This window comes from Bos grunniens, chromosome 16, assembly GCF_055505025.1.
Source record: "Bos grunniens cultivar Pamir isolate PY7600 chromosome 16, Bosgru_T2T1.0, whole genome shotgun sequence".
Classification (NCBI taxonomy): Eukaryota; Metazoa; Chordata; class Mammalia; order Artiodactyla; family Bovidae; genus Bos; species Bos grunniens.
The window spans coordinates 79,525,841-79,628,714 of NC_141180.1; the positions used below are offsets into that span (position 1 = coordinate 79,525,841).

The 102,874-nt window shown below is 49.1% G+C and overlaps 2 protein-coding genes and 1 long non-coding RNA gene across 3 annotated transcripts; all 3 read left to right on the forward strand.

The window, feature by feature from the left end:
* Positions 1-49,599: 49,599 nt before the first annotated feature.
* LOC147357108 (uncharacterized) lies at positions 49,600-53,783 on the forward strand. Its single transcript, XR_015143777.1, has 2 exons — positions 49,600-50,476; positions 52,507-53,783. It is a non-coding gene; the product is annotated as an uncharacterized LOC147357108 (long non-coding RNA).
* A 4,864-nt stretch (positions 53,784-58,647) lies between these two features.
* KLHDC8A (kelch domain containing 8A) lies at positions 58,648-65,098 on the forward strand. The gene is made up of 5 exons (XM_086345623.1): positions 58,648-59,187; positions 61,839-62,003; positions 62,241-62,456; positions 63,030-63,131; positions 64,069-65,098. Exons 1-5 carry the CDS (start codon positions 58,812-58,814, stop codon positions 64,260-64,262), a joined length of 1,053 nt encoding a protein of 350 aa, XP_086201749.1. The 5' UTR covers positions 58,648-58,811; the 3' UTR covers positions 64,263-65,098.
* Positions 65,099-81,289: 16,191 nt separating this feature from the next.
* On the forward strand, positions 81,290-100,490 carry NUAK2 (NUAK family kinase 2). The gene is made up of 7 exons (XM_086345625.1): positions 81,290-81,643; positions 90,613-90,733; positions 93,148-93,299; positions 93,593-93,658; positions 95,517-95,636; positions 96,130-96,262; positions 97,075-100,490. Exons 1-7 carry the CDS (start codon positions 81,398-81,400, stop codon positions 98,169-98,171), a joined length of 1,935 nt encoding a protein of 644 aa, XP_086201751.1. The 5' UTR covers positions 81,290-81,397; the 3' UTR covers positions 98,172-100,490.
* The last annotated feature ends 2,384 nt before the right edge of the window (positions 100,491-102,874 follow it).

A 102,874-nucleotide genomic window follows, 5' to 3' on the forward strand; every position in this document is an offset into this window, starting at 1 on the left:
TGCTTGTAATCATGGACATTTCACAGATTAGATAGATGTGCTTATACTCCCCCGCTTCGGTTATATCCCAGCAGCTCATTCTCACTCACCCCAACCTCCATCTGTGGCCTCTGCTCATTCTGATGGCTTCACTGCCTTCCCACTGTTCCAGCTCAAAACCTCTGAGTTATTGTGGGATATCCACAGTCCTCAGCTTCCTACACATACATCATTGCCAAGTCCTGTGAATTAGAATTATGAGTTTTGTTTTTAATTATCCCTCCTTCTCTCTCCACTGCTGCTATGTTGGTTTGTATTCATCTACTTTTCTTTTTTTTTAAACTTTACAATATTGTATTAGTTTTGCCAAATATCGAAATGAATCCGCCACAGGTATACATGTGTTCCCCATCCTGAACCCTCCTCCCACCTCCCTCCCCATACCATCCCTCTGGGTCATCCCAGTGCACGAGCCCCAAGCATCCAGTATCGTGCATTGACCCTGGACTGGCGACTCGTTTCATACATGATATTATACATGTTTCAATGCCATTCTCCCAAATCTTTCTCTCCCTCTCCCACAGAGTCCATAAGACTGATGAATACATCAGTGTCTCTTCTGCTGTCTCGTACACAGGGTTATTGTTACCATCTTTCTAAATTCCATATATAGGTGTTAGTATACTGATTTGGTGTTTTTCTTTCTGGCTTACTTCACTCTGTATAATAGGCTCCAGTTTCATCCACCTCATTGGAACTGATTCAAATGTATTCTTTTTAATGGCTGAGTAATACTCCATTGTGTATATGTTCCACAGCTTTCTTATCCATTCATCTGCTGATGGACATCTAGGTTGCTTCCATGCCCTGGCTATTATAAACAGTGCTGCAATGAACATTGGGGTACACGTGTCTCTCTCCCTTCTGCTTTCCTCAGTGTGTATGTCCAGCAGTGGGATTGCTATTCATCTACTTTTTTAAAAAATTTGAACAATTGCAACATCTTCCTACCTGGCCTCTTCCTCCAACTTTACCGAGTCGGCTCAAACCTACCAGTAGAGATTAAATCATATTTCTAATTTGCCTGGAGGCTGTAGAACAGGATGCAGGCTTATTCTACACCGTGAGGAGACACCAGTGTCTCCAGTAACTTTATCACCCTCATCAGACTCAACTGTAATTACTTGTTTCTGCACCTCGCTCACTTTCTTTCCACAGGCCTTTGCCTCAGCTGTTCTCTTTGCATGGAAATCTTTTCATTCTCCCACCTGCTCCCCGTTTTCCTTCCTGTTAAAATCCTGTGATGACTTAAGGAGCATCTCAAAGGCCAGTGCAACGCGTCCCTCTGCAGGTGCCTTGTGTCCCCTTCAGTGGCTGCCACAGGCTCTTGCGCATAGTAGGAGCACAAAGCTCACCTCATCAAATCTACCAAACAGTTCTGTTGACAAATGGGTAAGTTTACCAATGTGATCTAGTGTGTAGACTACTTGCTCAGTTTAAATACCGAGTGAAAAGGAGCCCCCATGTAAACATTCCTGCAGTACACTCTAGCTTCAGCTTCCCACGGAAACATAATTCAAATTTGATGAAGGAATTCTGATATCTTACACATTTTCTAAAAGGATTTTTAAATTCTTCTAAATGGCTCATTAAAGGAATCCTTTCCATTCAGTAAACCTCATTTCCACAGAAAAAGCCTTTTGTATAGTTCCTGCAAAGACATTTACAGAAAAAATAGCAGCCTGAGTATTTAAAATGCATCAGGTGGGACCAATGCCCTTCATGCTTTGCTTTACGGAGACCCGAAATAAAACACGTCAATATTTTAAATGAGCAATAGAATTTAATAGAAAGTTTGTGATGGCATAAGATGTTTTGATCTGAAGGATTTATATAAGCCATTTTGATTCTTGGAAGGGCCCCAAGACATCTTTTCAACTTTAAGTCTGAAAGTAAATGTAAATAAGCACTTAAATTTCCATGTACAATGTGGTAGAAAGTGTGTTTATTGAGACACTTGTCGAACACCATAGACTTTAATTACTTAAAAGCACTGGTCTGTACCTAACAGGCCTCTAAGTACCTGCAAGGGCAGTGTTTACATTTCTCTGAAACACCAGTGAGCACACATTTCCCTCTTATTTTAGAAGATTTCTAGGGGAATACAAACCACTTTGAGATTTGGATTGTGTCAATTTCTGCACACTTTTGAATGCTATGTGTGTGTGTGTGTTATCAAGCCACATGTATGGCCCGTTTGATTCGGTGGTTAAGACTAGCAGCAAAGCCAGGTGGACATTTTGAACTGAGTGTTTTCCATCGGATAGACTCTAGACACAGTTTGGGTTTCCACTGATGGAGGACGGAGTTGGGCCCGTGTGTGTAACTCGGGCTCTAAGTCCCCTTCTCCCAAAGAGGGAAAAACAGTGTTCGGGTGGAAGTAGGAAGGCAACACAATCTAAGCACTGAGGTTGCATAGAGTGGGGTTTGAGTAGGGTGACCATATAATTTATTACCCCTAACAGGATGCTTGAGAATGAAACCAGAAGGGATGCTGAAATAGCAGAAGTAAAAACAGGGCTGTTCTGGCAAAACAGGGCATATGGTCACCCTGGGCCTGGGAGTGGTTCCAAAGGGTGACGTGTTTGTGCATGCACACGTCTTTGGGTGGGGGGGCTGCCGTGTGCAACACCCAGAGGGCAGCTGGCCCTGGAAGGTGTGTGCTCCTGGTCCCATCTGGGTTCCTTATTCTCTCCCCGACAGAGCGTGCTCTTTTCGGCCAGAATCCCCGCTCATTCTGCTCTCCCAGCCTGGAATGCCTTCTTTTCATCTTGCCGCCTCTCGCCTCTCCTGTACTACATTCCACCAGGAGTTTCTCCTCATGTGCTCTGTGGGTCTGGTTCTAGGAATCTGCCTTTTCAATCAACCCCTACTTCCACCCTCTGCCCAGGAGTGTTCCAGGCTGTCAACTTTTGAGGGTGAAAAACTGTATCTGAGTCCTCTGTTTAGCTCAACGCCAGGCATGTGTGGGTTGGGGCAGTTGCTCAGTCCCTGCTGCTGACCTGCAGGGAAGCTTCACTTGCACTGGCGATGATGACCTGGCTCTCTGGCCTCGTCGTCTGTGCCATCTCCTGGGCACACCTTACTGTAGTCTCTCGAGAGACAGTGCTTGGGTCAGAGCAAAGTAATGACCACCCAGGGGGTCGTGACTGCAGAGCTTCCACCGGCTCTCAGCGTGTGAGTTAGTGACTACTCATGGCTCTTAACTGTATATAGGGCATGTACAGTTACGCACCCTGTATATAGGGTGTTGTGCTAGACCTTCATTAGGAAGAAAGTAGGTGCAAAAGAAGCCATAGTTTCTGTCTTGCAGAAATTTAAATAGAGCTCCAGAAACAAAGATCATGTATATAAAAAATACGGACTGTACCGCCTGGGCTCATATCCCAGTTCTGCCACTAACTTGGACAAGACACTTGCCCTCTCTGTGTCTTCATTTTTTCATCCACAAATATGGATGATAATAATCTCAACTTCATATAATTTTGTAAGGATTAAGTTGGAGTGGGTAAAATAGAGAAGTGATGGAGAATAAGGAGTTATATAAGTACAAATAAATAATACTCTTATCATTAATATTATATAAAAAGCATGATATTTAATTATCTGCAATACAAAGCAATATACTTAGTGAAAAATAATATAATGGAAACGGAATCTTCAGTATCGAGCTCCCAAGTGCCATAGAATGTGATTTACAGTTGCCTACAGGTGACGCTGGTGGTAAAGAACCCGCCTGCCAATGCAGGAGACTCAGGAGTCATGGGTTGGATCCCTGGGTCAGCAAGATCCCTTGGAGAAGAACAAGGCAACTCACTCCACTATTCTTGCCTGGAGAATCCCATGGACAGAGGAGCCTGGCAGGCTCATCAGTCCATAGGGTCGCAAAGAGCGGGCATGACTGAAGTGACAGATCCCATCACACACAAATGTATTTATACAGTTAAATATACACATATAATTAAAGATTGCTCTCTGTAAGTGTTGTGTGTTGAATGAGGCAGATCAAACTTAAAAAAAAAATGTTATATGTGCTCTATCAGTACATAGGATTCCTTCTTCTCAATCGTAGATGTAAATCTATCCCTGCCTCTTTAAACATTTTTTGAATAATTTATTTTGAGATAAGTTCAAACTTAGGGAAAGTTGCAAGAATAGTATTCAGTTCAGTCCCTCAGTCGTGTCCGACTCTTTGCAACCCCATGAATCGCAGCACGCCAGGCCTCCCTGTCCATCACCAGCTCTCGGAGTTCACTCAGACTCACGTCCATCGAGTCAGTGATGCCATTCAGCCATCTCATCCTCTGTCGGGCCCCTTCTCCTCCTGCCCCCGATCCCTCCCAGCACCAGAGTCTTTTCCAATGAGTCAACTCTTCGCATGAGGTGGCCAAAGTACTGGAGTTTCAGTTTTGGGTTAGCCAAAAAGTTTGTTTGGGTTTTTCCATTACATCTTACAGAAAGACCCAAAAGAACTTTCTGACCAACTCAATAGAATTCCTGTATCCCAGAAAATCCAATGGTTACCTTTCACCACGTTAAAAAAAATTGAACTATAGTTAATTTACAGTGTTGGTTAGTTTTAGTGATTTAGTTTTTGTATGTATACATATATGTTCCTTCTCCTTATAGGTTATTACAAAATACTGAGTATAGCTCCCTATGCTATACAGCAGGTCCTTATTTTGTGTGTGTGTGCACATATGTGCACATGCACACGCGTGCGTGTGTCCCACCGTTATGTCTGAACCACTGAGAGCAAACAGCAGCCACACAGCCCCTCAGTTCTCCAGCATGTACTCCGCCTGCCCCTGAGGGATTCCTTCCCACATAACCACTGTGTAACATGCAAATGCACAGTAATTCAGTGCTACCACCCAGTGTTCAGACCCCATTCAGATTTCACCAACTGTTCCGATTATGTCTTTTGGTTTCTGGCCCAAGGCCAATCCAGGAGCACGTGCTGCCTGTGGCTGTCAAGTCTTTGCAGCTTCCTTCAATCTGAAACAAAGTGCCTCAGTCTTTCCCTGTCAAATGTCCTGGACTGTTCTAAGGAGGATAGGCCTTTCATTTTGCAGGGTGATTCTTCTTTTGACTTTCCTTCAGGCCATGTATCCAGGCAGGAATTCCTCAGAAATGGTGTGCTTTTGTCATTCTGTCCCACTGCTGGTAAATGCTAGCCTTAATCACCTGGAAAGGTTGGTGTCTGTCAGGCCCCTCCATAAAGCTATCATTTCTCTCTTTGGAATTGAACAGAGTTTTGAGGGAAACTATTCTGAAATGATACCTCATCAAACCCAGTATTCATTAGCCCACTACTCAGAAATGACTGCCTAATTCAACTTCCATCATCAGAATGGCCCGTTGAAAGTTTCTATTTCTATTATCTCTTCTACGTTTATTAGTTGGTATTTTACTCTAAGGAAGACTTTCCCTTCACCCTCATTTATTTATTTGTTGGTTGGTTGGTTTGGTTTCTCTGGTGGCTCAGACGGTAAAGAATCTGCCTGCCATTGCGGGAAACGTGGGTTCAGTCCCTGGGTTGGGAAGGTCCCCTGGAGAAGGAAATGGCAACCCACTCCAGAATTCTTGTCTGGGAAATCCCGTGGACAGCGGAGCCCAGTGGGCTACAGCCCATGGGGTTGCAGGAGTCAGACATGACTTAGTGTCTAAATAACAACAAGGGGCGACTAATATCCCACATGCAGTGCAGTGAGAGCAATACAAAACAAAACAAAGAGAAAAAGACATGTGCTCATCATTCCTTGAGCATTTCCTTCATTTCTGAAACATAACAAGAGGTTTCAGACCCATCTTGTGCTTTTTCTTTCCCAAGAATGCTGGCTCCTTTTACTGCAGAACGATATTCAGAAACCAAGATCTTCAGTGAGCTCGCTGTTACTGGGGAGTCATTGCTTCTAGGCCCTCTCAGTGGACAGAGTTAGAAATTGTTTGTTTCTAGGTACACATAGACTTATGCATCTATCACTATTTTTATATCTCTCTATATACACATTTTAAAAGTATGAGTCCGTTCAGTTCAGTTCAGTTGCTCAGTCGTGTCCAACTCTTTGCGACCCCATGAATCGCAGCACACCAGGCCTCCCTGTCCATCACCAACTCCCAGAGTTCACTCAGACTCACGTCCATCGAGTCAGTGATGCCATTCAGCCATCTCATCCTCTGTCGGGCCCCTTCTCCTCCTGCCCCCGATCCCTCCCAGCACCAGAGTCTTTTCCAATGAGTCAACTCTTCGCATGAGGTGGCCAAAGTACTGGAGTTTCAGCTTTAGCATCATTCCTTCCAAAGAAATCCCAGGGCTGATCTCCTTCAGAATGGACTGGTTGGATCTCCTTGCAGTCCAAGGGACTCTCAAGAGTCTTCTCCAACACCACAGTTCAAAAGCATCAATTCTTCAGCGCTCAGCCTTCTTCACAGTCCAACTCTCACATCCATACATGACCACAGGAAAAACCATAGCCTTGACTAGACAGACCTTTGTTGGCAAAGTAATGTCTCTTCTTTTGAATATGCTATCTAGGTTGGTCATAACTTTCCTTCCAAGGAGTAAGCGTCTTTTAATTTCATGGCTGCCGTCACCATCTGCAGTGATTTTGGAGCCCAAAATAATAAAGTCTGACCCAGTTTCCACTGTTTCCCCATCTATTTCCCATGAAGTGATGGGACTGGATGCCATGATCTTTGTTTTCTGAATGTTGAGCTTTAAGCCAACTTTTTCACTCTCCACTTTCACTATGGGCTTTCAATTACAATCCAGCATTGCAGTGTTCTTTCTAACCTTTCCCCTTTCTGTGTTTGTTAAGTCACTTCTCTGACAGGGAAAAACCTGCCTTCCATTATCCTCAGTGTATTTACATTTTTGGTCAATTTTCCAATTCTCTCAGCATAAGCAATTTCACAATCATAATCGCCAGCTCCTTGTCTGCACAGCCCCCATCACTCCTTCCTTGACCCCTGGACATGCCAACACCTCCATGTGGCCCTCCCCTTGCTGTCTTTCTGTCCTGGGACAGAGAGTACACAAAGCCTCCAAGCTGTTCTCTCCCTTTCAGTTCCTGTTCGTTACCCATCAGGTACCCCCAAAGTCCCGCCCATACACACAGCCCCCCGCTCCACGTCCTTGACCTTCAGGCAGGCTGGCACTCTGCGTCCTTGTCCCCACCTCCCATCTTCCAGTGCAGAACACACTGACAATCCGGGGAAGGAAAAGGAAAGGAGAGAAAGCTTCATGTCTTTTCCATTTCTGATTCTGAGATCGGCTTCAACGTCTTTGTGCCAGGACTTTCATAGGATTTTTTGCTCTGTGTCTCAATTGCAATTGTTGCTGATAATATGCCTTGTAGGCCTGTAAGTATCATGTACAGAGCCTACCCCAAGCGCTGCAAACAGAAGACCCTACATACTGAGGGAATATGCTACTCTTAAGACTGCCATCAAGTGTGTGGTTTGAGTGGCATGTAAAGATTTTAGGAAACCATAGTTTCTTAATTAATTGAGAAACATCCTTATTCCCAATAATAGTTGTGTATTCAGTTGAGTCAAAGTGAAGAGTAAATTGCATATTCTATAACTATTTAATAAGCCCTTTGTTCTTACCTATGACATGTGCTAATGGGAGCTAAATGCCATCTTTACAAGGAATGTAATTTAACATTGTTCTTCTAGAAATACTGACCTCCCGGAAGATATGCTTAATAATCAATGTCCCTTTATCTTATTTTTTTGCCTTTATCTTATTGGTTACATGCTGGTTCTTTCTATGTAGTAAAACACAGTTTTTGAAATACAAGAGCAGCAGGAAGGGATAGTGAAACCAAACTCTGATTATAGTAATTCTAAGCTGATAATAAAAGTAAACATTTATTTTCATAAAACAGAATTATGAGCAGTGGTGGTCTTTTTCTATAGGAAAAATATGTATTTGTTTAGGATGTACATCTTTCTATTCCCTTTCATCTAAGAATATAACCACACCGACTTTAACTAATTTATAATTTGCCTTATGAGTAGATATATGTATCCATTTGGGGGATAGGAATTACTCACATGAGGACCCCTAAGTTATTTGAATTTCTTGGGACTTGTTAGGGCTTTGTGAGCACCAGAAACTATCCATCACAATTCATGAGTCTAGGCATGATTTAGTAGAGATAATTATTGATTATGGAATTTCCTAACTGAAAGGCTTCTTGGAGGAAGCCTTGCACATGGTTCATCTTAGAGATGAAATAACAAGCAGAGAGGGAATATGACTTGCCCAAACCACAGATTTAGAAGAAAAGCTGGAGTAGAATTCCAGCCTCCCAATTTCCATTCTATTGCCCTTTCCAGTACATCAAGCTTTCAAAGGGGCGGAAAAACAACTGGGCGCCTGAGTGGTGAAACAGCGCCCCCCAGTGTCTCTTCTGTTTGTATCGCAGAAGGACTCCATGTTCACCCATGGAAGCAAAGACTTTCTTTGTAAAAAGAGGCGCTTGTCATCCATCCTTCCATTCACTCATTAAACCATGCTACAGAAATCGGGAGAGTTAAAATGGGCTGATGTATATGCATATGGGTACCCGGAACTTTCCCAAGTGGACAAAAAAATTCAAACCTGAAAAACTTTTTTTGACATTTTGTTATAACGTATCTTATGCATTTAAAAAGGTATAGAGAATCACATGAATAGTTAGAGTCCCACTCCAGAGATTAAAAAAAATCATTTCTAATTCAGTTGAAGACCCCAGTGTATCCCTCCCTGACCGTATTCCCTTCCTGCCTTTCCCCAAGGTAGCCACTAACCTGAATTTTCTACCTTTCATTCTTTTCCTTTTCTTTACAGTATCCACAAACTTTAGTCTCCCGTGATTTGGGATTTTATTTAGGTTATATCACAATGTAAGTATTCTTCTGTGGTGGTGGTGATTTAGTCCCCGAGTCGTGTGCAACTCTTTGCGACCCCATGGGCTGTAGCCCACCAGGCTCCTGTCCATGAGATCTCCAGGCAAGAATACTGGAGTGGGTTGCCACTTCCTTCTCCAGAGGATCTTCCTGGCCCAGGGGTTGAAAGCGTGTCTCCTTCATTGCAGGTGGATTCTTTACCACTGAGCCACCTGGGAAGCCCTAGTATTCTTCTGCAACTTTCCTTTATCATTTTGTATTATGTTGTGAGCTTCACTCTATCTGTTGCTCTAGTTCATTTTTACTGCTATATAGTTATTATGAAAACATATCTATCCATTCTTTATTTATTGGACTTCTCAGATCATTTCCAAGTTTTTCTGATACAATCAGTGGTGCCACAAACACTGGGGCGCATGACCCTCTGTGTACATGCACGAGAATTTTTTCTGATTGAATGAATATACCGAGAAGTGGACCTGCTCCAGTAGTAGCAGAATCCAAGGATCTCTCTCTTCAACTTAAGAGAATATGCTAAGTTGTTCCATAAAGTAGCTGCAACATTTTACGCTCCTACCAGCGGTATAGTAAGAGCTCCATTGTTCTAAATCTTCTTCAAAGTGCGGTATTGACAGATTTAATTTTTGTCAATGCAGTAGGTGGAAGATGGTATTTCATTATGACTGTAATTTGTATTTTTCTTATTGCAAGTTGAGCATCCTTACACATGTGTATTGGTCGTCTGTGTCTTCTCATCTGGGCAATGCCTGTTCATGTCTCTTGCCCATTTTTTTCTCTTAGATTGTTTACCTTTTTCGTGTTGATTTGTAAGAAATCTTTGTATATTTTAGATACTAATCCTTTGTCAGTCATTTAGTGTAGAATGTATCTTCTAGTAGTTTGAGATTTTCTCTTTTTTTGTGAGACAAGTATTTTTGCAATAGTTTTAGGTTCGCAGAAAAATTGAGAGGAAGATAGAGATTTCCCATGTAACTCCTGCCCCGTGACATGCACGGCCTCTCCCGTTAGAGAAGGACATTCCCCATCAGGAGGTTTGTCTTCTTACTCTTTTCTTGGTGTCTTCAAAAGAAATGATTTCAAACTTAACAAAGTTTCCAACAAAGAGTTCCTATTTGTTGGAGTTCCAGTTTGTTGGTGAGTTCCTTCACCTAGAAATATCAGGTCTCAATGTTTTACCACATTTGTTTTATAACTTTATCTATTCAGTTCAGTTCAGTTCAGTCACTCAGTCGTGTCCAACTCTTTGTAACCCCATGAACCTCAGCACACCAGGTCTCCCTGTCCATTACCAACTCCTGGAGTTCACCCAGACTCACGTCCATTGAGTCGGTGTTGCCATCCAACCATCTCATCCTCTGTCGTCCCCTTCTCCTCCTGCCTTCAATCTTTCCCAGCATCAGGGTCTTTTCAGATGAGTCAGCTCTTCACATCAGGTGGCCAAAGTATTGGTTTCAGCTTTAGCATCATTCCTTCCAAAGAACACCCAGGACTGATCTCCTTTAGGATGGACTGGTTGGATCTCCTTGCAGTCCAAGGGACTCTCAAGAGTCTTCTCCAACACCACAGTTCCAAAGCATCAATTCTTTGGGGGTCAGCTTTCTTTATAGTCCAACTCTCACATCCATACATGACTACTGGAAAAATCATAGCCTTGACTAGACAGACTTTAGTTGGCAAAGTAAGACAATATACAGCCTTGACGTACTCCTTTTCCTATCTGGAACCAGTCTGTTGTTCCATGTGCAGTTCTAACTGTTGCTTCCTGACCTGCACACAGATGTTTTTCTGGAACTCTCTTGCTTTTTTGACAATCCACTGGATGTTGGCAATTTGATCTCTGGTTCCTCTGCCTTTTCTAAAACCAGCTTGAACATTTGAAGTTCACAACTCATGTGCTGTTGAAGCCTGGCTTGGAGAATTTTGAGCATTACTTTTCTAGCGTGTGAGATGAGTGCAATTGTGCGGTAGTTTGAGCATTCTTTGGCATTGCCTTTCTTTGGGATTGGAACAAAAACTGACCTTTTCCAGTCCTGTGGCCAATGCTGAGTTTTCCAAATTTGCTGGCATATTGAGTGCAGCACTTTCACAGCATCGTCTTTAAGGGTTTGAAATAGCTCAACCGGAATTCCATCACCTCCACTAGCTTTGTTCGTATATTACTGTTTCTCAAACTAAACTGTAGACATTATGACCTTTTACTCCCTCCCCAAAACTTTATTATGTATTTTCTTAGACTAAAGATATAAAGGCAGGAGTCCCCAACCACCTGTTAGCAGCCAGGCTGCACAGTAAAAGCTGAGTGGTGGGCAGTTGAAGAAATCTTCATCTGCATTTACAGCCGCTCCCACTGCTCTCCCATCACCCCTAGGTGGGACCGTCTAGTTGCAGGAGAACGAGCTCAGGGCTCCTACTGATTCTGCATTATGGTGAGCTGATAATTATTCCATTGTATATCACAATGTGGTAATAATAGAAATAAAGGGCACAATAAGTATAATGCTCTTGCCTCATCCTAAAACCACTTCCCTCCCTCCCCAGTCTTCTACAAAAGTGGTCTCTGGTGCCAAAAAGGCCGGGACCACTGCATAGAGACACGCACAGCACAACGACAGGAGTCGGACGTTTATAAAATTGAGGTTAAATTCACATAATGCAAAATTTACTATTTTAAAATGAACAATGGCACTTAGAACGTTCATAATGCTGTGAAACCACTACCTCTATTTAATTTCAAAACATTTTCATCGCCCCAAAATAAACCTCAGCACCCAGGGGCCAGTTATTCCCCACCCCGCTCCTAACAACAATTTATGTGCTTTCTGTTTCAGTGAATTTACCTCCGGATTTTTCATATGAATGGGATCATTTAGTATGTGATGTTTTGTGACTGACTTCTTTCACTTACCATAAGGTTTTCAAGGTTCATCCACGCTGTAGCATGTATCTGTATCTTTTATGACTGAATAGTAGTCCGTTGTATGTGAGTGAAGTGAAAGTCGCTCAGTCATGTCTGACTCTTTGCAACCCCATGGACTATACAGTCCATGGAATTCTCCAGGCCAGAATACTGAAGTGGGTAGCCGTTCCCTTCTCCAGGGGATCTTCCTGACCTAGGGATCGAATCCTTGTCTCCCGCTTTGCAGGTGGATTCTTTACCAACTGAGCTACTAGGGAAGCCCATTGTATGGATATACCACAATTTTTTTATTCATTCATTCATTCACTGAAGGACATTTGGATAGTGGCACCCTGAATATTCACATGCAAATAGTTGAGTGCCTGTTTTCAGTTCTTTTGGGTACATACCTAGGAGCGAAATTGCTGGGACATACGGTAATGGCTGCAGCATCTTCCTACCACCTATGTATGAGAGTTGTAATTTCTCATATCCTTGTCAACTCTCCTTATTCCACTCCAAGTTTTTTAATAGCCATCTGGTGGGTGTAGTATCTCATTGCGGATTTGATTTGCATTTTCCCTTAATGATTAGTGATGCTAAACCATCTTTTCAAGTATCTATTTCCCTTTTGTGTATCTTCTTTGGAGAAATGTCTATTCAAGCCATTTTAACCAGATCGTTTGTTGGTTTTTTTTGTTATAAGACTTTATATATTCTGAATACTAGACTGTTATCAGATATATGATTTGCCAATATTTTTCCCCATTCTGTAGGTTGCCTTTTCACTTTCTTTATGATACCCTTCAACATCACAAAAGTTTTCAGAAAGTTGATTATGACATGTCTTGGCATAGCTTTCTTTAGGTTTATTCTGTTGGAATTCATTCAGCTTCTTAAATCTGTAGATTAGTTGCTGTTGTTGTTCAGTCACTAAGTACTGTTTCAACTCTCTGCAACCCTACAGACTGCAGCACTGCCAGGCTTCCCTGTCTTTCACCATCTCCCAGAGTTTACTCAAATTCATGTCCATTGAGTCGGTAATGCTTATTCTAATCATCTCTTCCTCTGTCACCCTCTTCTCTTCCTGCCCTCAATCTTTCCCAGCATCAGGGTCTTTTCTAATGAGTTGGCTCTTCACATCAGGTGGCTTCAGCTTCAGCATCAGTCCTTCCAGTGAATATTCAGGGTTGATTTCCTTTAGGATGGACTGGTTTGATTTCCTTAATGTCCAAGGGAGTCTCAAGAGTCTTCTCCAACACCACAGTTCAAAAGCATCAGTTCTTCGGTGCTCAGCCTTCTTTATGGTCCAACTCTTGCATCTGTTCACGACTACTGGAAAAACCACAGCTTTGACTGTATGGATCTTTGTCAGCAAAATGATGTCTTTGCTTTTTAATAAGCTGTCTACATTTGTCATAGCTTTCCTTCCAGGAAGCAACAGTCTTAATTTCATGGCTGCAGTCAATGTCCATGGTGGTTTTGAAGCCCAAGAATGTAAAATCTGTCACTGTTTCCACTTTTTCCCCTTCTATTTGCCATGAAGTGATGGGGCCAGATGGCATGATCTGATTTTTGAATATTGAGTTTTAACCAGCTTTTTCACCTTCTTCTTTCACCCTCATCAAGAGGCTCTTTAGTTCCTCTTCGCTTTCTGCCATTAGAGTGGTATCATCTGTGTATCTGAGGTTGTTGATGTTTCTCCCACCAGTCTTGATCCCAGCTTGTGATTCATCCAGTCTGGCATTTAGCATGTTGTACTTTGCATATAAGTTAAATAAACAGGTTAACAATATACAGCCTTGTCATACTCCTTTCCCAATTTTGAACTAGTCAGTTGTTCCATGTCCAGTTTTAACCATTGCTTCTTGACCCTCATACAGGTTTCTCAGGAGACAAGAAAGGTGGTCTGATATTCCCATCTCTTTAAGAATTTTCCACAGTTTGTTATGATCCACACAGTCAAAGGCTTTTGCTTAGTCAATGAAGCAGAAATAGATGTTTTTCTAGAATTCCCTTGCTTTCTCTATGATCCAGTGAATGTTGGCAATTTGATCTCTGGTTCCTTTGTCTTTTCTAAGCCCAGCTTGTACATCTGAGAGGTCTTGGTTCACATACTGCTGAAGCTTAGCTTGAAAGATTTTGAGCATAACCTTACTAGCATGTGAAATGAATGCAATCATCCAGTAGTTTTTGCACTCCCCTTGTTTGAGATTGGAATGAAAACTGACTTTTCTAGTTCTGTAGGTTGGTGCCTTTTGTCAAATTTGGGACATTGTCAGTCATTATTGCTCCAAATACCTTTTTTAGCCTGACTTCATCTTCCTCTGCTTTCAGTTCAGTTCAGTCGCTCAGTCGTGTCCGACTCTTTGCGACCCCATGAATCGCAGCACACCAGGCCTCCCTGTCCATCACCAGCTCTCGGAGTTCACTCAGACTCACGTCCATCGAGTCAGTGATGCCATTCAGCCATCTCATCCTCTGTCGGGCCCCTTCTCCTCCTGCCCCCGATCCCTCCCAGCACCAGAGTCTTTTCCAATGAGTCAACTCTTCGCATGAGGTGGCCAAAGTACTGGAGTTTCAGCTTTAGCATCATTCCTTCCAAAGAAATCCCAGGGCTGATCTCCTTCAGAATGGACTGGTTGGATCTCCTTGCAGTCCAAGGGACTCTCAAGAGTCTTCTCCAACACCACAGTTCAAAAGCATCAATTCTTCAGCGCTCAGCCTTCTTCACAGTCCAACTCTCACATCCATACTTTAGGGACTCTAATTACATACGTGTTAGACCTTATAATCCATTAAGACTCTGAGACTTTTTTTTTATTCTGTTTTCTCAGTATTGTTTGTTTTGGATGATATATTCTTCTATCTCCAAGGATATCGATTCTTTCCTCTGTTTTCTTCATTCTGCTGTCAAGCCCATCTAAATAAATTTTTTATTTTGGTTGTTGAATTTTTTCAATTCTAAAATTTACACTTGATTTTTCTGTATATATTGTACCATTTCTGTAGAGAATTGAAAGTTTTTCATTTGTTTCAAACATGTCTCATTGATCCTTGAAGCGCTTTGTGAAAGTTACTCTGAAATCCTGGTCAGATGATTTTAGTATGTGTGTCAACTTGGTGCTGGCCTCTGTTAGTTTTTTCTCGCCTGAGTTATGAGGCTCTGGATGCTATTTAAGTCTTTTATTTTAGCGGGCGTGCTCCACACTGGTGGGAAAGAGGAGGGCCAACTCTCTGCCGTCTGGTGCGAATAGAAGCCCAGGGTCCCACTGGGCCTCCACTGCCGCCCTGGTAGGTGTACGCGCTTTACTGTTGCTGGGCTGTGGGGAGTGAGGCCCCCAGCTGGCCTTCACCCCAGCTGGGGTGGGGGCTTCTGACACATGGAAGCGGAAGTCCAAGCTTTCATGTGCCTTTGTGTGGCGGGTGGAGTATGCCGTTTGGCAGAGTAGGGCCGTTACTGTCAAAAGTCTTCTGTCTTACTATACTATGCTATGCTAAGCTAAGTCACTTCAGTCGTGTCCGACTCTGTGCGACCCCATAGATGGCAGCCCACCAGGCTCCCCCGTCCCTGGGATTCTCCAGGCAAGAACACTGGAGTGGGCTGCCATTTCCTTCTCCAGTGCATGAAAGTGAAAAGTCAAAGTGAAGTCGCTAGGTTGTGTCCGACTCTAGACTGCTCCTTTTCCTTTTCTTAGTCCTTTGGCTTTTTAGCGAGCTTTTTGGGGTCTGATTGCAGGTTATGGCTTCTCTAGCACCCAGTCCAGGATTTACCAACTGAAAAGAAAACTCAGAGCACTCACCACATGTCATTCCTTGCTTCTCTCCACCTCTCAGAGTCTTTTTATGCTTGCTTTATTTATAACATCCTGGAGAAGGAAATGGCAGCCCACTCCAGTATTCTTGCCTGGAGAATCCCATGGACAGAGGAGCCTGGCGAGCTACAGTCCATGGGGTCGCAGAGTTGGACACGACTGAGCACAAATGTGACTTCCAGGGTTTGGGCTACACTTAACTGAAGAGGCCGGGAGGAGCACCTCTATCCCGTCTCATCCTCAGCGCCATTTGGAACAGTCTGTCCTTTCTCTTCTTATCCGCAGTGCTAACTCTCATCATACATCAATTTCTAAACATACGTGGGTGTTTTAAAATGTACACAGGATTTGTTTTAATCAAGTATGTTAAGGTGACAGACATGGAGACAACTGCCTTTGAAAGAAGAGTTTATTGCCTACAGTTCCCAAGAGGAATGGGCGCATCATGCCATGCTCGGCCACGTGGAGAAGTATCAGAATCAGGCAGGAGGCGGGAGTGGAACAAAGCATGGTCTCATGCCTTTAGTGTGATGTTTGCAGGAAGGAATTGGTCAGGCAAGGTAAGCATTTTAGGATTAGCTAGTTTGAATGACTTCAGTGGGCCTGGGCTATAGTATAGGGTGATTCCTAGTTGTCCATTATCGGAGTCGGGGCTGATTCACAGCAGGAGAAAAATTAGCTTGGTGCGTGAGAGGTGGTTAGGGATTGGTGGGTTTGGATTGGTTGGTTTGCATATGAAACGGCATGCTTTACAGTCTCTCCTGGATTAGCAAGACCCCAAGATGTCAAAGCATCATAAAATATAGGAAATAAACATCTATGATTAATACAATGGAGTCTTTATTCTGATAATTCTCTGGCCTGTGCTGAGAGCAGAATGTCTTAACTCCCTTAGCATACCTTCCCCACCTTGTTTTTAAATGGTGTCTTTACTTGTCCCTTTGTTCTTCTATATAAGTTTTAGAATAAGTTTATCAAGTTCCATGAAAAATGTAGGCTGGAATTTTGATTGAAATTGTATTGACTTAATAATTAATTTGGACAAAGCTGGATCTTCACTCTGCTGAATCTTCCTGTTCGTGTTCTTTACATTTATTGAAATTTTCTTTAATGTCCTTCAGTAAGATTTTATTATTTTCTCAGTGAAGGTCAGGCTCTGCTTTTGTTAGCTTTATTAGGTAGCTGTGTTAGGTGCTGTACTATGCTTAGTCATTCAGTCGTGTCCGACTCTTTGTGATTAGTATTGGGAATAGCATCTTTTTAAAATTATGTTTTAAATGGTTAGTTGCTTGTAGATAGAAATGCAGTTGACTTTGGTATATTGGTTTTCTAACAATGAACTTTTTGCAATCATAATCATTTTTCTGTAAATCTCTTTAGTTCGTTTTGATTACCTTTAATTTCTTTTTGTTTTACGGTGCTGCCTAAGACCTCTTTATTACAATATTAAGTCAGAGGGATAATAGTAAGAATTCTTACTTGATTCTGATCAAAAGAAAATGTTTATGACGTTTTCCTTTTGAGTATGATTTTGGTGTCAGAAGAAACCTTTTAACAAGTTGAGGAAATTCCCATTCTATTCCTGGTTTGCTGAGAATTGTTTTAAAAATCGAGAATGCAAATGATCACAAAGTTTTTAACCTTTCTTTTGTTAATGTGATGCAGATTATTAAATTAATTCAAAATCATTACTCAGGTTAAAAGAACACAATGTTTTAGATGAGAGCTTTATTAAAATCAAAGTTGAAGTAAAAACAATAAAGTAAGAGTCTGAGATTATTGTAAAATCTTTTATTAACTTAATCATTTTAGTCAATAAAGGGATTTGGGCTAACTCAATTTTAAAGAGTTCTAAATCAAAAGGTTTTCTTCTTTAAGCAGGGTCACAAACTGCCAGTTTGCCAAGTCATTGGTAAAAAGTCTGGTTCTACATATAGGCCTTTTCCAAAAAATTGCTTTAGTGAGTTAGTGAATCACTAATTGCATTAGTGATTAGGAGAGAATTTCGTCCCCACCCCCAGGAGCTTCACTGCCTCTAGACTCCCCAGAGTCCAACAGTTAGAAGTCACGGGAGGATAAGAGGAAAAAAGGGTGGGAAACCCAGCATGTGGCACCCCTTTGATTGCCTGTAATTGTGGGTGTCAGCCTATGACCTTTTTGGCTAGGTTTGGGTCTGCATTGTAAAATACAATTCTTGTGGAAATGCAAACAAACTTGCATTTCTTTATGGGCAAGTATGAATGGCTTTAGTCAGGGTAGATTATTTTCAAAAGCGAGTACATTTTTGGATGAGTGATGATTTAATGAGGATACAAAATGATTACTGTTCTTTCTGGCTCTAGAAAACAGCCCAGTGTTTTAGAGTTAGCCATAACAGAGTATGACATAATACCGCATACACAATCCACTTTCACATTCAATATGATATCTATATATATACACATACACACACGCACACACACATATATATAAGTAGCATCACCGACTCGATGGCATCACCGACTCGATGGCGTCACCAACTCGATGGACATGAGTTTGAGAAAGTTGGTGGTGGACAGGGAGGCCTGGCATGCTGCAGTCCATGGGGTCGTAGAGAGTCAGACACGACTGAGCAACTAAACTGAATTGATAGATAAGTAGGCCAGAATTAGCACAAAATAGTCTACCTGGAAAAAGCTTATTAAAAAGCCAATTTATCTGAAATATTTAAGAAGAGATCTGATGGTTACAAGTGTTACTTCTTCAGGAAATTAGTTGATGATTGGATTATTTATCAATTAATGATATCAGTTTTCAGAAATATTTTTGATGTATTTGTAATAATGAATTTCCCCAACAATATGATTCCAAGACTAAAGACCAGGAAACATAGGCATCGAAGCCAGAATATCTGAATTTAAATTACAGCTATGCCTTTCACTAATTGTGTGATTTGGGGTAAATAATTTAGCCCATAAGTCTCTATTTCTTCACCTATAAAATGGTGACGATTAGCTCTTAGAGTTGTTAGAAAGATTAAACGAACCGAGGCACGTTCAGTGCCCAAGATATTAAACGTTCGAGCACAGTATTTCTAATTCCAGTAAAGCAGCACCGTCATTATGCAGTACAGCGTGGTATGAGGAGGGGGGACTCTGAGGCCACACCGCCTGGTTGGCCGCTGGCTCCACCATCTCTCCAGCTGTGTGACCATGGGTATACTACTTAAACCATACGTACTTCAGTTTTCTCATCTGCAAAGTGGGCATTATAAAAGCATCTTCCTCATAGGGTGGTAGGATTAAGTGAGTTTATTTCTGGGAAATGCTTAGAACGGGGCCTAGCACACGGGAAACGCTAAGTAAGAGTTAGCTGGTATTGCAGTGAGACACTCATGGTTTATTGCACTGGTATATCTCAGAACTACTACATTTATATCTAGAGTTGATCAGTAATATGTGGATGAGTGTATTTTTCTGATTTCGGTGCTAGGGGGGTACAGAAGAGGGTGGAGCAGCAGAGGAGGTCGTGCATTCCCTCAGTATCAGCTGCAAATGCTCTGCAAAAGCAGCTGCCTTTGCAGAATCTAGCTCCGGGCGTAGGGAGAAAGGAGCAGAGATATTCCATTTCCCCAAGGGTGCCGTTTACCCTCACTAAGCCATGGCTTTAATGAGCACCAATATTTTTTAGTTCCATTGTAAATGGTGCTTACAGTGAAAATCATATTACAGCAACATTAAAGGAATTGTTCAAAGATAAAAAATAAATCAACTACAAACATGCAAAAACTGATTTAATTTTTTCAATTTCTCTCGTTTTTGTTTATGTGCACAGGCAGTATGTGTTTACACCGCTGTCGTCAATGTGCACACAGCATTTTGTACTTTACTGTGTTTAACTTTAGCTGATAACTCTTTCCCTGTTATATAGTCTTTATTATTATTATTATTATTGATGGCTGCAGAGTCATGTTGATAAGCATAATTACTCTTTTTTTGAAAATCAAAATGTTCACCTTTTACATACTGTAGGAGAACTCTAGGAATACAAGTAAGGGCAATAAATTATAGAATAAAAAGAAATCAAAGACCTACACCTTCTATGACAGGAGGAAAGATAGGAGGGGAGTGTGTGATTGCCTGAGAACTGTGAAATCCTATAATTTGATTTTGCAACAGATTTCTACCCCAATGCTTTACTTAACGTATCTATTTTTAAATGTAAGAGAATTAAAAAGAACTTGCATGTGATGGGTACACAGAGGTTCATTATACTATTGTCTACTTTTGTATATGTTTGAAACTTCTGTAATTAAAAAAGGTTTAAAGAAAAGAATGTGCTTATAAAAGATTTTTCCAACCCCCTTGGAAATAGTTTGAGTGTCTCTTGGTGAGCAGGCCCCCGCAGCCCACACATGTGGGAGTTTTCAAAGTCCTTCTACCTCCAGAGCCTTGCTTTCTTCCTCCAGGAAATTGATGTAGTGCAGGTACCTAACTCTTCCTGTAGTGATGCCCTCGCTGGAAACAGTGCTCCCTCAGACGTGGAACTCTTGTGCCAGGCACAGCTCCTACCATCTGCAGAGACCCTGCCCGGATACCACTACACCGCTGCTGAGAACATCTTGTTTAAGAACGTGGGTTAGAGTGGGTAGAGCGGAACGGTGGAGGCCACAACTGCCTCACTGTTGGTGGTCTCTGCCGGGAGTGGGTGACCCCCAGTAGGCGGTCGCAGAGCAGGCCAGGCCCTTCCCACTCACGCTGGGCTGAGGCCATCATGCCTGCTGACACAGCATCGCCTGAAGGTGGCTGTCCAGTCACTAAGCTGTGTGTTCTGTTGGGTGTCCTGACGACACACTTGCTGAGACCAGGGCTCTCCTGCCTCCTGCTCGTTCTGTGACTCACACGCGGGCCCAGTGGCTCCTTCTCCTGCCCCCACCACTGCCTCCATCACCCTCGAGTCAGCCCATCTCACTCCCAGTCTCGGAACGCCTCCTTTGGACTTCCCTTCTGGATCCTGTTTTGATTGCTCTGTGCAGGTGTGGGTCAGTCCTCCCCTCGCTGAGGCAAGTCCCGTCTTGCTCTTGGTGCCTGAGCCCCTGACCCTTAGCCAACAGCCTCCTGAGGCCTCTAGCGGCACGGCAGCTGTCGGAGGCTCCTGTTGTGTTCAGGTGTGCTGGGCTCCTGGGAGGGGGACAAATATCTACCCCCAGTGGTAGAAAATATGGCTTGATTAAAGAGAAACAGAAAATCCAGCCATCCTGCTGTACACTTTAAATCTATACAGCGATGTATGTCAATTATTTCAATAAAACTGGGTCGGGGGGGAAAGAAATAGAAGACAGCTCTGTGAGATCCAGCAGATGGTCTGGCTGGGGAGAAGGAAGTCAGTGCAGAACACACACAAAATCCCCACACTCAGTGATTAGCTGTTTAGGACAAGGATGGTGTGGTGGTCTCTTTGAAAATCCTCACTGCCAGCATGGGGACTGATACTCTGCAGAACAGTACAAAGTTTGTTGAACAAATAAATAAAACTTCAGGTCAATAAGGTCAGGTATAGAATATGTACATGAGGGTCAAAGAAATACAGACCAGATGAGTGATCTGAGTGGATAAGGGCAGTGAAGAAGACTTCTTGTAGGAGGGAAAAGAGGAGTTTGGTGTAGAGTTCCATTGATAATACTGAGTGACCTTAGACAACTTACTTAACCTTTCTGTGCCTCAAATATGCAATCTCTAACATGGAGCAATGAGTGTCTACAAATGCGGGCAGGGTGGTCGAGGAGGCTCAGTGCGCTCATGGGAAATGGGACCCAGAACTTGATAAACGGCGGTCAGCAACACCATCTGACACTGCATCGTCACCTTTCTGGGGCTCACCCCCTGGACACTGCAGACATTTGAGGATGATGAGGCCTGAATCTTAAGTATGAGTGGACAGTCAAGGGAAACCAGACATATGAGGAGAAATGACAGCATGAAATTAATGTTATCATTCTCGCAATCACATGACTAATGTTTACTGAATGCTTACCGTGTGCCAGATGTTTTCATCACTTCATACAGTTTAAATCATTTAATCTTTACAATTCTGTTTCACAGAGAGGGGACAAAGGCCTAAAGGGCCTTTTGACTTTATTGAAAATATACCAGTATGAAAGAAATTTGGGGGAAAAGGAAAAAACAGAAATGCCATGATTATCTCTCCTTCTACCCCTCTTACAGAACATTTTCATTTTCCTAAATTATTGTCTAATCCATGTTCATTGCCAACTGGTCTTTTAAAATAACTTTATTCTTTGTATAAAAATGATGCGGGCTCATTAAAAAAAGTTTCAAGCAATAAAGAAGTACAAATAAGAGAGAAAAAAAGAGCTGATGTTTAAGAACAGCATGCTGCTGGCATCACGTGACCCTCGTCACCGGCGTGTCTACTGTTCGTGTTGAGTCACTGAAGTAAAACATTACACTACAGAACTTGGATGTTTTTCCTAATTGTTGAATAAAGGAAGGGTAACTGAAAGTTTTTGTTATGAGGTACTAAACTACCCCATGGGCTTCCCAGATGGCACAGGGGTAAAGAGCCCCCCTGGCAATGCAGGAGATGCAAGAAGCGTGGTTTCAGTCCCTGGGTCAGGAAGATGCCCTGGGGTAGGAAATGGCAACCTGCTCCAGTATTCTTGCCCAGAAAATTTCATGGACAGAGGGGCCTGGCGGGCTACAGTCCATGGGGTCGCAAAGAGTCAGACACGACTGAGCGACTGAGCACACACACATACACACACACACACACACACACACAAACTACCTGATATACCAAAAACGTATCAGTTCTCAGATTATGTGACTTTTCCTAGAAAAAAAATTCTTTGTATAAAATATTGGAAACTATAAATTCTTGATACTTGTTTCTGTTCGTTAGAGATGCAAGACTTCCACCAGTAAACCAAAAGCCATAGAAATCTTCTGCTCGGATTCTAAGCGTACTGAAGGAAGAAGGTAATGCTTTTCTTAACATATGAGAAGATATGTATGTACATAAGATATGAGTCTTATGCAACTCCTGGAAAAAAACTCATTATTCAGATTTCTGTGAAGGGTTTGAGTCTGAAAGGAATGTGCGGAGAAAGGAGAAAGATTGGTGATCTCTCACAATTTCGAAGTCTAAGGAGCTTTACAGACTCTGCACTTCACTACTCGTATTTAGAGATAAGGAAATGGGCCGGAGAAGCTGAGGAGGATAGCATAAATTACAGTAAGCTGAGACCAGAACCCAAGTCACTTAGAAACATTGGTAGTCATTTAGAAACCTTTATTCCTATTGGTAGGGAAGGGAAAAGAAAAGGAAAAAAAAAAAAAAAAGAAAAGAGCAAGGAGCTGAAATAAGAGCTCAAAACAGGATGTTTTACGGGTCAAAACAGTAAAGCCTTCTGGTATACTTCCTAACTTCTGAATAAATTTTGGCCGATTGCCAGGATTTGACTAGCAGATCAGAAATTCCCCTTTTTCCTTTGGCAATGTAAAATAAGCAGATTTCAAAAGTAGTTCCCATCTCCTCCCTGAAAAATCAGTGCTCATACCTGTGGAGAAAAGGGAGAGGGCCAATGCACAGATGCCCCCATCAGCGAGTACCCATCCCCAGTGGGCACCAGGGGACTGTAAGGCCCTGAGCCTGGCCTTGCACCACCATTGGAAGATGGCACACACGGGGTGATAAACACACGTTCTGTGGGATTTTAGAGCTCTCACACATTGATGATATCCTGTTAATATTACTCTTTGAAATTAGCTTAGGTTTTAAATGAGCAGAGGGTTGCTTCCTGAAGTCTCACCATGGTTGCTCCCTCGGGCCTGAAGCCCCAAGCATTTTAAGGGGTCCTCAAGCAGCAGTTGTACAGAACCCTAAAGGCCCCTACTGTTTCCACAGATGTGCTGCAAGAACGTCAAACATCAGATGCAAAGCACTGAGGAACCTCAAAGAGAAAGCCTGCTGCAGAGTGAACAGGAGAGCTGGGGACAGTGACCTAGAAACGTTTCCAATGGGCTTGACGCTTGCTGTGTTTGGCATCCTCGTTATTGTGATATTTGTCTACATAACTATGGAAAGCAAGTCACTCTTTGGTTAGGTGCTTTAGAAGCAGAGTGATGAGCACGTGCCTGAGTACTGCTGCGAGCCCTCTGCTTCAGGAGGGAGCAGAGATGGAAAGCAAGTCACTCTTTGGTTAAGTGCTTTAGAAGCAGAGTGATGAGCACGTGCCTGAGTACTGCTGCGAGCCCTCTGCTTCAGGAGGGAGCAGAGGCTCCTCTCGAGGTGGAGACCCAGCCCCACAGCCGGGCAGTCTTCCCGTGCCCTGTGCTGAGCTGAAGGGTCTGCGGCCAGGCTCCAGACAGGTGGCAGGGATGAGGGAGCGAGCCAGGCATTTGTGTCAAAGAGCTTGATAGTAGGAAGTTCCCCGAGTCAGGTTGGCCATCATTAAAAGTACTTTCACGTTTGTGCAGACCTCTAAGAAGGAAACTGTGCCTGGAGTTGTTCTTTTTAACTATGGTGATAAGCTGTGGATCACATTTTATTCATTCTTCAAATTGGGTCGTCAACTATGGGAAAGGCCACACAGGTGACGAGCAAAAAAGGGAAAGTATCTGCTTTGGCAAACCCAAAGAACTAGCCACCATCACCAGTAATGACAAGAAAAGCACTCAGAACAAGATTACGTTTTCACCACTGAGCTTAGAAAGGTTTGGAAAGATTAAGACCTGGTGAGGAGTGTAGTGATCACGGCCCTGGGAGTGGGCAGGGCTGGGCAAGCACCTGAACGCCTCTGTTCATTGGCTTTGTGAGCTCAGGGGAGGTAGTTGTCTTCTCTGAGCTTCAGTTCAACTTCTGAAAACAGGGATAAAATAGACGCTTAGGGTGACAGAGGATGAGGTGGTTGGATGGCATCACCAGTGGACACGAGTTTGAGCAAGTTCCAGGAGTTGGTGATGGACAGGGAAGCCTGGACTGCTGCAGTCCATGGAGTCACAAACAGTCAGACACAACTGAGCAACTGAACTGAACTGAACTGAAACTCTTACGGTAATGAAGAATTTGAAGAAATTGCACATATAAAGTATTGATATAATACTTATTGTTGTTCACAGCTAACTGGTAGAAGCCCTCAGTAAATGTTCAATAAATGCTTAAGCATTGTTACACTTTGGCATAATAGTTCAGCTTCTGGGAAGAGCCACTTCTAGACAGAGAGAAGTCTTAAGTACCAAGAAGTCAGCTGCAGCAATTTTCATGGCAGTCAAAAGGTAGAGCCAACTCAAATATCCAACAATAGGGGAAAGGCTTAATCAGTTGAGGTTTATTTAGACTCTCAATAGATGACTGTGTAAGAATTAAAAATATTTAAAAGTTTATCATAACATAAAATGCTTATTAAAAAAACTGTCAGCAGCTTTCTCCAGTACTCTTGCCTGGAAAATCCCATGGACGGAGGAGCCTGGTAGGCTGCTGTCCATGGGGTCGCTGAGGGTCGGACACGACTGAGCAACTTCACTTTCACTTTTCACTTTCATGCATTGGAGAAGGAAATGGCAACCCACTCCAGTGTTCTTGCCTGGAGAATCCCAGGGACGGGGGAGCCTGGTGGGTGCCCTCTATGGGGTCATACAGAGTCGGACACAACTGAAGTGACTTAGCAGCAGCAGCAGCAGCAACAAGCAGCTTTATTGAGATATAATTTACATGTCATACAGTTCACCTAACGTGTACAATTCAATGATTTTTAGAGTATGCGTAGTTGAACAACCATCACCTATCCATATTTTAGAATATGCATAGGTATACAACCATTACCACAATCAATTTTAGAATATTTTCGTCACCCTTAAAATGCTTTTTTTTTTTAAATGGTAAGCAAAAATGATGCAGATTCATTACTACTGTGTTATCACAACTAAACAACACTGGAAGAAATACGTCAAAATGTTAATAGTACGTCAACAATGGGGCTCTGATTTTCTTTATTTCTACTATTCCATGTTTTTAAAGATTTCTATAAGCAGAGTGTGTTGGTTTGTGTCAATTCAGGAAAGTTTTAATTTAAAAAAATGTATACTGTATTACAGTTTGGCTGTAAGGAACATAAAACTCAGTAAAGCTGGCTTAAACAGCGATTTATTTTTATCTCTTAAAAAGAAATTTGGAGCATAAAGCATATAATACTATTAAATAACCAAATGTAATACGATCCTGACTCAAACCAACTGTAGAAAAAATTATGATCATGAAAATTTGAAACTGACTAGATATATGGTGATATTTAGAGATGCTTGATCTTACTGAGCATCAGCAGCTATTTTGTGACTACAAGTTAAAAAGCATAAGAGGAAGGCTAAGAGAATCGCAAAGATATTGGCCTGCTGTCTTTAAACTCCTGAAATTAGTTCTGAAACGCAGCCCATTGCATTAGTATTTTAAGGCAGAACTTAGGAACTCACCGCCTCCTATCCCCAGCTTGTGTTATGAATTTCATTCAGAACAGTAAGGCTTCCCAGGTGGCTCAGTGATAAAGAATCTGCCTGCCAATACAGGAGACCCAGAAGATGCAGGTTCAATCCCTGGGTCAGGAAAATCCCCTGGAGGAGGGCAACCCACTCCAGTATTCCTGCCTGGAGAATCCAATGGACGGAGGAGCCTGGCAGGCTATGGTCCATAGGGTCTCAAAGAGTTAGACATGACTGAAGCGACTTAGCATGCAGAACAGTAAGGGAGGCTAGGAGAGTGGGCATTTGAAATTTAGCAGCCTCTGTTAGACAAGGGAGTAGAGGATTGAGCATAAGAACAGGAGAAAGCAACCTTATGGTGATGGCCACTTGTTCAGTTGTCATAAGATAAAGCATAATAAATAAATAAATCTCTCCTAGAAAGCCTTCTTCAGTACTTTGAATCTTTGCCAATTATTTCTTGTAAATTAGAATCCTGGAATCAGTCTCTGGAGACTGAACAAGACCTCTAATTAGTGCCTCACCACTCAAGGTACGGTCTCCAAACAGCAGCATTGGCAGCTCAGGCCCTACCCCAAACTACCAAGCTGGAATTTGCATTTTAACAGGATTCCAGGATTCCTACACATAGTAAAGTTTGAGAAGCACTGCTGTGGTTCATGCCCATCAGGTGCTTATGTGGGAGGAATCCTAGCTCAAGCCTAAGCCAGGCTGACCCTAAGCGTGAGGCCAGAAGACCAGCAGGGCGGGTGCATCGGGGGCCTGTGCACACTGGGGACTGGCTACCTCCTCGAGAAAAATGCGTCTTAAAGGAAGAGACTCAGGGCGGCGAGTTTGATCTCAGGAAATGTGTCACTATGCATCCATCCGATAATTTATCATCTCCTGCACCCTCTCAATAGAAGGGCAAATAAAATCAATGTAAGATACAGTCCCCACTCTTAAGGGACTGGTAGGGGAGAAGGAGATGCCAGCAGACATTGCAATGTTAAGTGACCTCCTTTTGACGGGAGGACAGGGAGTATAGAAGGCGACTTTCTCCAGCGTTGGGAGTAGACACAGGTAGCTTCCTGGAGCAAGTGGTATCACAGTTGAACCCAGCAGGAGTAGGATTCGATCAACAGAAGTGGGAGGAACGTGGGTGAGGCTAAAGGTGAAAGGGCCGTCTCCAGGCCGAGGGCACAGTGTCTCTAGAGACTGGTAGGGGAGGCAGGGCGGGCGAGAAGCACCATGAGACTGAAGCGGGCGGTGAGGAATGGGGCTGGAAAGGAAGGCAGAGTTTGGATCATAGCGAGCCTCGGGGACCGTGTTAAGGTCTTTAATCCCAGGGCTAACGCAGAAGAAGACCCAAGAACAAACCATCCCTGCCTCCCCGTCTTCCTCAGCAGCTTCCATTGCCTCCCCTGAGAACTGGGTAGAGAAAGGCTTCTAAAGAGGCATCAGACCGAAGGAGCTGTTTTCTCAGGCCCCTGAGAGACTTTGGGCACACAGGGCAGTTATCAGGGTGCTGGGCCCCGGCAGCGACAGGAGCAGGAAGCCCTGCCTCGGTGGGAGGGAGGGGGCACACTCTGACATGCACTTCCTGTGTCGCCCTCGGCGAGGGCACCACGCCCCACGAGGCTACAGGAGCAGGGGCAGGAGCGGGGAGGTCAGGGGATGCTCCCTGCGGTTGGTGTGCACACACGAGGCACCTTCGTGGAACTCCCTGGAGGCGAGGAAGGAGCTGCTGCAATTGGCCCAGCAAATAGGGTAGGAGTGACAGGGGGCCGTTGAAACCCCTATGCGTAGAGAACGCACACCTCTGCCATGTTCTTGAATCTTCATGATGTGACCCAAGTGTTTCACGATTGTCTCTGTGAGGCTCCCATTTCCCTGGCAATCCGGGGAGAGTGTGTATACGGAGGGGAGCTGTGTCCTCTAGGACTGCTGTCCTCTATCTCCAGGAAACTGTTGCCACCAAACTGACCTCACGGAGCTGGTGCAGGGAAGGCTGTGTGTGCAGCAGGCTTTTCTGGAAGTGTAGACATGATGAGGAATCTGAAATGTGGAGAAGAAAGAACTGGGCCTTACTTTGGTGCCCTTCCCAACTCCGAGTCATCTACCTGCCCAACCCCACTCTCAGCTACGCACCACCGCAGCAAAAGCTGCGATACTGATTGGCTTGACTTTAGGCCAAATTGAATTCTCAGGTGGAGCTCCCCACCCCCCACCACTAGTCTCACTGATAGGAAAGGAACTGGTATAGAGATTTATTCTCTCATCAAGGGCAAACTCCAAGTCATCAGGGTGTTTTATTTTCCCAGTTCCAACTACTTGTCTGCCTCTCCTACAAATCCTGGAGCTCTTTGGGTTGGGGACTGTATCTTAATCGTCTCTGGATCTCTTCTTAAAAGTCCTGACTCATCCAGAACAAGCCCACTTCCTTTTCAAGCCATTTCCAACCCAAACAGACATTTGAAACGACAAAACCAATACCCTAGATTTCACCTCCTACTTATCCCTGTGAGAAGTTCCTAAAATGAGCAAACTGCTGCTGAAAGGCATCATTATGCGTGTTATTCCTGAGCAGTCTGTCCTTCCTGGGCATGGGTGGTGCTCATGGGTAGTGACATGGATTAAATGTCACTTACCTCTGGCTGAGACCTGCCACCCAGAGTCACTGTTCTCCCTCTGGTTGCCAAGCAGTTAAGGGGAGCGCTGGCTGGTGACACAGGATTCAGCTAATTTCATGTCCCAAGGGGCGTTGGATTTCGTGGGCATGTGTTCTGCATATGGGGCAACAAGTCCTATTCTATGACGTGTGCTGTTGAAATCTCTATGCAGCCAACGTTCAGGCTGGCAGATGGAAGAAATTCTTAAAGGTTCTATTTCTGGCTTTCAACATTCAAAGAAATACTGTGCTCCCACCTCTTAAAAATAATTGGTTAAGTACCAAGTTATATTCATTGCCACAGTCATAAATAAAGAAGGTGCTAGACCACATTGTTCACATCTAGGGTATTGATAATAATTCTTACATGCAAGAAAAGGGATTATTGATGTTTGGGAGGTCTTTCTTTTTGCTTCCCCCCGCCCTTTCCTTCTGTCCTCAAACCCCACCACTACCCCCCAGCCAAGAAAAGCCTTGCTGATTAGAGTAACATGAAGAGGCTCATCTCTGAAGTAAAATTAAACGTTACTCTTTTCCAAATCAAGAAATAATTTCAAGACTAAAATAAGAAAGTGCCAAACCAATTTAGCATTTGATTCTGAGGAAGATTCCCCCTAGAATCTTGGATGGCAGAACATGAAAGGGAAGCCAATTAGCTTGTGTGAAGCCACGCTAACTCTGAGCAAGCTTGCTCCAGAAGAAATGTACCCAGTAAGAAGGTACGTGGAAGCCAAAGCAAGTGCCATCAGGGTGTCTTCCCGTTGGTGCACACAGACAGCTTCCTGCCCATTTCCTGCTGGCAAAGTTAGGTGAGTGCAGAGCAGGAAGAAATATGCAGAGGCGTTGCATATACACAGCACCCAGCAGTGGTTCACGTTCACGGAAAAACGATGGCTCCCGCACAATTCTCATGTGTGGGTGTGACCTAAACACAACCCTGCCTAATGAATCACTCCCTGGAGAGCCAGCAGGGGCTATTCTAGGTACGCTGCAGGCGTGGACGAGGGTGCCTCGCCGTCTCCTGACGACGGGAGAACGCTGTGACAACTCCAGTTCCTAGAGAGCCATTGTCAAATTCTCTTCGGAGCTGAGGGATTAGCTAAAAATACCCTGAGGGGACAGGATGAATTTGCTTTGTTGTGGTTGCAACTAGGGTTTGTTGGCCTCTCTTCTGCTTTCCCCAAGACTGGTGTGGGGCAAGCAAGAAGGACACGTTCACAGCCTGCCTGAGTCAGGGGGGCTCTGCTGCCAGGAGGAGCACGTCTTTCTCCCTGATGCTGCTGGAACGTTGAAACTGGCCCGAGGCGGGTGGCACGGGGGACGGTGCTGAGATGGAACTCAGGGGATCCAGGCTCCAATCTCACCATGCCCCCATGGGCATGGGACGCTTGCCTGGAGCCTCAGTTGCCTCCTCTGTAAAATGAGCAACAGACTTCTGAGTTGGAAACTACATTGATGAACCTTAAAGACAGTGTGTTAAGTAAAATAGTCCAACCACAAAAGGGCGAGTGCTGTATGATTCCGCTTTTATGATTCCCTAGAATAGTCAGTCACATTCAGAAAACGAAGATCATGGCATCTGGTCCCATCACTTCATGGGAAATAGATGGGGAAACAGTGGAAACAGTGTCAGACTTTATTTTGGGGGGCTCCAAAATCACTGCAGATGGTGACGGCAGCCATGAAATTAAAAGACACTTACTCCTTGAAAGGAAAGTTATGACCAACCTAGATAGCATATTCAAAAGCAGAGACATTACTTTGCCAACAAAGTTTCGTCTAGTCAAGGCTATGGTTTTTCCTGTGGTCATGTATGGATGTGAGAGTGGGACTGTGAAGAAGGCTGAGTGCCGAAGAATTGATGCTTTTGAACTGTGGTATTGGAGAAGACTCTTGAGAGTCCCTTGGACTGCAAGGAGATCCAATCAGTCCATTCTGAAGGAGATCAGCCCTGGGATTTCTTTGGAAGGACTGATGCTGAAGCTGAAACTCCAGTACTTTGGCCACCTCATGCGAAGAGTTGACTCATTGGAAAAGACTCTGATGCTGGGAGGGATTGGGGGCAGAAGGAGAAGGGGACGGGAGAGGATGAGATGGCTGGATGGTATCACTGACTCGATGGACGTGAGTCTGAGTGAACTCTAGGAGTTGATGATGGACAGGGAGGCCTGGCGTGCTGCAATTCATGGGGTCACAAAGAGTCAGACACGAATGAGCGACTGAACTGAACTGAACTGAACTGAGAATAGTCAGACTCAGAGAGACCAAACGCAGAATGGTGGTTGCCAGTTTCTGAGGGGTGGGGGAGTGGAGGGCTGTTGGTTGATGGGTTCTGAGTTTCAGTTTGGGAGGATAAGAGAAGTTTCAGAAATGGATGGGAGTAATGGTCACACAGCAGCATTTAGGATCACCGAACTGCATCGCTAAAAATGGTTAAAATGGTACATTTTATGTTATGTATGAAAGTGTTAATCGCTCAGTTGTGTCTGACTCTTTGCAATCCCACAGACTGTAGCCCACAAGGCTCCTCTGTCCATGGGATTCTCCAGGCAAGAGTACCAGAGTGAGTTGCCATTGCCTTCTGCAGGGAATCATCCCAACCCACGGATCAAACCTGGGTCTCCCATATTGCTGGCAGATTCTTTACTGTCTGACCCACCAGGGAAGCTATGTGTTATGTATATTTGCCACAGTTTTAAAAAATAAAAAAGAAATGAAGCAATTATTCATAGCATTTGCTCACAGCATCAGGGGTCTCAAATTCAAACACCCATAGAAAGAAAGAAAGAAAGTGAAGTCGCTCAGTCGTGTCCGACTCTTTGTGACCACATGGACTGTAGCCCACCAGGCTCCTCTGTCCATGGGATTCTCCAGGCAAGAATACTGCAGTGGGTTGCCATTTCCTTCTCCAGGGGATCTTCCTGACCCAGGGATCGAACCCGGGTCTCCTCCATGGCAGGCAGACACTTTACCATCTGAGCCCCCAGGGAAGCCCAAACATCCATGGGCCCAGGCAAATTGTGTAAGTGAATGAGTGAGTCCTGTGACTTGCTCAATACACATCGCCCCAGAGGGGGCAACAGCTCCCCAGCCCAGCCAGGACTCACCATGCAGGAAGGTGAGTCGGTTTTTCAAGAAGAGTGAAAATTCTGGATATTTGGGTGAAATCTCTGAATTCTTCAAATTGGCAACTAATTTAAGAAATGTTTTGAACCCTCAAAACTGTGAGACAAACAAAATACATCTACAGCTTCTATTCTGCTTGCAGACTTTCTCCCCCTGTGTAGGTGAGCCCTATGTACCATCTGGGTTCCTTTCTTCTGTGCATCCCAGCCCCACTACCTCCTCAATAACACTGTGGCCACGACAAGCTGTGTCGGGGTAAGTCTCTTGACTTTCCACACCGTGTGCCCGTGGAAACCCAACCAGAATGTGCCAGAACAGGCAGGATATACTTCACCGATAACAAGCAGGTAAGCTGGAGTCAACATCGACGGCTCTAACAGAGTCCATCAGAGATGTGGGGGTACTTATATGCATAGTCTAGCCCCAAACTCCACTAACTCTTATGATTTTTTTTAACTTTCCTTAAAGGAGAAGGCAATGGCACCCCACACCAGTACTCTTGCCTGGAAAATCCCATGGGTGGAGGAGCCTGGAAGGCTGCAGTCCATGGGGTCTCGAAGAGTTGGACACAACTGAGCAACTTCACTTTCACTTTTCATTTTCATGTTTTGGAGAAGGAAATGGCAACCCACTCCAGTGTTCTTGCCTGGAGAATCCCAGGAATGGGGTAGCCTGGTGGGCTGCCGTCTATGGGGTCACACAGAGTCAGACACGACTGATGTGACTTAGCAGCAGCAATGGAGGCCTAGTGAAATAGACCCTGACTCTCCCATCACACTTGATGCCTTGCATCTCTTGATTTCTGCTTTGAAACTAATCAACTCCCTTGCTACCTCTGGTGTCCGTTCTCATTACCACATTCAGAAGTCAGATGATATCATGTATCTTTCTTAATTTTTGATGAGTGTGGAAAATACATCCCAGTGTATGAGACCCCAGGGTAAAGGGATTTTATGTTATCAGAGTAGTAACAGCTATATAGAAGCTGGAGGCTGCCTTACTATATTTCACTTCTAAGCCCAATATGCAACTTGGCAAAAGAACATAGGCAGTTTTCTGCATTTGCTAGCAGCTTTATTTAAAGGTGGGATATTGCTTGCAAAAGTAGGCCATTTGGAGACGTGCAAGGAATACACCACTAATCACCTGCCAGCATCTTTCTTGCTTATACCAATTCTGGTAGCAAAAAGGAAAAATTGGGGCATTTCCTTAGGCCAGGCTTTCTACAATTAATTCTCAGTGACAGCACATACTTCCACTTGTGAGAAACCATCAAAAGGTTCTTTTTGAGGTGATATGTTCTCCCAAAGTGGGGAGGCAGAAGCATCGCTTAGATGAACAGATCTGCACTCTCGGCAAATCCTGCTGGTGATGGGAAGGTCGTGGCTCTGTATTCAATGAGTCTTTCTGCCTGCCTGCTCCTGTGGGCCACGGTGACCTTATGCTCAGTGATTCTTCATTCAGCTGGAAACTTCTTTCCAGATAACTTCAGTTTACCTCTTTGAGAGATAGCAACTTCCTTCCTAACAATGTGTCATTTTGTTGGCATTTATGAAGGGCTTACTGTGTACCAGACCCTGTACTAGGAGCTGAACTGTAATGATGCTCTAGCGGGGGAAGCAGAGGACTTGTCCAGAGTCTGTGTGAATGAATGCTCTTTGGTGCTCTGCCCTGAGCCCCTTCCCTGCTGTGTGGGTTCCTGTCACAGACTCATGGGTACCACTCTTTCCTGAGAGTTGCCTTCAGTTGATGGGGGCTGCTTCTCCTGATCAGTGAGACCCACCTGGGTAGCCCAGAGCCAAAGACCAATCTGGAAAAACAAAAGGCCAGCCCCTTGGCATCAAGGAGGGGAAGGGACACCTCTGTGGTACTGATTGTGTTCCAGCGGTCTCCACGTCCCACCCATCCACCCTGAATCAGGCCAAGGCTTAGCTGTACCTGGGACCAGAGTCTCGTGTGGCCGCTTCCCCTTTATCCTGCTTCAGACCCATACAGGTTTTCTGAACAGCACTTCTGCAATAAGCCACAGGCCTCAGACTCCGATTCTAGGGAACCCAACATGTGACAGGGTTATGAAGATGATATTTAATGGGAATCTTCATGAAATGTTATACTTTTCTTTTGCCTTTTTAAGCAAAGAATCTGAGTATATAATTTTTCAGGAGAAAATATTTGCAAATCACATATCTGATAAGGGCTTAATATCCAAAATATATAAAGAACTCATAGAACTCGGTAGCAAAAAAACAAAATCAAATGCCTAAAAAATGGGCAGAGGGTTTGAATAGACATTTTTCTAAAGAAGACATACAGATGGCCAACAAACACATAAAAAGGTCTCAGCATGACTAATCATCACAGAAATACAAACCAAAACCACAATGAAATATAACATCACACCTGTTAAAATGGCTATTATCAAAAAGACAAGCAATAACAAGCGTTGGTGAGGAGGTGGAGGAAAGGGAATCCTTGTGCATGTAAATAAGAGCAGCCACTATGGAAAATGATGTGGAGAGTCTTTAAAAAATTACTGATAATATAGAACTACCATATGATCCAGCAATCTACCTCTAGGTATTTATCTGAAGGAAACAAAAACATTAATTTGGAATTATACATGAAACCTCCTGGGTGTTCTTTGGAAGGAATGATGCTAAAGCTGAAACTCCAGTACTTGGACCACCTCACTCGAAGAGTTGACTCATTGGAAAAGACTCTGATGCTGGGAGGGATTGGGGGCAGGAGGAGAAGGGGACGATAGAGGATGAGATGGCTGGATGGCATCACTGACTCGATGGACGTGAGTCTGAGTGACCACCGGGAGTTGGTGATGGACAGGGAGGCCTGGCGTGCTGCGATTCATGGGGTCGCAAAGAGTCGGACACGACTGAGCGACTGCACTGAACTGAACTGAACTGATACATGAAACCACTGTGTTCACTGAAGCATATTTTTACAACAGCCAAGATATGGAAACATCTTATGTGTCCGCTGGCAGATGACTGGATAAAGAGAGGAAAAAACGTGTATACACAGCACAGTGAGTACTATTTGACCATGAGAAAGAATGGATCTTAGCATTTGCAACAGCGCGGATGGTGCTAGAAGGCTTATGTTAGTGAGATGTCAGGGAAAGACAGGTACTTATGTCACTCACATGTAGAATTTTAAAAACAAAAAACCTGCCCAAGTTCGTAGATACAGAGAATAGACTGGTCATTACTAGAGGTAGACGTGCACAGTGGGAAAAATGGGTGAAGAAGGTCAAAACATACACATTTCAGAAATAAATGTCATGGGGATGTTAACATATGGCATGGGGGCAATAGTTAATAATGCAATATTGCATTTTTTAAACATTAAAAATAGCTCTTAAAAGTGAGAGAATAGCTCTTAAAAGTGCTAATCACAGGAAAAAACTATATGGGGACAGAATTACTGTGGTTGTCATTTTGTGATACATACAAATATTGAATCATTACATTGTACAATGAAATTAATATGTTAAATTATACCTCAATGAAATATATAGAAATATAATTTTCATTTTTTGAATGGCTTCCTCCTCAATGAAATAGGGTCATTGAATGAGACATTTTCCCTGCCAAATCTTATGTGTCTTTGACTTTGTAACCATGAACATCACTTTGGGGATGGAATGGAGACAGACAGACCTGGGTTCAAATTCTGACTTCGCATGGAACAGCTGAGGGCCCTTGCAAGCTGTTTGGGCTTGCTGAGCTGCAGTTCCTTCATCTGAATGGGAAGTGGTGCTAGCTCGGCGTTGTAGTGAGGACTAACGAAATACCCTGTCCTGAAGCACAGAGTGCAGCACCTAGCAAGAAATCACAGCTATTAATACTAGCATCTTGCTTTTGTATTAAAACAGGGACATCTCTACAGGCTTATCAGATGGCTCGCCCTGTACCACATGGTCCCAGACCACTGTGCTCTTTGAGTTGTTGAATTTGTTCCTCCCTCTGCCTTCAGGTTTTCAACTATCTGGAACAATTCTTTCCCACATTTGAATTTTCTGACTTATCTGCTATAGATTGTAGAAACCCTCTAATCAGACGTATTAGCTCTGACTGGGTTTATTATTAATAATATTAACATCATTATTAGATCCCTTGGCCTGTCTGAGTCGTCTTGTGGTAAGTTGTAGCTGGGCAGCTTTCAGCTAGACCATGGCCTCGTAGAGCTTGCAGATGATGTTGGAACCATTGATCAGTCTCTAACAGCTAGTCTAGGGCCAGCACAAAGTAGGGATCGAATAAATGCTAGTTAAAATATGCTCTTAAGGGTTGAAAGTAAAATGTAAATAAAGAGGCTCAAAATGAGGGCCTAAACCTCTGCTACAAAATCAAGTCCACATTTTTTTTGTTCTGGATGGTTGAAGCTTCTGGTTAAAAGATTTTGTGATCAAAAAAGGTTTTATTACATAAGTGGACACTGAAAGGGGAGAGGAGAAAGCGAATTTTATCTCCCAGTTAATGTTAATACAAGGACTAGGATGTCGAATGCTAAAATGCTGCTTTTCTTTTCCACAGTCCCCACGATGGGCAGAGTGTCTTAACATGACGGGCTTTGCAAACAACAGAGAAACCCAAGGGAACAGCCACATGCTGTTTGCTCCCTGTGGCTCCTAATCACCCTCCTGCCATTCCCCTTTGATGTCTTCCTTGTCCATTTCCCTAAATGACACAGATCCTCCTGGCCTGCTCTTGGGCAGAGTTGTCTCTTGCTTTTGGAGAGTCAGACAGGAGCCAGATGAGAGAAAGCAAGGATGCTTAATCATCTGTCTTTACTGCTCAGGCCACCAGGCAGGGATGGGAGGGGAAATGGCCCCTCTGAGATCAAACTCTACAAAGTGCTACAGTGGTACATTTTGTTCGCACAACAATTAAACTGGTTAAACACGGCCTGACCCTAGGATTGCTGGCTGGGAGCCTGGGTTTGGTCTTCTTATCTGTCTAACAGGAACCTACAGTGCAAGAGTCCTTCTGGGCTGCCTTTAGGCCTAGTAGGGAAATATATTTCTTCCATATCTTAAAGGTCCAGCAACTTGTGTGCAAAACTCATGTGGCCAAAGCTCAGTGGAAATGGAGGCATCTCCTTTCAAAATCATTACCACACAGGTTCCCCGAATCCAGTGGCCCTCAGCCTCATAGCCCATCAGAATAATCCTGGGTCTGGTGCCCAGGCTGTCCCCCAGACCAGTTAGCTCAGAATCTCTGGGGGAGGGACACAAGTCGCCAATGTTGGAAATGAATTGCCTTGGATGAAGATCCCCGCAGAGAAGATTAAAAGATTTCCACAGACTGAGCTCAGAGAGGAGCAGAGAGTGTGACTTTAAGATTTCTGCAGGACTTCCCTGGTGGTCCAGGGGTTAAAAATCTGCCTGCCAAAGCAGGAGACATGGGTTCGATCCCTGGTCGAGGAAGATTCCACATGCCTCAGGGCAGCAAAGCCCCTGCGCCACAACTCCTGAAGCCCGTGCACCTTAGAGCCGAGCTCCGAAACCAGAGAAGCACCGCAAAGAAGCACCTGTGCACTGCAGCTAGAGTAGCCGCTGCTCCTGCACCTAGAGAAAGTCCGTGCGCAGCAATGGAGATCCAGAGTAGCCAAAATGAAAATAAATACGTAGAAAGATTTCTGGAGGCCCTAGTGACGGAGTAGAAGAAACTTTTACATGGTGTCAGACTCATGGGGCTCGGGCGCTGGCCCTGCCGCCTACTACCTCTAGATCTTGGGAAGCAAAGTCTGGGCTTCAATTTTCTCATTTATAAAATGGGTATCGTGCAGTAGATAATACATGGAAAATGTCAGTACCTAACAGGTATTCAAACAGTAGTCGTTACTGGACTCACAGACTTAGAAAGCAAACTTATGGTTACCAAAGAGGAAAGGTGTGGGAGGGGAGAGTGAAATTAGGAGTTTGGGATTAACATACACACGCTACTGTATATAAAGTAGATATCAACAAGGACCGATTGTGTAACACATGGAACCCTACCCAATATTCTGTGATACCCTGTATGGGGAGAGAACCTGAAAAAAATGAATATTACATACGTACAACAGAATCACTTTGCTGTACACCAGAAATGAACACAACATTTTACTGCTGCTGCTAAGTCGCTTCAGTCGTGTCTGACTCTGTGTGACCCCATAGGCATCAGCACACCAGGCTCTCCTGCCCCTGGGATTCGCCAGGCAAGAACACCGGAGTGGGTTGCCATTTCCTTCTCCAATGCATGAAAGTGAAAAGTGAAAGTGAGGTCACTCAGCCGTGTCCAACCCTCAGCGACCCCATGGACTGCAGCCTTCCAGGCTCCTCCATCCATGGGATTTTCCAGGCAAGAGTACTGGAGTGGGGTGCCATTGCCTTCTCCGACACAACATTCTAACACTATTCCAATATACAATAAAAATTGAATTAGAAAATAAAAGGAGGCTTAATAAGAGGCTATATACATGGGTATATGTGTATATATAAATATATGTTAGTAGTTATTATTAACACAGGAAGTGCTTCCTTAGCCAGATTGAGATTTTTTTTTTTTTTTACAGGAAGCTAATAGCAGTTTCATTTAAAATAACACACATAGGGGAAAAAAATCAATAAAACAAAATTCCATCAAAAGGAGAATGGGCCATCAAAAGGAGAATGCCCTCTGGGCATGGCCTGGCGTGCGTGGGGCACCCTGCCACCCGAGGGAACAGGCCGGTGCTCAAAGTTCTTCCTCCCGAGACACGAGGTGCTGCGGGGAAAGGCGGCTGCCCCCTCGAAGGTCCCGCACCGCACGTTCGTGCGGAACCTGGTGCTGAACCATTCACAGACGACGACCTGCTTCTGGGTCGAGGTTTGGAGCTCCCTCGCTGCGATCTATTGAAAGTTTGTAAGGAAGTAATAAAGATATGATAAATATCTTTTAAACAATATATAGAAAGGAAATAAATACAAAAAAGACCAAAAAAATAGAATTTAAAAAATAAAATAAAAAGGAGAATAAATAATTCAATTTTGATTCCACACAATGGAATGCCACAAATAAAGATTAAACTACTTCCCTGGTGTAGTTCCTTGGAAAGGTTACTCACCCCAGCATTCTGGCCTGGAGAATTCCCTGGGCTGGATAGCCATGGAGTCACGGAGAGTCAGACATGCCTGAACGACTTTCACATGGGGTTCTCAAGGCAAGAATACTGAAGTGGTTTGCCATTCCCTTGTCTAGTGGGCCATGTTTTGTCAATCCAAAAGGAAATCAGTCCTGAAGGACTGATGCTGAAGCTGAAACTCCAATCCTTTGGCCACCTGGTGCGAAGAACTGACTTGTTGGAAAAGACCCTGCTGCTGGGAAAGATTGAGGGCAGGAGGAGAAGGGGACGACAGAGGATGAGATGGTCGGATGGCATCACTGACTCGATTGATGTGAGTTTGAACAAGCTCGGGGAGTTGGTGATGGACAGGGAGACCTGGCCTGCTGCAGTCCATGGGGTCATAGAGTCAGACACAGCTGAGCGACTGAACTGAACCCCTGGAGTGGGGAGGTTACAGACCAAGAGAATCATGAGAGGAATATACACAGTGCTTGAAGAGACCCCTTTTCCTTGTCTTTTCTACACTTGCAAGCCTTTCCCCATTTAAATTGGGAAGCAGGATTAGGAAAAATTGAAACTGTTAAAGTTGATACTCTAGATACGCTAGACTTTCTTTTTTGCTATATACTTTTTTACATTATTTTCCAGTCGAACTAGTTAACCGTCTTTTCATATGTTCATAGGCAGTTATGCTTTCATGGCATGACAGGTAATTAATTTTCACAGTTCGTTTCAGTGACAAAAAAAAACACCACTGTGTGGAGGCTACAGAAATTGTGGTAGAACTTTTCCTTGCTGTTCTAGTCTTAGTTATACCCTCTCTTAGCCAATCATATACCCATCAAAATTACCTTCATAGAGTTCCACTCAAAGGATGTGAAGCTAATATAAATACTCCCTGCTAAGTTTGCTGTGCAATCTTGAACCAAAATTAGTTTAACTCACAGTGTCTTCTGAGTCTTCTAATTCTGAAGATTGTGTTTCAACAACTGAGGAATCTTTCCTAATTTTGTCATGCTATATGGAATTGCACAGTTGTAACTTCCTCAGATGTATAAACAGTCCCATAAAGATTTCAGAGAACACTTAATATGCTAGAATTAAGGATGGTCTGTGGTCACCCACAAAAGTTGGTACTCATCTGAACTTGGTTGCATAAGTAACATTAATTAAAAGCTTATTATATGCTTGGAACTGTGCTAGGTATATGACTGGCATTATTTCATTTAACTCTCTCAGCAACTGTGACATAATATTATTATAATATTATTGTAAAGTAACTATATTCCAATAAAAACTGATTAAAAATAATGATATTATAACAATTCTGATTTGACAGCTAAAGACATCGAGACCCAGAAAGTTGATTTATTCAAGATCAAGTGGAAAACTGGGATACAAACCCATACCCATCTGACACTAAAATTTGATCTTAAGACTTCACTCTTTACAAAAAAAGGCTTTATTGAGATATGATTAGCATACCATATAATTCAATCACATAAAGCATGCAATTCAATGACTTTTACCAAACAGTTGCACAATCCTCACTACAATCAATTTTAGAACATTCTTGAAAGTGAAAAGTGAAAGTGTTAGTCACTCAGGTGTGTCCAACTCTTTGGGACCTCATGGGCTACAGCCCACCAGGCTCCTCTGTCCGTGGGATTCTCCAGGCAAGAATACTGGAGTGGGGAGCCATTCCCTTTCTCCAGGGGATCTTCCCAACCCAGGTCTCCTACATTGTAGGTGAATTCTTCAATGTCTGGGCCATCAGGAAAGTCCAAAAAGAAACTCGTCTATCAATTAATGAATGGATAAAAAATGTCATTCATACAATAGAAGGTTATGAGGGAAAAAAGAAACAAAGTTCTGAGGTAGATTTGTTTCTTTTTAATGCTCCTCCTTTTGGTATCATATCTAAGAGTTACCAATACTGTCCTGTGTATTATACACTTGACAGTTGATGGAAGAGAATATTTTAAATGTTATTACCACATGCTCACAAAAAGGAAGGAAATTAGTGTGAGGTGATAGTCTTAACTAACCTTATTGTGCTCATCACTTTGCAATTTATACATGTATCAACTCACCTGTACACCTTAGACTTCCGTAGGTTATGTATCAATTCTATCTCACCGTCTTCCCTTCACCTGGACTCTCAGTACTCCAAGGTATCAGCAGCGTCAGTCAGACCTTGGGTGAATCCCGTCACATGTCAACTGCTCAGCAACAGCCACAAGTTGTTTAAACTCTAGAAGGCTTAGTTTTCTCACCTGTGAGATGGGTGTACTGATACTCACTTTACAGAGATAGCTGCAGTGGGTTACAAGTAACACTTCTAAGTGCCTGCAATATTGCAGGGACTTGATGGATGAGACTAGACATTGGCTCCTGCCATAAGGTTACCAGATTTCGTAAATAAAAATACAGGATACCCACTTAAATCAGAATTTCAAATAAATGACCAAATTTTCTAGTTTACCTAAATATTCTAATGTAGCTGAGTGTTCTGTGTCTTACTTGTCAACCCCCAATGGTGTTTTTTTCAACCACACCCGAGTCTGCACAAACCTGGATCTATTCCTTCGTCTCTGCTTGGATGCCTTCCACTCTACTTTGCTGAAATCTGCCACCTGTTTGAAGGACTGGCTCCTCTCTCTGGAGGTCTTCTCTGGCACCCTCAGAACATTGCTTGCTTCTTCCTCTCCACTCTCAAAACGCAGAGCAGACTGATCCTGCATCACTTACCTGCTTCTACTCTGGATATGTGCGTCCTGTGCCTTATTTCCCCTGGAGCTGGAAGCTTCCTGAATCCACAAACCAGACCTGAAATGCCACCTGGTGTTTTGATTCAAGAGGTGCCCCATAGCTATTTGTTAAATTAAAAAATGAGACTCAATTGTCCTAAATCAGAGTTGCTTTCTATTTTCATTTTCAGAGTGGATTTTCCCTTTTAAGTCTAGAATCTGGGCACCACTGCCATATGGGGCTTTTAAGAGACTTAACTGAACCCTTACAATTTAGGATAAAGGGAAGAAATGTTCATCGTTTTCTTCTCTGGACAAGGAAATGAGAGTTTGGCTGGTGGCAGGGGGGAAGACTCTGGACAAGGAATCGAGAGTTTTGTGGGGAGGAGGGTGGGGAAGACTCAGCATTGGCAAACCACTGGTTACAAAATGAAATAAATACAGCATTAAATGAAAATGTCTCTATGTGAACAAAGTTCTCTTTCTCGCGTGCACAGGCAGACTGATGTATTCCAGCATCTGTCTGAGTAAGGTTTGTACTGAAAAGCAGAAAAATGAAATCTCCGGGGCGCTATTTACTGAGGGATTTGCTCCCCTTCTTTGTCTGTTCTGACTAATCCCAGAGTGGCTGAGAGCTGCCTATTTTGTTTCTGGGTTCAGACAGAAGGGAGAAATGTTTTCCAAAATCGCCATGAGATGGCTGGGCTCCCTGAGACAGGATTTGAGGAAGGACAAAGGCATCGTGTGGGCATTTTGTGAAGGGTGTCTGGACGGGGGCTGTCATCGGTAGGCGTCTGTGCCTGCCATTTGCACATCTTACGGTAATCCTCCATTGACCGCCGCCTGCGCGCCTTCCTGCCCACTTAGACTGTCCCTCCCCGCCGGGCCTTGATGTCAGGCCCCTATTTTGCTGCTCTAATTCAATGGCTGCTAATTGGATGCTCTGCCGGCCTAATGGCTTCTTCCCAACTGCAGAGCTGACATTTACTCACTTGATTTCCACCCCTCCCTGTGCTCTCTGGCCTCCTTTGTGAGCAGAGCTTAAATTAGGCAGGATTTCAGACCCAGCACCTTTTTACATTCCAGCTTGGGCCTCTTTTTCGGGAGGAAGGGATGGCTAAGTTGAGAAGAACCCTGGAAATAGACCCTGCTAAGTCGCTTCAGTCGTGTCCGACTCTGTGCGACCCCATAGACGGCAGCCCATCAGGCTCCCCCTGTCCCTGGGATTCTCCAGGCAAGAACACTGGAGTGGCTGGCCATTTCCTTCTCCAATGCATGAAAATGAAAAGCGAAAGTGAAGTCGCTCAGTCGTGTCCGACCCTCAGCGACCCCATGGACTGCAGCCTACCAGGCTTCTCTGTCCATGGGAGTTTCCAGGCAAGAGTACTGGAGTGGGGTGCCATTGCCTTCTCCAGAATAGACCCTAGGCTGGTCAATCTTGACACCCGCAGATAAACCCAGCTTTGTGACTTAACTGTATCCCAGGACACCAGCTGACTCTGCGCTACCTTCCTTTGTTTGCTCTTTAACCTGGACCCAGCCTGCTCATTTCAACTGGAACTTGCTTTATTTCATCACCTAACATCAGACCACTGCCAAAAGACCCAGTGCTTGTTTTCATCATTGGCAAGGTTTGGGTTGAACATTAGACCCTCTCATTGCTAGGGTTTCACATTCAGAACTGCAGTTTAGGGCTATGATCTTAATGGCTGTTTTAGTTGTCACGATCCCAACTTGTCCCCTTCTCTTCCCTGTCCCTAGACATAAGCATCTTTGGAGAGATGAAGGAAGTAATCCTGAGAGGATTTCACGTTTGAAACATCTTCAGCATGTCATCCTCTTTGCATTTGTCTCTTACTCAGTCTTGTATCCCCAAACAGTACAGAGAAGCAAGAAGCGCCAGGGCCCCCAAACATTGGCTTAGAATGGATAGTCACAGACTGAGTTTAAAATTATTCTCAGATTATGGATTAGAGATATGTTTATTTATAGGCACCAGTCCATAGGACAAACAAACAAGGGAGATTCTGGGGCCATTTGGCAGCATGGATTCTGTCTTCAGCGTCATCCAAGCAGCTATCCTTCAGGCAAGCTGTTTGCTTGTGGCCTATAATCTGTCTCCAGGGATCAGTTTTATTTGATTCTTAATTGTATTCTACTTTCACTCCCTCCAGTCCCCTTACACATGTGCTCATGCATACACACACGCGCACACACACACACAATGCTTCTTTAATTGGCTGTAGCAACCTCTCTCAGGCATTTCTAATGTGGCACACAGCTCCTTCTCGGGCTGCTCTGATGGACAGCTGTCTCCCCGGGCCAATGCTTCATTAGGTGTGACAGCCTGCAGCCAACCGTCGCCATGCCACCCTGCTCAGGGGGCAAAGTGCAGCTCCGGGGAGTCTGGGAGACAAAGAGCAGAGGCCGTGGAGGGGAGATGGCTCCTGGAGCGGCAGGTGAAGCGAGCTGAAGTGCAGCTCTGTCTTGTACCAGATGATGACATTAGGAGCTGGGTTAATAAAGGAAACTTGGTTACCCGGGTGTTGCCTCTGTAACTGAGACCGACGTTCAATCCAGAATATCTGAGTCTCCACAGGTGGTCCGTTACCTCCAAAATCAATGCGGCCCGTGTATGGACGCCCCCTCCCTACGCAGCCCTCCTCTCCCAGTATTCGCTGTCTATCCGCCTCTGTCTTCATGGAGAGAGATCGGGGAAAGAGAATGTTTCCTGTGTTCTAGACACTCGTGACTGATGCACTTGTTTATATAAAGTCATATAAAAATCAAAGTGTCATTTACACACAATAAAATCCACAGTTTGATGGGTTTTGACAAATGTATACCCTGTGATAATCACCATGCCATCGAGTATAATCTCATAATCCTCCCGTTTAATTCCCATGAGAGATATTGGTGTTATTGGCTCACTTTTATAGCTGCGGAAACAGAAGACCAGAAAAACTACCGACAGTAACAACAGCAATGGTAAGCACCGCGGGCCAGGTACTATTCTAATACTCTGCTCACAGATTGCCTCACTTAATCCCCTCCACAACCCCACCAGTCCCATTTTACAGATGGATAAACTTGTCTCTTAGGGCTTCCCTGCTAGCTCAGTTGGTAAAGAACCTGCCTGCAGTGCAGGAGACCCCAGTTCAATTCCTGGGTTGGGAAGATCCGCTGGAGAAGGGATAGGCTGCCCACTCCAATATTCTTGGGCTTCCCTTGTGGCTTAGCTGGTAAAGAACCCGCCTGCAATGCGGGAGACCTGGGTTCGAACCCTGGGTTGGAAAGATCCCCTGGAGAAGGAAAAGACTACCCACTGCAGTATTCTGGCCTGGAGAATTCCATGGACTGTAAAGTCCATGGGGTCTCAAAGAGTAGGACACAGCTGAGAGACTTTCACTTTCATACTTGTCTAAAGTCTCACAGCTGAATAGCTGGTGGGATTTCTGGGGCTCAGTTGATGGTCTTACTCCAATAGTACCTTCTCCTCAGAGAATAAAAAAAATGTTACCCTAGTTAGATTTTCTTTTGCCCAGAGAGACAATCCTCCCAAAATAGAAGAGCCATAGAATGGAGAAGCCACATGTACCACATCTCTGCAATTGCCCCCGCTGTCTGTCTTCAAGCTCTGGACAGTCTGCTGTGCCCCATAGAGGAGATGGGGCTTAAAATGCAGCCTTATCTGGCTACCCCTTGGGACACTGCACTTTTCATCATTTCTGCAAGCCATCTCCTCAAGCAAACTGACCCAAACTGCCCTGAAAGGTTGGCAGCCTGTGCCTAACGTTTCCAGCAGTGCTGGGTGTTTCGAGGGAGCTGCTCCCCCTCTCTGAATGCTGATGCCCACTCTGCACAGAAGGACAAAGGTGTAGGGTGGCTGTTTGGGGCTCTGATACCAAAAGGTCAACTCACGCCTCTGCATTTTACCCACAGCCCAGAACAGGGAAACTGGCCATCACTGGATCAGGGCTGAAGTGGACATGTCATTTTTGCATAAAGTCCTGCCACAAAGGCCAGCCGCTTTCTCTCTTCCCTCCTTCTCTCCCACCTGGCAGAGGAGTCCCTAAATCCTCTTGCTGGTTAGTTTCCATGGCAGTCATTGTCTGTGTGTGCGAGCGTGTCCGCCCTGCACCCTCTCTCCTCAGAGATCAGGCCCTGGCAGCTGAGGCCCACAGAGGGAGAGGCAGGCAAAGCCGCCCAGCTCCATAAAGGGCCGAGGCTCTCGCGGTGGGGGATCACTCCTCCTGAGTGGAGGACCCCCTCCCAGGCATTGGAGGCAGCCCTCTGCGTAGGACATGATCCTAGTTCATCAGCCAGAGGCGGCAGCGGGGGACTCGAGTCCTGGAGGAAGCCCTGGGATCCTGGGGCCCCTGCTGTCCCTGCCCCCAGCCTGCTCCTCGGAGGGGCCCCGGGCGGACCCCCGCCCAGGCCTCTCCAGCCCCGTCTCCTCGTTTGTCTTTGGCAGACGATCACTGATACCCTTCTCCCCGGGTCAGGTAAGTTTTATTTTAATCCGTCTCTGCACTGTCACCTTGGCATTCCCAGTGCCTCTGCTGGGGAGACAGGCAGCAGTGTTAGAGACGGGCTGGTGTGAGACTGGGAGGGGTGAGCGTCTCTAACGGCCTTTCTTCCTCAGCTGGGCCACTCTAGCTTTGCAGTTAAAGGTTTGCTCCCAGATTGGACAACACACAACCAATATCCAGAACTTTTAGCTTCTGGTCTGAACTCAGCTCAATTTACTGAATACCAGCTATGCACAAGTTGCTGTGCTTGGTTTTGAAAGGATGGCAAGAATGACACACAACGCTGGCTCCCACCTTCAGACTGCTGATCATCTGGTGAGTCAGATAGAACCTCTACCCAAACGGTGTGTGGACCCCAAGGTCAGCCAGTCTGGATTTCACTCCCTATTCTGGCTCTCTGACCTTCAGCAGGTCACTTAACCTAAGTCTCAGTTTCCTCATCTGCCAAGTGGGGATAATACTGACTACCTTATAGGCTAAATTATACACATGCATATGTATAGAACGGAGAAGGCAATGGCACCCCACTCCAGTACTCTTGCCTGGAAAATCCCATGGATGGAGGAGCCTGGAAGGCTGCAGTCCATGGGGTCGCTGAGGGTTGGACATGACTGAGTGACTTCACTTTCACTTTTCACTTTCATGCGTTGGAGAAGGAAATGGCAACACACTCCAGTGTTCTTGCCTGGAGAATCCCAGGGACAAGGGAGCCTGATGGGCTGCCGTCTATGGGGTCGCACAGAGTCGGACACGACTGAAGCGACTTAGTAGTAGTAGTAGTAGTATATTATAGAACTATAGTCACTATAATAGTAACTATCTTACAGGCTAAAATTTACACGCACACATATATAAAACTGTTCACAAACACTAATAATCACTATATACTTGTTAACTACTATTAAGTTCATATGAAATTTGAATGATAAAAAATATGTAAAGAGTTTGGAATAGCGCTCTGAATATCAGTGGTGGTTATTATCGCGAAAGAAAATTGTTGTAAGTCACAGATAAAATTCTACAGAAACATGGGAAGATTGCTCTTGCCTGCCAGGATCATGAAAGGCTCCTGGAAGAGGTGACATTGAGCTTGAGCACTGGAGAAGGAAAAGGACTTCAACAAGCAAGAATGCACAAACCCAGCAGAGAGCAGCAAGCCACGACCAGGCCCTGAGCCTGGCTGAGAGGCTGAGCTGGACTTCGGGCCCCAGCACCTGGGGACAAGGGCCAAGTTGGGGTGTGACATTGTAAGTTCTGGAGTAACCAGCCCAGCCAGAGAGGAGGGGAGTGTGACACTTGAAAGAGATCTGGGCTGAGAGCCCCGAGACTAAGGTTCAGGTTCTGACTGAGCTTCCAGTTGAACTGGGTGCTCTGAGGCTCACGTCTTCACCGCCCCTGGGTTTGTTTTCTCACCTGTGAAATGGGAATAATAAAACTTGGTGCACTTCTCAGTTTTGCTATAATTATTCACCATGGCATCAGATCAGATCAGATCAGATCAGTCGCTCAGTCATGTCCGACTCTTTGCAACCCCATGAATCGCAGCATGCCAGGCCTCCCTGTCCATCACCAACTCCCGGAGTTCATTGAGACTCACGTCCATCGAGTCAGTGATGCCATCCAGCCATCTCATCCTCTGAACCGTGGCATAGGAAGGTGAATTTATAAATCAGTATGTGAAACACAAAGTACAATTCCTCAAGACGAAGAAGAATGAGTGTATCATCTGCAGGGCTCTGGGGGCAATGCAGAGGAATAAACTATTTAACAAGGAGGCTTATGAAAATCACCTAGTACAGCACCTGAGTCATAACGGTAGTTGAATGAATGATCTCTCTCATAACTGACTGATTGGCTAACTTACTCATTCATTAAATCAGTAAGCATTCCTGGAGTCTCCACTGCATGCCAGGCATTAGGCTTGGTGATGGGAGAGGGTGGTGAATAAGCAACTCAGGGAACTGGCAACCTGAAGACGTCCCTCTGCCTGATGCTAGAAGCTTCATCCTGCTGGCCCTCTTCTTTCTTTCAAGAATGATTGCTGCTGGTTGTTTATTTTTGGGTGAGTTTAGGTTCCCAAGACACACATCCTTCCATCCTTCCATGAGAACGCCTCCTCTCTGCCCTCTGCTGGTGGGGAGTTGTAAGGGCTTTGCAGTAAATAGCAATAAAAACCGCTCATTCCTGCTGCCTTCCATCACCCAAGAGAGGTACTAAATGCTTTAATATTTAAAGAGGAATGAATTTGTAATTAACACCTTAACTGTTATATCAGAGCCATTCTGGAGGTTTTCTATTTAAATGCAAATTGAGCCTTCCCGAAGGAAGCCTAATAAGTGATGAAAGTAGATGGCAAGAGATGAGGAAACGAGGAGGGAGGCACTGACTGTGCAGCTGTCTGTGGTGCTGTTGACCTTCTTCCTGCACGGACACTCCCCTCACCCAGAGACCAGGCTCTGAGCCTGAGCAGGGTCTGGGTCCCTGAAGCCAGAGTCTCATCCCCCTGTTCATGGGGAGGCCCAAGACAGCAGCCATGGGGGTGGGTTCTCACTGGGTGGTTGGAGTCATCTTAGCATCACGCTGGCCTGGGGATGATCCTGGCTTTGGAAGAAAAGTATTTTCAGACAGAACTGGGCTTGAATCTAGAATCCTCTTCTGATCAGCCATAAGAGCTTGGGTGGATTTCTGAAACCCTTTGAGCCTCCAGGCCTTCGTAATGTAAGCAGCTGTTAGTGCTTGCCCCTCTCAAGACTGCTGTAAAGAGGATGTGATAAACAGAGGAAATGCGCCTGCTAGACAGTAGGTGCCCAGCAAAGGTTAGTTTCCTTCCATTGCCACAAGATATTCCTGTGCCAGCTTAACATGTCAAGGGAAGCGAGAAGCAGGTGGTCAAGAAAAAGGTGGTATCCCTCAGTTTCCCTTTAAAGGGGCCTAAATGTGGGACAGCACAGAGACACTTTCTGTAAAAGACCGGATAGTAAATATTTCACGCTTTGCGGGCCACGCGCTCTCTGTTGCAACTATTCCACTCCCCACTTCAGTGGGAAAGCAGCCACTACGACACATAAACGAGTGAGCGATGAGCGTGGCTGTATTCCAATCTAACCTTATTTATAGACGATGAAATGTGAATTTCACATAATTTTCATGTATCACAAAACATTTTCCTTTGGATTTTTTTCCCCAACCATTTAAAAATGTAAAAACTGTTCTTAGATCACAATGCCCTACAAGAACAGGTGGAGCCCTGGATGTGGCCCAGGAGTCATGCTTGCTCAACACCCCCACGCACAGCCCCAGAGTGTCATGAGAGAACTTCACCTGTGATTCGGGAGAGTCTGCACTGAGACACCCCTCAGAACATGACTCCCGAGGCCGGGACACAGGATAGTGGCGTCATCCAAGGGAGAAAACAGCCCTCTGGACCAGGACCGTCGAACGCAAAAGGACTCACAGGACCCTGGTGATGGTCTCTGCCGGGGTGTCCACCCCAGGGTCAGGGTGCGAATAGAGGTGTCACTCAGTATACTTCCCTGGTGGTGTCCAGGGAGGACTGAGGACTCATGAGCACCGAGCAGGCGGCATCCTTGGTGACACGTGTTCTCGCCTCAACTGGGCAAGCGGTGCACGCTCCCTGGGCGCCTCAGCCCTCCCAGATGGCCTGGTTCACCCCGGCTCGGCCTGCGTCTCCCCTATGCTGGGTGCTCATCTCTATTCCTAAGCATGCACGCGCACAAAGCCCACTTGCAGCCAGCCTGTCACGCCTCTCCCTTCTCTCTTTCTCCAGCACAGAGGGAACGCAGGTCACCACGCCAGATGGCAACCTTGCTTCTGCAGCAGATTGCCGGTCTTCCATGGGAGGGAGGGTTAAAGCAGGGCACAGGGTGATGCCAGCTCTGCCGTGCCCACCCCACCCCCATGTGCCTCCGCCTGGTCCCTTCTCCAGAACCTCTGGGGAGGAGGGCGTGTGCGTGCGTTTGTGCGCTTGTGTGATGCGGAGCACAGAGGACAAGGGGAGGAGGTGAGGAGAGACAGTGCCAGAGGGAAACCACCCTCTTCTTCCATAACGGTCCCAACGAGGGTGGACAGACACTCTTTCCAGCTGGAGGATGAGCCGACCCTGCTTCTCGGGCACTCGTGGGAGATGGTGGACTCCCGGAGGTGGAGGTGAGAGTCACAGGCTGGAGAATGAGGCTGCTCAGCTAATAATAGAAGCTGCCCGAGGCCTGGCAAGAAGGGAGAGGCAAAAAATGCTAGGACCTCTGACGGTAGCTGCTCCCAGCTCCCAGCTCTCTAGAGGCCCTGGACTGAGTGCCATCTCCTGCCAGTCCAACCCATAGACCCCGGTCCTCGTCCTCCCAGCTCCATAAACAGCCCCAGAGCCTTCAATCCCATTGCACATCAGGTTCAGACAAAATCTGGGGTCCTAGGGAGGCAGGGAAGGAGAGTCAGGCCGTGGGAAGCCCTCCTCCTAATGTAAGCAGCGATGATCAACAGAAGAGCAGTAAGTGTGATTTGCTATGTGAGCCATACTCACCTCTGGGCCAGGCCCTGGCTGAAGACAAGACAACAGCCTCCAGCCTGAGCATTTGTCCTCTCATGAGACGGTTTCGCTGGGAAGTGGGGGCCCCTGCAGGAGGTGAGCAGGCGAGCCTTTTGTTGAGGAAGGCCTTATTCCTGGGACCCGACTGCATGTCCTCTGCCCTGCTCACTGAGAACCTGCCAGCCGGAGAGCCAGCACCCCCATCGGGGCCCCCAGTGCATACACACACACGTGCACGCCTGCGCCCGCCCTGACAGGCAGGCCGGCCCATCTGCCAATCAATCTTCCTCGCCCATCTCCCAGCTGGAGCAGCGGGAATGGTGTGTAAATCATTCAGAGCCCTCTCTCAGCTCTGCCAGGACATGGAGCTCTTTTTAATTAAGAAGAATGGAGGACGCGGCTGGCTCTGGAAATGGCGATATTAACTTACTAATGGGCATTTAAAGAGCTGTGTTTGAGTGCTCCGCGGCTGCCTCCCCCAGCTGGCAGCCCCCAGCTCCTCTGCAGAGCCGCCCAGACCCCTGCAAAGGCCTTACTATCCTCCAGGTCAGCAAGGGTGTAGGATACGGCCGGCCCCATGCCCTGGCCTGGTGAGCTGGGATAAACGCTCCCATTTTTTTACTTTTAGAGGAGGCGCCAGAATCAGTGTGTCTTAAGCCCTGAGTCCTCTGCCTCCTGTTCCTGCAGCCTATGGAAAGGCAAGAGGCACCCCGAAAGTGTCAGGGTCCAAGAACACAGGCTTCTGGGTGGGTGCCCAAGGTCTACCAGGAGCCAGTCCTTAGCCGCAGCGGCAGCTCGCCCAGGTCCCCGGGTCCCTGGCTGAGCTGGAGAAACGAGGCTGGTGGCCACAACAGCTCCAGGGGAAGGTCCCTAGTACGGTCCCTTCTGGTGACAGAACCCTGGGGAGTGGGGAGCACCCATGAGAGCCAGGGAGGCCAGACCTCTGTACGGTTGCCCCACCCAGAAGAACGTGAGGATGTCCATTCTGGAACCTCCTGCTTTGTCACTCTGGTTAAACGATTATTTCTCTAGGGCTTCCCACCCTGCGTGCCCGCTGCGGAAGGACGCTCCAGCTGGGCCAGACCTCAGGCCGCTGTCTACTTCCCTCCTCTCTCATTTTACAGACACCAGAATAGATGTGCTTGGTCCAGAGGTGCACAGCCTGGTTATGACAAGATGTGAGCTGGAACAGAGGTCTTTTGACTCTCAGCCCTGTGTCTTTCCTATTTCCAGTACCTCCCAGGGGAAGTGACACCATGGTCTCTCACCTCACCTCATGCTGGTATTTTAATTTTCTGATGCTCCCGGGGCAGGAAATTCTTCCTTTTTATAACCCAGATCCTCAGGCTTTATTACAAGCCCCATTTCCTCTTACAATTTCCTCAATAAACACAGAGAAGTAGCCGAGGTCTTTCTGAGAAGGCTCCTCTTCCTGCTGTCTTTTATCATCTGATGCTTTAAGGAGCAGAGGAATTTGTGCTCCCCAACTCTTCCTTCTAAATTGTGTATCTTGTGAGTCTGAAAATCAAGATGACCACCCTGCCAATGCCTTATCTGTGATCCACTTTCCAATGTCCTGGTTTTACCTAAATGGGTAGAGGTTGCTCCCAGGCAGACTGATGCGTGTATGGTGACCCCCGTTTCGTCCCTCTAGGCTCCAGGCTCTACTCTCTGTGCTGAGTGCCATGCTGCATGCCGCGCTCCGTGCACTGCGCTCCGTGCTATGGCAGGGTGCGGGTAGCGGAAGGAACGTGGCTGACTCCGCCCTCCAGTTGAGGCTGCATGGTCAGGAGGTGAGGCCCTCTCATTCGAGGCCATTCTAAGGGACCCCCGACTGCCACCCCAGAGGCTGGTGGTGTCGTGCGAACAGATGCAGATGATGGTTGTGACTGCTGCCCTGGTGCCGCCCTGGCTCCACTCAGGTCCACTCGAGCCCTGAATTCTTCCTCGGGGCTGGGCAGGAGGGGGCTCTAATGAGGCTTTTCCAAGTTGGGGAGGGATCGACCCTCCCCTTAGTCTGCTGTGGCCTCTGTCCTAATCGGATGAGTCATCCTCTTCCCTGGCTCCCTGAATCCAGCCCAAGCCTCAGATGAGGAATAAGAAGGTGATTATCTAAAGGAAGAGCACCAGCTGTTCTCCTGATCAGAATACTGTTCAGGCTGCAGTGGAAGAGATTCCAGTTAGCTAGGAGGAAATATCCTGTTCAAGACACAGACCCAGAAATGGCTGGATTTCTGGACAGGTGTGGGCTCTGGTAAGGTGCCTCCCTTGTGAGACTGGCGCCTGCTATTCAGGCTCTCTGGCCAGAAGTATGGAAACCTGCAAGGGGAAGAAAGCACACTGCTCTTTACAGAGGACCTGCTGCCTGCCCCAGAGGCACGCCTGGCGTCTCGTTCCGCACGTCGTGCTACAAGTAGTTTCCTTCTTCCCTTTCTCACGGATGAGGAGCTGAGATTCAGGACGTCAGGGACTCATTCAAGGTCACACAGCCGGGAGTGGGCGATCCAGGATTCAGCCCTGTCTGTCTGACTCCAAAGTCCACATACCTTCCCAAGGCCGCCTGCCTGCGGAGAGAGAACTGCACAGGGATGGAGACCGGCCCCAGGGGAATGCAGGCTGCCATCCCCCAGCATCACACCCGGGAGGGTAAACTGCGTTTCTGAAGACGGAGAAAGAAGCTACTGCAGCTCTTTAGAGCTACACAACTCTCCTTTCCCCACTCCCACCACAACTGTGTTCTGCACTCGGCACCCCACCAGCCCCCTGAGGCCCTGCACACACATACGTCACCACAGGATGCCTCGCTGGGACTCTGCCTGCTTTCCTGGGCAGAGACTGTCCCCTCACCAACACCCTCAGCTTCCCCACTACCTACCACAGAGTTCAGTGAAGGCCAGCCCCTGAATATCTAATAAACTCTATTGATGCTGAGTCAGACTGTGCAGTTTCTTGTATGTAAATTAGGCCTTAACAAACCCAAAACCTGGAGAAGGAAATGGCAACACGCTGCAGTATTCTTGCCTAGGAAATCCTAGGGACAGAGGAGCCTAGGAAATCCCATGGACAGAGGAGCGTAGGAAGTCCCATGGACAGAGGAGCCTAGGAAATCCCATGGACAAAGGAGCCTAGGAAATCCCATGGATGACCCCACAGTCCATGGGGCTGTAAAAACGTCAGACCTGACTCGGCAACTAAACAACACCCGAAAAGAGACTTCTTTAAAAATATACTTAATAAGTATTTCTGAGGCTAAATACCCCTTCAACCAATTTGACTCATGCATCAATATCACAATAATAAAGGCTCCTGAGTATCAAGGCTTCATGTTTAGAGACTTTCATGAACTTCCTCTCCCCATCTTCCTACCTTTCCAGTGCTACCTTATAACCAAGGCAAATACTCAAACAGTATCTAAAAATGAAGAGAAACCCAGACCAATGCAACACAAAGTCTGAAAGCAAGAAGGATTTAGGCTTCTAAATCCTTCCTCTAAAGAGGAAGACCTTCCTGACAGGTAATGTGGTTACTCACTGGAATGAGCTGGTGAGGAATCAAAGGGGATCACTGGACCCCCACCTCTGCTTGGCACTGCATAAGTCCCCAGCCTGGTGCACTCAGCCCAGGCATGGAAACGGCAGGTGACTCAGGGAATCCTAAGTGGCGGTTGCTAGGTTACAAGCTTCCTCAGTGTGCATTCAGTGTAAGGACTAAAGGATGTCACCTGGCTGGGAGGAAGAGCTGTGGGGGAAGGAGCGGGGGCGATGCAGAGAGGCCAGGACTTCCAGAACAAGCAACGAGGCCGTGGCCTGGAAGGCATCCTGTCTTAGTACTTTTCCAAGGGTTTGACTCCCTGGATCCCACAGCCTTCAAAGAGCATTATGATTGCAGGACATGAACATTAGGTTAGAACTGTCCTATTCGGGGGGCTGACTCTGGTCCTTTCCCAGCTATGCTGCCTGGCCCAGACTGTATGGCAACGGGGAGAGGGTAGTCCCTGAAACCTCTGAGGGCCCCTGCTCCTTCCTTCACTGTAATTGGGCTGAAAGTGAGAGGAGAGAAGTTTGACGCCCTTAGTAATATACAATTCTTTCATGAGTGATTTAACTGGAATATAGTGATAGGCACTGGATTTGGAATTCACCAACTAGACCCACCCTGAACGGCTCACATGGTCATAAGTCAATTACTTCATTTCACTAAGGCTCAGAGTCCTCGTCTTAAAAAGCAGACACTGATACCTAACTGACAACATTTCCTAGGGTTGTTTTCAAGATTATGGGGAAGCGGATGTGCAAGTTTATTTCAAGTTAGGCAAACATAAAGTAGTATGAGCTTTATATACCTGCTCACTGAGCTGTCCCAGCTAGGGTGGGTGGGGCCACAAGAAGCCTTGCCTCGCTGCTTTGGTAGAAGGCTCAGTGGGCAAAAGAGGCTGAAAGTGGACCCACCCAACAAACCCCTTTGAGGAATATGTACGGCTTTCGATACTTCTGATCACCATGTCCAAATCTTGTGAAGACTGTTTAAGTTGATGGTTGAGGGTTTGTTCCCAGTTCCTCTGGGCAGATTGTGACCTCCAGGAAAAAGAGAAATATTTGTTGCTTCCAGTGAAACTTCATTAATGCAGATCACATTTTTTTGAATTTATGCATTCTTATTAAATAAACAGAACATTACTTTTGGGGAGGGGGAAATATTCCCTTCCCCATCTTGAGTTCTTTCGGCTGGTCTAATAATTAAAAGCACACAAGATTATCAGCAGGGATAAAAAATTTAACTCACATATCCAGAGATCCCATAGAAATGGGACCCCCAAAGTGACCAGGGCAGGTTGTTTATATATCATTTTTAGACAGATAAACACTATTTGTGAAAATTTAACAAAGGAATTCATGCCTGGTGTAGCAGACTAATAAAATAACAAAATTTGTTTATACAAATTTCTTAGCCTTGAATTCCCTACCTCTGGTGGTGAGGTTGCTTTCTCTCCTCTTGGTTTGGGTAGGGTACTTTGACATGGAAGATTTATTTCCCACTTTCAGGTGTTTTTCAACATCAATTTTTTTCCCGCTGGCTGTTTCTTAAATAACTAACTTAAAACAGTCAATATGCCATTGTGGTATATCTTGGGGTGGGCTGCTCTGAGCCCCAGCACAACCGTCTTCTGAAAGGTTCTAGAGGTGCTTAATATGTAAGTACAGGGAACTCAAACTAGAAAGCAGTGGAATTTTTAAGCCAAGAACTCAAGATGTTAAGATGGGCCTATTGGGAGCTGTGACTTCTGTTTCTCACAGGAAGTCATTTCTCAGTGAGGGGCAAATTTCCTTTTTCTTGGTTTTGTTGACAGTAGTTGTAATAGTTACGGCATTAATGGCGATTTACCAGGCCCTTGCCGTGTGTCAGAAGCTGAACTGAACACTTTACAAATGTCTTCTCTTTTAATCTTTGCAAAAATCTACAGTGATGTATCTATACCATGGAATGCTACTCAGAAACAGAAAGTAGTGAACTGGTGATATATGCAGCGACTTGGGTGAATCTCCTCAGAATTATGCTGGGAGCAAAAGAAAAGCCAGTCCCAGTAATATTCTTTTTTTTTGCAGGGGGTGCGGTGGTAGACCATCACTGTGGGATCTTAGTTCCCCAACCAAAGACTGAACCCCAGGACCGGCAGTGAAAGTGCCAGGTCCTAACCACTGGACTGCCAGAGAATTCTGTACATAACATTCTTGAAATGACAGAACTATGGAAATTATGGAAATAGATTAGTGGATGCCAGGGGTTGGAGAGATAGAGGCAAGAAGGAAGAATGTATGGGTATAAGAAGGCAACATGTACACCTGAAACTAACATTGTTGTTGCTGCTGCTAAGTCGCTTCAGTCGTGTTCAACTCTGTGCGACCCCGTAGACGGCAGCCCACCAGGCTCCCCCGTCCCTGGGATTCTCCAGGCAAGAACACTGGAGTGGGTTGCCATTTCCTTCTTCAATGCAGGAAAGTGAAAAGTGAAAGTGAAGTCGCTCAGTCGTGTCCGACTCTTAGCGACCCCATGACTGCAGCCCACCAGGCTCCTCTGTCCATGGGATTTTCCAGGCAAGAGTGCTGGAGTGGGGTGCCATTGCCTTCTCCGGAAACTAACATAGTGTAAATCAATTATAGCTCAACTTTTTTTTTAAAGAAGGCAACATGAAGAGTTCTTGTGGTGATGGGAATTTTCTGTATCTTGACTGATAACTTTCATATTCTGGTTAGTATATTATTATACTATACATTTTGCAAGATGTTACCATTGAGGGAAGTTGGGTAAAAGGTGTTATATCTTACAACCGCGAGGGAATCCACAATTTATCTCAAAATACAAAGTTTAATCTAAACAAAATAAGGAAACTGAAGTTCAGAGTAAGTAGTTAAATTCTTTTAGAGTCAGAATTTAAATCCAGGTCTGTCAGATTCCCAGGCCTGAGTGTTTCAAGACTTGGCTCTGTTCAGGAGAACTGCATAGGGGGACCCCAGAAGCCTGCAGTTCCTCACACCAGGCGGCTCACCGGCCTCAGGGGCACCTCTGTTACTGCAGACTGCTGGCCTGATAAGGCCATTGCCGGTCTTGAAAGAATTATTTGTCAAGCCCTGTGGGTTGGTGCTGGAGGGCCCAGATTTGGTACCCAGGTTTTCCCTTCCTAAGGTGTGTAAAGAAGGATGATGTGGAAGGGACCACTCACGTGTTTGCCCTTCCACTTCTGTCTCTGGCTGGCTGTGTGTCCGCCAAACTGTGCATTTGTCAGTTTCTCTGTGGATATGACCATTTCCGGGTGGACGGTGTGGTGGCGATGTGTAAATTATGCATGTGTGCACAGGTTAGCGTGTACATTGTTCGGATGCCCCTGTGTCAGGTCTGGGGGTGTCACACCCACATAACACGTTCCTATTAGGTTAAACCATCTGATAATACCTCCCCCATAGCAGAGCCCACTGTTGAGCCAGTCTGTCACGAACTGGGTCTGTGTATTGTAGATAAACTGGGTAATTGGACTCTCCGCCTCCTCACCCAAAACAAACACTCACAAACCGCCCACCCCGCCCTGGAGCGAGTCCCGGCCCGTCATCCGGATACTTGGCTCTAGGGCCCCGCTTTCCCCGAACAGTAGGCAAGGGGGTGCGCGCCTCCCGCCGGGCCCTTTCCCTCCCCCGCGGCCGTAGCACCGAGGCTTATGTAAAGCGGCCGCGGGGCGCACGCGGCTTCCCGCACAGGTGTGGCGGCCGCGGGGAGGCTGTGCGCGGGGCCGCCCCACCCCCGGCGGCGGCTCGGCTTCTCCTCGCGCTGCTCACTTGTTCTCCGCATCCGCCTGGGTGACGGCGGCGCGCGCTGGGCAGGACGGCGCGCCCCCTCCCCTGCGCCCCGCGCCGCTCTCGCGTAATGTGCTTTCCGCGCCCCGCCGCCCGCCGCACCCTCCGGCCTGGCTGTGTGAGCCGCGCGGGGCGGGGGCGGGAGTCGGCGGGCGGGGAGAGCCGCGGGGGACGGGCGGCGGCGCCCGGAGGTGTCAGCTCCTCGCTTCGCCCGCAGGCCGCCCGGCGCCCAGCGCGCAGGGGCCCTCCCGGTCTTCCGCGCGGCCCCAGGGTCTCGGACCCGCGGGGGACAGAGCGGTGCCGGGGAGACCCCGCCGCGTCTTCCCTTGAAAGTTGTCCGGGGCGGGGGGCTGGGAGGCCAGGAGGCCGCGCGCGGGGCCCCCGCCGCCCTTGATTCGTCCGGCTCATCCCGCGGGGCCGAGCGCAGACGTCGCCGGGCCGCCGAGTCTTGAGGGACCGAGAAGCGCTGGCCGGCGTCGGGGCCCTAGCCGGGGGGCGGGCGGCGGCGGACCCCAGCGAGATGGAGACGGCGAGGGGCGGCGCGGAGTAGCTGACCGACCTCCGGGCTCGCTCCGCGCTCCGCGGGGGCGCGGCGGGCGGGGCCCCCGGGGCTGCCATGGAGGTGCCCACCGTCAAGGACTTCCAGTGGAAGCGCCTGGCACCGCTGCCGAGCCGCCGGGTGTACTGCTCCCTGCTGGAAACCGGGGGACAGGTCTATGCCATCGGGGGCTGTGACGACAACGGCGTCCCCATGGACTGCTTCGAGGTCTACTCCCCCGAGGCCGACCAGTGGACCGCCCTGCCCCCGCTACCCACGGCCCGGGCCGGCGTGGCCGTCACCGCCCTGGGGAAGCGGATCATGGTGATCGGGGGTGTGGGCGCCAGTCAGCTGCCCCTGAAGGTCGTGGAGATGTACAACATCGACGAGGGCAAGTGGAAGAAGAGGAGCGCGCTGCGCGAGGCCGCCATGGGCATTTCGGTCACCGCCAAAGGCGAGTGGGGCCAGGGCTGAGGGCGGGCGGAGGAGGGGTGGGAGGCCCCGGGAAAGGGGTGGAAGCCAGCCCTGGACTGCAGGCCACTGTCACATTACATGGGCACTGAAACTAAAGACCCTCTGGCCTGGTTTCATAGGTGGGAAAATTGCGGCTCAGACAAGTGAAGTGTGTAGTAAATCCACATGATGCCAGAGCTCCACTCCACCCCAGCAGCCTCCTCCCAGCAAGGTGGGCAAGCCTGCCTGAGGGGAGAGCCAAAGGGCACTCTTTCCATATCCCTGTGGATACCTTCATTCAGCAGAATGGTTGGGCCTCCCACCCACAGTAGCAAATCCCTTGAAATCTGCCTTGCAGGTGCCACCACCTCCAGACACATATTTGGGGTCCTGGGCCTGTTCATGCCATCTTCATATCATCCCAGGCCCCACAGGGAGGGTCTTGGGACCTGATTCCAGGACCTTCTCCCTACAGTCTGCCTCCTAATCTCAGAGGTACTGATGAGTGGAGACCAGAAGGTTCCTGAGGTTCATGCTCCTGCGGCTTCTTGCCCAGGTTCACTAGGTTCTCAGGGCATGTGTGTGCTCACTACATAGCTTTATGCTTCTTATCTCAGTTTCTCCAAGCCCATCCTGTCTTTCTTTTCTGGCCTGGTATAGCCCAGAGCAGAGAATGGGCCCTGGAAACTGTTTTTCTAAAACACAGTTTTATGGGAAATGGCCCAGTAGAAGTTAGGAAACCCCAAATGCAGATCAGACAGGCTTAGAGGTTTGCAACCTTACCTCCTTCTCTTGCAAAATTATTTCAGCTCCCTGTCAGGTCTACTGTAGGTCAGAAATCAGTATTTCTTGAGCGCCTGCCCTGTTCCTGGCACAGTTCTAGGTCCCAGGTGGGAAGGAAAGATGCAGAAGATCCGATCCCTGCCTTTAGGAGCCCAGGTCTTACCAATGAAGATCAGACAGAGAAACTCAAGAAGCCCTCAGGGCAGAGTAGCCAACAGCGCCTCCTGAACTCCCAGTAAGAAAGATGGAAGGCCTGGAGGTCCATGGGGAAATGGAGAGGGAAAGGGGAGCCCTTTATCCCCAGGCCTCAAGAAGTGGTGCTGAACAGTTAAGAACTAACATTTATTGAGTCCTTACCATAGGTGCTTAATAGGTATTAACCCCTTTGACCCTCAGAACTTGTCAGATGAGGGAAGTAGTACCACTGTCCTCATTTTACAGAGAAGCAATGTGGGGCCCAGAGAAGTTGAGTAACTCGCCCAAGTAACAGCCTGAAGGTGATAGTCCAGTCTGTGCTCTTTTAACTATGGCGCTGAATGGGCTCAGCAGTTAGTTTACTAAAAATGTACATGCTCGTGTGCCAGGCTTTATACCATATTCCGGGGCCACAAATTAACAAATTTTCAGGATCTAACAATCTATTGAAAGAAACATACAAAGGTTATCCCAGTAACAGTGTGGGAAGCAGGGTGATGGCCACAGGAGCCACCACCTTCAGCCCAGCCTTGCAGTCAGGGACACCAAGGTGATTCTGAAAGCATGAGTAAGAATCGGACGCAGGATTGGTAGTGTGGAGTGGAGGGGCAGCTTCCCAGCTTCAGAGGTATAGGTGAGAAGAGGAATGGGAGACGCAGAGTGTGCGTAAGGTGAGTGTCTCTTTAGCAAGCCCCATCTCCTAGCCACAGGGTAGGGTTTGGATTTCTTTGTTTCTCTCTTTAGTAAGATTGGAAAGTAGAAAGAAGTACTCATTCCTGTAATTCTCTTGAAAAATAAAAGCCTCTTAGAGCCAGAAGTGGTGAGGACTGGCCTCTAGTAGACATCCCCCGAGCAGGGATGGGTCCGTGGGAGAAGAGGGCCCTGGGGGTCGGGCTGTGTCTTGAGAGGGCTGCCTGAGGTCCTGGGGTGAGGGGAGCCTGGAGGCTGCATGGCCTCCAGGTGTGCTGTGTCACCTGCGGCCACAAGGAGTAGAGAAGCTCTCCTTTCCTCAGAGCGCCCAGCTCGCTGCCTGCTCAGAGCTTCTTCCGTCCAAAGCCTCTCCCTCTTTCACCCCCAGCCCTATCCCATTCAGTGCAAGCTGGCTCCTGGAGCCCACAAGCTTTCCTGTGTGTCCAGGAGGATGGCCTTCCCCATCCAGAGAAAGAAAAGGACAGCAGCGGGCCAGTGTCCCACAAGGCCAGTGGCAGCAGGGCTGACCTCATCTCCAGAAGCTCCCTCTAGGTCTCGAGTTCCGGTCTGGGAGCGCATGGCATCAGGCTGCTCCTGGAGGGCGTCAGGGGAATACTGTCCCTCTTTGGCATCTCTCTGGCTGCCCTGGAAGGAGAATGGCGGGGACAAGACCTTCAAAGGGTTGTCCAGGCCTGGACTCCACTGCAGTCTACTTCTGGGCATGGCTTGGCATCTTGGGCTTAACCAAGGGCCAGGCACCAAGGAAGGTAAGGCACGTAGGCCTGACGTGGCTTCAAGAAGACCCAGGCTTGAGTATGGCAGGAGCTTTTAATGGTGCCACCAACCCATTCTCTGGCAGAGCAGTGGTTGGGAACGTGGCCGGGCTTCAGTGCTGGGATTCAAGGGGTTGACAGAGCCTGGCCAAGGTAGCGGCTGAGTGCATGGGCCTGTCTCATGGTGTCTGCCGTGTGCCCTTTCTCCTAGATTACCGCGTGTACGCAGCAGGCGGGATGGGCCTGGACCTCCGTCCACACAATCATCTCCAACACTATGACATGCTCAAGGACATGTGGGTGTCTCTGGCACACATGCCCACCCCGAGATACGCCGCCACCTCCTTCCTCCGAGGCTCCAAGATCTATGTGCTGGGTAAGGACATAGATGTGCTGTCTGGCCCATGTCCGTCTCTCCTTCTCTCCCGGACCAGTTCCTGTTAGAAGCAGTATTTGTGTGCCCAGCATCTCCTGGGCACTGGGGGTTAATCACACAGCCCCCCACCCTCAGGGAGCTTCCTATGTGATTGAATAACAGTGAGAAGGAGGAACCCAGCCCCAGTCCCCAGGGGCTTACTCTCCTGCCCAACATGTGCCCTGCCCTGGCCTCCAGGAGGACGGCAGTCCAAGTATGCGGTCAACGCCTTCGAGGTCTTTGACATTGAGACTCGCTCCTGGACCAAGTTCCCCAACATCCCCTGCAAGCGAGCCTTCTCCAGCTTTGTGACCCTGGACGACCGCTTGTATAGCCTGGGGGGCCTGCGGCAGGGCCGGCTCTACCGGCAGCCCAAGTTCCTCCGGACGATGGATGTGTTCGACATGGAGCAAGGTAAGCTGGACACCAGGCCCTAGCTACCCACCTCCCTTCTGCCCTCCTCCCACCTTACACCCATCCCACCCATCTGCCCCGGCCCGTTTACCCAGCGGCATGAACCTTTCAGAAGTCTGAATGCTCCTCTCCATTCAGGGCTACTCTTGGGCTCAAATTCTTTCATCTGTCCAGGGCTCCCTCTGATTGGCTGGCTGTTTTTATCAAAGCCTTTCCCAGCTGTTGTTCCTTCTTACAACATCCAGCCAGGGCCAGATGAGGGAGGGCTTTGAAACAGAGCATGCTGACTGGGACACTCTCCGTCTTTCCAGCTTAAAGTCCGTGAAAACGGAGGTGGGGCAAGGTGATTCATGATAAGAGCTGATGGTTCCTTGGCCTGCAACAGGCATGGAGAGGGTCGGTTGAGTGCCATTTCGCACGGCAGGAGGCGTTGTACACGCCCTGAGCATACAGGGTAGATGGAATCAAGGTGCCACTCAGGATGAGAGCGGTTTGGCACTCGGGCATATTTGGCAGGGGCGGTCAGCATCTCATTCTCTCTGTGTTTCTCCTGACATCGCCCACGGCCTGCAGGGGGATGGCTGAAGATGGAGCGTTCCTTCTTCCTCAAGAAGCGGCGGGCAGACTTTGTGGCCGGCTCTCTGAGTGGTCGGGTCATAGTGGCTGGAGGGCTTGGTAAGGAAAGAGCTTCCAGGCTGTGGCCTGGTGCTCCGTGGACTCTGGATGTGCATGCGCAGAAGAGGGTGCTGGCTCCTGGCACACCGCCTGCCTACCACCTGATTCCAAGGCACTCTCTTCTCCCAGCCTCGACGTCCTGCCTCCGTGGGTGGGCCTCAGATGTGGTCTCTCTGTCCTCTTACACGGGGGAAACTGAGGCTCAGAGAGCATAAGGGACATGCTGAGAACCACGTGACAGGCCGGCTGAGCCCAGGTCCCCGGGGCCCTGTACGGGGAGGGCTGGAGGTAGAAGGGATTGGCCTTGATCCTCTTTATTTTCTCCCTGAACACTCAGCTCTATCAGGAAGTAGGAAAGCAGTCTGATCAAATCAGCTGTTCTGATGAACTCAAGATTTGCTGGATGAGCCCTCCCAGAGATCAGGGAAATTTGATGGTGGGGTCCCACCATCAACTAGGGAGAGATAAGTAGGCAGTGGGGCTCCTGGGAACCCAGAGTTTACTCAGTGTGGACAGATTCCCCGACTTTACCATGCAGGAAAGGAACTTGAGCTAGACCGTGTGAGCAGCTTTCTTCGTCATGGGCAGGAGAGAGGCAGTAGTGTCTAGAAACGTGTAGTAAAAGCAGGCAGTGGGGGAAGAAAGCTGAGTCTTGCATCTTGAGGGGATGTAAGGACTGAGAAGGCAGGAAGGGCAGAATGGCTGTTTGACAGAGGGTGGGGAAGGCCTGAGGCTCAGGGAGTCCAGGGTGCTGGGCTTCTGCCTGAGGTTCCCGAGGGAGGCAGGAGGTGGGTCACCTCCCCCGGGGCGGAGGGAGGGAGGGCAGGCAGTGGGTCACCTTCTGCCTGTGGTTCCAGAGGGACGGCGGAGGTAGGCCCTTCCCCCGGGCGGGCTGGTGGCTGGACGCTTGGTGAGACCCGGCACCTCGCACTTTCAGGGAACCAGCCCACGGTCCTGGAGACGGCCGAGGCGTTCCACCCGGGGAAGAGCCGCTGGGAGGCCCTCCCCGCCATGCCCACACCCCGCTGCGCTTGCTCCAGCCTCGTCCTCAGGAACTGCCTGCTGGCCGTGGGCGGCGTCAACCAGGGTCTGAGCGACGCGGTGGAGGCCCTGTGTGTCTCAGACTCCTAGCTGCCTCTGGGCCTGGCCACAGCGTCCCAGACCGGACCACCCGCTCTGAACAAGAGTTGGGGCCACTTGCCCGGGTACCGGCTCCTGTCCGCAGCCAGTGGGGTCAGGCCCCGGGGCTCTAAGTGATCTCTCCACCTCCAATCCCTACCAACCCGAGGAAACTGGAAGACGTGTCTGGGACGCAGCCACACCTCCTCCCCACTGGAGCCGAGGTGACCAGGGTGGGGAGTCCTCACTTATGCTCAGGCAGAGAAAGTTACGGTAGCGTCTGCCACCTGCCTGCTGTGGGCTCACCTTTGCCATCTCCTGGGTTCTGACCCAGGGGATGGCTGCTCACGGCTGTCCTCTCCCTGGCTCTGCACCCGTCCGAGGGTCTCCTGGGATGAAGAACAGACAAGGGCTGTCTCCAAGCCCTCTTGCCTCCCTTGGGCTCCATCTCTTCCCCGCTGGTGGCCGGCTGTGGGCCTGCCCCAAACCTCATCTGCTCAGCAAGAATGGCCCTGGGGCTGGAGGCAGCTGGCTTGGGAGGGAAGTCGGGTTCACGGGGGCTGGCCCAGGTTGGCCACCCTGACCGGAAAGGACCGGTCCTGCTTGGGGTCCTGGTGGGAATGTAACGACGTGGAAGGGGCAGCCTGCCAGCCCAGGATCTGCTCCCTACCCTTTTCCTCACCCCGTTTCTCCTGCGGGCACCCCTCCCCTCCAGAGGCCTGGCCCTTTGTCACCGATGGGCTGTGTGAAACTTGCTCATTTACACTGTGGCATCCACATCCATGAAGGGTGGATTCATTGCACTCTGGTTAACAGCAGCAGCACAATGATTAAAACCTATATTCCTATCTTCCGTGGCACCCTCATGCAGGGGTTGGGTGGACGGGGTCTGGATACGTGGAGGGGACCCCATAAAGCAGTCCCTCTGACGTTCTCAGGCCACACGGGACCCTGAGGGGCCACTCGTTCTTGGCCACTCTGGGAAGGTTCCTCCTTCCAACCACCTCGCGCCGATCAGTCGCCTCACTCCTAGGAAAACAGCATGCTTTCGGTCTCTGGAGTGCTGACGTGCCACGGGTGTGCTGGGAAAAGGTTGCGCTCGTTAGCTGAGCTCTTTGTCAGGTCACTCTCGACCTGACCTTTGTCAAGCCTAGCCTCATTTCTTTCAGCTCATGCTCATTTCTATGGGGTCGCACAGAGTCAGACACGACTGAAGCGACTTAGCAGCAGCAGCAGCAGCATGCTCATTTCTGTTTTGCCCAGAGCAGAAAGAGAACGGCTCACTGATGTGAAAACGTAGAGGATGGGCCTCCTTTTAGCTGGTACAGTACCTCTTCCCGATTCCACGTTGTTTTTAAAAGCTGTGCTAACACCAGGACTACAAAGATGAAAAAAATACCTGCCCTGGAGGAGCTGTGGGGGTCAGATAGCACTCACTACACAAGGGTATCGTTATGTCTCTTGAGGCAGGAACACCTGTCCGAGGGGACAGGGGGAGCCTCCTGGAGGAGGTAACCCCTCCACCAAACCTTCAGAGACAAGAGGAACCAGGTTCTGGACAGGATGGGGTTTTTCTTCCCTTTCTCTGGGCACCTGCTCTTCTTCACTGGGCCCTGGAAGGACACTGCCACCTGCTGACCAAGCTGTTCCTTCCCACTCTAGCATTGCATGGCAGCGGGTGCCCCCTGGTGAGCAGACTGCAGGAGGCCTTCCCCACTGCATCCAAACCCCTGCCCCATTTTAGTTTCGCCCTCTGAAGAGACTGCTAGGAAAGGGGGCCGCGGAAGCCAACACTGGGAGGAATGGATGGTACGTTGTGGGGAGCATTGCCAAACCCAGCCCTGGCTGCCTCCTGGCTCTGCCCTGCCTCCTTCCCTCTCACCCCTCCCTAGGAAAGGTATTTACAACTGGGGCCCCTCCACCCTTTCTGATAAGAAGCCTAGCCTATGTGTAGGGGGCTTTCCAAGCACCCCAAATGGCACCAGACGTGTGGATTGGACTGAGGCATTTCAAATAGTCGGGGTTCCTTGGGGGTACAGCCTGCCCCAAAGGTTCTTCCCATCATGAGAATAGGGGACTGACCGCTGGAATGTGAGGGCCGTTGGACTCAAGCTGGCGTCTGCTAGGACTCACCTGTTGGAGTCCATGCTGGGAGGACTGGGGGAGCTCACTGAGGAGCGAGGGAAATAGGGGGTGTCAGGAGCACGCGTCGCAGCTGTGCCCCGTGGAGCTGTAGAGAGTGCTCAGCGTCGGGTCCAGTGGCCTGGCACCAGGCCTCACCCGCTCCCCGCCAGAGACCTTCTCATCCCCATACCTCTCAGGGCCCCTCCGCTTTCTTGTCTCCACTTCCCAGCCTGTAAAACAACAGCAAGGACATGCCATCTCACCCGGTGCTTCCGTCCTCAGGTTAACCCTGGAGTAGCCGGTATTTTGCATTTGAGACAGCTAAGGCTCCAAGAGGTTATATAACTCGTCCAAGAGCACAAGCTAGTAAGTGACTGAACCAAGTCTGACTCCAAAAGCTGTGACCACAGCACTGCATTGCCTCAAACGGAATAGCACATAGAAAAAGGAAGACAGTCAGCAGCACTGCACAATGTAAGGGGTTCAAAATGGCAAGCCTGAAAAGGTAAAGGCTTGGTTTCCTGAGGAATGAGTATTTTCTGTTGCTGGGGGAGGGACAGAAGTGTTCTCAAGCCACTGGGGGACAGCGCACACATAGAGAATCCAGGGAGATGCAGGCAGTGCTGGTCTAGGGGCCTTGCGTGCCTTGTGTGCCTTGCGAAGGACTCTGGGCTTGATCCACATGGGACACTGGGAGCAAATTAAGGATTTTGACTGGAGAAGCATCATGGGAGCTTCTCCGGAGAAAAATGAAGTGAGTAAAATTACCAGGGCATATCTACGATCACAAAGGACCCCAGTGGATTTCCCTGGTGGCCCGGTGGTAAAGAATCTGCCTGCCAACACAGGGACACAGGTTCAATCCCTGGTCTGGAAAGATTCCACATGCCAAGAGCAGCCAAACCTGCAAGCCACCACCACTGAAGCCCACGCAGCTCAGAGCCCGTGCTGCTCACAGCAACTGGAGAGAGTCTGTGCACAGCCATGAACACACAGCACAGTGAAATGTGAATAATAATAATGTTAGGTAGTTAGAATAGGGAAAAGGAGTCCAAAAGACAAGGAAGAGAAAAGCCCACGAAGATAGAACAGAGGAAGGTCAAAGGAAGGTCCGAGGACCGGAGTGAGCACTTCAGGTAGAACAGCACTCCTGACTAAGCCCATTTTGTATAGGGCAGGCCCAGGGGGAAGGAAAACATATAAAAAGAGAAGCCAAAGGGCTCCCCCCGCCACCCCCGCAGGGCGCTCTTCTCCTGTTTTTGGGTCGACATGCCCTCACGCCTTGAAGATGAATTTTCCTGCTATCTTCTAAATAAAATTGAGCTGTAACACTGATTTGTCTAAGAGCTATAACATGGTCCTTTCGAGACCTGAGAGCTGTAACACGGTCTGTCCAAGACCCAAGAGCTGTGACACGCCGAGGGCTTTAATGTCCATCACTCCAAATCTTTGTTGTGACGAGACAGAACTGAGGAGCATACACTCGCTTGACAATAATAACAATTTTTTTTAAAAAAAGAATGAAGCCCAGTTGGTGTTGGAATCCTCAGAAAAACATGTGGGCCAAACCCTTCAGGCCTCCTCTGGAGGGAAGTCTGCCTGCTGTTCAATCAAAGTGGCAGGAGGGTTTGGGACCACAGGGCGTAGACGAGTCCCTCCTTTCCGTTGCTGCTTCTGCCCCAGAATTTCTTTCTGATGATCTCCTGCGTTTGATTGAGCTTTCTGGCCCATAGAGACCCTCACAGGAGATGGGGTACCGTTGGCCTTTTCCAACCTCCATCTTGTAGAAGAGACTAAACCAGTAACCCTGTGACTAAATCTAGCGGCACAGCTAACAAGCGGTGAACAGCTAACAAGTGACGGGAAGGAGATTCAATTTTAGCTTGGGGGTGGAGGGGCGTGTAGACCTCCGCCCCCACTGCAGGAAGAGATGGCACCCCCATCCCCACCCCCACTCCCAGTGTCTGCAGAGCAGGACCAGTGCTCAGGTCAAAGGCCTCCAACTCCAGAGAGTTGGAGAAATCTGCTTGGTGAGATCAAAGAGTTGCGTGGGCAGGCGCTTCTTGTTGGAATTAAACAACTGCAGAAGCAAAGGCAAGAGGCGGAGCACAGGCAGGAGCTGAAGAGGCGGCTCATAAAAGCACGCAGACAGGTCAGGCAGATGAGTTTCCTAGGGCTGCCATAACAAAACACAGCAGACTGGCAGCTTCAAAAACAACAGAAATGTACCGTCCCACAGTTGTAGAGGTCCGGAATCCGGCGGGGAGGGGGAGTCTCCTTGCCTCTTCCTAAATCAGTGCCATCACTTCACGGCAAATAGATGGAGAAACAATGGAAACAGTGACCAACTTTATTTTGGGGGGCTCCAAAATCATTGCAGATGGTGACTGGAGCTATGAAATTAAAAGATGCTTGCTACTTGAAAGAAAATCTATAACCAACCTAGACAGCATATTAAAAAGCAGAGACATTACTTTGCCGACAGAAGTCCACATAGTAAGAGGTATGGTTTTTCCAGTGGTCATGTATGGATGTGAGAGTTGAACCATAAAGCTGAGCACTGAAGAATTGATGCTTCTGAACTGTGGTGTTGAAGAAGACTCTTGAGAGTCCCTTGGACTGCAAGGAGATCCAGCCAGTCCATCCTAAAGGAAATCAAGACTGAATATTCACTGGAGGAACTGATGCTGAAGCTGAAACTCCAATACTTGGGCTATTTGATGTAGCCAAACGGCTGACTGGCTAGAAAAGATCCTGATTCTGGGAAAGATTGAAGGCAGGAGAAGTGGACGACAGAGGATGAGGTGGTTGGATGGCATCACCGACTCGATAGACGTGAGTTTGAGCAAGCTCCAGGAATTGGTGATGGTCAGGAAGGCCTGGTGTGCTACAGTCCATGGGGTTGCAAAGAGTCGGACACGACTGAGTAACTGAAATGAACTGAGGTCTTCCCTGCTTACTTCACATGCTCAGCACATGGGCTGAGCAAGTGTATGGGAAGACCCGAATGCCCCAGTCCCAGTTCCTAGTTTGGCCAGACAAGATGCTCCTGGATCCTGAGACTTCTATGGTTTTTTTTCATGCAAAACCTCCCAGCCATCTACCTCCTCTGAAAAGGAAATATCTGACAGATGACTCAGAAGGTCAGTGGGGTGAGGGGCTGGAGGCCAGAAATGTCTGAAGATTTGGTGCCTAAGGTGACGCTTTAGAAGTGATGGGTTTTCTGGGTGGCTTCAGGAGAGCTCCATCTCTCTCAGGCTGGTGGGGTTGCTCTCCCTTCCCTGCACCGTCCAAGTTGCTGCCCCGAGGTGACGAGGTGGACGGGGAGCTCCAGGCTTGCCGCTGGCGGCCTTCTCACCTGCTGGGGCCCTAACTGGGCCGTCCAGACTCCAGCCTGGGTCAGCCGCGGAGGTGCGGGCGTCCCAGGAGGGCCGGGCCCCGGGCCCATCCACTATCTCCAGGACTTATCCGCCTTATCTGGAGGGCCCGAGGGAGTGCTGGGGGTCTGGCCTCCCAGAAAGTTTCTCTCAACAGAAAGTGGAGTCTGACTCTCTGAGGTCTCAACTCAGGTTAGCAATTCACATTCTTAACAACACATGTTTATCAGGGAAGAACAATTTCCAAAGCCTTTCCCAGCCTCCCTGGTCCGGATCAGCACCCCATCTGTAGAAGCAGGGACTGGATTGGAGCTCCCCTTCCAACCTGGTCTTACCTCAGATCTCAAGCCCCAGCACCTCAGGGAAGTTGACTCAACCCTGGGTGGAAAACGACCACCTCATCGCTTTCTTCCAACCTCCCTCGCCCGCAATAGATCATGGCTGGATCACCCTGCCTTTTGGGAAATCGTCTACAAGTTCACGTACATGGTTACAGAGCTTAGACACCGTCCCCCAGCCTCCCTGGTCCTCCGGGTGACTCCTGGCCCCGGCTCCTAAGACCCTTCACCAAAGCCCTGCCCTTCCAGCCACCCCTCCTCACCTCTGCCTTGCAGCCCCTGGGAGACCACTGGGAGCAGGCAGCTCCCCGGACCACCCCTGCCGCTCGCCTCTGCTTCCATCCCCAGCCCGGCCGCCCCCAGAATACAGAATGCCCCCTCCCTTGTGTACACCCACCTTACCCCCTGCACACAGGTTCCCCTCAGGACATGGCGATATCAGTAACCCTTGTGGGCCCACGATACTCTATGCCTAACCCTCGCTAGGCACCCAGAGCCTAAGTGAGTAACTGAATGGAGTGAAAGTGCAGCCAGTGACTGAACTGAATGAACGGCAGACATCCAAGAGCTCAGAGAGCACCAGCTTTGAGAATAACCTTTACAAAGCCCCCCATCCTCTGAGCACAGATATCTGACTGTGCAGCAAGGAACCAGAGCTAGGAAATCAGCAGGATTTCAAATCCTCCTGCTTAGGGCTAGGTTCCCTCTGCCCTTTGCCTCAGGCTCTGACAGGAGTGATTGTTAAGAACTGGGCTTTTCCAAAGCTATGCGTGAAGGCCAGCCGGTTAATCCAGGCTGGAGGTAACAGCCCCAGCGCCAGACTGTGCAAGTGTCATTCAGGGCCAAGGGAAGTGCCAGCTGCTGCTATCCCTTCCTGAGGGCCAGGAGCTGGTGACCTGGTGAAAGAATGTGCTTGGCTAGGGGTGTACATTCCAGGATCAGCTTGGGAGGCAAAGGGCTCAGGCCACGGGTGGGAGCCAAGCACGGGCAGATCCTCCTCCTGGGCACCCCCGCCCACCTCTGCCCTGTGTGGACCTCCCGGGACCTCCCCGGGTGCAGGGCGGCAGCTGTGGCGCAGGCCAGGAAGAGGAGGGCCTTCAGCCCCTTCAAGGGAACAGCATTTCAGTGGAGTCTGAAGTACTGAGCACTGAGCCACAGTAGGCACAGCCGTAAATCCCTGACCACTGGGGAGCCTTTTCCAGCTGACAGAGAGCATCAGAGTTCAGGATCTCCTCTGATGGACAGGAACCTAGCCTCAAGGGGACTGAGTCAACTGCCCCAGGTCACATGGCCAGCATGGGGTGGGGCTCCTCAGTATGGAAACCCATTCTCTGGCTGCCATTCTGAGTCTTATGAACCCCCTGCTTCATCTGGATCAACAGCCCTAGGGTTTAACCCAAGGCTCTGACTTCATAGGGTCAGTGATGGATCAGTCAAATATGGGGTGTGAAAGCATGGACCCCTGTCAAGGTAGGAGTTTATTTTTATTTTGGGTAGGAGTTTATTTTTATTTTCTTATTCTCCATCTCAGTCCATCAAGCATCTCAGTAACTCACTAGGGTTGGTTGGTGGGAAGGATTCAAACTTAGTGACTGGATACCCAGCGGGGAATCCAGTGAGAGCTGTTGCCCCAGTCATAACCATAAGTGCCCCCAGCTACTTCCCAACCCCACAGCAATGCGAGTTACACAACCTCAAAGACTGAGAAAAGAACACAGAAGTGAGGGGCAGAAAAAGACCTTATTTAGCCATTAACAAATGAGGTAAGGAGACCCCTTTCCAAAATACTGACTAGAAGTTCTAGACCTAAATCGACACAAATACCTACCCACCCCACCTCCCAGCTCGAAGAAAGAGCACTTGTCTGCATTAAAAATCAGCAGTGAGAGTAATTCAAGGGCCCTCATTTCCCCCAACCCCAGAAAGGCTGTTCTCTCTCTACCCCAGCACAGAGCTCCTGCCTCGGGCGGTTTCCAGGACCACTTCCCAGCACTGGGCTTATCTGACAGTTCTTTGTCCCAGATCAGATCATCTGTAGCTCAGGGAGTCTGATAAGCTCCCTTGCTGTCCCAGCTCCCATCCACAGAAACACATGCTTGGGTGTCTGCCAGAATGGGGGGTTTGGGAGGAAGGAGACTTGGGAGGACCAGAGTCCAGCAAAACCCCGAGTAGGCTGAAGAAACATCCGTCTGACAGCTTCACGTCTTGTTTCATCCGACAGCCAGCCCACAAGGAGGTCATGAGGAGCATTTCAGGTTGAATGAACTATGACTTAGCTTAGGCTACTGGAGACTTGAGCCACTCAGGAATCCTCTCCGGGCTTCCCTGGTGGCTCAGCGGTTAGGAATCCACCTGCCAAAGCAGGAGATGTACGTTCAATCCCTGGTCCGGGAAGATCCCACGTGCCGCCGAGCAACTGAGCCCGTGGGTCACAACTGCTGAGCCTGTTCTCTGGAGCCTGGGAACTACTGAAGCCCGCAGGTCCTAGAGCCCGGGCTCAGCAACAGAAGGAGTCACCGCAGTGAGAAGCCCACGTGCCCCAAGAGAGAGCAAGCAGCTCTCGTTCGCTGCAGCTAGAGAAAAGCCCGAGCGGCACCGAAGACCCAGCACAGTCAAAAAACAAGTCCATTAAAAAGAATCATCTCTAAGCCAAAGCCTGGTGGCTGAGAGTGCTGTTTTTGGAGCCAGATTGCCTGGGCTCCAATCTGGCTCTACCACTTGCCAGCTCTGTAACCCCACAAGGGCAGTTACTTAATTTCTCTATGTCTCAGTTTCTTCATCTGTGCAATGGGGATAATCATATGTTAGAATCTACATAGAACCGTGATCAGGAGTGAATTCATTCTTACGGTGACTAGGGCACAGTGAAAGTTAGCTGTTCAAAGGGGAATGATTCTTTTTTTATATAATGTTATTTATTTTTGGCTACGCCAGGTCGTTGCTGCTGCACGGGCTTTTCTCTAGTCGCAGCAAGTGGGAGCTACTCTTCGTTGCGCTGCGAGGCCTTCTCGCTGTGGTGGATTCTCTTGTGCCGAGCACCCTCTCTAGGGCGCCCAGGCTTCAGTGGTTGTAGTGGGCTTAGTAGCTGCAGTTCCCAGGCTCCAGAGCTCAGGCTCAATAGTTGTGGCTCATGGCCTTAGTTGCTTCAAGGCGTGTGGGATCTTCCCAGATCAGGGATGGAATCTGTGTCTCCTGCATTGGCAGTTTCTTTACTACTGAGCCACCAGGGTAGCCCAAAAGAAAATAATTCTTATCCAGAGAGGTGCCAAGAGGTAGGCTATTAGTGGCAGAGTGGAGCTTGGCGCGCAGGGTGTCAGACCCCTGAGCCAAGACATTACGTCAGGGGTAGCAGAAGGAACAGGGCTCCTGAGTGTCCTGTAGTGAGGCGATCAGTTGCCTGGTGGGCAAAAAAAAAAAAAAGGTGTGACTGAGATTTCTAATATGTTGCTAAATACCACAGGAAAAGTTACAGCAGAGTCGAAACGGAACTCAGATTTTTTCAATCCAAATATCTTGCTATAGATGAAGAAACTGCCCTCCAGAGAGAAAGTCCTCAGCCATGACCATACATGGATAGTGGTAAAAGGGAAGCTGGAATTCAGGACTCCTCCAGCATCCTTGCCTGGAAAATCTCATGGACACAGGAGCCTGGTGAGCTGCAGTCCATGGGGTCGCAAAGAGTCGGGCATGACTGAGCAACTAACACTTTTTTTTTCTGCCCATTCCGCACAGCTTGCAAGGTTCCCCAACCAGGGATTGAACCTGGGCCTTGGCAGTGAAAGCATGGAGTCTTAACCACTGGACTGCCAGGGAATTCCCTGGAACCCAGCGTAGAGTCTGTGCCAAGGCCACAGGTGCAAGACCTTTCACCAAGGCCACAGACACGGAGCCCAGAACCAACATCACCTCCGAAGCTGACTGAGCACCTTTGTTACCGTTGCCAAAAGGGCCTCTGATCATCACCCACCAGCTTCCTGACCCCACTTGGCAAAAGTGCCCACATCAGTACTCACCCTCTAGCGCCCTAACCAATCACCTATGCCAACTTTCCAGAGGGAATTATCTTTGTTTTGAGGCTATAAAAATTGACTACTAACCCACGAAGTGTCAGCTCTCTATTGAGCCAGCTTGCTGTTCTAACTTGTGTCCTGTCGACTTCCCAGGGCTGTTAGGAGGTCAGCTCACCGTGCTCACAGCCCTCGCGTTACCTCTGCTCTTAATAAACCCACTCCTTTCTGCAATACCCATGTTTGGACTGCCAAAACACCCAGGACTCCTGTTCATCTATGTGTATTTTCCCTGCTGCTGCAAGTGGGGGACAGTGCAAGTTGTCTGACTTGCAGAGAAGAGCTAGCTTCTCCTTGGTCACATCTTTCCTAGGCCTGGCCTGTGAATAACATTAAATTTCCCGTTTTAATGGATAGCTTGGGGACTGTTTTCAGAGTTGGTAGCACAAAGTTTCCCAAACTCCTGGTAAGGCTTACTAGAATTTAGGTTGTAAGTAGCTCCATCTTGTATTTCCAGAGCCCATTTGGGTCCCACAAGACAACGTGATTCTTAGGGACTTGAGCTGTGATGTCAGACTGATGGGGTTTGCCTCCCAGCTTTGTTACTTCTAGCTAGGGCTGGGTGGTCTTGGACATGATACTATATTGAAGGTGCTTAGAACCAGAACTGACTCAATAAATGTTATATAGAAAGTAAAGTGAAAGTGAAAGTCACTCAGTCATGTCCGACTCTTTGCGACCCCATGGACTACACAGTCCATGGAATTCTCTAGCCTAGAATACTGGAGTGGGTAGCCTTTCCCTTCTCCAGGGAATCTTCCCAATCCAGGGATCAAACCTAGGTCTCCCACATTGCAGGCAGATTTTTTACCAGCTAAGCCACAAGGGAAGCATAATATTATACCTATTATTGTAGTTGCTCAGTACATATTTGTTGAATGAATGAATGGCTCATTAAATGAACAAATTGCCTAAGCAGACATATACTTGTGGTCACAGCTTTCAGTTCAATTGCTCAGTCATGTTCGACTCTTTGCAACCCCATGGACTGCAGCACGCCAGGCTTCCCTATCCATTACCAACTTCTGGAGCTTGCTCAAACTCACGTCCATTGAGTCGGTGATGCCATCCAACCATCTCATCCTCTGTCGTCCCCTTCTCCTCCTACTTTCAGTCTTTCCCTGCACCAGGGTCTTTTCCAGGGAGTCAGTTCTTCGCATCAGGTGGCAAAGTATTGGAGTTCCAGCTTCAGCATCAGTCCTTACAATGAATATTCAAGACTTATTTCCTTTAGGATTGACTGGTTGGGTCTCCTTGCAGTCCAAGGGACTCTCAAGAGTCTTCTCCAACACCACAATTGAAAAGCATCAGTTGTTCGGTGCTCAGCGTTCTTAAGAAATGGTCCAACTCTCACATCCATACATGACTACTGGAAAAACTATAGCTTTGACTAGATGGACCTTTGTCAGCAAAGTAATGTCTTTGCTTTTTAATATACTAGGCTGGTCATAGATTTTCTTCCAAGGAGCAAGCATCTTTTAATTTCATGGCTGCAGTCACCATCTGCAGTGATTTTGGAGAGCTCCCAAATAAACTCCACCTCTGTTTCCACTGTTTCCCCATCTATTTGCCGTGAAGTGATAGGACTGGATGCCATGATCTTAGTTTTTTGAATGTCGAATTTTAAACCAACTTTTTCTCTCTCCTCTTTCACTTTCATCAAGAGGCTCTTTAGTTCTTCTTCACTTTCTGCCATAAAGGTGGTGTCATCTGTATATCTGAGATTATTATTTCTCCCGGCAATCTTGATTCCAGCTTGTGCCTTATCCAGCCTGGCATTTAGCATGATGTACTCTGCATATAAGTTAAATAAGCAGGGTGACAATAATCAGCCTTGATGCAATTTTGAATCAGTCCATTGTTCCATGTTGGTTCTAACTGTTGCTTTTGACCTGCATACAGATTTCTCAGGAGGCAGGTCAGGTGGTCTGGTATTCCCATCTCTTGAAGAATTTTCCACAGTTTGTTGTGATCCTCACAGTCAAAGGCTTTGTCATAGTCAATAAAACAGAAGTAGATGTTTTTAGGGAACTCTCTTACTTTTTCTATGATCCAACAGATGTTGGTCACAGCTTTGGGCATTCCATAAAACATGCTAGGCTTAGTTTTGTCAGCAGAGGGCAGAATTGAGTCAAGAATCTCAAATTTGTCAGCAACGAAGAATTCCGTCCCCGTCCTCTTTTGAGAGCCCACCTCCCAGTCTTGGAAGGCCACCGCTAATAAGCAGGTTCATAATCAAGCAGTTCCACTAGCCCCTGAAAAAGAAAGGGCTATACTGTCCACCACCCAAGAGTGACAGTTACAGAGGGCTATAACTCAGAGCTCTGAGGAAGGGAAATGCAATAATTGTGGTCTCAGGCAAAGCAGTGGTAAGCTGAGCCCTCCAGATTGCAGCAGCCCTTTTCCCAGAGGAAAGGAAAGGGGTCCAGGTATCTATACCCAGATAAATCCCAAGGCAGGAGATGCTCTAGAGCTGGGGAGCCCCTGCAAAGCTCAGCAGATCTATAGAGCGCTCAGCTAGCCCTCATCTACTTTTCTCCCCTACTGCTCTCTCTCACCCCACTACCCCATCCCTGACGTCTTTCATCACAGTTTACTCTCCGTTTGGTCCAACTGGCCTCCTGTGAAGCCTTCCCTCGAACCCCTGAGCCAGACTAAGACCCATCCTTTTAACTGTACATGGCATTTTGTGCCTGTCTCTTAAAAACAATACATACATAATTTAAATGTATTATAGTTTGTTTTCATCTGTCCAAGAGAATGACAGAATTAACACTATAGATACAGGGATGTGAAATTTGTGATATCAGATGAGGCATAGGGCAACTGGCTGCAAGAAGCTGCTTATTTTTTGGTTAACATATAAAAGTTTTTCCTTCATATTTTCTTCAGGCATTTAAGTGCTCCTCTTGTGCCTAAATTTGTGCTAGTGGCCCAACCACCTATCTAGTTTTCTTATTTTTTATTTTACCTTTCAAAATTTTTATTGGAATATAGTTGGTTTACAATGTTGTGTTATGTGCTGGTCTTGAGAGCCTTCCCACTGTCTGCTTTGGATTAGATGGTAAATTGTTTACTTATCTTAAATCCCTTGCTAAACTGTAAACTTCCTGAGAGCAAGGAGCTAATTCTTGATCATCCCTCAAGAGTCACCTGAGATGTATTTCTTTTCCAGGAGAACTGCTTTCCCACCACTCCCCACCTCACCCCCAAAGCATGGCCTTGATATCTCTCACCAGCCCTCCCACGGGCACCCTGCGCTTCACCCATCACAGCAGTCCTTACTCTGAGCCGTCTTAACATCCGTTCCAGCTGATCTGGACCCACCCAGACACAGGCACAGATTGTGAAGTGTGTCAGGGCTGGGACGGATGTGTGTTTCTAATTGTCTTCCCAGCGAAGCATCTAGCAGGCTCAGTAAACCATTAATCCCAGAGCCCCTCACACCATGATCACCAAGGGTAAGCTCCTGCGAGCCCACCTTCAACCACGCCCACCTTCAACCGGAGGGCTCAGCTCAGCCCAGCCCAGCCGCCTAGGCACATCCACGCACACGACCCAGGAATTCCCCGCTATCTGCCTCAGCCGAGCTCCCTGACGTAATCCGATCCTCTGTCAGGCATTCTCACTCTGTGACAGACCAGGTCTCCCTTCCAGGAGTCCGAGCACTGAGTTTCAGCAGTTAGGATCATTTCCGAGTCTCATGCTGTTCCGGCTCTATGTCTGTTTGTCTGCCCCCCAGCCTGTCTGCTGCAGACAGACAGCAGCCACGTGTATTCATGACTAAAGCCCAGCCGGCACCTTGTCTGGAACTGAGACGGTCTCTTTACTCTGAAGACTTTGGCTATCACAGCTTGCCGCCTAAAAGGGGATTCACATTCTGATCAAAGGAAGCTGAAGTAGGGGTGGGGAAGGTCCAAGAGGTACAGGAGATCCCCCCGCTGTCAACCAGCACCTCAGCCCCCACCCCTGCAATAGTCAGTTTAGGTGGGAACAGAGGGAAATCCCTCGAGTCTTTGAATTCCACTGTATATCCATTCTTTTAGTCCATAAACGTTTGCTGAGTGCCTTTTTGTGCCTAGCAATGGGCTATGTATTAGGGATACCTGGAGTCTAGATTAGTCTGGACTTCTTAGGCGTCTAGATCAAGCTTGAAAGGAAATTTTAGATTCAACTGTACAATTCTTTCACCTTACTTATGAGAAAATATTGATTCATCTGGCTGTCTCACATCTTTCAGGTCTAGGCCTAAAATGCTCTGTCTGCAGGAAGCTGCCCGGGCCAGGCTCTTCCAGAGAGGGCTAGAGGTGCCCTCCTGAAATACACCCCAAGGGCATTCTGTTCTCCCCCATCATGGATACATCCACCTCTAGGATTTGCTTGTTTATTTCTCACTAGATTGAGAACTCTCTGAGGGCAGAAGCCACCCTGTCACCTTCGGATCCATAGGTAGTACCTAGTAGGCAACTGTATTTGTAATGCGGCAGGTATCAGTCAGAATTAGAACTCAGGGGTCCTAACACTCAGCCCTATGGCTGTTCTTATATTACCCATGCTTCCTCTTGAGAGCCCTTATCTATCTAAATGGCCCCAGCCAGCTAGATCCCAGGAATGGATGCTAATCTCATTGCGGAAAGGAAATAGCAGGTCGGGGGAACTTTCACCTGGACCTCATTCTGCTGCTGCTAAGTCACTTCAGTTGTGTCCGACTCTGTGTGACCCCATGGACAGCAGCCCACCAGGCTCCCCCGTCCCTGGGATTCTCCAGGCAAGAACACTGGAGTGGGTTGCCATTTCCTTCTCCAATGCATGGAAGTGAAAAGTGAAAATGAAGTCGCTCAGTTGTATCCAACTCTTAGTGACCCCATGGACTGCAGCCTTCCAGGCTCCTCCACCCATAGGATTTTCCAGGCAAGAGTACTGGAGTGAAGTGACCTCATTCTACTTTCAGATAATTCAGACCCAAAGGGGAGGCTGCAGAGAGGAGAATGCCAAACTGGCTCCCACCTCCTGTGGCCCTCCAGATTTGGGGTTGGTTTCCTGAATAAGTGGATCCTCTGCAGCTACAAAGGAAGCCAAGGGCCCCATTCTCCAGCCCTAACTCAGACTAGAAAGGACAGTGGACGTAGGAAAGTGGGCAGAGTAAATACAAAATTCAGTCATTGCGGGTCTAGTCCTTCTTGATCCTCAACCTGCCCTGAATACACAGCTGGAGGCAGCACCCTCTGGGGCTTCTGAATCCCAGCTCTGCCAGTTTCTCACCAGTCGTGTGGCCTTGGACAGAATAATACACCCTTCACAGGACTGGACTACTATGAAGATTCAAGGGGAAATGTTCCTTTCTCCCCACTGCATCCCACATTTAGAGGAAAGAGGAGAGCCTATGGATAGTCTCTTTTCACTCTAAATGACACTCACAATGGGGATTCTGGACTAAGTATTCTGCTCCAGACCTTAAAAACCAGGCTCAAAAACCACAGAATGGAAAACTTGAGCCTTTTCCAGTAAGTGGCCTGAGATGACTCCTAAAAATGGTGCACTATTCACTTAACCCAGAAACCCCCACAAAATCATGCAAATCAAGAGGTTCAAATCTTCGTGTTCACTTTAAGAACATTCGTGAAACTGCCCAGGCCATAAAGCATATGCATATCTGAAAAGCCACCAAGTATCTGAAGGATGTCACTTTAAAGAAGCAATGTTTGCCATTCTTTACAACGGTGGAGCTAGTAGTGTGCACAGGCCAAACAGTGGGGCTGACGCAGGATCAGTGACCCAAAAAGAGTGCTGAATTTTTACTGCTGCTGCTGCTCAGTCGCCTCAGTCGTGTCCGACTCTGTGCGACCCCATAGACGGCAGCCCACCAGGCTCCCCCGTCCCTGGGATTCCCCAGGCAAGAACACTGGAGTGGGTTGCCGTTTCCTTCTCCAATGCATGAAAGTGAAAAGTGAAAGTGAAGTCGCTCAGTCGTGTCCGACTCTTAGCGACCCCATGGACTGCAGCCCACCAGGCTCCTCCGTCCATGGTATTTTCCAGGCAAGAGTACTGGAGTGGGATGCCATTGTAATGCTGAACTTAAGGGTTTAGATGTAGATGCTCTGGTCTTTGAGCAAATCCAAGTGAACAAAGCCCCCAAGATGCGGTGCAGGACTTACAGAGCTCACAATTGGATCAGCCCCTACATGAGCTCTCCATCCCACATTGAGATGATCCTTACTGAAAAAGAACAGATTGTTCCTAAACCAGAAGAGGAGGTTGCACAGAAGAAAAAGATATCCCAGAAGAAACTGCAGAAACAAAAACTTATGGCCCGGGAATAAATGCCACAAAAAATAAATGCAAATAAAAGTTAAAAAAAAAAAAAGGAAAACTTGAATGGGCAGCTATTTACAAGTTAAATAATAGGAGTGTAATATATTTTTAAATGAATGGATGTTTCCCTTTGGCTCTGCCTCCTTCCCTTTCTTCATCAGTTCCACCACATCCTGAGGAACTCACTCAACCTTAGAAGCCTTATTTGCTGAAGAAGTAGGAACTTCCCAGAACTGCATGTCTGGGATACATTTAAGGTTGATCCGACGGAAGGCAGAAGAACTCAGAACCCTGAAACGGCTCTCCCCTAACCCTCCAACTTGAGAGTTTGCTTCCATTCCAATCCATCCCTTTTTCCTCCTTATGGTCTCAGAGAAGTGGTCGAGTGACTTAATGGATTTTGACTCAGGAGAAGCAAATTACTCAGGATGGAGAAATCCTTTGGGGAACAGTATCATTGTCAGTTTGCCTCTTGCTAACTGAGAACAGCTTGGTGAAAGGGCAACAGGTGGCTCTAGGCAGTACCAAGAGCCTCTGAGAGGCACAGAGCAGTGCAGGGGCTCTCAAAGCTTCTGGGTCCCGGCAGCATCAACCGCAGCCCACCCCGCCCCAGCGGCCGCCCCGCGCGCCCCTGCCGCTGCAAGTCATCCCCGGAGCCCGGGTGGGCGGGGCTCCACTGTCACTCTCCCCGCCGCGCAGGAGGAGCCAATGCCAGCGGCCCTGGTCACGCGCTCCGGGCAGCCCGGCCAATGGGCGCCGCGGGGCGTGGTCCGCCCGCGGGCTCCGGGCATTTATAACTGCTTGCGGCCCCGCGCTGGCTCGCGAACGCAGGTGCAACCGTGGGTTCCCGGGCGGGAGCTGCACAGGTGTCCGGGTCTTCGGGTGTGCTGTGCCGCCGATCCCCCTTCGCCCGCGCCCCGCGTCTGGCCATGGAGTCCTTGCCTTTTCCCCGGCGCCTCGGCCCTGCGCCCTCGGCCACTGCCGCGCTGGCCGCCGAGCTGGTCCGGCCCCTGGCCGACGGGCTCCTCAAGTCGCCCAAGCCCCTGATGAAGAAGCAGGCGGTGAAGCGGCACCACCACAAGCACAACCTGCGACACCGCTACGAGTTCCTGGAGACCCTGGGCAAGGGGACTTACGGGAAGGTGAAGAAGGCGCGCGAGAGCTCCGGGCGCCTGGTGAGTGCGGCGCCCTGGGCGGCGCCGGCCGACGGGCTCCGGGCTCGGCCGCGCCTGGCGGGGGGCGGGGAGCGGGGAGCGGGGGCTGGGGGGGCCAGTGCCTGCTCGGTGGGGTGCCTGCCTCCAGTCTTCATCTTCGTGTGTGTGTGTGTGTGTGCGCGCGCGCTGGTGGTGTTCTGTGTACATTTGTCTGTCCATGAGTATAGGGACAATGGTCGTGGACCTGAGAACCCCCCGAACAACTCTGGTCAGCAAGTGATGGTTTCCAAAGTGAGGCAGGGTGAGGAGGCTCCCTAGAGATGAGACTTTAGTGGAATTTTGTTTGTAACAGACTGTCCAATGTAGTAGCATGGCAAGAGGCAGTAGAAGGCACTTGATCTTAGGGGGGTAGTGCGTATGTGTAGCCGAATGAATAAAGGAATGAGGCGTCCAGTTCCTCAGTTCAGTTCTGGGAGTTTGGCAGCCCAGGAGACTATGGAGATATCCCTCCCTCCTGAGGGGCGTGGGTGGGTTTGACATTTAGGTCCTTGCCAGCTCTGACATTCAATCAAAGTTTTGTTATGATGTGTTTTTAATTCTGGTAAATGTGAAACCAGGCTCTGGTGAAGGATCCACTGTGCCTGCCCCAAGGTGCCTTGGATTTGGGGCCTTTTCAGGGACGTGTCCTGTTCATTTCGGATGTAGGTGTGTATAGTAGTAGTAATCTGTGGGTTGTTGTTCAGTCATGTCCAACTCTTTTGTGACACTATTGACTGTATAGCCCACCAGGCTCCCCTGTCCATGGGATTGTCCAGGCAAGAATACTGGAATGGTTTGCCATTTCAGTCTCCAGGGAATTTTCCCGACCCAGGGATCAAACCCGCACGTCTTGCATTGCAGATGAATTCTTTACTACCGAGTCACTTTAATGTGTGGGACCTTATGCAGTTTATTTTCTCTGTACTTAGTTTCTCCTTTTGCAAAAATGAAGAAAATATGGGCTCCCTCAGAGTTTCTATGAGGACTGAATGAGGTACAAATACGAATTTAAATTGTTTCCTGACAATAGAACCCGCATTGAGAACTGATTTGGAAAGACCAGCCCTAAAAGATTGGCAAGTTTTCAGAAGTTAACAGTGGTTCCCTAACTTGAGCTTAATGTACATTGGAATAACCTGGGTGCTTATTGAAGCCACTTCTCTGGTTCCGCACCAGGAGGATTTCATTCTGAAGATCTGGGATGGGGCCAAATAATCTGTATTTTTTGGGGGCCACACTGTGCAGTATGTGGATCGGGGATGAACTCGTGTCCCTACAGTGGAAGCACCGAGTCTTAACCACTGAACCTCCAGAAAGGTCGAAAGTGAAAGTATTAGTGTCTCAGGCGTGTCTGACTCTTCGTGACCCCGTGGACTTTAGCCTGCCAAGCTTCTCCATCCGAGGGATTTTCCAGGCAAGAATACTGGAGTAGGTTGTCATTTCCTTCTCCAGGGGATATTCCCAACCCAGGGATCCAATCCAGGTCTCCTGCATTGCAGGCAGACTCTTTACCATCTGAGCCACCAGACAAGTCCCTAAATAATCTGTATTTTAAGAAGCCTTTTAAAAGCAGGTGGTTTAGGGATTGTTTTACCAAATCCAACTGGGTGCTGGTTATGAGACATGCATGTATGCGTGGCCGTGCTTTGCCTATTGGCTATGGCAGCAAGTCACCTCCCAGATTGTTTGCTTTTGCAGCCAGTAGCTGGTTTGAAATTCAGGAAGTCATTTCATTGGTGAAGGAGAGTGGATGCTGGGGAAAGGGAGTGGATTATGGCCCCATCAATAGAACCGAGTATGTTTTTCCTGCTAACGCCTGGCACAGTCCCCAGGTGCCCACTGCCAGGTTACAGCTATTGGGCAATCATGTACTTCCTGACTTTCCTTTTCTTTCTCTTTCTATAAAGTGTGATGGCCCAATAAGCCTCCAGGCTTGAGACTGCTGGACCCAGGCTTTGTTAGGGGCTCAGCTGAAAAATAGCTTCTTGTGGCTTGTGGCTCGTACCTCTTGTTGGGGGGCAGACTGGATTGGGGAGGAATGGGGTGGCCCAGAAACTGACACTGAAATTCAGAAACCCCATTAAGCTCTTGACCTGGGTCACTGCGTGTGTATGGGTTTGTGTGTGTAAGAGAGAAAGGGAGAGATCATTGATTCTGGAATGAGATAAACCAGCTTTCAGTTTGCAAACCTCAGTGGCTGTAGGCAGAGATTTCAGCTCTTATTACATCAGAACAGAGAATTCAGAGGTGCTCCCTGGCTTCATGTCTCTTGTCTCCAGGGAGCCAAGATGAGTAGGAATGGGACCTGCTCCCTGATCCATAGATCACCCTGTACTTCTGCTGGCAGTTTGCTCAGGGCCTCCGACCTCCTTGGAGAGCAGCTCTACACACTGCTAAACTCTGGTTTCTCTAAATTCTGGAGGGAAAGCCTCTTTCCCCACTGCACCCCACTCCTGCCTCTGCAGTGTCCTCTCTGAAGAAAGACCGACCTGGTGTCCCAGGAGAGGAGTGTGGGAGCAGCCCATGACCTCCCCCAAAATGAACCAAGGTCTTTGGGGAGGAGGATCAGAGGAAAGCCTGCTGGGTGACTTCCGCCCCATTCCCAATTCCCAGCCTGTCTGATCGGATTCTCAGGGGCCCAGTGGGATTGTCTAGGGGGAGGGGCAGGTGGGCAGGACTAAGGGCTACTCCAGGAGGACATTAAAGGAAAAATAAATATTTGCTCTGGATCTTCTAGCTCTGAGTACATTCCTGGTATCCACATGACATTTCCTCCTGTGACTCTCCTAGCTCTGACGCCCTCCCCCAGGAAGAAAAGCACCTCCTGGGTGCCTGGAATGGTGGAGTCCACCACAGCTGTTAGGGTGGTCTGCATAGAGTTCTTACCTGCACGAGCAGAGGGGAGTCCCAGGGGAGAGTGATCTGGGCCAGGGGAGCTTCTGTCTCATTTTTATATTGGATTATTGCATGGGATTTCAAAATGTTTGAACACGACCGAGATGGTCTGATCCCTTCACTGACAGATGGGGAAACTGAAGCCCAGGGAGGGCAGGTGACATGTCCCGGGGCTGGTTAGTGGCATGCCTGCAACATCGGCTCCTGACTTGACCACCCAGCGTGAGATGACCAGGACTGAGTCTCAGACTGGGAGCTGGCTCTGGGCTGAGCCCGGGCTTGCCTCAGTTTGCTTTGTCATTCCAGCAGCTAGCTCCGACTGCCCTTCCCAGAGCTCCAGGCACACTGAGAGTGGGAAGAGTCTTCGAGAACAACCCGCACCCCTGCGTCCTCACTGCCTGCGCCCAGGGTTCCTGAGTGGGTGAACTACACTACATTCGAGGCTTTTCCTTTGTCAGGAAAACTGCTCAGCTCATCATCAGGGTGCAAGCATTCAAAATCCCGGCTCTGCTTGCTTCCGAGCCGTGTGACCTCTCTGCGTCTCAGTTTCCTCATCTGTAAAGTGGGGATTATAATAACTCCTACCTTGTGGGGTTCTCCCAGGGTTAAATAAGGTGATGTGCATGTCAGCTGCCACACATTGTCGTGTTACCCTAGTAGGGCTGGCTTTGTCACGGTCCTCCTTGCCCTCTCCTGGGGAAGGGGGAGTCCCTCCATCCTGGGTCTGTCCTGCCCTGAGGAGGAGAACGGCATGTGCTTGATTTCCTAAGCCCTTTGGTCTCTGCCTCGTTCAGAGTCCCAGTCTCTCCTTTAGCCCCTGATCCAGAGAAGGGCTGCCACCTGGCCACGTGCCAGAGGCCTCTTCTGTGTGATGCTGCCCTCCCAGCGCCTGCTGCACCTGCCTGCTCAGGGCAGGGAGAGAGACTCTGGTTGCAGGCGACTCCTGTTCCTGGGCTTTGGCCAAGCCGTGCAGGAGGGCTGGGCAGGGAAGCGCTTTGTCTGGCAGAGTGGGCCAGAGGGTGTCAAGGAAGGGGTGGGCACAGCATAGGATTTAGGGGAGGCGGCGCCCCCTCCCCTCAGAACCCATTCCTGGTCCCTGCCGGGTTCTCTGGAAGGCTTGGTGGGATGGTGAGCCACCCCAGGCCTATCCTCACCCTGCCAGCCCAGCGCAGCTTCTCCTCTGTAATCTAAATGGGTCATCCTCCAGCTCCTCAACCTGCCTTCCAGAGGCAGCTGCTCCGTGAAAGGCCAAAAAGGAGTCAAAGATCTTGGCTCCAACTCTGGCTGATAGCTATGACCAGAGATGCCCAGCTTGTAGCTTCTCTCTTGTCGTCTGCAGCCAGTACCTGTAGGTCATCTTTTTCTAAAATCTTTCTGCCATTCTCTCCTGAATGCATATTATTCTTGATCTGAGTTCCTATGGGGATTAGAAGGAGAGAAGGCAGTGTTTTAACCAATTGACCTCAGCACCCATCTGTCCAACATGTTTGTCTATCTGTAAGTGGGTTGATGGTGGCTGGTGGTGCACAGCCCAGCCCAAGCCAGGGTGTGGGGCATTCCCTTCTCCAGGGGTTAGAGGCAGGCCAGAACATCTATAAGGACCTTTTGTCTTCTGAGATGGTAGCTTCTACACGCAGCAACCCTCCATCTTGGATCCTGACAGCCTGGCCTTGTTGAGGAATCTGGGAAGAGTCACCTTTCTGGACTTCAGTGTTTGCATTTGCAAAATGGGATAGGGAATTAACCATGCTGCCTTTCAGGCAGGCAGAGCCCCAGAGGCAAGAAAACCACTGGGCTGGTATCAATAGGAATTTTGCTCGGCAGGTTAACACGGTTATGGCACGGGGCCTCTGAATAAGCCCATTATAACAATCCTTGGCCAGCACCTTCCTGGTGTGGAAGCAGGTGGCCCATTTCTAAAGAACCTCATCAGAAAATGCCGGAGTTTAGAAGCGAGCTTAGAGATCCTAGTGTGCAAATTCACGAATAGTTCCTTTCCTTTCTTTCTGGTGTGTTCTCAAACCTTTCTGTCTGCCTGGAATGCCCTTGTTGCCCCGCTCCAAAAGCCTATGTGCCTTGGCTTGGTAAACCCCACTCTTCCTTCAAGATCTAAAACAAAGTTTTCTCCCAGGGGTGATTGACCTTGCTCCTCCAGGCAAAGCTCTCCAGTGCTCTTGGAGCCCCTGGGCGGGCAGGGATCTCAGTCACACTGACTGGGTCAAGGGCCTTGGTGCAGGGACTGTCCAGGTTTTGTCTGAGTCCAGCACCTACTGTAGTGCCGGACATGTAGTAGGCGTTCAGTAAATGCTTGGAGAATAAATGCCCTTTTATTTTTCAGGTGAGGACATTGAAACTAGCCAGACCAGTTAACCAGATCATTTAAGTGACTTGTCTTGAGTTGCATAGCTCCAAAGGGGCAAATAAAGATTAGATACCTGGGCTCTTGGCACCCCTCCACTGATCTAATGTTCACATTTATATTGTCATTATTGTGTTTCAGTTTCCTGGCCCGTCTGAGTAGGGTGGCCACGTAATATAACATCTCAGCCTGAATACTTCGGAGAGTAAAAAGGGCACTGTTAATTACACGGGGTGAACCAGGATTGTCCGTACGCAGGTGGCTTTCCTGCCTCTGGGTGATCCATTCAGCGACTATCTTTCTCTTCCTTTACTCTGGTCACTATATTTTAGAGAGTGGTTGCTCAACTATCTTGCACATGAAAACAAAGGTCCCTCGAAATGAGTTCTAGTAAACAAGGTTGTCTCCACCCATGCCTCACAAAAAGGGCAGAAAATCTTATTTGGGCACTGGTCCCCTCGGTCCCAGGGATCAGCCCAATGACATAACCAATAAATATTTATTTGTGATTTGTGTTCGCCAGTAAACAGTTGAGTGTTTTCTGTATGCTGAGCTCCTTATAAGCCTGAGCTGTTGCTATATCTCATATACTTTGACAGGCTCTCCAGCAGTTAGAGGCCTGTCTGGTGGGGCTAGGGTGGGTGGGGGAAGTGCCCCAGGCCCACTAGGACAGTGACACATCGCTCTTCTTATCTGTCACTTGTTTGAGGACTGGTGGTGGCTCAATGACCTAATCTGTTTCCTTCCTGGGAAGTGCCAGCCAAACTGTGGTCTGCTAAGACCTAGCATAGATAATGGGACCAGAGCATGAGCTGGCAGGGGGATGGAGCTGTCCATTGAGGATGAACAACTCTGGTTTTAATCGTAGGCTTCCAGAATGGATTTCAGGGTTCAACTTGTACACCCTCTACCCATGCAGTGACTCCTCCTAGCACCTGTCAGGGCCCTTTCCTTTTCTGAGACCTCTCTTCTGTTAGGCTTGTCTTTAGAGCTCTGACTCCGCCTACAGTGGTTTGCTCATTGTCTATGTTTGTGTGTGCACAGTTGTACATCTGAGATATGCCTAGGTTTTGCATATGTATCTGACATTCTCAAATATTTCTGTTTCAGTATCTAAGTATGTGATTTATATGTGATTTTCCTTTTACATAAATAGATTCAATTTATGGCCCTTTATCTGAAGAGCTCCGGGTATTACCTGATTTTTAAAACAAAGAATTTAAAGAGAAAAGAACTAGTCCATAATATCTGTCCTTCATGGGGAGAAAAAGGGTATAGGAGAGGTGATCAGGAACCAGGCTGCCGGTCGAAGCCTGTAGTTAGTTGGAGGAGGATTTAAGCCCCTCCCCCGTCCCCACCCCCTGTCCAGTTCTAAGCGGGGGATTTTTCGCTTGGCTCGCTCCTTGGGGTCATTTGGAGCGGGAGGGGTGGAGGGCTTGAGGAGACGCCCGGGGCGCAGCCGGCCCTGCAGCTGCAGCGGGGCCCCTGCGGGGGCGTGGGCAGGAGGCGCCATGGGGACCGCCCCTCGCGCCGCCATTGTCCCCCGGCCGCCCCTCTTTCAGGCTCGCCGGCCCTGGCCCGTTGCTGGGGTGACCGGCCCGGGCATTGTGAGCGCTCCTCTGCCGGATTGCGGCGGTTCCGCATTCCTGGCTGAGGGGACACAGGCCCACGGGCGCGTCGGAAGCCGGAAGCCTTTGTCTGCCCGGAGCCCTGGGAAGGGGTGGGCGGCCCCGCCCCCGGGCTCCTTTTTCTGGCTCCTTTTGAACCTCGAGGGGCGGCAAACCCTCCTGGGAAATGAACTAGGGGCCGTTTTCCTCGGGTTTCTTACAACTCGCCAGGCTCCGGGGAAGGGGAAGTCTTGTGTCTGCCTCCCGTGCCCTCGCACAGGACCTGTCGGGAATGGTTCACCCTCCCCCGCCCGGCCCCGGTGCCTGCGTTGCATCTCCCGTGGCCCGTGGCATTTATACGGTCATCTCACAGAGGCAGAGAAGGAGAGCGTGGCAGACATACTCCTTAGTCCAGCCCGTTGCTCTCACGGAGCTCCGAGGCCGCGGGAGGACCGCAGAGCCTAGAGGGCCGGTTCCCCGACTGCCCACGCTCCACACCCGCGTTTCCTCTGTCACCCTGCTCCGTGTGGCAGGACAGAGGCCTGGGACCCGTCTGTGTCTAAGAGCTATGCTTAAGCGGCTGCTTGGCAGTTCTTTTTCCATTTCCTCTGCCTCACTCCACCCTTCTTGAACCCACTGCAGGTACCAGCCAGAGTTTAATCCTTATATGGCATGATCACCTTTACAGACAAGGTAGCAAAGCCCAGAGGACTGTTGTTTAACTGTCTGGTTGTTTGGTGCTGGAAGAGAGACCTTACTATTCATAACTTTTTTGAGTGATCTTTTTGTAAGCTGGGACTTCCCTGGTGGCTCAGACAGTAAAGCGTCTGCCTACAATGTGGGAGACCTGGGTTCAATCCCTGGGTCGGGAAGATCCCCTGGAGAAGGAAATGGCAGCCCACTCCAGTACTCTTGCCTGGAGAATCCCATGGACGGAGGAACCTGGTGGGCTACAGTCCATGGGGTTGCACAGAGTCAGACACAACTGAGCGACTTCGCTTTTGTATATGGGGGAAGACATAAAATTCACCATTGTCATCATTTTAAGTGTACAGTTCAGTACATTCATAGTGCTGTACATCATTACCACTATGCATTTCCAGAACCTTTTCATCATCTCAAATGGAAGCTCAGTATCTACTAGGCAATCACTCCCCATCGCCTCCGCACCCCCACCCCAGTAACCAGCCTCCTGCTCTCTGTGCAGTGCGTTTGTCTATCCTAGTTACTCAGATAAGTAGAGTTGTGCAGCGTTTGTCCCTGTGTGTCTGGCTTCTTTCACTGAGCATGCTTTCAGGGTTCGTCCGTGTTGGGCATGTATCGGTACTTCATTCTCCTTTGTGGCTGAATAATACTCCATTGTGTGAACATAGCATATTTTGTCTGATCAGTCATCCGTTAATGGGCCTTTGGGTTGTTTCCCACCTTTTAGCTAGAGACTGTTTGTAGCAAAGTTGAGGGCTGTGGTGGAAAAAGTATCAGACGTGGGTCAACAGTGCAAGCCAATCTGTGCCAGTGAGTGCCTGTGTGATGTTGAACAGGAAGGAAACTTAGCCTCTCTAGGAGCGCGCTTCCTCACCTGGAGATGGGGATGGTGGTGCTTTCCACGCCTGCCTCTCATGCTGGTTGAGAGGGCCAGCTCAGTGACAGCTGCAACAAATGGCTATTCAGTGCCTACTGCATGCCAGGTGCCGTGCTCGCCACCCAGTGGGGAGCAAAAGAGGCCCAGTCGTTTCCTCGTGGTGGACCAAGATAAATTTGCTTTGAATCACAAAGCATCGGCCTTACAAGTATAGATTGTTACCTACCGTCTTCACCTATCCATACTCTGAGTGAGGTCATTGATTTATCCTCATTCCTGCTACATAAACCGCACCCAACCCAGGCAAGAATCTTCGCCAGAGAAGGTTCTCTCTAGCCTCTCTGCTGCCTGCCCCAGTGAAGGGTGGAGAGGCTTCTCTGGGTGCAACCTATGGCCTTTGTAGCAGCTGGAGGCAGATCAGCAGGGTCAGGGCTCCCCCAGAGAGTCCTCAGGGATGCCTTTGCCTGCCAGGCCTTCCTCCTCACTCTCCTGCACCCTCTGTTCCCAGGTGGCCATCAAGTCAATCCGGAAAGACAAAATCAAAGATGAGCAAGATCTGATGCACATTCGGCGAGAGATTGAGATCATGTCATCACTCAACCACCCCCACATCATTGCCATCCACGAAGGTACAGAGGCAGAGCATTTGAAGCTGAGTGTGTGTGTGTGCACACGCGCAGTCGGAACAGATGACACACAGGAGTAGAAAAAGGCATGGGCTTTAGGCTTGGGCAGGAGCTGGATTTGAAGCCTAGCTGCATGACTTTGGGCAAGTAATTTAATGCAGTCTCTGGGTCTCAGTTCCTCTTTTGTAAAATGAGATAATCTCACCTGCGTCACAAGGCTGTTGCAAAGATCAAATTGAACGTCACCAAGTACTCAGCTCAGGAGAGGAACGCTACAGATTGGAGGCATTTTCGTTCTTAGGTTTTCCGTACTTAAACACTGCCTCCCCAAACCCAGTGAGAGCCTTGGCACTGTGGGGGTAGCTGAAACATACGGAGACCTGCACCTGTCTCCGGCGTGTGGGTGCTCTCTTTCTTTGTGCGTCTCAAGAGCCAGGCCCCCTGTCCTCTGAATCATTCCCGCCGTGAGGCTGGTTCCTACCCGTCCTCGTATCTTGCAGCCTCCTCTGGCACTGACATCAGTGCCGGCTCTCCCCTCCGGCTGCCCTGCCCCTGTGACCCAGACAACAGTGAGCGAGAGGGAAAGACCGGGAACAGCCTCCCACACGCTCCTGTCTGCTGGCAGCCTTTCCATGATATCAGGCAGGAAGCGAGGAATGGCAGGAGCAGCAGGAGGGAGGGGGGGCCTGTGGCTCTGCCCTCAGCCTGAATATTCCTGGTGGGAGGAAGAGAGGGCTCCTCTCTCAAGTTCTATTTAGAAGAAGGCTTAAGAGCAGAACCACTGCCATGGTCCCCTGGCCTGAACCTGTCCCATGAGGAGCCCAAGCAAGTGGCTGAGAAGGCTAATTGTATCTCTGTGTATATCCCCCCAGGGGAGAGTGGGCAGATGATAGAGTATTGGTTAAGCCAGGCTAAGCTTGGTGGTTGGTGTGTGTATGTGTGAATTCTTCCCCCGACCAGTATCCCCCATCCCGTATCTCCAGCTAGGTCTGGGAACTATTCTTTGAAGCTTAGGATGTAACTGCTACATATTGCACCTTCAGATTCAGCGGATGTTGGGGCATCATAGTTACTGTGTAATTGGCAGAGCTCTCCCAGATCCATCCCCATCCACAGACTTCAAGAGATAGGGACTAAGGAGAAAGCTCCAGTCCTGGGAACTGACCTCTAACATAGCTGCTGTCCAGAATGTGCCCTGGCTGGCTCCTGACCCCCAGCTCCGTGGCACAGAGTTTACACACACCCTGCAGGGTTGTAGAGACCCACAGAGCTGGAGTCTCTAGGCAGGCCCCAGAAGTCTGGGCCACGGTGCTCTCCTGGGAAAAAGCACAGTCTTCCTGGCCAGATGCCCAACTGCTTGGGAGCTCAGACTTTCCCTGGGAGTAGCCTCCTCTCTCAACTCCTTCTCCCAGGCTAGACGGGAATCGCTCTGGGGTTGGCTGAGCAAGCCAGACTCATAGGACCCGCTTGACACAAAGATGCAATGTCACAGACATGCGTGTTTTGACACACCCAGCTGAAGGGCCAGTTTGATGAACCAGCCGTTCCCTGCTTTTCCAGGAGAACAGACAAGGCCTGTGGTGGCAAGCGGGCCGCTCCCACACGTGGAGATGAGCCAGCTGGAATAGGCTGACCGCCAGGAGCCCAGCCAATTAATTATCAAATATGTATTGATTGTTTCTTCGTACAAGGCCCAAGCCTGAATACTCTGGACGGGAAATCAAAGAAGTTGAGAGTGATGAGTGTCTCAGCTCTCTGTGGATTACAAACCACTTTCCTATGCTGTTATCCCTCTTCTGATCTTCTGGGTATTATTTTTCAAGTCTATGCGTGAGGATGCTAGTAATAAATCAACAGTGGATTCCGTCTGTTGAGTGCTTGCTTGCTTGTCAGGCTCCGCACCAGCTCGCTCAGCCAGCCCGAGAGCTGTCACTTGTTTCTATCTATTTCTCGCCCCAGCCCTGTGAAGTTGCTGTCATTATCCCTCTTCATATGAGGAAACTGAGGCGCACTGATTGAATAACTTGCCATGGTCACCCAGCTAGTAAGTGATGGGGCCAGGATTCGAATCCCAAACTTGTGTCCTTACTGAGGTATCTGAAAGAGATTTGCCGAAGGTCACCAGGCAAAAAAGTACTGAGTTCTGAACCAGGGAGCCTGACTTCTCATTCTTATCCAGTGATGTCTTGGAATTCGTAGGCTAGTTTTAAGAAGGCTCAGAAGCCTGAACTTCCAAGGAGAGGGAGGTGAGCCAGTCCTCTTGGCCTGAACTCATTGCTCCTGGAAGGTGCCGGGAGCACCAGCGGGCAGCATCCTACCCCCTTACAGATTCTGGTTTGGGGCCAGGAGGAGGGTGTGGGCCCTGGCGGGAGCGTGCCCTCCGCAGAGCCTGACTCTGCTGCCGCGCTCTGCCCCAGTGTTTGAGAACAGCAGCAGGATCGTGATTGTCATGGAGTACGCCAGCCGGGGCGACCTGTATGACTACATCAGCGGGCGGCAGCAGCTCAGCGAGCGCGAGGCCAGGCACTTCTTCCGGCAGATCGTCTCCGCCGTGCACCACTGCCACCAGGTGAGCCGCTGGCCGGGGCTGGCTTCCCCAGAGAGGCCCCGCGGCTCGCCAGGACCACACGGGGACACAGAAATAAAGGCGAGGTGTGCTTCTCCACTCAGGAGTGTTGGCATCTCTGGCTTCAAGTCTCTTGGCTGGGGTTGGAAGGACCTATGGTTTGTTGTACCGATAAAGATGGGCTCCCTGCCTATCTGTGCGTACCCCGCCTTTGCTGCTTCCTCACTGTCCAGACTAGGTCTTCATGTCCGTCTCCCCTGATGGCCTTCCCCTGACCCCTGCCCTCCCTCTTTCAGAACGGGGTTGTCCACCGGGATCTCAAGCTGGAGAATATCCTCTTAGATGCCAACGGAAATATCAAGGTGAGCCTCACTTCTTGTGTAAAACTGCTCCCCCACCCCTCCCCAGACCGTCTGCACTGGCCCCAGCTAAGCATCTTTTAGTCTCTAGGAGGTTCCAGGAGGAGTTGAGTCCCGGTAAGGACCTCAGCCGTCCTCCATTTCAGCACTTCCTTCTGTGGGTTGAAAACTGCGGCCTCATGATAAGGAGTGTCTTGCACAAGGTCCCATGGCTAGCAAGGTCAGCTGGAACCAGTCTTCTAACTCCCTCAACGTCACAAGGTTGAAGGAGTCTAGATCTAGAGTCGGTTGCTGCTCACAGCCTTGGAACTGGCAGGGAGAGGCCGTGGCCTGCGTGTGCCCCACCTGCACGTGTGTACAGAGATACAGGCACACGTACACACGCATGTGTGTGTACTTTAATCTGCTACCATTAAGGAGCCCTTTGGCACCTTTCACCACAGCAAGCACTCCAGCGCCAGCTTCCTGCTTCCTTCTGCTGCTGAATTCCCACGGCTAAGTAGTTAAATTTAGGTCTGAGAAGTTCGTGTTGATGTGATAAGCTCGGATCTCAGGGCTGGAAGGGGCAGACAGCAAGAGCCTGCCCTGCAGACACCTGGGAGGGCTCTGACTCTGCACTTGGACCCTCCTCAGAATCTTCCCGAACTCAGGTCACAGCCTCTTCCCCAGTGGCCCCTGACCTGTGCCCTGAGGTGCCCTGAGTTCATTCTCCTTTCCAATTCCCGGAGTAGGTGGGGCTCACTTTGATGCTGACCAGGGAGGGGGAGGCCAGAGCCAGTAAATGCACACAATCCAGGCAGGCATGAACTTTCCCATCTGTACCAGTCATCTGCCTCTTTATGGGCGTCAGTAGGTAACTGCTTGATAAGAGGCCAATAAAACCCATAAATGAAGGAGCCAGAGTTCATAAACAGCTCCTCCCCACCCTGGACACACATGACCCTCTGCTGGGGAGGAAGGCTGGGAGCAAAAGGGCATAGGTCTCAGCCTCTGTCTGAGGAGAGCTGGGGGAAGGGTCTCTCTGAGGAGCGAGAAGATGGGCTTGAGGGCCCTCAAACCCTCAGTGTCAGAGGGCTCAGGAGGTCCTGTAAGAAGATTGCTTCTCCTGGGCCATAATGATGGCCCTAATCTTTGCTCTGCCTTCACTGTGGCTTCTCAGATCTCCTGGACTGACCCCAGCCCCACCACCACTTCCTGCCTGGATGTGGGCCCAGATGAGCCCTTTGCTGGGGAGGCAACCCCAGCCCATGGGGTAACTGTGTTCTGAGGCCCTTGGCACTGACATGAGACGTTGCCTCTCCCCCTCCAACTGAGAGCCGTCCTTCAGTCAGTAAGTGGCCTTTAGTCCCATCCATGGGTCACAGCTGTGCGAGGAGCTGCAGAAGGGGTCGGGGCAGGTGGTCCACGTGGGGAGCGTATTGACGTGGCAGCATGAGGAGACAGACCTGATGAGCAGGGGCTTCTGTGAGTCGTTGGAAATTGTACGGCTTTATGGGAAGAGGAGATCTCAGGGCAATGGAAGGCTTCCAGGGGGAGCCTTCTGGGTTGGTAGGACATGTGTAGGCAGACTGAGCGTCCCTGGAGTGGAGCGCAGCATGAGCAAAGGGCCTGGGGAACCGTGAGGACTCTGGAGCTCCCCTCACCTCTGCCCAGGCACACCTCATTGACACAGCCTCTGAAGGGCTCTTTCTTCCAGGGCCTGAGCTGTGTTGGTGATGCCCAGTATGGGGTAGAGGTCATGGGCACCCTTTGCTTCTGCCAGGGCCTGTGTTTCCTTGGAGTCTGGAGAGGAGCAGACCAGGAGCTACAAAACAATCCAGGCCTTGGTGTGACCCTGTCCATGTTTGACCCAATCCTACAGATCGCTGACTTTGGCCTCTCCAACCTCTACCACCAAGGCAAGTTCCTGCAGACGTTCTGTGGGAGCCCCCTCTACGCCTCGCCCGAGATCGTCAATGGAAAGCCCTACACAGGACCAGAGGTGAGTACCTGGCCTCCTCCTAATCTCTTGGCTTAGACCTTGAGAGAGGGATGAGCTGGTTTTCTAATGATTCCCTTTCTCAGATTGCAAGATTCATTTCCCTGCCAGAACAGTGCCCAGCCAGTTCTGTAGCTGGGAGTAGCAAAACTGACAGAGCTTAAGTCCTCTGACCCCTGACCCCTGACAGCGTGGCTCTGTGAGAGCTTAAGTCCTCTGACCCCTGACCCCTGACAGCATGGCTCTGTGCCCCACACCTTCTGCATTCCCGTTGCCTCTCCTAGCACCCGGCCAGCCTCCCCAAGCAGAGGCAGGTGACACCTCCGTGACTCCCAGTCCCGTCTACAGTACGGCCCTCTCTGACTCTGGGTACTAGAAGGAGGTGGTCCCTGGATGCTCTGGGCTCTGGGATCCCCTCCGTGGGTACTGAAGGGGAGCCTGGAGCCGTTCGCCCTGCGGCATGAGGACCTCCTGGCTGACCCCGTCTCTCCCTCAGGTGGACAGCTGGTCCCTGGGCGTTCTCCTCTACATCCTGGTGCATGGCTCCATGCCCTTTGATGGGCAGGACCACAAGACGCTGGTGAAACAGATCAGCAGCGGAGCCTACCGGCAGCCTCCTAAACCCTCTGGTGAGTGAGGGATGTGGGCATTCTCATCCAGACCCTGGGTGTCCTTTGCTAATTCCTGATGCAAGAATTAAACAGTGACAGTAAAGTTAAGCTTCCCTGGTGGCTCAGACTAAAGAATTTGCCTGCAAAGCTGGAGACTGGGGTTCGATCCCTGGGTCTGAAAGATCCCCCGGAGAAGGGAATGGCAACCCACTCCAGTATTCTTTCCTGGAGAATTCCGTGGACTGAGGGAATTATCTGCAATTGCAGCCTGGTGGGCTACAGTCCATGGGGTTGCAAAGAGTCAGATGTGACTGAGCGATTTTCACTTTCACTTTCTAAGTGAAGACGGCAACCCACTGTAGATGAAGGTACCTTCCACCCCACCTCCTGCTCTCATCTCTCTGCCTCCTGTGTCTGTGACCTGCAAGGAAGGAAGGGCTGAATCTTCCTTTATGGGCATGCTTATTTGGGAAGTGCTTCCTAAAGCCTGGTTTAGATCCTATCTGCCACAGTTGTCTCATTTCCTACTGCGTTTGTCCTTAGAAATCTTTTTATCCTTCCGTGTATGGTGTATAAGGTGAGAAGAAGGGTGTGAGGACCTTGGTTTACTCTTGAGCAGCACAGCCCCACCCCCAGAGGCCTGCATTTCACTGGAGCAAAGGAGCAGACATGTAAACATGGCTGTGGTCCTGGAGACTGGGGAGCCTGCCTGGGGGCACAGCTGACCTGGGGGGGAGCCCTGTCTTAGCATCCATGGGGTGAGCCAGAAGGGACGCTGCGGGTGCCCGAGCTCGTGGCTACAGAGCTGAAGCCTCTCTCTCCCCTTCTAGATGCCTGTGGCCTGATCCGGTGGCTGTTGATGGTGAACCCTACCCGCCGGGCCACCCTGGAGGACGTGGCCAGCCACTGGTGGGTCAACTGGGGCTACACCACCCGTGTCGGAGAGCAGGGGGCCCCGCAGGAGGGCGGGCACCCTGGCAGCGACCCCGGCCGGACCTCCGTGGCTCAGTGGCTCTGGCGCTCCTCCCGCCCCCTCCTGGAGAACGGTGCCAAGGTCTGCAGCTTCTTGAAGCAGCAGGCGCCAGGCGGCAGGGCCCTTGCCCCTGACCTGGAGCGCCAGCACTCGCTCAAGAAGTCTCGCAAGGAGAACGACATGGCCCAGACCTTCCAGGCGGCCCCGGCCGCTGACGCCTCCCCTCGCCCTGGGAAGGGCGGCCTCAAGCTGCCGAAAGGCATTCTCAAGAAGAAGACGTCAAATCCCGCAGAGGGGGCGAGGCAGGGCCCTGAGCCCGGCCCCAGCCCCTCCAACCCGGGCCAGGCCGGCCCGCTGCTCCCCAAGAAAGGCATCCTCAAGAAGGCGCGCCAGCGGGAGTCCGGCTACTACTCCTCGCCTGAGCCCAGCGAGTCTGGGGAGCTCTTGGATGCCGGGGACGTGTTTGTGAGTGGGGATACGAATGCCGGGAACGTATTTGTGAGTGGGGATACCATGGAGCACAAGCCCCCTCCAGCCTCGGGGCGGCTGCCGCATCGCAAGGGCATTCTCAAACACAACGGCAAGTTCTCGCATGCGGCCCTGGAGCACACAGCGCCCACCACCTTCGGCTCTTTGGATGAACTGGCCTCCCCACACCCTCCAGCCAGGGCCAGCCGCCCCTCAGGGGCCGTGAGTGAGGATAGCATCCTGTCCTCTGAATCCTTTGACCAGCTGGACTTGCCCGAACGGCTCCCTGAGCCCCCACTGCGGGGCTCTGTGTCTGTGGACAACCTCCTGGGGCTGGAGGCACCCCCGTCGGAGGGCCCCGGAAGCCGAGGCCTCAGGCGCTGGAGGCAGGACCTGCTGGGGACTAGCTGCTTTTCCCTGCTGGACTGCCCGGAGGGGACAGAGGACGGCCAGCAGGGACTGAGGGTCTGCTCGGAGCTCAGCTGAAGGGGGGTGCATTGCCCATGCGGGCAGGCTTTGAGATGCAGCTGGATGCACCCTGAGGGGGAGACTGCCTTCTTCCCTGCCTCCCAGGACCTGCATCCCAGCCCAGAAGGCTGAGGTGGCTTCAGTTGAGCCCTGGGGAGGGCTGGATGTGGGCAGTGGGCAAGTGAAGTGCATTGAGGGTTCAATGTCTTCAGCCCCGTGGAACCAAGAAGGTAGCCCTAGAGGGGAAATGAGTAGAGAAGCAGCGAGGAAGGCCTGTGGCTGAGTCTAGGTTGCCTGTTAATTTCCAGGTTGCCTTGCCCATTGCCCCCTCTGAGAGGGTCGACGCCTTCTTCTTGAGAATGCCTTTGGCAGTTTGAGGCCACCCTTACCAGGACGAGGGGCGGCATCCCCCTGGAGGGTCTGGGCTGTGTAGTTCTTACCCCTGGACTTGTTAAACAAAGGCTGGCGCCGCAGCCACTGAGCCACGGAGGCCCAGCCAGGGTCGCTGCCGGGTGCCCACCCGTGTGCGGGCACAGGGTTGCCTGTGCCCTCCCCATAGTAGGGCTGCAGAGAGCTGGAAAGAGCACTCTATTAGTGCCTAGCTCCTGTAAAGAGTAAGTTTGTGTGTGATGCCATCCTGCCAAGGTGGGGCTAGAAGCTCTTCATTCACATACACATTCCCATCTCCACCAACTGTTGCAGGAAGGGGGACCCCTTCCAGGGCCCAAAACTGGGCTCTTGTCTAACACTCAGAAATGAATTGTCCGAGGAGACACATGCGCTGACAAAGCAAGAGATTTTATTGGGAAAGGGCACCCGGGTGGAGAGCAGGAGGGTAAGGGAACCCAGGAGAGCTGCTCTGCCACGTGGCTCGCAGTCTCGGGTTTTATGGTGATGGGGTTAGTTTCCGGGTTGCCCTTAGCCAATCATTCTGACTCAGAGTCCTTCCTGGGGGTGCATGTCTTGTTCAGCCAAGGTGGATGCCAGAGAGAAGGATTCTGGGAGATGGTGGGACATGTGGTGTCTCCTTTTGACCTTTCCTGAATTCTGCCAGTTGGTGGACGCTTATTAGTTCCGTGTTCCTTACCAGGATCTCCTATAAAACAACTCATGCAAATGGTTACTATGGTGCCTGGCCAGGGGGGGCAGTTTCAGTCAGTGTGCTTCCCCTAACAGAACCACTCAAACTGGAATGTGGCCCTCCCCGCCAGTTTTCCCTGGGGTGTCTTGGGAATGGTCTCCTAGAGTGTGCCCTTCCATACTTAGCTGAACAGTAAGAGAACACAACCTCTGTTTCCTCAAAGATTCTCTCCCCTTTCCCATCCTCCAAACTTGGAAAGTGAGAGTGAAAATTGCTCAGTCACATCTGACTCATTGCAACCCCATGGACTGTAGCCCACCAGGCTGCAATTGCAGACAATTCCCAGTCCATGGAATTCTCCAGGAAAGAATACTGGAGTGGGTTGCCATTCCCTTCTCCAGGGGATTTTTCAGACTCAGGGATCAAATCCCACTCTCCAGCTTTGCAGGCAAATTCTTTACAGTCTGAGCCACCAGGGAAGCTTCACTTTACTGTCACTGTTTAATTCCTGCATCAGGAATTAGCAAAGGACACCCAGGGTCTGGATGAGAACGCCCACATCCCTCAATCACCAGAGGGTTTAGGAGGCTGCCTGTAGGCCCCGTTGCTGATCTGTTTTATCAGTGTTTTGTGGTCCTGCCCATCAAAGGGCATGGAGCCATGCACCAGGATGTAGAGAACGTCCTGGGACCAGCTGTCCCCCTGAGGGAAGGTCAGCCAGGAGGTCCTCATGCTGTAGGGCAAATGGAGTCGCTGCTATGAATCTAAAAGACTTGAAAAGGCTCAGGCTGCTAATGGACTTCATCTCAAGGGGCTCAGATTCCCCTGGACCCCACTTTGGACCTCAAGGACTCTGAACTTCTCCAGCCTCCAAGCTGCTCCTGCTATTGAGAATGGATGTATCTGTTTCTCCAGGCCTTTAGGGCCCTAGAAAGTTCTTATTTATTTTAATGTTTTCAGCTCTGTGTTTTTAAAAAAGCAAATCTTACTATTTTCAATAATGTGAATGCTGTGTTCTGGGGAATTCCACTGTGACATCTAAGTTCTGTGTACATGGAGGTATTATTGCAGTGCTTCCCTACTGATTAAAGGCGGGGGTGGGGATCTTTTGTAAATCTACATGTCCCACTGCACTATCTGGAGGGGGTCTCTGGCTCCCTCACTCCACGCCCTGATTCTGTCTACCTGATGGTCCCTCTTCCCTCCTGTGACTAGAAAGAACCACCCCATTAAAAATGAGAATGGTGATTGGAAAATAGCTTCAGTCATTCTGTTTGGGGAGTGGGACACAAATCTTTGAGTTTTCTCCTAACACACACTTCCTTGGAGTCGCTGGGGTGAAAAATGGAGACCCTGCTTAATGAAAGCAAAACACACAATAAAAACCCGGCTCTTAGCTCCAAAAGTCTCCCGGCTATACCTCCATCAGCAGTTCTGCCCTTGTAAGCGCACAGAGGGGAGAGAGCCCTGGACTGAGCGTCCCAACTTGCCCTTTCTGCCTTTAGCACTGAAGAGCTGGGTTTGTCAAGTTATAGAGCCCTTCCATTCCTCCCCATCCAGCTCTGTCCCCGGCTGCTTGAAGGCACCCCCGCCACCTTCATTCTCTCCTTCCAAAGAAATCCTTTTCCCTTTAGTGCAGGGCAGCTTCTCCTTTCTCTGCGCCCAACTGCCTGGCTCCCGGAGGATGTAAAGAATGCCTGGAATGCCCCCCTCATTGGCCAGCCCTCTCCACCCCCTGCAGAGCATTCCCCAGACGCCTGTTCCATTGAGAAACTCCCAGGCTCTGAGGGCCAGGATGAAAGGGAGGATAAGCACAAAGTGCAGGCCAGCAACCGGCTGGCTCCGGCTCCAAGCAGACTCCCTCCCCCATGCCTTACCCACCTCTGCTGTGCACAGGCCCCCAAACAGCCCCAGTCCTGGCCAGCCCCAGCTGCCCGCTCCGTGCACACCTGCTCTCCCGCCAGCCTGCAGTGCCTGCTGGCGTGGACCACCTGCCCTCTCCTCCCCTTTCTTGCTTGTGTGAAGCTGGCAAAGTTGCTGAGTCTGGGAAGAAGTGAGGAGGCCAGGTAATGTGGGGTCAGGATGGGAGAGGAAGCAAACTGTTCAGGCTGCAAATGGGATACTTCAGTCTGATATCTTTGTTTGTGGTCCAAATGGATGCCAGAGCTCTGGGCCAAACTCTGGGTAGACACAGGAAAAGCTTAAGAGAAAATCGTTACCCAAGAAGCAGAGAGTTCAGATGTGGAATCACTGTGTTCATTTATTCACTGACTCAGGAAAAAAGTGAAAGCTCTGTAAAAGACAGAGGTGATTGCTCTGTTGCTGGTGCGACACAGAAGATCATAACCTCGAAGAGGATGCAGACTGAGCAGCAAGCCAGCATGTATTAAAAATAAAGTTCAGTAGAAAAATTGTCAGTTCAGATAATGGTGAAGGGGAAATGGGGGTGGTGGAAAAGAATAATTGCGATTTAGGAGGTAACGGGCTACCATTTAAGTGCTTATGTATCAAACACTTGGTGATGGTGGTTTAACCGCTAAGTCATGTCCAACTCTTGCGACCCCAGGGACTGTGGCCCACCAGGCTTCTCTGTCCATGGGATTCCCAGCAAGAATACTGCAGTGGGTTACCATTCCTACTCCATGGGATCTTCCTGACCCAGAGATCAAACAGTGTCTCCTGCATTGAAAGTGGATTCTTTACCACTGAACCAGCAGGTGAAAGTGAAAAGTGTTAGTTCAGTCATGTCCCGTTCTTTGCGACACCAGGTTTTCCATGGGATTTCCCAGGCAAGAATACTAGAGTGGATTGCCACTTCCTCCTCCAGGGGATCTTTCCATCCCAGGGATAAAACCACATCTCTTGAAATCCAGGTCTGGGGGAATGCCAAATCTCAGCAGGAGTAGGCAATGTGGGATTTATTTAATCTAGATAGGCTGTGGAGAGTTGGGACAATACCAGTGTATATCAGTGAATGGAACTACAAATGTACAGGCCCCGCTCTTGTCTAGGCACAATGGAGGTAGCAGTTATTTCTGCCCCAAATGCCTTCCCCTTCCCTCGAAACCCTCAAAAGGGAGCTGGAAAAGCAGAGGGTGAGTGAGAACAGGGAGAAGCTGGTGTGAGGAGCCGGGATCGGAGAAGGGACACCACAGCTCCAGCAGCACATCCTACCAGCACTGCTGGGGGTGGAAAGTCTAAGAAGGGGCTGTGGCTGTGAAAGTCTCTCAGTCATGTCCAACTCTCTGCAACCCCACGGACTATACAGTCCATGCAATTCTCCAGGACTGAGATCTTTTGTCCTCTTTGAGGTTTGTTTGCTTAATCTCTTTCAATCCAGGGGCTGGGAGGGGTGGGCAGGAGAGAGGGGGAGGCGGGCAGGCCGCTGGGGAAAGAGACTCTGAGGGGAAGAGAGTATCTATTACACCAGCCCCTACGGAGACCCAGGCTCTGGGGATGTGGATTCCATATTGCTGGGCCCTTCCCCTCACCTGCCAGATGCTTCATACCAAAAACATTCCAGAAAGTAGACTCAGAGAGATGACTCTGAGCCCCAGGGGGGAAGTCTGGGGCCCTAGGAATATTTAGTGCCACATCAGCGCTTCCGGAATGTGAATAACCCAGACAACCACCGGGGGGC

What these genes read in the sequence shown, in the direction of transcription:
- KLHDC8A (XM_086345623.1), top strand. Translation starts at nt 58,812, where the DNA reads ATGGAGGTGCCCACCGTCAAGGACTTCCAGTGGAAGCGCCTGGCACCG. An exon ending in CTCCAAGATCTATGTGCTGG is followed by an intron (nt 62,004 to 62,240) that starts GTAAGGACATAG and finishes CCTGGCCTCCAG; the next exon opens with GAGGACGGCAGTCCAAGTAT. An exon ending in CATAGTGGCTGGAGGGCTTG is followed by an intron (nt 63,132 to 64,068) that starts GTAAGGAAAGAG and finishes TCGCACTTTCAG; the next exon opens with GGAACCAGCCCACGGTCCTG.
- NUAK2 (XM_086345625.1), top strand. Translation starts at nt 81,398, where the DNA reads ATGGAGTCCTTGCCTTTTCCCCGGCGCCTCGGCCCTGCGCCCTCGGCC. An exon ending in CCGTGCACCACTGCCACCAG is followed by an intron (nt 93,300 to 93,592) that starts GTGAGCCGCTGG and finishes TCCCTCTTTCAG; the next exon opens with AACGGGGTTGTCCACCGGGA. An exon ending in GCAGCCTCCTAAACCCTCTG is followed by an intron (nt 96,263 to 97,074) that starts GTGAGTGAGGGA and finishes CTCCCCTTCTAG; the next exon opens with ATGCCTGTGGCCTGATCCGG.